This window comes from Lepus europaeus, chromosome 16 (genome assembly GCF_033115175.1).
Source record: "Lepus europaeus isolate LE1 chromosome 16, mLepTim1.pri, whole genome shotgun sequence".
NCBI lineage: Eukaryota > Metazoa > Chordata > Mammalia > Lagomorpha > Leporidae > Lepus > Lepus europaeus.
In genome coordinates, this window is record NC_084842.1 from 50,132,146 (window position 1) to 50,253,052 (window position 120,907).

The following is a 120,907-nucleotide window of genomic DNA, read 5'->3' on the forward strand; positions in this document are numbered from 1 at the left end:
AATGGTGAAGGGCTCGCCGCGGCTGATGAGTCGGTCAGAATCACACATGCATTGTTCCTCTAACGATTAGACTTACTCTGTAAACATGTCTTCTCTACTGTATCCCAAGGAGTTCAGGCTGCTTAATTTTTCTAAGTAGTCCAATTCATTAATCGGTCAAGTACCTATTTTTAAGGATCAAAATGTTAAGGGCCAGCGCCACGGCTCACTAGGCTAATCCTCCACCTGCAGCGCCGGCACCCTGGGTTCTAGTCCCTGTCGGAGCACCGGATTCTGTCCCGGTTGCTCCTCTTCCAGGCCAGCTCTCTGCTGTGGCCCGGGAAGGCAGTGGAGGATGGCCCAAGTGCTTGGGCCCTGCACCCGCATGGGAGACCAGGAGGAAGCACATGGCTCCTGGCCGTTTAGGGGGTGAACCAACGGAAGGAAGACCTTTCTCTCTCTCTCTCTCTCTCACTGTCTAACTCTGCCTGTTAAAAAAAAAAAAAAAAAAAAGATCAAAATGTTAAGACTTTTTTATGGTTTTATCTTTTTTCATTTTTAAAAATTTTATTTATTTATTTTGAAAGAGTTACAGGGAGACAAGTAAAGAGAGAGAGAGAGAGAGAGAGAGAGAGAGAGAGAAAATGAATCATCCATTTGCTGGTTCACTCCCCAGATGGCTGCAACAGCTAACACTGGGCCAGGCCAAAGCCAGGAGCCAGGAGCTTCATCCAGGTCTCCTACATGGGTGCAGGGGGACCAAGCATTGCTGCTTTACCAGGCACATCAACAGGGAGCTGGATCGGAAATGGAGCATCCAGGACAGGAACTGGAGTCCCAGGTGGTGGTGTTATCCCACTGTACCACAATGACAGCCCCTGTTGTTTTATCTTTAATAGGAAAACTTTCTTATATTATCCCACGTTTTTTATCAAAAATTAATGAAAAATAATTTGGAGGAATGCTTTTATTAAACAACATATTTTATAAATTGATAGACTTTCCCACAACATAGATACCATGCTTTTTGAAAATTGAGGTTCTTTGTGTATATTGTCCAATTTTCATTAAACTATTCTTCCATATTTTTCTCTTAGATTTGCCAGCCAAAAACTTCTGGTTTTAAATAGTTCATAAAAAGTATTTGGGAGTATTCATATGAAAATGATGATTGTTTTCATAGTTGTGTCCTTCTTTGTAGGATCCAAATCTAAAAAAAAAAAAAAAAGTAACTGACATGTAAAAAAACTCAGAAGGGTATGTTCTTATGAAAATCCCAACATCATTTATTATGGCTTGTTTACTTATAATAAAACCAAGATTGATGTGACCAATTTATAAAACAGCTAATTAAGGAATAAAGGAAGATATATAATATGTATAGAATTATATGTGTAATATATATAGAATATATTAGAATTTAAACCTCCAAAGCCCTCATTCCAAAAGTACAATTGTTCAAGAACTCATGGCTGATAACACTGCTAAAAAGAAAGTCTGGATTTTCTCTCTAGTGTTGAGTTTGAATAATATCCAATTCCTAGCAGAGGGGCCATGAAAGCTGATGTTGTTACTCGTGGTATATTTGTGTATATAAAACAAGCATGCAGGGCCGGCACTGTGGTCCAGCAGGTTAAAGCCCCAGCCTGTAGTGTTGGCATCCCATATGGGCAACGGTTCAAGTCCCAGCTGCTCCTCTTCCAATCCAGCTCTCTGCTATGGCCTGGGAAAGCAGTGGAAGGTGGCCCAACTCCTTGGGCCCCTGCACCTGCGTGGGAGACCTGGATGAGGCTCCTGGCTTCTGGCTTTGGATCAGCTCAGTTCTGGCCACTGTGGTCATTTGGGGAGTGAACCAACAGAATGGAAGCGCTCGCTCGCTCTCTCTCTCTCTCTCTCTCTCTCTGCCTCTCCTCTCTCTGTGTAACTCTGACTTTCAAATAAATAAAATAATTCTTAAAAAAAAAAAAAAAGCAGGCACAACTTCCAAATCTTCTACAAGTGTTCATGGGCTGCAGATTAACTCTTACTTTGTTGATGAATAATTAATTATATAGCTGCAGTTGGTATGCTACAAACAAAAAACACCAGAAAGGAAGCAAAGGCCTTCTTTGCTTTTCTTTTCTTTATCAGCAACCGTAATACCCAATTAATTCATCTACTGTAGGAGATGGGAGATCTGCTTACTTTGTCACCTCAAAACAGTAAATTGATCTTCTGTATATAAATATAATTGAAAATTAATCTTGATGTGAATGGAATGAGAGAGGGAGTGGGAGTTGGGAGGGTTGCGGGTGGGAGGGAAGTTATTGGGGGGGGGGGGAAGCCATTGTAATCCATAAGCTGTACTTTGGAAATTTATATTTACTAAATAAAAGTTTTTTTAAAAATGGCCGGCACTGTGCTCAATAGGCTAATCTTCTGCCTGTGGCGCCGGCACACCAGGTTCTAGTCCCGGTCGGGGCACCAGATTCTGTCCCGGTTGCCCCTCTTCCAGGCCAGCACTCTGCTGTGGCCAGGGAGTGCAGTGGAGGATGGCCCAAGTGCTTGGGCCCTGCACCCCATGGGAGACCAGGAGAAGCACCTGGCTCCTGCCATCGGATCAGCGCAGTGTGCCAGCTGCAGTGCACTGGCCACGGTGGCCATTGGTGGGTGAACCAACGGCAAAGGAAGACCTTTCTCTCTGTCTCTCTCTCTCTCTCACTGTCCACTCTGCCTGTCAAAATAAATAAATAAATTCAAGAAAACTGAAATCATATCAAGTATCTTTCCCAACCACATTAATATGAAACTAGAAATCAGTTACAGAAAAAGAACTGGGAAGTTCACAGTTATGTGGAAATTAAACCCTGTACTCATGAAAAACCAATAGGTCAAAGAAGAAATCAATAAGGAAAATCAAAAAGCTTCTTGATACAAATGAAAATTGAAACAAAATATAGCAAAACATATGGCATGCAGCAAAAGCAGTTCTATAAGGAAAATTTATGGCAATCACTATCTGAGGTAAGAAAAAAAAAGATCTCAAACAATCTAACTTTACATCTCAAGGACTTAGAAAAATAAGAACAAACTAAGCCCACAGTCAAAATAAGGAAAGAAAAAATAAAGAACAGAGCAAAAATAATAGAAGATAGAAAAACAATAGAAAAAATTCAATAAAATTAACAGATGGTTGTGTTACAAAGATAAAACTGACAAACCTTTAGCTAGACTAAGAAAAAGAGGAGTGTCAAATAAATCAAATTATGAATGATGGGGGAGACATTACAATTGGTACTCTAGAAACACAAAGGATCATGAGATAACTATAAACAACTATACATGAATAAGAAACATATTAATTCATAGAAAAATAAGTCTACCAAGACCCAACATGAAGAAATACAAGGTCTGAACAGTCCAGTAATGATTAAGATTAAATTAGTAAGTAAAAACCTCCCAAGAAAGACCAGGATCTGATGGTTTCACTGGTGAAGTCTATATAACATTGAAAGAAAGATTAACATCAGACCTTCTCAGACTTTTTTCTTTAAAAAAAAAAAAAAGATCAAAGAGGAGGAAACACTTGCAAACTCATTTTATAAAACCAGAATTACCCTAATACTAATAAATCCTGACAAGGACACTACAAAAAAAAGAAAATAAGAGGCCACTATTCCTTATGAATATACACACAAAAAAATCTTCAAAAAATACTAGAAAACCAATTTTAACAGCACATTGAAAAGATTATACACCAGGATCAACTGGGATTTATCCCTGGAATGTAAAGATGGTTCAACATCCTTGCATCAATAAATCAGTAATTGTGATATACCATATTAACAGAATGAAGGACAAAAATCACATGATTATCTCAATAGATAAATAAAAAGCATTGAGCAAAATTCAACATCCTTTCACAATAATAATTATCAAAAAATTAGCCATAGAAGGCATTGTACCTCAACACAAAAAAGGCTACAGCTAATATCATGCTGAATATGACAAGCCCACAGCTAACATCATACTAAATGGGGAAAAATTGAAAGTTTTTTTTTTAAGATCAGGAACAAGAGAGAATGCCCATTTGTGCCATAGTAGTAAAAGTCTTAGCAGAACAAATAATAAAGAAAAAAAAAAATAAAAGACATCCAAATTGGAAATGAAGAAGTTAAATTGTCCCTGTTAGCAAATGACATGATCAAATACATATAAAAAATCCTAAGAACTCCACCAAAAATCTGTTAGGACTAATTTAATAAACTTAGTAAAAGTTTCAGGATACCAAATCAACATATAAAAATCAGTAGATTTCTGTACACTAACAACGAACAATCTGAAAAAGAAATCAAGAAGATAATCCAATTTACAATAGCATCCCACAAAAATAAATTTAAGCAAGGTGAAAGACTTCTAAACTGAAAACTAGGCAATATTGTTGAAAGAAATTGAAAGAGACACAAATGAAAAGATATCCCATGTCCGTGGGTTGGAGGAATTAATATTGTTAAAATATCCATATTACTGAAGATATCCTATCAAAACTCTAATGATATATTTCACAAGAATCGGAAAAACAATGCTAAAATTTATATGGAACCATAATAATCCTCAAATAGGATAAGCAGTCATGAGCAAAGAAAAAATAACTAGAGACATAACAACACATACCTGATTTCAAAATATCCTAAAAACATGGGACTGGCATAAAGCAGACACACAGACCAATAGAACAGAGTAGGGAGCTCAGAAATAAATCCATGTATTCATCAATTCATTGTCAAAAAAGGTGCCAAGGACATATGATGAAGGTAGGACAGTTCTTCAATAGATGGTATGGGGAAAAGTGGGCATCCACGTGCACATGATTAAATTCTTATCTCACATCATATACAAAAATAAACTCAAGGGGCCAGCACTGTGGCGCAGGAGGCTAAAGCCCTGGCCTGCAGTACTAGCATCCCATATGGGCACTGGGAGTCCCAACTACTCCACTTCCAATCCAGCTCTCCGCTAATGCAGCTGGGAAAGCAGCTCTACTCAGGCCGTTGCAGTCATTTGGGGAGTGAACCAGCAGATGGAAGACCCCTCTCTATATAACTCTCTTTCAAATAAATGAAATAAATCTTTAAAAAAGAAAGAAAAAGAAACTCAAAATGGATTATATATATATGGTAGTTTTATAATTTCAGACCTCATGTTTTGATGTGTGCCAGGCAATAATTTTCTGAATATGTTTCCCAAAGCACAGGCAACAATAGCAAAAATAACTAAATGATACTGCATTAAACTAAAAGGTTTTGCATACAAATGAAACAATCTAGAAAGTGAGGAGAAAGCCCATGAAATGGGAGAAAATATCTATACACTGTATATCTGATAAGGGCTTAATATCCAAAATATATAAGGAACTAAAACAACTTAGCAAGAAAACAGATGAACTGCTTTAAAAATGGGCAAGGGACCTGAATAGACGTTCTCAGAAGAAGCTATCCAAATGGCCAACAGGCGTATGGAAAAAATGCTCAGTGTCACAAATTAGAGAAAATCTAGAATTAAACTCACAATGAGCTATCACCCTGCACCTGTATCTGAATGGGGCCAGAATCTGTATTGTTCTTACTGAAACACAGCATGGCATTAACATTAAACCTAAATAAAACAAACTTAAATTTAAAATGCCAAAAAAAATGGCTATTAACAAAAATACAAAATATCACATTAGCAAACATATGAAAGAAAGAAACCCTGGGGGCTGGCACTGTGGCGCAGCGGGTTAAGGTGCTGGCCTGAAGCGCCGGCATCCCATATGGGCGCCAGTTCAAGTACCGGCTGCTCCTCTTACGATCCAGCTCTCTGCTGTGGCCTGGGAAAGCAATGGAAGATGGCCCATGTGCTTGGCCCACATGGGAGACCCGGAAGAAGCTCCTGGCTCCTGGCTTTGGGTCGGTGCAGCTCCAGTTGTTGCGGCCATCTGGGGAGTGAACCAGCAGATGGAAGACCTATACCTCTCTATCTCTACCTCTCTCTGTAACTCTGTCTTTCAAATATATAAAATAAATCGTTAAAAAAAAAACCCTATACACCGCTGTGGGAATATAAATTAGTGCAACCACTGTGGAAAACAGTACTGCATGTTCTTGAAAAATGAAAAATAACTTCCATAAGATCTACCATCCTACTTCTTGGTATATGTCCAAAGGATATTAAATCAGTGTTGAAGAAATATCTCCCAATAAGAGAGGGAAGAGATGTACAGTTCGGCACTCACTCCCTTGGACTTACCCCTAAGGGTAAGCTAAAAACTTGCCATGGGACTCCAAATTCCATTAAGTTGGCAGGCACCAATGCCATCTTACTAGTTAAAGTGATCAGTTTAAGTTTATAGCTGATCATAAAGATAGGAGTAAGTGTCAAAGGGATCACATAAACAAGACTAGTGTCTGCTAATAATAACAGGTAGAATAAAAAAGGGAGAGAATGATCCAACATGGGAAGTGGGATACACAGCAGACTCATAGAAGGGCAGATGTCCTAAACAGCACTCTGGCCTCAGAATTAGCCCTTAAGGCATTTGGATCTGGCTAAAAAGCCCATGAGAGTATCTCAGACATGGAAAACCAAGACACTGTGGCAAAAAATGACCTAAATGAAAGATCTCTGTGAGTGAGATCCCGGCGGAAAGAACAGGCCATCAAAGAAGGAGGTACCTTTCTCTGAAGGGAGGAGAGAACTTTCACTTTGATTATGGCCTTGTCTAAATAAGGTCAGAGCTTGTGAACTCAAGAGGCTTCCATAGCCTTGATAGCTCATGACAAGAGCCTCGGGTGATTACTGACGTCATAAACAAGAGTGTCAATTGTTAAATCAACAACAGGAGTCATTGTGCATCTACTCCCCATGTAGGATCTCTGTCCTTAGTGTGTTGTACTATGTGAATTAACAGTAAAACTAGTATTCAAACAGTACTTTATACTTTGTGTGTCTATGTGGGTGCAAACTGTTGAAATCTTTACTTAGTATAGAGTTGATATTCTGTATATAAAGATAATTAAAAATGAATCTTAATGAAGAATGGGATGGGAGAGGGAGTAGGAGATGGGATGGTTTGCAGGTGGGAGGGTGGTTATGGGTGAAGAACCACTATAATCCAAAAATTTATAGTGATTAAATAAAAGTTTTCCATTAAAAAAAGAAATATCTCCCATATTTACTGCAATTTTATTCACAAAAACCAAAAGATGGAATCAACCTATGTGTCCATTGACAGAATTTCAAAGATGTGGCACCCACACACACAAGAGAATATGAATCCTTTACAAAGAAGGAAATTCTGTCATTTATGGAAACCATGATGAACCTGAAGAACACCGTGCCAAGTGAAATAAGCCAGGCACAGGATGATAAATACTGAAGGATTTCACTGTGGGATCTAAAGTATTGAACTCCCAGGAGCACAGAGTAGAACGGTGGTTTCCAGGGGCTGAGAAAGAGAGAGAGTAGTAGAGATTTTAGACACTGTTCTAATTAGGTTAAGTTCTGGAGCTCTATTGTACAGCTCCGTGACCACAGATGATAATAATACATATCCTTGAAAGTTGCTAAGAGAAGAGACCTTACACATTCTCACCACGATTTTTAAAATTCAAGCAGGCCTTCTACTTATGCCTTTGTTATTTTCATAATTAAACTGAGTGAGAAAGCAGATCCAGCTCCCTTAACAGTTGGTTTGGCTCAATCTGTAGTTGTGGTTAGCCAAAAATACTTTATTTGGATTTCTCTACACTCCTGGTATATGAAGAATAAGGAAACAAAAACATTATTTTCTTCCCAGATTTTTCTAGCTTTCATTTAGGAAGTCACCTCAAAAGCCAAAGGAGAGGGGCCAGTGCTGTGGCGTAGTGGATAAGGCCACAGCTGTGGTACCAGCAGCCCATGTGGATGCCAGCTCAAGTCCCGGATGCTCCACTTCCAATCCAGCTCTCTGCTATGACCTGGGAAGGCAGTGGAAGATGGCCCAAGTGCTTGGGCCCCTACACCCACATGAGAGACCTGGAGGAAGCTCCTGGCTCCTAGCTTTGGATGGGCCCAGCTCCAGCCATTGTGGTCATTTAGGGAGTAAATCAGTGGGTAGAGGATTCTCTCTCTCTCCCTTTGTCTCTCTGTAGCTCTGCCTTCCAAATAAATAAATCTTAAAAAAAAAAAAAAAGTCAGAGGAGGGAAACTTTCCATTTTACTTCTACCATTACTACCACAAATACTATGTATTGTTGTTCTCACATGATGACTGAGCAGTCATGATATGCACTATTCTAAGAACTTTATGTGTCATTCAAACCTCAAGCCACCTTAGGATACATGCACTACTATGTTTTTCCCATTTTTAGATGAGAAACTTGAGATTTGGAGAAGCAACTGCCCACAGTGGCCCAGCTGTTGCCAAGTGTGCAGATTAGAGCCAGGAGCCTGACCACGGATCCCAAGCCCTTCACAACCACATTCCACCTCTAGAATACAGATAGATACAGAAATGGAAGCAAATCAAGACTTGAGGGGTAGGCACAGCAGTTAAGACACCACTTGGGAAGTCCACAATCCACATCAGAGTGTTTAGGTTTAGGTTGTGGCTCTGCTTCTGTTTCTAGCTCTCTGCTAATCTACACCCTGGGAGGCAGCTGGTGATGATGGCTCAAGTGGTTGCTGCCACCCCTGTGGTAGACCCAGATGGAGTTCTGGGCTCCTGGCTTCCACCTGACCCACCCCTGGCTCTACGGGCATCTAGGGGAGTGAACCGGTGGATAAAAGATTTCTCTCTCATATGCACTTGCTCTGCCTTTCAAATAAATAAAAATATACAAATGTTTTTATCTAAAAATAAAGTTAGCTTTAAAATAAATAAATCCCAAAGCCTAGGCGCAACCCCAGGAAGTCCAGAATAACTGGCCTGGGATGGGGCCAAGGCGATGGTGAGGTTATAAAAGTTCTCCAAGTGACTCTCACGTGCAGCTGGAGCTGAGACCCACAGCAGCCCCATGGTGCTAACAAGCTTCCTTCCCAGCGAGCGGCAACATAACCCTGGGGAAGGTACTTCACGTTCCTCAGCCTGTGCTTCCTAAACTGGAAACCAGGGCTAACAGGAGTACCCCCCAAATGGGCTTGACTGAGAAAACACACAAACCTCCTAGAACAGGGTCTGGGACAGAGTGGTACCCGAATGGCGGCTATTGTGGTGGGGACCATGGGGATGAAGATGGTGACGGTGACGTTACCGGGACCTTTTTTGACCTGAGGACATGTTTCTCCACTCCAGAAAGCAAGTACCATAACTCCAACCCAAGCAGGGTTTTATCATCTTTATCGTGTACTCCCTTACCTGGAACAAACTTCTTGAATCCAATAAAACTTTGCAGTAATATTTAGGACCCCTAAAGGGCATGCAACAGCTCAGAACCATAGTCTACAACATAAAGGAACTTGCTCACCTTGGATTGAAACGAATTTTCTCAGGAACTTCTCTGTGGTCTATGACCATTTTCTGGTTGTCTCTATAATTAATGGGGTCATCAGGGATCCTAAATTTAGCCATCTGAATTTCAGAATCACTCAGCTCAGCATGGGAGATTCTTGCATAACCCAACCTGTAGGAAAAATAGAAATGGTTTCTAAGGATTGTATTATCATATCAAAGTCTGATGAGACCTAATAGAGAGCACCTTCATTATTAAGCCAATGTCACCTTTCTAACTCTACTCCATATATCACAAGAATTAGCTTGATTTATTACTCTAAATATTAATAGAAATAATTTTATTATATAACCAAGGAGTATGTTCACAGGTTTCTCTAAGTATACTTAGCAACCTTACTTTACTTTTTCCACTAGTGAATATTCTGTCTACATAAACTGCTTTCACATAATTATATTTGAGTTAATAACAGGGACTCTTCAGATTGGCAGGAGCATATGCCTAAATTTTTTCTTACCTTTAAAAAAAATCAAATATTACACATATATTTTCACTTCTGAGTCAAAAATCAAAGATTTTCTATGTCTGAAAAAATTCCACATCCTGTTTTTGGCTCAGAGCTTTCAGTTCTCCAGGAAATTCAATGCATTTCTATCCAAATAGTTCTGAGAAGCTCAGATGGGAAAATGCAGCAACCGTGAGAAGCAAAGAATTCATCTTATTTTTATTTTGCCTCATCCAAGAAAAAAAAAAAAAAGAATTACTACTCCATCTTAAGTCATTCATTCATCCAGTGAAGTAAATGGATATCAAGTCCCTACCACACACAGCACTGTTCTAGGTACTGGGTTAGGTCCCTCTGTTCTCGTTGAGGACCAATTAAGGAAGTGGGTTGTGTAGAATCTATCAGTTGATGATGGGCACAAGCACAGTACGGAGGACAGGGAAGCCAGGGGGGTAGAGGCTGCTGCTTTCTGGCACCTGGTCAAGGCAAACTCGCTGATGAAGTGACATTGGAGCCAAAAATTGAATGAGGTGAGGGAGCAAGGCACACAGATCCAGGAGAGTGGGGTTTTTGTTTGTTTGTTTGTTCTTTAACAAAAGCAGTGGCTTTACCCACTATGTCACAGTGCTGAGCCTAGAGAGTGTCTAAAAGAACGGGAATCACATGGAGCTGGTGCTGTGGCACAGCAGGTAAAGCCACTGCCTGCAGTGCCGGCTTCCCATATGGGCGCCACTTCGAGTCCCAGCTGCTCCACTTCTGATCCAGCTCTCTGCTATGGCCTAGGAAAGCAGTGGAAGATGGCCCAAGTCCTTGGACCCTGCACCTGCATGGGAGACCCGGAGGAGGCTCCTGGCTGCTTGCTTTGGTTGGGCCCAGCTCTGCCTGTTGCAGCCATTTAGGGAGTGAACCAGCAGATGGAAGATCTCTCTCTCTCTCTCTCTCTCTCTCTCTCTCTCTCCCTCTCTGTAACTGCCTTTAAAATAAAATAAAAAATCTTAAAACAAAAAGAGAGAGAGAACACCACAAATGCCAGGGTCCTGAGGTAGAAATGTGGCCTGATATTTGGGAACTGACTGTACCCTGAGTGGAGTAGGAGATCTGAGGGGAAACATGGGAGATTAGGGTGGGGTGGGTGTTGGCGACAGGGGAAGCAAAGCCTTCCTTGCAGGCACCTTAAGGACTTTGTTTTGTCTGACACTGAGCTAGGAATCCATTAAAGGGGTTTAGGCAGAGAGCTTCGGTAGGTCCTGTGTAGAAGACAGCCTCCAGGGAAAGGGCGGAGCAGGCAGGCTGGTTAGCAGCCCACTGCGGTGTCCTGGGAAGGAAACAGTGGGGGCTTGCGCCAGAGTGGCAAAAGGAGGAGCATTAAAACCAACCCCGTGAACCACATACAAATCAAAAGCAAACTCAGCACCAGGGCAGGCCAAGGCAGCGAGTCCACCTACCATGAAGGGGGCCTGGAGGAGTTGCAGCTGACCATCAGCCGTGGGTCTGAGCTGTCAGGGTAAGGCATTTGTCTAAGCTCAGCTTCCAAGTCCATGCAGCTCCTTGTCATTATAAGCCATGGTCTCTATTAAATCTAGGCTATTTCTCAAGTCTCTAAGATCAGAGTTCCAACCCATTCATAGCCACAGCCTTCAAGGACACTCCCAGAGTCCTTGAAGCTAGGGAACCTAACAAGCCAACCCTTCTAGCAAAGCATGGCCTCTCCTGCTCTTGTCCAGTAAGTACTTTATTAAGCACTTGCTAAGCACAGGGCATTAAATAGGTGAGTGAAATAAAGTTTATAGAATATGTTTTGTGCAAAGAAACTGAAAAACAGTGGTCCCTCACTTCATGAATTTGGGTATCCTTAAAACTCCCTTGCCACCTGTTACAGACCAGATGTTTGTGCTCCCCTCAAAATCCCTGTGTTGAAGCCGTAACCCCCCTCCCCCAGGGTGGCTGCACTTAAAGACGGGCCTCCATACAACTAATTACACTCAAATGAAGTCAGCAGGGAAGAGGGCAGATCCCACAGGACCAGAAGAGACACCAGAGAGCCCCTTCCCTCGCTTTGCAGCTACATGCCAAGGAAGGCAATGTGATCACACAGCAAGAAGGCACCGCCTTCCATCACCTTGACCTCCAGTACTAGGAGAAAATAAACTTCCATTGGATGTGGCATTTTGTTATGACAGCTGGAACTAATACACACTCATTAAGTTTTGTATATATTCACAAATGTATCAAACTATATACATAAATATAAATACCTGCATCAAGCCTGCCATCCCACTCTCCTAGGGAGAGGTAATATAGGTCTCAGGCCCACCAACTCGTGCAGGCCCTGTTCCTTGTTGACCAACAGTTTTTGCAATTTGGAATTATACTTATTTCTAGAAATTCTGATATGTCCATTAAAACAAGCCCTTTGGCAAATATTTGACCAGAAACATGTTTTCCAGCTGAGATATAAAATATTGACAAATGAACCCTTCAGCAGGCACCCTCCTACCTTAACCCTTTAAACACCAAACCAACAGGCAAGCTGCTTGTCCTATAATCATGCACACATGTTCTAGGCATGCTGGGGTTTCTGAGTTCATCTTTTATTTATTTATTTAGATAAATAGAGTTAGATAGTGAGAGAGAGAGAGAGAGAGAGAGAGAGAGAGAGAGAGAAAGGTCTTCCTTTTGCCGTTGGTTCACCCCCAAATGGCCGCTAGGGCCGGCCCGCTGTGGCCAGTCCGCTAAGCGGATCCGAAGCCAGGAGCCAGGTGCTTCCTCCTGGTCCCCCGTGTGGGTGCAGGGCCCAAGCACTTGGGCCATCCTCCACTGCCTTCCCGGGCCACAGCAGAGAGCTGGCCTGGAAGAGGGGCAACTGGGACAGAATCCGGCGCCCCGACCAGGACTAGAACCCGGGGTGCCGGCGCTGCAGGTGGAGGATTAGCCTAGTGAGCCGCGGTGCCAGCCGTGGGTTCATCTTAACCAGTGCAGGCCTAGCCTCCGAAGGGCCTCCGTGGCCCACTTCAGTAAGCATATGAACGCATGGTGTGCATTTTACTAATGCATCAAAGGTCCTTAAAAGGGGTCCACAGAACCTACAAGATCTGCTTCCTTCGCCCTTCCCACACTCTCTCCCCTCTCCTCCTTTGCCACCCCCTCCTCTGTACCCCCGAGCCCCCCAACACACACTGCAGCCCTACCAGCCTCCCTTTTCCTCAAACACATTCAGCCCTGCTGCCTTGTGGCTGTTGCACTAACGTGTCTCTCCCTGAAAGATGATTCTCTGGGACAGCCACGTGGCTCTCTCCTTCAAATCTTGGCTCAAATGTCATCTTTGTAAGACCTACCCAACCCCCTCCTCACCAGGACACCCTACCTGCACACCCTGGATGCTGCTCACCCTGTTCAGGCTTTTCCTATCACTCTGGTTGCCTTCTAAAACATGACATCATGCAGTTATGGGCAGAGAGCCGTCTCTGTTGTGCTGATTTCTATTCCTGCTGCCTGGCGTCCACTGTGCTCCATCAGTGTTTGTTGAATGACACGTGGGGTACAGAGCAGGAGAACCTAACAGTTTGCTTTCACTGGGCTGTGACTCATAAGTGAACAAGCCTTATCGCCACTGGCAGAGGAGTGATTTGAAGCATCCCTGGAAGGTAAGCATTGCTCCTCAGCAGTGCAGACCACAGTGTAGGTCATAGAAGGTAACACTGCTCGGTGGGTGACCGCTTCAACATCGTTTCTGTTTGCAGGCAGTCAAGATGGAGGTATGTGAGGGTGACGAGCCACGTGGAGGGCAGGCGGAGGCCCCGAGAGAGCCATCCAAAAGCTCAAACCAGGGTTCCCCTCACGGTCAGGGAGGGTAGTTACAGGCCGCAGGTCGAACATCCCCGAAGTTTCTGCAACAGAAGGGGCCCTGAGCGTCAGGGACGGTGCCCCACGGGGCTGCCTGACTGAAGGGGCCTGCAGGTGGTTCTCCACTTGCCTCTCGCGGGTCACCTCCCGTCTCACTGTCCTCCAGCCACACTGGCCTCCTCACTGTCCCCGAGAACGACTCAGCATGGGTCACCTCCCGTCTCACTGTCCTCCAGCCACACTGGCCTCCTCACTGTCCCCGAGAACGACTCAGCATGGGCCCTCAGGCTTTGCACTTTCTGTCCCCTGCCTGGCGCGCTCGTCCCAGTATCTGTGCAGGTGGACTCCCTCACTTCATCAGGCACTGCCCACCCTGCCTGCCCCGTGTAACCTCTCGTGGCCATTCCCAGAACCCCCATCCTCTTTACCTGCCACTTTTCTTTTTCTTTTTTTCTTTAATCATACTTATCTCTGTCTGCCATAGCCTATCATTTCTTACTTGGTTATCTTCTGTTTCTTCCCACTAGAGTATAAATGCTATGATGATCAAGAACTATTCCTATTCTATATTCCCTGCCTAGAACACAGCTGGTACTTAATAGATGATCAATAAATACTTACTTACCACATGAATGAATGGTCAGTCCTTCTTTTTTGCATTAAACTGCTCCCAGCTTTATTTAAATACTGCCTTCAAAGCTAATTTATGCAGTTATATACTTGAATTTTGAGATATTTCATCTATATTATTTTGGATCATATATATGTATCTATGTGTCCAATTATAGATAATCCAAATATGTGTGTGTGTTTTAATATTTTATATGGCATGGTATTTTTTAAAAATATTATTTATCAGACCTCTCACTACAGAATAATGATAGCCCCAAATTAATTCATGTAGCCAAGATTACATGATTAGAAACTGGCAAGGCTGAACTACAAACCCAGGACATTCTCATGCCACGCACCATGCTCTTTCCACCGTGTCCTGTAGTCCAAAGTGGTGCCATTCCTAGTGTGTGTTGATAGTTGTGAACTCACCCTGCCTAGTAGTTTACACAGAATCCCCATTACAAGATTAAGCTTTCTTTGCTTAGCTATTAGTTCTTTCTTAAATCATAAGGCTATGCCTCAAAAAAAAATTAACTAGGGTAACTAGCCAAAATAATGTTTATTAAAAATCACAAAAATGAATTGCCTCCATGAAGTTTCTCCTTCTGGGATAGACCCAGAAGATCACAGTAATAACAGATAAAAGCCAACCACCTGTGCTCACCTGATCAGCCCTCGATACATGATGTACTCACACCATCTGTCACGGTCTGTGCTGTCAATGTCCTGGAAGGCAGAGAGGAGAAGGTTCCGAGGTAAGAAGCAATGTTCTACTCTCAATTTCCAAAAGCACATGAGCTGCAGAGACCAAAAAATGCCTTTCTGCACGCCACTGTCTCTTCCTGGCTCCTCCGGATCCTTTCAGGTCCAAAGACTTGTTCATTCTACAAATATTTCTTGATCACCTACTATGCACCCATCTAGCTCCTATACTAAATGCTAGCAATACAAAGATGAGGGCCGACGAGAGAGGGAATCAGACAGGTGAGTCGGTAACCTCTATACCGTCCCAGGCTTCCTGCAGCTCCCCAGGTATCCCAGCCCAAGCAGAAGTGCCTACCTCTTCCTGGTCATCCTCTGTCACAGCACCTAACACACACCAGCTACACCACGGTGCCACGGTGCCTTGTTTATGTCCCCAGCCTCCCCTCCCAGGGCAGAGGGCGGGCCTCTGAGTCACTTTCAGCTGCCTGGTGCTTAGCATGAAGCCTGGCATTCAGCAGGTGTTCAATCTGTGTTTGTTAAATTGAATCATGGAAATATACACATTTCGAGAGCAATCATGAGTCTTTTTGATGTTGAAAGCTTGAGACCGGGGTTATTTTTCATCAGGGAAGTAGAAGAGAAATATATTTTTTCTATAATGTGTTGGTAGAACTATAAATAGGGAGCTTTTATATTGAAGGACGAAATCTCCATTTTCGTCTTTTTAAACATTCTATAAAAATTAGACCTGACTTTTTACTTCTGAATTCCACTATTAAAATCTAATTAAAACATATTTTTAAGTCATAAATCCACTGTAATTTATTATCCATCTCTTAAATATTTTTCTTAAGCTTGGTGCTAGACACATGGATGCCTGTTAAATAATCTTTATTATTATTTATATTACATACATATATTTTTTCATATACATGAATAAATGTGTAATACATTTAAATTCTTAATTAAAATTTTTAATGATAAGAAAGTAAAGAAGTAAAAGAAACATTGTCCTAATTTACCCCATGGAGAGATACAGATTTAGGCATTCAGCTGTCAGATTTAGTCATTCAGCTGTATATACTGGGAATAATATAAACTATATGTCTGTTTAACTACCATTTTACTTTATTAGGCTTTAAAAAGATGCTGCCAAATTTTAAGACTTCAGAATTTAAGCACTCGTTTCTTAAAGAGAAAAATCTGTTCATCTAAGCATTTATGAGGAAACTCCTCTCCACATTAATAAACTTCCTAATAGAAAATGCAATATCAGAATCCACTGCCACTCTTAACACAGCTTTTGGCCATGATAGTAGAAACCAACAAAGGATTAAATAAAGATCAAATAAAATTCCTTTTCCCAAAAATCATGTATACCCCTTACACTCACACACAATCCAAGAACACCCTTTATCACAGAGAGGCATTTTGTCCTTAGACTTGCCAAATATCTTATTAACACTCTTTTGCCCTTTACAGACCCATGTACTTACATATTTATCATATCTGATTTTATACATACAGCCAGACACATAATACATATATGGAGGGGGGTGCTTTGTGGACATGTTCTTCTGTTTCTTCCTCGTGATAGCCCTACATAGGATAGATATTACTATAGCCACTTATAGATGAGGTAATTGAGGCCCAGAAGCGTCAAGCAACTTGCCACAAGATCACGTAGCTGGTCAACATGGCACCAGCCAGCCTGGTAAATGCTAAGCAACTATGTGGAGAGACAGGCTCAGCACCAAGGCCACAAACAAGTGACTGGCGCCATCTTGGCCCTTCCAGCCATAGCAGAGCCACCAGCTGACTGCACCAGTAAACCCAAACAAGAACAGAAAGTCACCCAGTCAACACATGCAATCATGAAAATATTAAATGAGGCTGTTTTAAGCCACTAGGTTTTGAAGTAGTTTGTTCTACCATGGTTAAAAAAAAGAAACTGATAGACTGGGGTTCATACATTTTACTTTTCCCTTTTACTCTTTTGAACTCTCTTTAAGCTCTTGCCTTAGATAATCAGTCTTCCCTTCCCTCACCCACCACACACATGATAGCCAAATTAAAGTGGCCTTTTGGGAAGTTTTCTTTAGCCTTACTTTTATACTTCTCTAACCACATAGCAATATCACCTACCTCCATTGTTTCAATGGCCATCTATATGGTTGCAACCCCTTAACCCCTATCTCTAGTCCTGATTGCCTTTCAGAATTCCAGATCCATAAATCCACCTGCATATTGGACATTCCCATTAATGTCCTACAGATGCCCCAAATTCAGACCAAAGTTGAACTCATCTTCTTTGCGAAACTTTTCTTCCTTACATACTCTCTATAATAACAGATATCACCATCATGGTCTTCCGACTGGAACCCAACCCTCCGGGTTCATTAGGACTCCTTTCTGCCTTACCCATGAATGCAGAGATTAACTCCTCTGCCCAGTATCTGCCCTGCTTCTTTCGCAATAGTACAGTGTTTTTGGCTAGGTATAAAGCCATTAAGATCAAACATTACACCTCTCACCTGTTCAAAGGTGTGGAAATATATGGCTGAATCCCAGTCAATGAACTGTAAGTACATGTGTTGAAGGTCAGTTCCCTGGAATTTGCCTTGAGAGATAACTTGCCTGTGCTCCTAGTCTTTCTTCATGCCTTCTTCTACGCAGCTAAATAGAACATGGATGCTGCCAACTTGGACCACGAGGCAAATTTAGGAATGGAGTCCTTGTCAAATGGAACCACAGAACAGCATGGACTCCAGGCACCATGCATTCACTTGCCTGGACTTCTACATAAAGAAATACACTTCTTATGTAAGCCATTGTCATTTGTGTTTCCCATCACATCCAGAAAGCCTCATCATGTCATGCTGTCCCTCACCTCTCGTTCACAGTGCTCAGTGAACAGTGTTGCACTCTAAAAAGAGTTCAAGAGTAAAATAAACATAAGATGGATACTTTTCTCTACAGACATTAATTAAGACATGAAGTCAAAATGCAAAGGAGCCTTCAAAGGGTATAACTAAATATAGCAATTATATTCTTCATTTTAAATGAATGCATTTAACATTCTAGTGTGTGTGTGCATGTGTGTGTGTATCAGTCTTCTGAGGATTTCATTTATGTGTCTGTTCCCCAGAGCATGCTTATATCTGGGGACAATGACAAATTCAAGGGTTTTAGACCTGAAAAGGTAAATACAAAGTCATTTGGTGAGGCTCCGTGTGGCTGCACAGCCATTTTCTCTGTGTGACAGTTCATTGTGTCTTTTACTCTCAACATCAAAATTAACTTACATAATGTGGCAGACTGTATTTCCCGCTTGTGGCTGCAATAGTATCTCACTTGCCATATGATATTTTGTGACTTTAATATTCCTTCTCCCAAGAGGCAGGATTGCTTCCAGGTGAATTCGATCAGACTTGTGATGATGTACAGGGTTAAGTCACAGAAGGCAATATAGGTGCTTCCTGCCTCTTTGTCAAAACACTCACTCTTGGAACCTGGCTGCCATGCAGGGCCCAAGTATCCCACAGAGAACCACATCTCAAGTCCAAAGCACCAACTTTCCATCTGTGAATCACCTACAAAAATGACCCCTCGATCAGCAGCTGAACCATCTCGCTGGTCCTGCATGAACACAAACTATCCCCACTGAGCTCTGTCCAAACTACAGATCTGTAAGCTAACATTCAATGGCTGTTGTTTCAATACAGTATGTTTTGTGACTTGTTTTCTGTGTAGCAGTAATCAGAATACATATTAAATGGCCAAGATGGTGAGGTGTTTTTTTTTTTAACATGAGAGAAAAAGAAGTATTTTACTTAACAAGTCAGAAATCCTATTAGGATCGTGTTACCTTCACATTGCCATGTTCAATGAGCTGTAGATAATCTCTGGAACCAGGTGCTGAAGTGATATAACCCAGAAATAGCACTTGATTGGAGCTGTTTTTCAGTAGTTTTGAAACAGCAATAGCCTGCAGTTTCCTGTCGAGATCATCTCTAAAAAAAAAAAAAAAAAAAAAAAAAAAAAAAAAAAAAAGGCAAAAATGCAGTTGAAAAAAAAATTTTTTTAAGTCTTAGATGCCTAACTTTTCAAACAACATCTTCAAAGAGTGCACAAATCCAGAATAACTCCTACTAGGGTAATGTCTTAATGGTACACAAATAAACAAAACATACATAGTTCCTCAACTGGGTCAGATGATGAAAGTGTGACTATGAACAATACAATCTTTCCCTGCAAATTATGTGGAGTCAAGTTGACTTATATATGCACTCTAAATACAGCATTGATTCCATTTTTCATTGGAATAAATTTTATTAGTGACATAGGCCTGATCAATGGTATTACAGCTAAAAACCAGCAGTCAAAAAGAAAAAAAAAAAATCCAGGAATACTGCTAAAGAGAATCCTAACACTCACAGAGCACACGAGGCTTTTGATACCCACCCCATTCTTTCAACTGAACAATTTCTGAAAGTGCCCTTGGCTCTTCTGCTCAAATACTAACTGATCATGGTGGGTTTTTTTTTTTTTTTTCTTTAATGCCAAACACTGTTGACATACAACTGAGATCATGAGGCAGGTTCCTCAAGCTTTTGCAGAGTTCAGAATCAGTCTATTTGGAGGAGGACCTGGAGCAACAGAAAGATATTTAACTGCTGCCAGAGACAGCAAGAAGGCAGAGAGAGTGGAAGAGAAATGCCCTGGTTCCCCAACTCCTGCCGCCTCCAATCTGACACTAGCGCCTCCCAGTGGTCAAACAACCCAGAAGCCAGAAGCAGGGGACTTTGGGTTGCCTGTGATACGTAGCCTAGAATAACAGCAGGGGATGTTTCTAAGAGCAAATAGGCAGTAGACAAACACAGGCATTTACGCAGAAAGATAGCTCATAAATGAGTACTTGGGGGAAAGTGACAAAGGAAGATGGCGGGAGATCTCCAAGTACTGAGAAGATGGAAGAAACCTTAGGGAGGGGAGATCTAAGAAGGACTAAACTGCATAAACATGAGGCAACCTCAAAAAGTTTGTGAAAAACTGGAATTAACAGTTATTTCATTACAAAAAATTTGAAATCCATGCATAGTTTTTTCATAATATGCATTTCCATGATTTTTTGAAGAACCTTCATATGTACAGGCAGCTGAGTGTTATTGAAAGAGCTCTCAAGAAACAGAGGGGTGAAAAGAATCACCATTTGTTAAACACCTTTGACACAGAATTCTCATAATCACTGCAGGCATGTGGTAGGGAGGCAGGCATTTGCAAGGGAGCTTGATGAAGCCCATAGCTTTCTCTACTCCCCTCCCTAGATCCGTCCTCTGGCCTTCTCTATGCCCTGGGAGGCTGTGCCCTGCAGGTTTGGTCTCCTGGGCTCCCTTCTGTGCTGATTTCCAGTTAGGTTTGACCAATTTGGAGGCACCAGCAGGAGACGAAAAGGACAGGGAAGAGCAAAGTTGGGGTATTTCTTCCGCAGTCCCTCTGCCAGTGACTGTAGTCTGTGGTCCAGATCTGACTGGGCTCCTAGAACATCATTCCTTCAGTCCTAAGGCTGGTGAGGACTCCCCACGGTTAGTACCATGCAAGTGCCTCTGCATCTCTTACTTGTTGCTTGGCCCCTTCCAACATTTGGTAAGTAGCCCTTTCACTTGGTCTGCAGTGATCTGTTACTTCCAATGCATGCAACTAGGATTCCAATCCAGATATAGAACATTCCAAAGCCACTGCACCATGGATAGTGCTACCATCCAAATATATTTTAGTATATCATCCTAGCCTAGAAAATAGGCTGTGAATTTGGTTTTATATTTTGTCAGGAGATAAATCTCACAAAAATAATCCAATTAAAAAGTCTGTGCATGCACAGGAGGAAGGGGGGGAGAGAGGAAGAGAATAAGAGGGAGAGAATGTACATATCTTCTCTTTTTTCTTATCTGTTAATAACTGATCATCCCAATGCCCTATAACATGAACTGGAAAAGAGAATTTTACTCTGTTTCCACAGACAGGATTGGAACTCACAAGGTTATCTGGCCAAAACTAAGCCTCAGGCCTCTTGACAACAGGTTCTGTGTTCTGTCCTCTGTACACGTGTTACATGTAATAAATTTTTTTAAATGGTGATTAGCCAATGGCTCAGTTAATGACTGAAAATAAGATCCATTTTTGTGATGGTGTTTACCTAGATGACTTCTAAGAAGTGCTGCTCATTCCTATTTACTGGTCATAAAAGAGATATTTGCATAGTCATTAATTTTAAAAGCCTTGTTGAATCAGCTAATAACATGCACAAGCATTCTGTAATTCATTCCTAATAGGATTTTCAATTTGTAGGCCATAATCATTGGGAAACAAAATCTCTAAATACTTATTCATAGTGAGAATTTCTCTAGTAGCCTAGAACACAATGGCAAACAGAAACGTGTAACGACGGCTTTACAAACGATGCAAGGGGCGAGCTTTTCTCTGTTGGCTGCCGGGAGGCTCCAGTGTTCATGAACACTAAGGAGTGACACAGGAGTGGTGGCTCCCAAGAAAGAGGGAGACTGGGTCCATCTCTGTGCTTGTGACATAACAGATGTTTGATTCACGTTTGATGATGCATTCTCTTCTCAGCTGCCCAGTATATCATATATTTAAAATTGTCTGGGGGCAGCACTGTGACGTAATAAATAAGGGTGCTACCTGCAGCACCAGCATCCCATAAGGGTGCTAGTTTGAGTCCCGGATGCTCCCTTCTGATCCAGCTCTCTGCTATGGCCTGGGAAAGCAGTAGAAGATGGCCCAAGTGCTGGGGCCGGTGCTGTGGTGCAGTGGGTTAAAGCTCTGGCCTAAAGCGCCAGCATCCCTTAAGGGAGCTGGTTCTAGTCCTGGCTGCTCCTCTTCCAATCCAGCTCTCTACTATGGCCTGAGATAGCAGTGGAGGATGGCCCAGGTCCTTGGGCCCCTGAGCCCACATGTGAGATCCAGAGGAAACTCCTGGCTCCTGGCTTCAGATCGGCACAGCTACGGCCGTTGCAGCCATCTGGGGAGTGAACCAGCAGATGGAAGACCTCTTTCTCTGTCTCTACCTCTCTCTGTAACTCTGCCTTTCAAATAGATAAAGTAAATCTTTTTTAAAAAATTAAGAAGATGGCCCAAGTGCTTGGGCCCCTGCACCCAAGTGGGAGACTCAGAAGACGCTCCTGGCTCCTAGCTTCAGATCAGCCCAGCTCTAGCCGTTGTGACCATTTGGGGAGTGAATCAGAGGATGGAAGACTTTTTTCTCACTTTCTCTGCCTCTGCCTCTCTGTAACTCTGCCTTCCAAATAAATAAATGAATCTTTTTAAAAAATTTACAGTTCCACATCAAAATATAAACAAAAGGTCTGATTTGGTTTAACAATGGCCAGTATTAACTGAACACTTCCTGTATTCTCGTACTTTCTATGAGATCATATATCTCATTTAATTCCAAAAGAACCCAATGAAATAGGTAGGATTGTTGTTCCTGATTTACAGATGAAGAAACTAAGCCTCAAAGTTAAAATAATTTGGTGAAGGACACATAACTAGTGACTGAATTAGTATTCAAACCAGATTGTCTGATTCTAGGCATTAGAATATCATGGCTTACCCAATAAACACTGCCCTCTTCCCTGGAGTCACATCTCTTCAGTAAGTGTCAGCTATCATTGCTACTGCTATTGTCTTTGCCATTATTATTCAATCAAATGAGTAGAAAACCTATTAAAGGATAAGATGGGGGGGCGCTAAGTAGGTAGTTAGTAGCCATCTTTCCCACCTCTTTTCCAAGTACATTGCTAAGGCTGCCCTGTAGTTTCTGCTTTCAAGTTTTTTTTTTTTTTCCATTTTATTCTTTTCTAAACTGTATATATTTTAAGACAGAGAGAGAGAGAGAGGCAGCCAGAAAGAGCTCCCATCCTGGGGCTGGTGTTGTGGCATAGCAGACTAAGCCTCCACCTTTGACACTAGCATCCCACTTCTGATCCCACTCCCAGGTAATGTACCTGGGAAAGCAGCGGAAGATGGTCCAAGAGCTTGGGCCCCTGCCATCCTGGGAGACCCCGGTTGGAGTCCCAGGCTCCTCGTTTCAGGCTAACCCAGCCTTGGCCATTATGGCCATCTGGGGAGTGAACCAGCAGATGGAAGATATCTGTGTATGTGTGTGTGTGTGTGTGTTCCTCTCTCTCTCTCTCTGTCACTCTGCCTTTCAAATAAATAAATCTTTAAAAAGAAAAGAACAGAACAGAACAAATTTCCTATCCTCTGGTTTACTACCCAAATGCTCGCATGTGTAGGGCCAGGCCAGGCTGAACTTCCAAGTGAGAAACTCAGTCCCTAGGGGCTAGTGCTGTGGCATAGTGGGTGAAGCCACCGCCTGCAATGCTGGCATCCCATGTGGGTATTGGTTCGAATCCCGGCAGCTCTTTGCTGTGGCCTGGAAAAGCGGTGGAGGATGGCCCAAGCCCTTGGTTTGCTGTACCTGCATGGGAAACCCAGAGGAAGTTCCTGGCTTTGGAATGGTGCAGCTCAGGCTGTTGGGGCCAATTGGGGAGTGAACCAGCAGATGGGAGACCTCTCTCTCTCTCTCTCTCTCTGCCTCTCCTTCTCTCTCTGTGTGTTAACTCTGACTTTCAAGTAAATAAATAAATCTTAAAAAAAGAAAAAAGAAAGAAACTCATTCCCCAATCTCCTACGTGGGTGGCAGGGATGCAACTACTTGAGCCATCACTTGCTTCCCCCAGGGCACACATTAGCAGGAAGCAGAACAGAGCCAGTACTCAGGCACTCCGACATGGAATAAGGACATCTCTCCAGTGGTGTCTTACCCGCTGTCTGCAGTGCTATGCCACAAGCCTGCCCCTCACATTTATTCGTGACATGTCCAGAGAGGATAGAGGATGTTAAAAGTGGCTGGGGGGGAGGGGGGATATGGGGCATAAAGGGTAAAGGGAGTGGCAGATTCAACTCTTTCCTAAGTTAAGTCCTTGCAACTGGTTTCCTAGCTATATGACCATGGCTGGACAAGCCATCTAACCTCTCTCTGCCTAGTTTTTTTTTTAATCTGTACAATGGGACTATAATAGCACCTGTACAGAATGAAGACTAAGTACAGTGATGCACGTAACACAGCACCTACACAGAGAACCACTGCACTGCTCAGTAACTGGGGGCTAACCCGGCCATCACTACACCGTCCGTGGACTGCCTGTGTCTCAGACGTTCCTATGTCTGAGTTTTCAAATCAGCAACACAAGTCAATTACTTCGGGAGATTAAAAAGAAAGTAAGAAAGGCTATGTCATAGATATCAGAGTCACGTGTTACTACTACTTCTTGACCTTTGTGTAAATTAGATAGACCAAAGACACCCACTCATGATTCCCAAAGTGGGTCACAACAAAATCCACCAGTTTGTTGGAGATGTTGACGGTCAGCGTTATGGCTGGTGCAATCTCGCCCTCTGGTGACGGAAGGAGGTGATGCTCTGATTTCACAATTGGATATCTTGACAACACCATGATCCTGCACGGGAGTGAAAAGAAACACGCATCACGCTCTGTCTCACCGCATTATGTCACTGGGATGAAGAGTTCTCATTAAAAAGAGATGTGTTCCACTACAAGTGTCCCACTGAGGGACCTTCCGAGCAGTAACACAGCAGGCTTATATGCCGGTCTGCTTGGTGGCTCAGTGCACCTCTGCCATTCAGCACTCCCTCTGTGTCACTGCACAGTGCTGTCAACTCTGTCTTAACAAGTGCTATGGTGCCATGAAAAGGGTATAGTTAGCAGCACATGGGATCCATTTCACTTTCATTGCCACTGTGACAATACATTTTCACAATTCAAATACAAATCAACACAAATAAGAGCATATACTCTTGGGGCGTGCCCTGTGGCATAGCAAGTTAAGCCTCCATCTACATCATGGGCATCCCATATGGGAGCCGGTTCGAATCTCAGCTGCTCTAGTTCTAATCCAGCTCTCTGCTAAGGCACCTGGGAAAACAGTGGAAGATGGCCCAAGTCCTTGGGCCCCTACACCCATGTGGGAGACCCAGAAGAAGCTCCTGGCTTCTGGCTTTGGACTGGCCCAGCTCCCACTATCACAACCATTTGGGGAGTGAACCAGTGGATAGAGGATCTCTGTGTGTGCGTGTATGTGTGTGTCTTTTTTTGTCTGTCTCTCTCTCTCTCTGCCTCTGTCTCTCCCTCTCTGTAACTAAGCCTTTCAAGTAAAATAAATAAATCTTAAAAAACAAAACAAGGGGCCGGCACCATGGTACAGTGGGTTAATCCTCCGCCTGCGGCACCAGTATCCCATATGGGCTCCAGTTCTAGTCTTGTCTGCTCCTCTTCCAATCCAGCTCTCTGCTGTGGCCTGGGAAAGTAGTAGAGGATGGCCCAAGTCCTTGAGCTCCTGTACCTGTGTGGGAGACCAGGAAGAAGCTCCTGTCTCCTGGTTTTGGATTGGTGCAGCTCTGTCTGTTGCAGCCATTTGGGGAGTGAACCAACGGAAGGAAGACCTTTCTCTGTCTCTCCCTCTCACTGTCTGTAACTCTACCTTTCAAATAAATAAATAAAAATCTTTTAAAAAAATGCATAGTCTTGCCAGTAAAGACATGAAGTAACAATTTACAAAGTAAAAGTTAAAGACTGTCTAATGTATGACAATGTCTTCCTTTTAAAAACTATTTGAGAAACAAGAGAGCCAGAGAGAGAGTGCTCCATCTGCTGGTTCATTTGTCTAAATGCCTGCAAGAAGTCAGGAACTCAATCCAGGTCTCCTGGCATGAATGGCAGTGACTCCACGGCTTGATCCATCACCTGCTGCTTCCCAAGTTCTGCACTAGCAGGAAGCTGGAATCAGGAGCCAGGAATCAAAACCAGGTAGTCTAAAATGGGACAGTAGTGTCCCCAGCCTGTCTGTCCTGCATGGCCTGCCAGGTTATAATCACCTGGCTCCTGGATATCACTTGACTGTCCAAGGAAATCTCCAACTTAGCACAAACCTTCCCACCACAACTCGGTAAAGTGGGACCCTCTATGGTCAGGCAGCTACCCTGGTCTTTAATCTCAGCCCTTGGTCCACTCTGCTCCAGACACAGCAAGCTCAGTCCTGCCTCCAATCTTTCCTTAGCTGTTCCCTCAGCCATTCTGGAGGCTGGTCCTTCTCATTGGAATGTCTTCAGAGAGCTCTTCCTCACTACCCTAGCTATGGGATCAGCACTGCTCATGGCCACTGCCCGTGTGTGTGTGTGTGTGTGTCTGTCTGTCTGTCTGTCTCTCTCCAGTTTGTTTCCCATGTTGCATTTATCATGATCTCAAATTATCTTATTTATGTACTTATTTCTGTTCCTTAGGAGAATATGTTCCAAGGCCCCCAGTGGATGTCTGAACAGCAGTGGGTGCCATGACAGAGGGATGATTCGTGCCCAGGGCAGGAAGGAGCAGGACGGTGGAAGATTTTTATCACACTCTTCAGAAAGTTGCATGACTTAAAATTCTTGGATTGTTTATGGCTGGAATTTCCTTTAATATGTTTGCTCCATGGCTGGCTGCAGGCAACAGAAACCATGCAGCGCACACTTGTGGGGAAGGGAGGACTGCTCTATGTGTTCATGGTCCCTCTCTTCACACTGAGAACATGAGCTCCATGGGGCAGCTCCCAGGTCGGACATGCTTGGTGCTGGAACCTCAGCTCCTATGTCAATGGTTTACAACAGCCACAAACTGGAAATACCCAGCAACAAGGAAATCACGTTCAAGTTTATAAAATCTGCACACCTTCCGCACCTTCCCATCCCACAAGAAACCTCACTGGGCAGAGTCAAGGGTGAAGACAGGAGGATCTCAACTCCCCACTTCCAGCCGACCTGCCTGGCCTGTCAGGAACATGCTCAGGATGAAATCCCCAAGTCTACTCACCCCCAGGTGTGATCCCTTGTGCTTGGACCAAAGTCTGTATAGAAGCCCAATTTCTCCCCTAGCCACATGGTCAAGTCATTGTTCCCCATGTAGGGCTTAGAGGCATCGCTCTCCAAAATCGTTATGAAATCTGCACCTGTTTACAAAAACAAAAAGCTGAGCCAACGCTGTGGCGTAGCGGGTAAAGCCACCGCCTGCAGTGCTAGCATCCCATATGGGCGCCGGTTTGAGTCCTGGCTGCTCCACTACTAATCCAGCTCTCTGCTATGGCCTAGGAAAGCAGTGGAAGATGGCCCAAGTCCTTGGGCCCCTGCACCTGTATGGGAGACCTGGTGGAAGCTCCTGGCTCCTGGCTTCAGAACCAGTGCAACTCCAACCATCTCAGTCATCTGGGGAGTAAACCAGTGGATAGAAGACCTCTCTCTCTCTCTCTAACTCTGCCTTTCAAATAAATAAATAAATCTTTAGAAACAAAAAGTACACAGAAAGCACAGCAATGCAGGACACAATGATCAAAACTTCATTCAAGGCCTTTAACCTACTTGCCTCTATTTATAAACCCCCAAACAAAGTAATTCCTCAAGAATCACTAAAGGAAAGTGGTTCAGGTCTGAGCTATAAAGCAATTTTCCCATGTGTAGTATGTAATTAAAATATAGAACACCTGGAGGAAATACTGGGCAGGATAAAAGCATAACTTTTCTAAACATTCAAATATTCTTAACATCTTTCTCCAAATTTCAAATAATCTTCATGCTTTCCTCAAATACCCAATGTATGTTCAGAAACAATAGAATGGTGCACAACATTCTATTCCAGGGCAAATAGCTCCATGGTTCTGACATAGAAGTCGTTTTACTGCCTTTCTTATTTTTAAAATTTTTTTTTAAATTTCATTTTCTTTGAAAGGCAGGCCAACAGAGAGAGACGGACAGAGGTCTTCCATCTGCTGGTTCACTCCCCAAATGACCATAACATCCAGAGCCAGATCAAGCCAAAGTCACAACCCAGAATTCAATCCAGGTCTCCTGTGTGGGTGGCAGGGACCCAAGTCCTTGAGCCGCCACCTGCTGCCTCCCAGGGTGCACAATAGCAGGAAGCTTGACAGGAAGCAGAGGAGCCAGGACTCGAACCAGGCACTCTGAGATGGGCTGCAGGCTTCCCAAGTAGCTTCTTAGCTGCTGCGTCCAACACACACCCCTCATTGACTCTTTTAGACTTAGGCCTGATGTGCCTCAGAGGACTGTAATCAGAACTGAATACAGACAAGGGACCAAACAAATTCCTTCATGGCCTTATGGTCATCCAGATACTCAGAAAGTTCTCAGGAGGCATGCTTATCATTAAGAATAACAAGAACACGAGGCTGGTGCTGTGGCATAGTGGGCTAAGCCTCCATCTGTGGCACCAGCATCCCATATGGGTGTCAGTTCTAGTCTTGGCTGCTCCACTTCCGATCCAGCTCCCTGCTAATGGCCTGGGAAACCAGTGGAAGATGGCCTAAGTGCTTGGGCCCTTGCACTCACATGGGAGACCCAGAAGAAGCTCCAGGCTCCTGGCTTCGGATCAGCCCAGCTCTGGCCATTGTGGTCATTTGGGGAGTGAACCAGTGGGTGGAAGACCTTTCTCTTTGTCTCTCCATCTCTCTATAACTCTACCTCTCAAGTAAAAATAAATTTAAAAATTTTTTTTAATTAAAAAAAAAAGAATAACAAGAATAGTTCAGCCCTTCACTGATCTTGCTTCACGTTGCTGATTCAACAATCAAATGCTCACAAAATTTAGAAGATGCTTCACATAAAGATGAGCTCCCCAGAACACAAAAAAACAAATAAAATGGATGCTCAGGCTGCAGTTTGCTTCACAAATGAGCCTCACTCGGACCCATTCTGCCTGTTAATTCAATGATTTTCTGGTCCCCAACAGTGGGTCCTTGAGTGACAGCAGCTAACAGCAGAGGCATCTCTAAAAAGAAACAGCATGACCAGAGTCCCTGCAGACAGCTGGCATGTGGTGGTGTTCAGAACCAACTGGATTAATTGCTGTCAAACAAAGATGTGAGATGGCCGCTCAGGCTCCCTGCAGTTGCCCGGCAAAGAAAGCCTTTTCAAGATGAGTCTGTGACCCAGCAAGCCCTCCTCCTATGATTTATGATCTTGCTGGAAACAGAAGCAACAGTAGTAGTTTCTCAAGCCCTGGAGCAAATTCCCATAAGACTCACCAGTGTCCCTGAGCAGCTGAGCTGACCGTTCCAGACTGGACCATCCTTCATTGTCGTACCCGAACCGGAAAGGCCAGATGGCAGCAGAGAAGTCCCTGGCTGGAGCCTGCGGGATGGTTTCCGTAGTGATTTAGGATGACTGGGAACAATGGACAGTTTTATCCACCTTTCTCTACCAAACTTCATTTTTTGGTAACAAAATTTCCTTAGACATTTGCATGCATTTAATTCATAAAAATAAGGAGATTTCTATTATATGGTATATTCATAATAAGGCTGTGAACTTTCAGGTTAAGCTTAGAAATTAGAAGGAACGGGTGTACAGCTCAGTGGTAGAACATTTGACTAAAGACATTAGAAGAGATGTTTGGAAACTACTTATACAAAGCTTTGTTTATTACAGCTAGACATTAGCGATAAGCTAGCTGTCCATCTGTAGAAAAAGAAAGGAAAGGTTACACATACATATAATATACTACAAGGTACCGAAACATGAATTAGGATGACATATTTCCGTGCAGATGAATCTCACAAAGATGATTTTTTATGTTTAAAAAGCTGAAAAATATATATGTGAGATGCTGTTACTTAAGTAAAGTTAAAAACTTGGAAAAAGCAATATTGTCTAGGGATCTATTATATGTAGTTAACAGTAAAAGGAAATGCTTGAAAATTATTTTTTAAAAAACATTCTCAGGAGAGTGGTTATCCCTGTAGCCACATGTAAAGGAGTAGAGGGGCCTTTACCGTATTTATAAAGTGGCCAGCTTATTCTCACCTAGTTATGGACAATCTTACATTCCTACTGTTCTAGGCAAGGCCAAGGCCAGGAAGCACAGCCCCCTTGAAGAGCTCCTCTTTGGGGCCCTTGAGGTAGTTAGAGAATGCCCAACTCTAACCCTTCATCCCAAACAAATACCTACTGATCTACGACAGGGCCCCTGTGAAAGAGAATAGCTGAATTTGAACCAAGTCTATGACCACATCTAAAACAGACAAACTGAACCATACAAGTTGAGGTTGGAGAGGAGAAGCGCACACACCTTTTCGTAGAAGGGCCAGTATCTGACTAACCAGGTCTGTGTGTGTCCTACCATCAGTAAGCCAGGCCACTTCATCTTTGTGAAAGTTGTAAGATGAGGATGGAACCATCAACAGAGACTTCAAGAGGCATGATTAGATCCATCCAGTTATGCTTTTTCAGACAACTATATGAGGGGCTTCAAAAAAGTTTTATGGAAATGCATATTATTATGATTTTTAAAAAGATTTTATTTATTTAAGAGGTAGTTACAGACAGTGAGAGGGAGAGACACTCCCAAAATGGCCACAAGCTCAGTCCAGAGCTGAGCCAATCAAAAGCCAGGAGCCAGGAGCCTCCTCTAGGTCTTCCACATGGGTGCACTTGGGCCATCTTCTACTGCTTTCCCAGGCCATAGCAGAGAGCTGGATTGGAAGAGGAGCAGCCGGGTCTCGAACCAATGCCCATATGGGATGTAGGCATCCCAGGCAAAAGATTAACCTACTGCGCCACAGCACCAGCCCCAAGAAATGCATATTGTGAAAAATCATGCATGCATTTCATTTTGGCACAAAAATAAAATCATCTTTTAATTCTATTTTTCCATGAATTATTTTTTAAAGAGCGTTCCCATCTGCTGGGTCACTCCCAAAATGCCCACAATGACCAAGGCCAAAGTCAAGAGCCAGGAACATAACCAAGGTCTCCCACACAGGAGGTAGAGACCCAATTACTTGAGCCATCGCTGCTGCGTTCCAGAGTCTGCATTAGCAGGAAGCTGGAGTCAGGAGCTGGATCCAGGAATCAAACCCTGGCACTTCTATGTAGGATATGGGTGTCTTAACCACCAGACTAAGCACTCACTCACTGCTCCATTAAGGTTTTGCAGTACCCTCATATGCATATCTATAAAAAAGCCTGGATTTCACCATTTCCAAACCCATTATACCTTCATGCTTCCCATCTCAGCAAAAACCATCTCTCACTATCCAGTTGTTCAAGTCAAAAACATAGACGTCACCACTGATTCCTTCCTTTTCCTCATCCAACCACATCCAACTCAGCAGCCAATCCTGTCAGTTCTACTTTCAAAATATATCCCGAGGCTATCCACCTCTCTCCAAGTCCACTGTCACACCCCCATCAAAAACACCATTATCTAAGAATTTATTCCCTTATATATACTCTTGTCCTCTATAATTCACTCCACACACAGCAGCCAAATTGACCTGTATCAATTTTTCACTCTAATGCTTGAGACATTTGGCCTCCACTCACAGCAAATCAAAACCAGGAGTGGCCACTGTGGTTGGAGAGGCCTTCCCCCTCCTCTCCAACTTCGTCTTCCGCCATCATCAGCCATGCTGGTCACCCCAATGTACCTCAAACACACCACACTCGGCCCGGATCCCAGCTCTGTGAACAGTGGGCTGCTTCTCAACTTTCAAGTCTCATTTCAAGTGGCTCCTCCTCAAAGCAGCCTTCTCTGTACACTCAGACCCAGTCTCTCTCCACTCCATAATCTTATTTCCTTCATAGCAACGTGATCTAAAATGATAGTCTTTATTTGTTCCTCTGAATACTGTCTTTTTCTACTAGACAGCAACCTCTGGAAGAGCAGGGATCTTGTTCAATTTGTTTACTTCTGTATCCTGGGCACCCGGCACATAGAGGGACTTTCAATCAACAATTGTCATATGCATGGATGAATTAGTCAATTAATAAATGAACAAAAGAATGAAATAGGTATTAAATCCAATTCATATGACTCTGCTGAAAAAGAATTCCTAACTGGTAGTAAGTGTGCTGTTCTGACACTGTAGCTATAACAGTGACTAACGATTAGACGGCACAAGAGATCGTGGGCTATTTATTAAGAAGTAGTTACTGAGTTCTGAAAATATGCCGAGCATTCTGTCAGGTACTGAGATACAAAGATAAATGAGAGAAGCATGTTCTCCATTCTCAGTATAGCTTTTAATTTAATAAGAAAAGTCTCCCAGAAATAATACTGCTAAAGTTTAAAGTTAATTCTCAAATTCTGTTAGTCAAAACTATAACTCAGACTGCATAATGAAACACATTGAAATGTTTATTAGAACAGATAGAAAGTCCAGTGCTACAATGACTTATTCTTTCTGCCTACCCTTCTAGATGAGAACAGGACATTAAAATATTTAAAATTGTAGAAAGCAAGAGGGAAAAAAGAGAGGAAATATTCTGTGACCCATCATTATACAAACTACTCATACTTTGAAAAAATCAAGAAGTTTCTGTGAGACTATTCTTAAGACAAAGAATCTCACATTGCTATCTTCAGCAATATCTACTAACAAGTATAGAGAAGCCCACTATGAAATAATTTCATAAAATAATGCCACTGTGCCATCAGCATGTGACAGAGGCCATGAAGCCATCAGATGCAGGCCTAGTATCCAGTCAAAACAGAAAGATATACAAATGTATGTATATACATGTATTATTATAAAATTTTATTACAAAATCTTTAAGTACTCACCCCTTTGCCCAATTTTCTCTCATAAGATTTTTGCCGCAAACCTAATCCCAACAGCCCCACACCAACAAGCAGCCATAAAACTAAACGGAAAGAAAAAGCAATTCTTTAAAAGAAACCAAACTTGTTTTAAAAATAATTTTTACAAAATTATTGAATGTATTCATTGAGGATTTTATGCAAAGTAAAAATGTCTATTTCCTGAATTAATTCTCATGTATGCCATGCATACATAATAATGAATATTATATATGATATATTATATTATGTATACATAATATGTAATACATAATGTATTACTTCAAATCTAGGTTTCAAAGAATCTTCCCTAAAAATGTTCCAAGGACCATTAGCATAAAGTAAAAATGAATCAGAAAATACACAAGAAAACAAATCTCCATGAGCAGGCGCCAGCAGGGGAAAAAAAACCCTGCAGCCTCAATCCCACAAAGACTTCAGATATTGGAACCTTCAGGATCAGAGCATAAAATAAGTACGCTTAAGATATTTAGAAATATAAAAGTTTTCAAAATTATGACAAAGGAACATGAGACTACAACTATCAGGAACATTTGTAAAGAAAATAAACATTCTAGAAATTTTTTTTATCATGATTTTTTTTTTGACAGGCAGAGTTAGACAGTGAGAGAGAGAGACAGAGAGAAAGGTCTTCCTTCCGTTGGTTCACCCCACGAATGGCTGCTATGGCCAGCGTGTTGCGTTGATCCGAAGCCAGGAGCCAGATGCTTCTCCTGGTCTCCCATGCGGGTGCAGGGCCCAAGCACTTGGGCCATCCTCCACTGCCCTCCTGAGCCACAACAAAGAGCTGGACTGGAAGAAGAGCAACTGGGACAGAATCCGGCGCCCCAACCGGGACTAGAACCTGGAGTACCAGCGCCGCAGGCAGAGGATTAGCCTAGTGAGCTGCAGCACCAGCCACATTCTAGAAATTTTAAAAATAGTTATAATAATTGAAATTAGACATTCAATGGACAAGACAGAGAGTACAATCTGAACAGAAAATTAATGCAAGGGGTGGCACAAAAATGCACAGATAGAGAATATCAAAGAAATTAAGAGACATGGAGGTGACAGTTTTGCTGTCAACCTGAAACTGCTTTAAAAAATAAAGTTCTTTTTTTTTAAAGATTTATTTATTTGAAAGGCAAAGTTACAGAAAAAGAGGGAGAGACAGAAAGAGAGAGATTGATCTTCCATCCACTGGTTCACTTCCCAATGGCTGCAATGGCCACGGGTAGGCGAGACCAAAGCCAGGAGCCAGGAACTTCTTCCAAGTCTCCTGCATGGGTGGCAGGGACCCAAGCACTTGAGCCACCATCTCCTGCTTTTCCCAGGTACATTAGCAGGGAGCTGGATGGCAACTGGAGCAGCCAGGACATGAACCGGCACCATATAGGATGCTGGCATTGCAGGCAGTGGCTTTACCCACTAGACCACAACACTGGCCCCTCACTTGGCCTTTCAAATAAATAAATCTTTTTTAAAAATGCTAGATCCTGGCATAAAGGTACACACCAAAACATAAGAACACACACCAAAAAACTTCATCCTAAATTTTTTTTTTTTTTTTTTTGGACAGGCAGAGTTAGACAGTGAGAGAGAGAGACAGAGAGAAAGGTCTTCCTTCCATTGGTTCACCCCCCAAATGGCTGCCATGGCTGTAGCTACACCTATCAGAAGCCAGGAGCCAGGTGCTTCCTCCTGGCCTCCCACGCAGGTGCAGGGCCCAGGCACTTGGGCCACCCTCCACTGCCTTCCTGGGCCACAGCAGAGAGCTGGACTGGAAGAGGAGCAACCAGGACAGAATCCAGCGCCCCAACCGGGACTAGAACCCGAGGTACCCATGCCACAGGCAGAGGATTAGCCTAGTGAGCCATGGCACCAGCCTACTTCATCCTAAATTTAAATAGGATATTTTCAAATCAGTATGAAACATAAATGAAAGTCTTTATATATTGGGGCTGGTGCTGTGGCACAGCAGGTTAAAGCCCTGGCCTGAAACGCCAACATCCCATATGGGCACCAGTTCGAGACCTGACTGTTCCACTTCTGATCCAGCTGTCTGCTATAGTCTGGGAAAGCAATAGAAGATGGCCCAAGTCCTTGGGCCCCTGTACCCATGTGGGAGACCCAGAAGAAGCTCCTCACTCCTGGCTTTGTATCAGTGCAGCTCCAGCCGTTGCAGCCAATTGGGGAGTGAACCAGTGGATGGAAGGCTTCTCTCTCTCTCTCTCTCTCTCTCTTTCTGCCTCTCCTCTCTCTGTGTAACTCTGACTTTCAAATAAGTAAATAAATCTTTTTAAAAAGTCTTTATATAATGGTCTTACTGTGTTGTGACATTTATTTTAGGAATACATTAAACATTTATATAGCTTCTTAATTGTTTTCTATCTCTTTACACTATAATATTTTATTTCCTTTAATAAAGTATCAGTCCTTAGGGTGGAGACCATTGTTTATATATCTTTGTCTACATAGTAAGTGCCCATTCACTACCTATACATCACATCATTCATCACATCATTTTTATTTATCATGGTCCATGTTAAAGAAATTACATATTGAATAGCAGACCAATTTCATGTTGGACTCTCTAATTCATTAACATTCCAAATGTTAGCATATTTAATCTCAAAAAAAGAAAAGAAGAAATGGAGTGAACAGCCTTAATTATTAGAACGGTGTATTGTGAGAATTCTACCTGTTAAATCATCTTACCTATGTTAGGAACAAAATAAAACTAATACAGAGACATACGTGGGACCCCCACATATCAGAGGTTCGAGACCCAGCTTTATTCTGGATTCCAGCTTGCTGCTGATGTGCAGGCTTCAGCCCGTCTCAGCCCCAGCTGTTTTGCAGGAATCTGGGGAGTGAACCAGTGGATAGGAGATCTCTCTATCTTTCTGCCTTTCAAGTAAATAAGAAAACAGATAAATAATTTTAAGTGGAGTATTTTTAAAACAACTAGTAGAGAGTACTTACGGATAAAATGATTTGCTTTAAAGAATACTCTTAAAAAAAGATTTATTTATTTCTTTGAAAGTCAGAGTTACCAAGAGGCAGAGGTAGAGAGAGAGAGAGAGGACTTCCATCCACTGGTTCACTCCCCAAATGGCCGCAATGGCCGGAGCTAGTCTGATCTGAAGCTAGGAGCCAGGAGCTTCCTCTGGGTCTCCCATGTGGGTGCAAGAGCTCAAGGACTTGAGCCATCTTCCATTGCTTTCCCAGGCCACAGCAGAGAGCTGGATCAGAAGTGGAGCAGCTGGGACTGGAACCAGCGTGCATATGGGATGCCAGCACTGCAGTTGGCAGCCTTACCTGCTACACCACAGCACCGGCCCCAAGAATAGTTACTCTTTACTTTAAAGTAGTTAACCAAAAAAGGATAGAGAAGATTGTTGTTAATAATATCAACAAAATGTTGATAATTGTATTAACTTAATGAAGGCTATGTGAGGGTTCATTATTCTCTAGGGTTGCATACTTGAAAATTTATATAATAAATGCTTTTTTAAGAAAAAAGTAGGGGCCAGCCCCTTTCAGACCAAAGGGAAAGAAAGTTTTAAAGTGAGAATATAATTTTCCTCATGGGCATTGTCTACCTTAGAAAAACTACTACAGAACATGCCTGTGACTATAGACTTGTAGTTCAGGCCACTGAAGATTAGAGATGGGACACAGGCACTCCCTTGACTTGCATCCTCTGGTCTGCTTTAACACAAACCAGGAGGAAAAGAAAGCTCGGCATCAGAAGCAATGGGTGGCAGGCCTATTAATGGCTGATCTGTACAGTGATCTGCCCTCAAGGAGACCCAACAGGCCAGTCCACTGCAGTGGCTTTCAATGTGGTAAGCCTGGGCTTCAGCAGAAGTCAGCTTGTGAAGAGCCCTGGCAGCTCTGCCAAGAGTTGGATCACTGGAAATGGACCTGCCCTGGAGTCGAAGGATGCCCAGGTCAGAGCCACAGATCTTATGGGCTCTAAGCTGAAAAGCCCTTCACTCAGCCCAACTTCCAAAGTGACCACTGCAGCTGAGGGGATGGTCAAGTAGGGTCAGCAACATTGCAGGCAGAACTGTAAATTTCTTGTTAGAGATGCCACCTGCCTTTACCTGGCCAGCTCTCCTCCCAGGCCAGCCAAGTAATGAAAGTCAACAGAGTGCCTTCCCCTAGGAGGTTCACACCTCCCTTAGGATGTACCCCATGTGAAGAGATAGATAGGTTTGGGCCTCTTAACTTACAAGGCCTAAAGCCCAGCAGATTATTATCAAGCCCCTTCTATCAGGTTCTATTTGCCTCTCAATCAGAAAACTTAATTGTAGCTTAGACAGCACCTTTCTTAGCTCCTCTAATAATGACTCTGTCCTTTGTTCTAGACCCTGTCTAGTGCAATTGGGCCTCATTCCTTTGTAATCATAACCTCTACTCTACCACCAATGGCTCTACTCCCAACCTGTGTGTACTGATGGTCCTCTTCCCCACTTAATGCTGTATAATTGTTCAGACCTGGTTAATGCCACTCTTAGGATCATTGGTTACTATCCTCACCCTGTCTTTTATGACCTTGTCTAAATATGATCAGAGTCGGCAAACTTGGAAGGCTTCCATAGCCTTGGCAACAGCCTAAGGTGGTTACTGGCGCCATAAACTAGAGTGTCAATTTGTTGGGTCAACAACAGGAGCCACTGTGCACTTGCTCCTCATGTGGGATCTCTGTCCTTAATGTGCTGTACATTTTGATTTGATGCTATAACTAGTACTCAAACAGTATGTTTCACTTTGTGTGTCTATGTGGGTGCAAACTGTTGAAACCTTTATACTAAATTGATCTTCTGTATATAAAGAGAATTGAAAATGAATCTTGATGCAAATGGAAGGGGAGAGGGAGCGGGAGAGGGGAGGGTTGCGAGTGGGAGGGAAGTTATGGGAGGGGGAAGCCACTGTAATCCATAAGCTGTACACTGGAAATTTATATTCATTAAATAAAAGTTTTTTAAAAAAAAAGAATAAAAAAAAAAAAAAAAGTAGGGGCCAGCACTGTGGCACAGTAGGCAAAGCCGCAGCCTACAGTGCTGGCATCCCATATGTGTGCTGGTTCAAGTTCCAGCTGCTCCACTTCTTATCCAGCTCTCTGCTATGGCCTGGGATAGCAGGAGAAGATGGCCTAAGTTCTTGGGCCCCTGCACTTGCGTGGGAAACCCAGAAGAAACTCCTGGCTCCTGGTTTTGGATTGGCACAACTCCATCCATTTGTGGCCGATTGGGGAGTGAACCAGCAGATGGCAGACTTTCTCTCTCTCTCTCTCTCTCTCTCTCTGCTTCTCCTCTCTGTGTGTAACTCTTTCAAACAAATAAATAAATCTTTTAAAAAAAAAAAGAAGAAGAAGAAGAAAGTAAAGCTATACTTACAAAGTTTCATGTATTTTTCACTCTTTCTAAAAAGCTCTTTAGGAGTATTTTTTGTTTGAAGAATAAAGTCAAGCTTTTTCTTAGGACCAAACAACATATTTACCCCAATAATTAGCATCATGGTACCTGTGAAAAGAGAAAGACAGATTATATTATAATGGAATTTAAAAAAAATCCTTCCAAAGGAAAATTCCAGGAGCCAAGAATCCTATTGAATAAACAAGCTGTGGAAATCCAGTTGGTGTTGAATTTTTCTCAGTACCTAAGCAATCACCGTAGCAGTGCTTCTGATAATTGGGAAACCAGGTGAGGTTCCGGGACTCAGGCTCAACATGAAGGGACCCCAGCCTCTTCCTGATGAGGGACGCCTGAATCTCCTGAGTGTGTCCAGGTCATGGGCTGCTGGGGGCCTTGGGCAGGAGACAACGGGCACATGAGAAAGGAGTCTCTGAGCTACCAGAGGGCCTCATCCTCTCCACTGAAGAGCCCGCGCAGGCCCCAAGTGGAGAAGCACAGGGCAAATGTGGGTTCTGAAAAGGGCAGTGCCCTGGGACATGGGTCCTGTGTACAGAGGGTCCTCCCAGAGGCCGCATGCAGCAAGCCACACAACCAAGAGGAGCTCAGGTCGGGTACAGCACAAAGGAGCTCATGGAGAACTGTACCAACTACTCACAAAGTACCTGCAAAGGCCACACAGTTCCCAAGAATGGAAACAGACACAAGGCACAGGATGTACATTAGGAGACACCAAGTAAACCGCAAGCTAAGGGAGAAGGCTGGCGAAAAAAAAAAAGTGAAGCCCAAGCTTCCAGGAAACAGCAGGAGAAACCCAGACAAAAATTCATAATTCATTGCTCATATAATATAGATTCTTTGCAATCCAGTTATATTAAAAGCTACTTCGGCCGGCACCGCAGCTCACTAGGCTAATCCTCCGCCTGAGGCACCGGCACCCTGGGTTGTAGTCCTGGTCAGGGCGCCGGATTCTGTCTCGGTTGCTCCTCTTCCTGTCCAGCTCTCTGCTGTGGCCCGGGAGTGCAGTGGAGGATGGCCCAAGTGCTTGGGCCCTGCACCCCATGGGAGACCAGGAGAAAGCACCTGGCTCCTGGCTTCAGATCAGCGCGGTGCACCGGCCACAGTGCACCGGCCGCTGCGGCCATTGGAGGGTGAACCAACGGCAAAAGGAAGACCTTTCTCTCTCTCTCTCTCTCTCTCTCACTGTCCACTCTGCCTGTCCAAAAAAAAAAAAAAAGCTACTTCACATATAGACAATGTTCCTTGTTTTTTGCGGTCTCATCAATATAATGCCACTCATACTTTTTAAAAGAAGAGTGCTTAGCTGTATGGAATTGTAATGACACACTGCGTCTACAAGCGCACAAGCAGTGAGAAGGAACTGGAAAGGCTCCCCGCTCATTCTGAAGAAACAAACTCATGCACAGAACGCTCTTACGTTTATTCGTTTTCTTCACACGCAGACCCCTAAGCAAGACGGAGGAAGAGAAAAGCAGGGCGTTGGACAGGAGAACAGAGCAGGACAGAGCAGGCACCTGAAAGAAACCAGAAGAAATGCAGTTTCAAAGCCAAGATTATGGCACAGAAAATGCAGCAATGTATTTGTTTAATTCAATGAGAGTTTGAGTATTTACCCACAATACCAAAGTCTCAATAGTTGTTTCTTAAATTTTTCAAGTAATTTAAAAATAGGTCTCCCAGGAACAGGCACTTGGCCAGGCAGTTAAGGCACTGCTTGGGACGTCCACGTGCCATATGAGACTGCCCTGTGTGAGTCCCAGCTCCCATCACACTCCAGCTTCCGGCTGCACACGACCTGGGAGGCAGCAGGTGATGGCTCGCGCAGGTGGGCCCCTGCCGACTACATGGGAGACCCAGATTGAGTTCTGGGTTCCTGGCTTCAGACCAGCCCAGCCCCAGTTGTTACAGGCATTTGGGGAGTGAACCAACCAATGGATAATAGATCTACAAATGGAAAAATGAAGAAAATTTGGATCCCTATCACCATGCTTTATATCTATATTTTAAAGGTTTATTTTGAAAAATTTTAGTTGTTTACTTGAAAGGTATACTGATAGAAACAGAGAGAGAGAGAGAGAGAGAGAACGAGAGAGAGAGAACACTTTCATCTGCTGGTTAATTTCTCAAATGCCTGCAACAGCTAGGGCTGGACCAGTCTGAAGCCACGAACATGGAACTAGAACCAGTTCTGCCACACAGGTGCAGGAACCAAAGTACTTGAACCATCATCTGCTGCCTCCTAAGCACATTAGCAGGAAGCTGAATCAGAAACAGAGGCAGGACTTGAATGGGATGCAGGCGCCCAAGCAACAGCTTAACCTGCTGACCACAATGCCCACCCCTCTACATTTTAAAAGACTGATTGTGGAAGTATTGGATACATTTTACTTAAATTGAAATGATACGCAGTATGCCATTTGTGCGTGCCTGGAATGCATCAGTAATTTCATTACAGCCAGAAGACAATTTTTAAAATACTAAACTGAGCTAAATTTATGAAATTTTAATTTTGTTACATGTGTTTATAGCTACTGAAGTGGAAAATGTGTGTGTTCTCTGATTTGGTAATTTTTCATTTACAGAGAGATACACATCTATTTTATTGGTAAAATAAAATACCCATGAGCCAGGAACTCCATCTGGGTCTTCCACAAGGGTGGCAGGGACCCACCTACTTGAACCTGTACCACCTCCTCCCAGCATGGGCATTCGCAGCAAGCCGAAAGCAGAAGCAGAGCCAGAACCCAAGCCCAGGAACCCTGACATGGAATGAGGGCACCCCAAGCTTAAGCACTATACCACATACTCATCTTTAGTTTTTTTTAAAAGAGACAGAGAGACAGTCTTTTATTTTACTAAGAAAGCAGAATCACCCTACTTATTTCTACACATCATAGAAGCTGCTGAACCATGGCCAGTTCTCAAGTGTATTTTTGAGCAGTTACTTTAATCCAGAACTCTTAAAGGTACTCACCCAAAAGCACATCAGACCTTTCTCTAGCATAGACACCTCCTGGGACAAACTTAAAAGCTGTGCACCAGGCACAGAAAAATATTTCTAGAAGATAAACTGTCATGGCAATGGTCATGGTTTTCCCAGGATTTGTCCCTGAGCTAACCAGGTGCCCAAGTACTGGAGGCCACATGGACGCAGTGAAGATGGCCAGCACGCAGCCGGAAACAGCAGCTGCCCACGTGGGCAGGTAAAGGAGGCCCAAGGCTGAAGCCGCTCCTGTTTGTAAGAGAAAGAGGGGAAAATACATTAGACAAGAAAACAGTAAATCTCCTAGGATGACCGATTTACAGCCTTTGCAGCCCGAGGGACCTTAGGGATATATTGGTTCAATCTCCAGACAAATGAGAAAGCCAAAGACTAGCAGAGTTATTGTGATCTGCTCAAGGTCACACAGCCAGTTCCTGGCCCAATGGAGGCAGAATGCAGGTCTACTAAATCCCAGCCCACGATTATTTCCTTCAGTTAGGATAGGGAGAGGAAAGAAAGTATTTTTAAGCAATTAGCACGAAGATCCTAACAGCCACAAGAACTGAAATTATATGTGATACCAAATTTACATTTAATCAGCTAGGTCTAGGACATTACAAAACAGGTAAAGTCACTGTGGTTTCTAAAATGTCTTTGTTAAGGGACTTTCTACAGGAACTTCCGCCTATCTGAATGCTGTCCCCTCTCCTGCTACCTGTACACACTTTCCCAACCTCATGGCCCCAAAAGCCGATGTGACTGGGATAGCAACAGCAGGCTCTCTGCTCTAGCAATCCCGCTGCAGCGAGCTGGGGTAGGCGCTGAGTGATTAAGTCACTCTGTTGAGCCTACCAGTGAGGTCACACCACCCTTCTCCCAAGTCCTGTAAAACCAGCTTTGGGGCCAGCGCCATGGCTTAACAGGCTAATCCTCCGCCTTGCGGCGCCGGCACACCGGGTTCTAGTCCCGGTTGGGGCACCGGATTCTATCCCAGTTGCCCCTCTTCCAGCCCAGCTCTCTGCTATGACCCGGGAAGGCAGTGGAGGATGGCCCAAGTCCTTGGGCCCTGCACCCACATGGGAGACCAGGAGAAGCACCTGGCTCCTGCCTTCGGATCAGTGAGATGCGCCGGCCGCAGCGGCCATTGGAGGGTGAACCAACGGCAAAAAGGAAGACCTTTCTCTCTGTCTCTCTCTCTCACTATCCACTCTGCCTGTAAAAAAACAAAACAAAACAAAACAAAAAAAAACAGCTTTGGAACAGCACCTCGGGGCCACCCTGTCTTGGAACTTCAACAGAACATCTTTTCATGGCCAACCTGCCATTCTCTAAATAATTTGACCAACATTGAGTCATCGGGACCCACCCTTCAAGGGGATCTACAGCAGAATCCTCACACCTCAGCAAGAACTCTAGAAAACTCCACTGAGAAGAGAACATGGCTCCAGTCAGCCTCTCAATGCCCCGGGGGGGCCATCAATGAGTTCCACGTGCACCACTCCCGGGGAATGTCTAGAGACTCCATTCCTCCCCACTCTCCGGATTCAAAGACTACGTCACCGAGATGAATGTGAGAACCAGACTCCAGGGTCCTCTGCAGCCCTCAGAGTTTAGATCCACGAACACTTAGAGATCCTACAGTGGTGATTTTTCATCTTGAAATAAAACAGCTGTAATGCCTATTTGCTGTAGAAAGAGTTAAAGGAGCCGGCACTGAGATGCAGTGGGTAAAGCCACCTCCTGCAGTGCTGGCATCCCATATGGGCAACAGTTTTTGTCCCACCTGCTTCTCTTCTGATCCAGCACCCTGCTAATATGCCTGAGAAAGCAGTAGAAGGTAACCCAAGTGCTTGGACCCCTGCACCCACGTGGGAGACCCTGAAGAAGCTACCAGCTCCAGGCTTCAGATCAGCCCAGCTCTGGCTGTTGCAACCATTTTGGGAGTGAACCAGTGGATGGAAGACTTCTCTCTCTCTCTCTCTCTTTCTCTCTCCCTCTCTCTCTATAACTCTGCCTTTCAAATAAATCTTTTTAAAAAAAAAAAGTTAAAATACTGAATTGCATAGAAACAGAAGGACTGCCTGAGACTGAGACGACCACAGCCAATATGACTTTCTATGTACTTCTCCTAAGTCTTTACCTTACAAGGGTAGAAATTTTCCATGACTAGAACTCTACCATACATTGAGGATTACCTGCTGCTTTTTATGTAACATTATATCAAGAACACCTTCTCATGTTATTCTTTTTTTTCTAAAACATTGTTAGGTACATATAATACTTCGTGGGGTATATACACTAAAATATAGGAGATTTCCAATGCCAAGCCTTTACAACAACAGTGATTGACATCTTTCTTTGTCACTAAATCAATTACCACATCTTCAACTATTTCCTTAAAACAGATTTCTGGTAATATAACAACTGTGTCAAGGGTTATGAGCATTGTGGAGTCATTACTCAGGGTCAATTGTTCCTAGAAGGTTATTCCAATCTTTCCTTCCTGCAGAAAACTCACCAAGAGTCTCAACACCTTTTAAATCCTGCCAAAATTCATTTTCTAAATATCTTTACCAAATTAGGGCTGGAAAATAGTATGACATGTTAAATTGCACTTATTTTATTAGTAGTACAATTGAGTTTTACAATGACTACTTTCAAAAGAGTATCCTACTTTTTCATTCAAATATAGAGAGAAGATTAGGAAGTACAGGCATTGTGGTGCAGCCGACTAAGCTGCTGTATCAGAGGGCCCAGGAGGGGTACTGGTTCCTCAGCTTCTGATCCAGCTTCCTGCCAATGCACATCCTGGAGGCACAAGATTATGGCTCACGTACTGCAGTCACTGCCATCCACACAGGAGACTGGGATGGAGTTCCAGGCTCCTGGCTTAGGCCCGGCCCAGCAGGGGCTTGTGCAGGTATTTGGGGACTAAATCAGCAGATGGAAGATCTCTCTCTCACTCTTTCTCTCCCTCTCTCTATTGGTGTGTGTGTATGTGTCTCTGTAGCTCTGCCTTTCAAATAAATACAAATGAATACACTTAAGCAAATGATTTGGCTGTTTTCATTTTATCGCAGACAATTATCAGCAGGAAAGAAAATATCTTTGAATTTTCCCTCTAACTCCTTTTATTTTTACTTTGGTTTCTATTTTTAAATAGGTCCTAATTTTTTAAAAGATTTGTTTATTTATTTGGGAGGCAGAGTCATAGACAGAGAGGGGGGAGAGAGAGAGAAAGGTCTTGCATCTGCTGGTTCACTCCCCAAATGGCCACAATGAACTGAGCTGGGCTGAGCCAAAGCTCCTGGTGCCACGGCAGCTTCTTTCCGGTCTCCCACATGGGTGCAGGGACCCAAGACTTGAGCCATCTTCCAATTCCTTCCCAGGCCATAGCAGAAAGCTGGATCAATAGAGGAGCAGCCAGGACATGAACCGGCGCCCATATGAGATGCAGATGCTGCAGGTGGAGGCTTAATCTATATATTTATATATTTTTAACCCCACTAAAATTGTATTTTTAAGTAGGCTATAAATTCAAAACCTAATAGTCAAAAAAATAAAAAAGGGACCTGCTGGGGCCGGCACGTTTATGAAATTCTTCTGTTATTGCCATAACGAATCTCATGCTGAGTCCCCAGTTTGAGATTGTCAGCCTCAGCCTGCAACGGGGAAATATGGCTCCTTTTGCTACACTCTGCTTCACCACGTGGTTTTCCGAGATGAATCGGTGAGAAGCGGGCACCATCTCCAGATAATTCAGTGGGAGCTCCAACTTATTTCAGGCGAGCAGGCCATTAGGAAGGGAGCTGCAGCTCATGAGTGATGGCCCTGCTGCACTCGACCGTGAACAGATTATCAGAAGCCTGAAATCTGCGTGCCCTGAGAGTCTTTAAGACGGCTACTTAATAGTTCAGAGACGTAGCAAAACTAGATCGGTCTGACTCAAAGATCCGACCTTATTTAGCTGGGGAAAAAGGACTGCAGTTCCCCAGCTCTTCTGTTCTTTAACCAACAGCCTATGTCTCCATGGTCCTCAGTTTTCCCACGTTTAGAAGGAAGCAGCTAATTATCTGCCCAAAAAGCACTTAGCTTACATCCTATGAAAAAAGAGTCTTCAAAAAGCCTACGCAGAGTATATGTTATGAAAAAAAACTATGCATGGACTTTAAAAAATTTTGTACCACCACAAACCTATCTGTTAATCCTATTTTCCTCACAAACGTCTCGAGGTACCCCACAAACGCGGGACAACTCTTCAGTGCATTTCCATTTCCCTGCTCCAAACTGCACACAGGTTATGCCGCTTGCAAACTCGGTGTTCACAACGGCTCTGGCTCTGTTCCTGAGGAATCCCATGAGGCAGCTCTCTGAGGAGAAGAAAGGGGACTCCCACACGCACACAAACAGCCACAGACCCCAGAACGAGTGCCTACTGGAAAACACACAAGCCAGTGAAGACAGCTCAACATGACGACAACCAATTGCTCAGGCAGCCCCAGGAGGACGAGGACCTGGGAAGAAATAGTTCAGGTAGACTCCAAAGTTCGGTAGAAGGATGGAGAGCTAAACCGTTATGTATAAAAGAGGAAGAGAAATTGAAGAATTTCTTTAAAATTTTTAAACTTATTTTCACTGTATTTCAAGGGCAGGGAGACAGAGAAAAAGGGATCTTCCATCTACTTGTTCACTCCCCAGATGGCCACAATGGCTGGAGCTGGGAAGGCCAGGAGCCAGGAGCTTCTCCCTGGTCTCCCACATGGGGTGCAGGGGCACAAGGACTTGGGCCATCCTCCGCTGCTTTCCTAGACACATTAGCAAGGAGCTGGATCGGAAGTGGAGCAGCCGGGACTCAAACTGGCGCCCATATGGGATGCCAGTTCTCCAGGCAGCAGCTCTACACACTGCGCCACAACACCACCCCTCCCCCTGCAACCACTGGCCTCTTGATCCAACTTTGCCCAGCACCAGCCCCACTGAGGAGATTCATTTTGGAATCCCAGAGGAGCACATTTGTGAAACACAGAGAAGCAAGGAATCTGGAGGGGAATATGGGGTTTAACAACCAGGAACATGAAGGTAGTACTGTGGGAGTACAATCTGGGGGAGTGGACAGACGCAGAAGGAGGAAGCTGCAGCCTGGAGCAGGTGGTCACCCCCGGCCTTGGTGACAGGGGGCTATAGCTGCTGCAGCTGGTTTAACAGCCCACCTGGCAACAGCACATTTGTGTGGTTGCACCTGCTTCCAGTCCAGTTGCACATGCTTGCAAGTAAGTTGGGTAACGAAAGTCAATGATGGCATACCTGCACATAAATTCTACCTACCTGTAGCCCACCAGATTAAACCAGCAGCATGAAACCACGGATAAGCTGAAAGCATCAATCCACTTGCAAAGCCCACCAGAACTGCCCCTCTGTGGAAAAACAACATGTTATGAGACATCTGATGTTATTAAAATTTCATTGACCCAGATATAAAACAGAAATATACCTCCTACCTCTAGGTATACCCAAGAGATAATGTAAGTGTGAAACAACCAGTGAGATAATGAGAGCCCACTGAACCAACATCGCACAGCTTCCAAACACTGAAGTCACAAAAACTCTACTTGACATAAATGATATCTGTAGTGTTTCATAGTCAATGTCAACACAGTAATTGTTCAGTAATTCTCAGTCTATTAAATTACAGTTCATATTAGCCATATGGCATTTTCAATGACTCTGCCAAAGACAAAATGAGAAAGTCATTAGGAAGAGTTCGTTTTAGTTTGTTCTTTTGTTTCTCTGCACCTCAATACTGCCCTTTTCTAATCTCTGCTTTCCTGTGTCAGCGTGATAAATAAATTGACAGCTGTGGGGCTGCCACCTCCACTTGCAACACTGGAATCCCATACAGGTGTCAGTTCATTTCCTGGATGCTCCACTTCCAATCTAGCTCTCTGCTATGGCCTGGGAAAGCAAAGACAGCCCAAGTCCTTGGGCCCCTGCACCTACGTGGGAGACTGGGAAGAAGCTCCTGGTTCCTGTTTTCATATTGGCATAGCTCTGGCCATTGTGGCCATTTGGGGAGTGAACCAGAGGATGGAAGGCCTTTCTCTCTGTCTCCCCTTATTAGCAGGAAGCTGGAATGGGAAGCAGAGCCAGGACTCAAACCCAGACACTCTGATATGGTATGCAGGCATCTCAAGCCTGTAAGGAAGACAGAGAGAAACTCTCTGGCTAGCATGGATCTAGTGTCTGTAACTCTGCCTCTCCAGTAAATAAATAGATCTCTTATTAAAAAAAAATGACAGTTGGAATTTTTTTTAAAAATCAAGCACCTCAAAATGTTTCTTTCTGCTATCGCGGCAAACTCTTTTAAGAGGAGGAAAAAAGAAATTAAAGTTTAGGCAGAAATCCAGAGGCATCTGTAACCACATTGTGACATTCAATCACTAGCTGTAACATGAAGTACACTTAAAAAATAGAGTACTTACTTCATAAAAGGCACTGGTTTAAGATTTTGATCTGTATCAGTTTTTATATTAATGTATTTTTTTCCCTTTTATTTGAAAGGCAGAGAGACAGACAGAAAGCAATTTACCACTCGGTGGTTCAGTCTTCCAATGACTGTAGCAGCTGGGGCTGGGCCAGGCTGAAGTCACGAGCCAGGAACTCAACCCACATCTCCCACAAGGGTGGCAGGGATCCAAGTACTAGAACTACCACCTGCTGCCTCTAAGGGTGAGTGAGCATTATTAGCAGGAAGCTGGAATGGGAAGCAGAGCCGGGACTCAAACCCAGACACTCTGATATGGTATGCAGGCATCCTGAGCAGCATCTTAACCACTGTCCCAAATGCCTACCCCTCCCCTGTATTATTACCCATTTAATCCTCTCAAGCCTGTAAGGAAAATGCTGCTATTATCCCCATCTTGCAGAGGAGAATACTGGGAGGCAAAGCATTTTCTTGTCAAGGCACAGTGGTCTTGTGTACCAAATGTCCATAACTGTAGCAGAGGGCCTGGAGGACATGGGCAAGCAGGCTGGACATTCCCTGCCCCCGAGAAACTTCCTTTACATGGGATTCCTCAGAGTGCCGAGGCAGGAGCTCTATTAACCTCTCCCTTAGCTGCGCACAGCCCGGATCCTCCACCATCTGCTTTCCAGCAACCCTTCAGCACAGGGGCAAGTACCCTTCTGCTCCTCGTGTCCAGAGTACACAGGACTCGCCTGTAACATCTCTGCTATCTAAGGAGAATGGAATGGGAACTCTCTGGCAAGCATGGATCTAGTGTCTGGCAAAGGATGTGTTTCTTCCTCCAACCATAACTGCCGATTTCTTGATTTCTTCCAAACCCAAACTCACCCAAATGGGTTAGGATCTGGTCCTGTATGGGGATGACCACTCACTGCCCATCTGGAAACAAGAGAGACTTCTCCAAAAATCCAGTGGGTGAGGAACAAAAGGCTACCGAAGGCAGCCCCTGCCAATGGCCAGTGAGGCCTGGAGGCCCCTCCCTTGGCTGCCTCGCTGGTCTTCCTTCCTTTGGGTTTACTGCAGTCACCATCTAGAATTTTTTTTAAAAAAAATAGACAAAGTTCAGTTGCATGGACATTTTCCCTCTGATTTTAACAGACTTCTAGGAAGGAGGAAATGGTCCCTGGCTTCAAGAAGCTGACTTTAGAAGGGGATATGAACATGGGACTACGATCCAATGCACAATGTGCTGCCAGCTGTTCAGTGGGAGAGACGACTTCAGGCAGGCTGGGTGAGGCATGGTTTAGGGAGAACAAGCAGTTTGGAATTTGACAACTGAAAATGCAGCGTTATTTGCTTCGTGTGAAGTTGATGGTATGAGCAAAAACACATCCTGAAAAACTGAGTGACACGTTCAGGGAGATGCAGTCCACCTGGAGTGGAATACTTCTTGTATACCCGGCTCCAGAGAACAAGATTCCCCAGCCTCCCGCCCTCAGTGTACCAGAGTAATAGTGGTGCCTGCCTTGGCTGAGCAGTTACTGTGCACCGAGCCCTCTTCCGAGCCCTTTGTATTTATTCATCCAATCTTCACAAATCCCATTGTGCAGATTAGAAGACAGGCCTGGGGGATCAGACAACTCATCCAAGGCCACAAAGAGACACTGGGATTGAAGCTGACCCAGGCTGGCTCCTTACCTGTAAAACATCATGGTACAGTTTGACCAGGAGGTCCCAAGTCATTGCATTCATGATCTCACACACAAACGTGTAACAACTAGAACAAATGCCAGAGGGGAATGTCCTCTGGCAGAACAGAGAGGACCTGCTGGGCAGCTGCTTGTGACACTGTGAAGTCCTCTGAGGACACAAGGAAGCCTTGGGGTCAGTCTGTGCAGCTGGAAGCTGGGAGTTCCAAGGAAGGAAAAGCTGTTCTCACAACGAGGGGACCAGAGGAAGGAGAGGCAGAGCTGAGAGCTGGGAGGATGGGGGTGGGGGAGGAGAGGGTGGTGAAGACAGAAGGGAGGCCAGGGCCTGGGGTTAGGGAGAAGACCTTCAGAAAAGAAGAATCTAACCTGACCCGCCTGAGTTAAACACAGCATAGTAGTGACTCCATTCACAGTAGGTGACTCCATCCTAGGCAGCCAACAAGTCTTCTAATAAAATCATTAAAAAAAAAAAAAAAAAAAAAGGCCATGTTTAGATACCCGGGGGTAGCCAGGGAAGTGTCAGGACTGTCAGGACTGGACATGAGTGCCCAGACAGAAGCAGAGGCATGGACTGACGGCCAGCAACCATGTCGCATAAACTTAAAACAGAGAAGAGACAAAAAGAAAATTTGATTCAAGAATTGTAAGCAATCCTGAGGCTTTGATCCTTATCAGTCTGGCTCTGAGAAACGTGCTGCCGAGTTCCCACCTCCGGGGTGATTGTTTTTAATGAAATACAAAACTTACATCAGGGCACTAGGCTGAGCTCTAGATGTTCCAACTCATTTTAAGGTCACGTGGCCAGTTTACTTGCACAGAGTCTCCCTGTTCTCATTGCCTCTGTTCCATGCCAAAATTGGGGCCAGAGCAGTATTCGACCAGCACTTTGCTCATGGTGAGCAAACACCCTCGAAACTTCCATTCATCTCTTCTGAGATTCCCCCTTGGGTTTCCAAAGGCACAGCGACCCACTGAGAGCTCCACAGAAAGCCAGGAGCGAGGCAACGAGAAGTCAGCAGCAGCTCTGTCTCCTTTTCAGAGGAGTCTCAACTGAGCCTATGGTGGAAACACCGAGCTTGGGCATGTGTCTGTCTTGGAGAACATCAGCGCACGCGAGAGTCCGGTGGTATGAATATGTGAGATGTCCCCTTTCTTTTCTTTTCTTTTTTTTTTTTTTTATTTGACAGGTAGAGTTATAGACAGTGAGAGAGAGAGAGAGAGAGAAAGAGAGAGAGAGAGGTCTTCCTTCCATTGGTTCACCCTCCAATGCCCGCCACGCTGCGGCCGGCGCGCTGTGCTGATCCGAAGGCAGGAACCAGGTGATTACCCTGGTCTCCCATGGGGTGCAGGGCCCAAACACTTGGGCCATCCTCCACTGCCCTCCCGGGCCACAGCAGAGAGCTGGACTGGAAGAGGGGCAACTGGGACTAGAACCCGGCGCCCATATGGGATGCCGGTGCTGTAGGAGGAGGATTAACCAAGTGAGCCACGGCACCGGCCCCCCCTTTCTTTTCAAGCTTCAAATCTGGAGCATCAGACTCCAGGGGGGGGGGGCATGCATGCAGTTCCCACAGCAAGAGATCAGAGTAACTTGTGGAGAGCTGGAGAGGTCCTGGGGTCAGCGGGGATTGGTCCAAGGAAGGGGAGAGCGGCACAGGAGCTGCGCGTGTGAGGCCTGCCTGATCCGAGGGTCCCACTGACACGTGACACAAGCCAGAGATGGTTCTCTCTTCACTCTGTCTCTGCTGACACACGAAGAGCGCCTCCCGCTTAGAGAACAGCGCCCTGGCTGCACCAGTTGCTATTTCAGAGAGGAGGCAAGCTGAAACGGAGATGTACACAGACCAACTCTTTCCCTAGAGTTTCTTTTCAAGACCTGCTCCTTCTGTATGGGAAAAGTCAACTCCGTGAAAGGAAATCCCTGCGTTAACTGGGCATCCTCTTACCTGCGCCGATGCGCTCAAGCGTGGCTATGGTACTTAATGTCAGAATCACTCTGTTGGATGTGTGGTAGCTCCAGACCGGGTTCAGTGAAGCGTACCATATGCGAAGCACCAGGAGAAGAATCTGTCCCAAAATGAATCCCCAGAGCCTGTGGTATCTGTAAGTGCAAACATATTTTTTTTAAAGACTTTTTCATGTGAATTCAATATACTGTGTCCATTGAGAGTTTTAAAGGTTCAGTCTGATGGTAACTGTCAATCATCTATTTGACTTAGCCTTCACCCAGCCCATCAGGCAACTCGTTGTTCTTCATTAATGCTAAAAATATTTTTGAGATTGATAGCAAGTATTCACGTATTGGTTTTATAGAAAGGAAGGAAGGGGAGTTCTACAAGGCCATCTACAGCCTGAATCTGTAGGCCCCGAGGGTCCCCTTGCTAAGGGATCACGCTTCTGTGTCTACAGGTGCATAAGGTAGGAACCGTACCTTTGCAAAGCACTCCCTGACCACCAAGTCACGGCCTGCACCACCAGCGAGGAAGACACGCCAAGCGCGAGGACCACCAGCCGAAGGTTGGCGTTTGGAGCCTGGAAGGACGCTATGCTGCCTACAAACAGATGGAGGAGAGCTGAGCATTTCTGGCAAGTACGCTCTGGGACTCGATTTACGTCTGGCAAATCTTTACACCCAAAGAGAGTTTAAAAAGCACCATCTTATTCAACTCAACCCGAGGGCTTTTAGTTTAATCATAAAAGCTACGCAACTACCACCACTCTCTTATTCCAGAGTACTTTAGTCACTCCCCAAATAAATCCCATACCTATTAATAGTCATTGCCCACTCCCTCTTCTCCCAGCTCCCAGCGTCTGCCAGTCACTAATCTACTTCATGTCCGTGTGGATTTGTCCTAATCTGGACAATTAATATAAATAGAATAATACAATGTATGGTATTTTGTGACTGCTTCTTTCCCTTAAGATGATGGATCCAAGGTTCACCCATGGTGTAGCAGGCATCAGTACTTCATTCCTTTTTGTGGCTAAATAATATTCCCCTGCATGGACAGACTGCCTTTTATTTATCCATTCATTGACTGATGCACATTCAGGTTGTTTCTCATTTTTTGGCTTTTATGAATAATGATGTTATGAACATTTGTGTACAAGTTCCTGTGTGGACCTGGGTTTTTGTTTTTTTGGAGGGGTATTTACCTAAGAGTGGATTAGTTATTTCCTATAATAACTCTGTTTAACATTCTGAGGAATTGCCAAATTATTTGCTAAAACAGCTGTATCATTTCTTATTACATTTCTTATATTTCTATCAGCAACATATATTCTATCAATACATATACATATATGTATTGATACATATACATTTATTACATTTCTTTTTTAAAAATTTATTTATTTATTTATTTGACACATAGAGTTAGACAGTGAAAGAGACAGAGAGAAAGGTCTTCCTTCCGTTGGTTCACCCCCCAAATGGCCGCTATGGCCAGAGCTATGCTGATCGAAGCCAGGAGCCAGGTGCCTCTTCCTGGTCTCCCATGCAGGTGCAGGGGCCCAAGCACTTGGGCCATCCTCCACTGCCTTCCCGTGCCACAGCAGAGAGCTGGACTGGAAGAGGAGCAACCGGGACTAGAACACATTTCTTATATTTCTATCAGCAACAGGTGAAGGTTTCAATGTCTCCACATCCTTGTTAACACTTGTTGTTGTCTGTCTTTTTGATTATAGCTACCCTAGTGACTCAAAATCTTGAAGATCAAAAATAACGTAAATTAATGGGAGTGTGAACTAGGTTCATATTAATTACATAGTAATTACCCTAACATATCTGGGGTGCCAAAGGTAAGGTAGTGCGTAACACTATCCCACCTCGTGGGTGTGTAAGAGTGCCTTAGACTCACAAAGCTGCTTCAGGCCCCTAAGGCACATTAGAAGGGAGTTTAAGGCAAACCATGGCTATGACAGCCGCTGCGCAGCATTAGCAAAGCACAATGGTTCCTTGGAAGGGTACATGGCAGCAAATGGCTTCCTGAGTCACTTTCCTTCCCTACTCTACTCCCATTCGTGGTGGGTGGGTTGCCACGGACGAGGATGGAGCAAGAGGAACAGCAGGAAACATCACAGTCAGCTACCATACCCACCCCAAACCTGTCTTACATCACAGCCCTCCCAGAAGTTACTGGGCCAGAGCTGGAGTTGAACCATGAAAATCTGCCCAGTAACTGCTCAGCTGGGGACTGGGGGCCTGCACAGATAGCACTGAGCAGACGGTGATAAGGTGCCACTGATGCGGCCACTCCTGGGGGCACGAATCTGACAAGCCCCAGGCCACGGTGATTCATCTAAGGAAATTCTAGGCAGCGACCACTGAAGTCAAAGGCTTCCTTCCAATGATCTCTTGAGCTGAAAATTTCCACGATCATTTGACACACCTTTCACCTCCACGGACGCCATCTCTGTAAAGGGCACAATTTTCAGGAGTCTTTTCCACTCTTCTTTCTAAGCCCAGGCTGCTTTGAAAACAAGAGTTTTATACCTTCATGGGGGGACTCACGGCACCAGCTGTGTTCTGCCTTCTTCTGGGACTCACAGAAAACAGCCAGAAATTTCCCAGTGATTTCCTGGCACTTCTGAAAAAGTCAAATGACCATCTCCAGACAGAAGAACTGCACAGCGTGGCTTAGGAACAAAAGCCATTGGAAAACAGGGAAACCAGCTGAATCAGAGCAGGACAAGAAGTTCCAAGTGTTCAATGACAGCTTCACCAGGCTGGGACCTGGGCTTTTTGCTTTTTAAATCTATTTTCCATAACCTCATCTTCTTCCTTTGTCACTACCAGTATTCTTCCAGGGGTTCTTAGTGTGTATTGATAATAAAAATCTCACTTATTTGTGATAGTAAGTATACCCTAAAATTTTCCTTGTTACTTTTTGCCAAAGTGATATATTCAAATTCAGAATTCCAAAGGTATAAAGGGTATCCAGTGCAAAGTTTTCCCTCAATACCTGTCTTTAGAGACTATATTCTCCATCCAAGTAGCAGCTAAAATGTAATCTGGGAGCCAGTGCTGTGGTGCGATGGGTTAAGCCACTGTCTGCAATGCCAGCATCCCGTATGAGCGCTGATTCAAGTCCCAGCTGCCCTACTTCTGCTCCAGCTCCCTGCTAAAGTGCCTGGGAATATAGTGGAAGATGGTCCCTGCCACCCATGGGGAAGACCTGGATGAAGTTCCTGGCTCCTGGCTTCCACAGTGGCTGTTGCGGCCATCTGGGGGAATTAGTGGACAGAAGATTCTCTCTCTCTCTCTCTCTCTCTCTCTCTCTCTCTCTCTGTCTCTGCCTCTCTTTCTGTAACTCTTTCAAATAAATAAATCAATTTCTTTCAAAAATGCTATTTCTTGAATCCCTTAGAGATATTTAATTCATATTTAATGAAATACTAAGTACATTTCCATTTGAACTTTTCTCAACAAATGTTAGCACCCTGCGTGCACTACTCAATAATTTATTCCTTTTTTCACTTAATATATTGAAGACCATTGCATCTTTTTTTATTTTTATTTATTTATTTTTATTTTTTTAACAGGCAGAGTTAGACAGTGAGAGAGAGAGACAGAGAGAGAGTTATAGACAGTGTGAGAGAGACAAAGAGAAAGGTCTTCCTTCCGCTGGTTCACTCCCCTAATGGCCGCTATGGCCGGCGCTGCGCCGATCCAAAGCCAGAAGCCAGGTGCTTCCTCCTGGTCTCCCATGTGGGTGCAGGGCCCAAGCACTTGGGCCATCCTCCACTGCCCTCCTGGGCCACAGCACAGAGCTGGACTGGAAGAGGAGCAACCAGGACTAGTACCCAGTGCCCCAACCGGGACTAGAACCCGGTGTCCCAGTGCCACAGGCAGAGGATTAGCCATGTGAGCCACGGCACCAGCCCAACCATTGCATCTTATTATATAAATAATATTCTCCTTCTTTGTTACAAGCTGCATAGTATTCTATAGTACTCTGCTTCACTGCCATATTGTATTTAACCTATCCCTGAAAGACGACACTTGGGTTACTATAATGATTAAATAATCTTGGATGTTTAGTATTTTCCACATGTGTATCTATATGACTAGAAATGGAAATGTGAAGTTTAAGGTTGCGTACATTTTTGTAACTTTCATGAAGACTGGAAAATTACCCTCTACACAGCTTGTGCCAATTCACAATCCTGCCAGCAACATGTGAGTACCTGTTCTCCCACACTGAACACACTGAAGTCAGACTTTGTTCTTCACAGGCTGTCTGTGAAACTGCACCTGTGTGTGTAAGTTACATTGCATACATTTTATACACTACTAAGAACCAGTTACATTGTCTTTCCAATGAACTAGTCGTATCTTTTGCCTTTTCCATGGAGTTGTTGGTCTTCTTCTGTAACTGGTTTGTAGACAAGCTTTAACTCAAAGAACTGTACATATTTGTCTTGGCTTGTTTGCTCATTGTGGTAACTGACATGCATAACTTTTATGTTCCTGCAGTGTTATGTAACGAATTTGGGAAGAACACAATATATCCAAGAGCTGGGGGGGGTGGGGGGGGGTGGCTGTGGCACAGTGGGTTAAGCCACTGCTTGGGAAGCCTGCATTCCATACTGGAGTACCTGAGCTTCTGATCCTGATTCCTGCTAATGCATCCTGGAAGGAAGTAGTTGATGGCCCTAATACTTGGGTTCCTGCCACTCACATGGCAGACCTGGATGGTGTTCCATGCTCCTGGTTTTGGTCTGGCCCAGCCCCAGAGATTGCAGGCATCCTGGGAGTGAACCAGCAGTTGGAAGCTCACTCACTTGTGCGATTGCTCCCTCTCTTTCTTCCCTCTCCCTCTATGTCACTCTACCTTTTAAATAAATAAATCTTTAAAAGGGCAGAAGGGATGGCATTGTGGCATAGCAGGTAAGGCCACCTCCTGCAACACTGGCATCCCATTTGGGAGCTGGCTCATGTCTGGCTGCACCACTTCTGATCCAGCTCCTGGCTGATGGCCTGGGAAAAGCAGCACAGGATGAATCAAATGCTTGGACCCCTGCCACCCACATGGGGAAACCCAGAAGAAGCCCCTGGCTTCAGTCTGGCCCAGTGCTAACCACTGGGGCCATCTTGGGAGTATATCAGCAGATGGAAAATCAATCTCAATCTATCTCTCTCTCTCTCTCTCTCTCCTCTCTCTCCCTCCCTCCCCTTCACCCCATAACTCTTTCAAACAAACAAAAGAATTAACTGTTTTCCAAGGTATCTTTCCTTTCTCATTTCAGTGATTTTTTAGGCAGAAACTGTAGAATGCAGAATATACTGATTCAACCTAGCTTTCTACTTTTATGAAAATTTTGCTAAGGTAGTCCAGGAAAATGAAATCTTTCCGTTTTGATTCAGTCATTTAGCATTTCAAGGGACAATCTGCACCATTTTACTTGATTTTTAACTTTAAAAAAAATGTAAAGGAAACATTTTTGAAACCTTACCCACAGTGATTATCCGCAGCAGAGTTAGCATCCACTTCTTGTTAACCAATTTCCAGAAAGGAGCAATTGTCAGGAATATTGGAGAAAGAGCAGCTATACTGAAACCTTCCAGCCCAGTGAGCTCTAGTGTTTGCAGGGGAAAGTAATAGATCATCGGTCCCAAGTCATGGTAGAGAGACCAAGAAACATAGCCTATTAAAAATATAATAAAAGAGAAAGGATGTTCCTTTGGTTGTTTCTGACAATAACCCTGCTGCCTCCCCTGGGTTCCAGGAGCAGAATTCCTCCCCTACCCCACAGACTGAGCTTGGCAATGGCCTCCACCTGTTCCTTTAATCAAATCCCTCAGTAAGGCCTTTTTCCATTGGACCACATGAGCCATATTTGGCTTCCTGTTGGGACCCTATAAGGAAATAGTCCCTTAACTCAGTTGAGCCATTTATAATGAAAAATATGACAGTTCCCAGCAGCAGGGCTGCCTCCTCCCACCCTGGGCGGCATCCTAAAGCACTTGACTTGGGCAGCCATCAGTTAGTTTCCCCTGATGTAGACCAATTTAAACCCAACCCTTGGGAGGCAGAGCCAGATCTGAAGTCAGCTACACCTCCACCAACGACTAGACTGGGCAGTCTTGTGCAATCAAAATCATCCCAGACGGGCACTGCCCAGGTGCGGGGCTCACCTCTCTCAGGCCTCACACAACCCCATGGCCTATGAAGTGGACACTGTTTCTACCCCTCTCTTACAAATAAACAACCAAACAAGCTAAGCCAGAACAAAAAGCAACCAGCCTTGAGAGACACAGAAAGTTAAGTCATTAGATCACACATGTAGCAAATGGTAGGGGACTGAACTTAAACCCAAGTCATTTGGCTACGAACGGGGAGCCCTCTAACCACCTGCCTGGTAACTTTCCCCCAAGTTACTTTTCAACATCCTTTCTTAATCAACAAACCAGGACTTGTGACTGCCTCACAGAGCTGGTAGACAGATTGAGATCAAGTACACAGAGTGTCTAGCACCCGAGAAGCTTATTGAGAGCTGATGGTTTACATCTCCCAACTGGTAGTAAGATTCAGGTTGAGCCAGAAAAATGCCATCGGAGGCCCCCTGAGAACTACCAGCTCCCAGAATCTCATGGTCTAGAAAAATGGCTCAGACGCCACGTTTCGGGTCCAGCTCAAAAATGGGCCATAGGATTCTGGCAATTCTGGTTTTAATCATAGCAGCTCCGAAAGAATCGCCCCCAGGAACTACCCCGGGTACTGCAAAACTGGTGACCACACGAGGCTTCACACTGCGATTCGGGACAAATGCCCAAGTGTGCAGCTGCCACCCAGACCACTTGAGCCTGGGGAAAATGAGTGCCCGTTCAGGCCGAACCGCTCTGAGTTAAACTTCAAGTTCATGGGTGGGGTTTTCGGGGCCGGTACCAGCCGCGTGGACAGGCGAGGATCTCGCCATCCCGGGGCGACGCCTTCTGCAGGTGCCGCGCACGCAGCGCTCGGCTTCGGAAACCTCCATTGCGATCTTCTCTTGGATGCCCTTCGGTAGCTAAAGTTCCCGGGGACGATAAGCATCTCCAATCTGGGCCCGGACGCTCTCTTCTTCCCCCCCGGAGCTCAGCCAACCGGGCCGAGCGCCGCGGCTCCGCACCGGGCTAGGGGAGCCGGAGCCCTGGAGCGCACCGCGCGGGGCGGCTTCCGCTTACCCAGGAGGGTCTCCAGGACGATTTCCTTCCACAGCGAGGGCATCTTCGCGGCGTAGAGCGGCGCTTTCTAGGAAAGCCGCGCCGGCCGGACTCCGCCGCAGAGTTCCCCGGGACCAGCGTCGGCGCCCCACGACCCCGCGCCGAGCCGCCGTCCGCCCTCCGGCACTCCCGCACTCCCGCACTCCGGCCCACGTGTGGAGCCCAGGCGGAGTGGGGCGGCTCCTGCGCTGCTCTTCCCACCACGCCCAGCCCAGCGCCACCTGTGTGCGCTGCGCCGCCGCGGGCGCTCCTCGTCCCCGCGCTGCCTGGGCGCCGCTGCTTCTGCCAGGGCCCTGGGCGCTCGCGGGCGTCCGCCGCCCCTGCCGAGGGACTGCGCGCTGCTGGGGACGCGCGTCCCGGCGCCGGCCATCCGCCCAGCGTGGAGCGCAGCCGGCGCGGGGGACGAGGGGACAGAGGCAGCCCCGGGTGGAGGATGCCCAGGTTGACACGAGGCGCGCAGCGTGCTTCGCGGGAAGACAGGAGGCGCGGGCTCAGACTCGGGGAGAGGACTGCGGGACCGCCTCCGGCGCTCTGGGGGCCTCGCCGGGCGCGCCCGAGGCCTGCGGGCTCCAGCGAGGGCCACCGGGGCCCGCGCTACTCCTTCTCAGCTTCAGGTGGCCAAACATCTTAGAGATCGCAGGCTTTTCTGTGACTTTTAGGAAAGTAGCAATGTTTGCTCGAGGTGGGACGGAGCGGGGGTGGTGGGGTGGTGGAGAGGAACGCGAGTGCCCTGGGCTGAACGCCGGATGCCGTCTAATTTATGCAACGACTGAACTAGGCTGGTTCTCGCTCCTACGCTAGCACACGCCAGGGTGTCGAACTTTTTTAGAACTTCCACAAAGCGATTTATTTAATTCACTCTCACGTTTTCAGATGAGCTGATCACTGATGGAGAGTTTGCTCTGAAATCGAACAATGACAGAGAATCACTAGAAAGCAACTGTTGCCGTAAGTATAGCAGTTTGGAGCAAAAAGTTCCTAATCACTTCCTTGGTAGTACTCTCAGTCACAGAGAGGCAAAGAACAGGGCAACAGCGTGAGAGTTCAGAAATAAACCCTTCCATCCAGGGTCAAAGGATTTCCACAAGTTTTCCAAGACAATTAAATGGCAAAAAGAATAGTCTTTTCAAAAAATGATTCCAGGGTAACAAATTATCCACATGCAAAAGAATGATCTTGGAGTGAGAAAGAAAACAAAAAGAGAGGACCTGGTGTTATCTTTTCCCACCCTCCTAGCTCTGACTTTTTAGCATCCTACAAACATTTGAGAGTCTCTTAGAAAACATTCTAGGGGCAGGTGCTGTGGCAGCAGGATAAGCTCCGCCCCCCCACCCCTCCGAAATGCCGGTATCTCATATGGACACCAGTTCAAGATCCGGCTGCTCCACTTCTGATCCAACTCCTGGCTAATGCACCTGGGGAAGCAGCAAAGAATGGCCCAAGTGCATGGACTCCTGCATCCACTTGGGAGACCGTGACGTGGCTCCTGGCTTCAGCCTGGTTCAGTCTTGACAGCCATGTGGGAAGTGAACCAGCAGATGGAAGACTTCTCTCTCTCTCTCCTTTTCAAATAAATAAAAATAAACCTTAAAAAAGAAAACATTCTCGCTATTAGGTACCATTTTTCCTCAAGAGTGAAATTCTACCTGTCAAGCATCTTGGATCACACTGGGCAGCGGCCACACTGCTTCTCTATTAAGATGGGAAATGTGTGGCAGGCTGAAACCAGCGCCCTCTCCCTAGGACCCAGGCAGACATCATGCCACAGCTCTCTTCCCTACTGCTGCCAGAGTTGGCCCCAAAATCTGCTCAGAGCTAATAACTAAACAAAATGCACATCCACACAATGGTCTGTTATTCAGCCATTAACAGGAATGGAGGACTGGCACCTGCTACCATATGGATGAATCTGGAAAACATTACATCCTGGCCAGGTATCTGCCCTAGCAGATAGGTCACTGGGTGGGACACCCACATCCTACATAAGAATGCTGAGTGTGTGTCGAGGCTCCACTCTCAACTCCAGTTTCCTATTAATGTAGACTCTGGAAGGCAGTGGTGATGGCTGGCTCCCAGCCACCCTTGTGAGATACCTGGAATGAATTTGTGGTTCTTTGCAGGCAACTGGAGAGTGACCCAATGGGTTGGGCTCTCTCTCTCTCTCTGCCCCTTCTTTCTCTGTCTCTCAAATTTCAAATTAATTAATTAAAAAGAAAGAAAACATTATTCTCAATGAAAGAAGCCAAGCACAAAAGGCCAAAGGGCCATGTCTTGGATGGTCCCATCTATGTGAAATGTCTGGAATAGGAAAACCCCTAGTGCCAGAGAGAACAGTGGTGGTTGCCAGGCCTGGCGGGGGAGCAGAGATAGAGTCACTGCTTAGAGGAAGGGGATCCTTTTTTGGATGATGAAATCTTAAAACTAGATTGTGCTGATAGATCCCCAACTCTGTGAATATACTAAAGCCATTCAGATATGCACTTTAAAAAAAGATTTTATTTATTTATTTGAGAGACAGAGTAACAGACAGTAAGCGGGAGAGACAGAGAGAAAGGTCTTTCATCTGCTGTTTCACTCCCCAAATGGCCACAATGGCTGGAGCTGAGCTGACCTGAAGCCAGGAGCCAGGAACTTCTTCCGGGTCTCCTATGTGGGCACAGGGGCCCAAGGACTTGGGCCATCTTCTACTGCTTTCCCAGGCCATATAGAGAGCTGGATCAGAAGAGGAGCGGCCAATACTTGAACCAGTGTCCATATGGGATTCCGGTGCTGCAGGTAGAGGATTAACCTACTGTGCCACAGTGCCAGCCCCTACATATAGACTTTAAAAGAGGGAATTTCATGGTGTGTGAATTATAACTCAATTTTACAAAGAAGAAAACATGTATCTGATAAGGGATTGGAATCCAGAATATATAAAAATCTATTACAACTCAACACAGAAAGACCCATTTTAAAGATGGACAAAGGATTTGAAAGACTATTCTCCAAAGATGATATACACATAGCCATTAAGTGGAGGAAAGGACATTCAAAGTAATTTCATCAAGGAAATGCAAATCAAAACCACAGTAAGATACCACTTTACACTACAGTGGCTGTAATAGAAAACTAAGATAATGGCAAGTGTTTGCAAGAATGGAGAGACATTAGAGCCCTCATATACTGCTGGTGGGAATATAAAGCCACACAGCCACTTTGGAAATCAGTCTGGCAGTTCCTCATGTAATGAAACCTACAGTTGCCATATGACTCAACAGTTCCACTCCTGGGTATATAGCCAAGAGAAATACTGAATGTGTGCACAAATGTTCATAGTAGCATTCTTCATAGTAGCCAAAAAGTAGAAATAAATGCACAACAAATGAATACAGATAAGCAAATTGTGATGCAGCCACACAATAGACTATCACTCAGCAATAGGAAGGGCCGAGGTACTGATATACTCAGTGACAAGTCTGGATCTCGAAAACCTATTGCCAACTGAAAGAAGCCAGTCACAACACCACATATGATTCCATTTATTTGAAATGTTCAAAATAGGCACAGTGATAGTGACTCAGAGAACATTAATGATTTCATAGGGTTGTGGGGACAGCTGGAAAGAGAATGAGGCTGCTGGGGCTGTGGTGTAGTGGGTAAAGCCACCACCTGCAGTGTCAGCATCCCAAATAGGCACCGGTTTGAGTCACAGCTGCTCCACTTCCAATCTAGCTCTCTGCTATGGCCTGGGAAAGCAGTAGAAGATGGCCCAAGTCCTTGGGCTCTGCTCCCACATGGGAAACCCAGAAGAAGCTCCAGGCTCCTGATCGGCTCAGCTCCAGCCATTGTGGCCATTTGGGATGTGAACCAGTGGATGGAAGACTTCTCTCTCTCTCTTTCTCTCTCTCTCTCTTTCTCTCTCCCTCTCTCTCTCTCTCTGCCTCTCCTCTCTCTGTGTAACTCTTGACTTTCAAATAAATAAATAAATCTTAAAAAAAAAAAAAGAAAGAGAATGAGGACTAATGAGTGCAGAGCCCCTCTTAGAGGAAAATGAAACGTCCTAAAATTGTAAGAAGACATGCATTGCACAACTCTCAATATACTAAAATCATTGCTGTATGTGTATTAAACAGGTGAACTACATGGTGTGTGAATGACATCTCAACAAGACTTTTAGAACTACGTTTCTTTCTAGCTATATGTTTTTAAAATGTTCCAGTTCGAGTTACAGGCATTTAGGACCAGCCATCCTTCAACACGTAAAACTTCACTAAAAACTAAAAACTTCAACACTAAAAACTTCAGATACTGCTTTTTCCTTCTTTCTTGCCCACCATAGTTTCATTAGAATACACTCATAAAAAGCATCTGATTCAGTGCTGTGTGCCCAGCAGGTGCTTGTACAATTTGTTCCCTTTCAAAGCTAAGTGCTAGGGAAGATCTGACTTCTACTGAGGATGCAGTATCTTTTCTCCTCTACTCAGAGCTCAGTTCTGGGTTTTAGCATCTTTTCTCTTGAACAGTTTGATCACAGCTTACTGCAAGAGAGTCTGGAAAATGCAGTCTAGCTGTGAGCCTAGAAAGAGAAAGCAGCCAAGTTTTGATAAGCAGCTCTCAGGATCTGCTACAGAAAACTACCAGGGTTGTTCAGGGGAGTTCCACAGCTGAAGGACTGAGGCATTCAACATAGCACCTATGGTATGCACAGTGCTCAGGAAATGGTGACTTGTGTTATCATCTGTATACCTCCTGCCCCTAATAGATGGCCTTGTGCTAAGCATATAGTGGCTCTTCAGAATATGGTTGGCAATTCTACCAGTGACATCCCCATCCTGTGATCATTCTCACTGCCTTCTGCAGTCTTTCTATAACTCCTGGCTTTTTTCCCCAACTACAGAGCCAAGAATATCACTCAGTGTGCAGGGGGTGGATTTTCATCAAAGACCCTCCTCCACTTCTACAATGGGGTATTAGCATTTCCACTGTGTTGACCCTCATTTTTCTGACTTGCTAGTTTGTTACCCCATGATACATTGTGAGAAAATTTGTTACGATTCTTGGTACTTTTCTATATAGCTTGTAAGAATAGTTTAAACTGGCCGGTGCCGTGGCTCACTAGGCTAATCCTCCGCCTGCAGCATCGGCACCCCAGGTTCTAGTCCTGGTTGGGGCGCTGGATTCTGTCCCAGTTGCTCCTCTTCCAGTCCAGCTCTCTGCTGTGGCCCAGGAGGGCAGTGGAGGATGGCCCAAGTCCTTGGGCCCTGCACCCCATGGGAGACCAGGAGAAGCACCTGGCTCCTGCCATCGGATCAGCGCGGTGCGCCGGCCGCAGCACACCGGCCGCGGCAGCCATTGGAGGGTGAACCAAAGCAAAAGGAAGACCTTTCTCTCTGTCTCTCTCTCTCACTGTCCACTCTGCTTGTCAAAAAAAAAAAAAAGATATTTAAAAAAATTAATAAAAAAAATAGTTTAACTATTGTTCCTATAGGAGGTTAATTCTGAAGTTGCCTTGGATTTTATTCACAAGTATCTTACCAGATGAATGCCCATATGAACTTTTAGTTACCTTGCTCTTCATTCCTATTTAATTATAGATATTATATAATATTTCCTCACAACATATAGGATATGAGTTATTATATAACTGATTATACAACGGCTCATTCAGTTTGACTTGCCTGTGAATGCACTCATTGTACGTAAAAGTTTACTGCTGCTACTTCGATTTTCAAGTTTACAATCTGCTGGTTTTAATTCAATCTAAAAGACCACAGACTTCCATTTTTGCTGGAATCTCTTCTTTGACCCCAAGTTGCCATTTGCATTCTTATTTTACATAGAAATGAATGAAGTCCTTTAAGGCAATGCCCAGTGCCTCTTTCTTTCTCCCTTATTTCTTGGAGCATGAACACAACAAGTTCAGCTGGAACATATTGGACAATTTTTTTTTTTATCAGGAGACAAAATCTCTTCTAGGAGACAACTCATTCTGGAATAATAAAGACATTCTGGTCCCCTAGCGAAAACTAAAAATGCATTTTTAAAGAGGTGAAGTCAAGAGAAATACTACTTCAGGCTCCCAATTACACTCATTAATTCTTTTTTAAAAGCATCTGTGCCACTTTAGGAAAAAGTGAAGTTCTTACTTTACCATGGCAAGGCTGGTATCATATGTCCATTGTGGGCCAGCCATAGCCTCACTCCATCATCGTGACTCTAGGAACCGGGCTGCGGGAACAGCTTCCTCCCGTGGAGTTCCTGCCAGGATCACATCATTCGCACCCACACTCGGCAAGCACAGGGGCCAAGCTGACCTCAGTGGGGCGGTGACCATACGAAAGAGGCAGCAGGTATTTTGAACAATACAGTCTATTACAGCCTTCTTTTATAAGAATGGATAGTCATTTCTGTTGTTTTAATTTTTGCTTATAATTGATTAATATTTAATTATTATCTTTGAATATTTGGGGTTTTCCCCTTAGAATGAGGATTCTTCAAATAATTCATGGAGGATGCATATTATGAAAAAATTATGCATATATTTCAAAACTTTTCCCCCAAAATAAATTTATTGGTTAGTTAAATTTTCCATGATTCTTCTGAAGTCCCTTTTTACACTGAGAATATTTTCTCATGCCAGTAAGTGATCTTTTGCAATGTGAATTTTAATGACTATAATATTATTCTGTAGCATGGCTACATATAATTTACTTAACCATTCTCTTTTGAAGCCTATTTAGGCTGTTTTGCTTATAAGAATAATCAAATACATATAAGTAATATTTAGAAAGCATGAAGACTTTTTGTTTCTTCCCTTTTTTTTTTGACATATGGTTCATTCAAGAAAGAGCTTCCATGTCTCCAAGAAAACGAAAGCAGCAGTGAACGTCTCTAGGGAGCTGAAGGACCTTGGCTCTGTTCAGCCAAAGTCACCATGACATGGGTTCTTCTTGATCAGCGGAGTTTAACCAGTGACTGTGAAGCAATGGAGGTGCTCTTGGTGTGCCCTCCTCCACTGCGGACAGGGAGGCTTCTGTGGAAGTCAACTACCTACCAAATACCGTGCTTACCTTCCACTGTCCATCAAGGAGAGCTGTTTCTGGAAAGGCACTGCCGGCTCAGGGCCGCGTTCCTCAGCTCCCCTGGCATCTCCATGGCATCCTGTGTGCCTGGAAAATGACCAACGGAATGTGACCATAGTGATATGGGCGTGTGTCCCTTCCAGGAAAGGAGTGCTTTTCTCCCCCACCCCCACACCTCCCAATTCCCTCTTCTGTTCTAATAAGAAGGCCCTAGGGAAAGGCTGAGCACCAAGAGAAAGGGAGCACCAGTCCTTGAACCACAGCCAGCAGGAGAGCAAGCCCATAGCCTGAGAACTGACCTTGGACTATCATGTGTGACTGTGGAGCCACTGAAATGATGAGATCCATTCATTACAAATTAGCATGGCCTCCCCAAAACACCCAGCTTTCCCCCAGAGGTTAGGAGAGAACAAATTTTTTTTTTTTTTTTTTGACAGGCAGAGTGGATAGTGAGAGAGAGACAGAGAGAAAGGTCTTCCTTTGCCGTTGGTTCACCCTCCAATGGCCGCCACGGCCGGCGCACCGCGCTGATCCGAAGCCAGGAGCCAGGTGCTTATCCTGGTCTCCCATGGGGTGCAGGGCCCAAGGACTTGGGCCATCCTCCACTGCACTCCCGGGCCATAGCAGAGAGCTGGCCTGGAAGAGGGGCAACCGGGACAGAATCCAGCACCCCAACCGGGACTAGAACCCGGTGTGCCGGCGCCGCAAGGTGGAGGATTAGCCTATTGAGCCACGGCGCCGGCCAGGAGAGAACAAAAATCAAAGGGAATGCCACTGAGCAGTCATCCTATCCTCCTTGAGACACAGAAAGGGAGAACGAGAAATACCCACATTGAAAAATATGAGTTTGGAGTTTGAACTAATTCCTCTAGGAGTTGGAAGCTGCCCCAGATGGGTTTTTCTCCAGTGAACACTGTCCTGAGAAATTGTAGGTGGGGATCCAGTCTCCCTAATGCCCAGGGGCCTCTGGTGTAACTGAGATTACATGTGAAATCACTATGCTGTTTTGAACTGGAAAAATTGGAAAAATGTTGCAACTATTAAAGAGCTGAGGCTTGGAGGAGGGAGCAAGGGGCCTAGCAGTTAAGACACTGGTTACAGTGTCCATATCCCAAGTGGGATGCCTGGGTTTGATACCTGCACTGGCTCCTGACTCCAGCTTCCTGCTAGGTGCAGCAATGATGGCTCGAGTAGTTGGGACCCTGCCACCCACATGGGAGACGTGGATTGAGTTTCCAGCTCCTGGCTCCAGCCCAACCCAGCCCCAGATATTGCGAGCATTTGGGGAGCAAACCAAAGGGTGGGATGTCTCTCTCTCTCTCCCTTTCTCTCACTCTCCCTGCTCCTCACAAATAAATAATAATAATAAACATATCCTGGGTGTTTAAAAAAATAGAGTAGTTCCTTGGAGAAAAGCAATCCATGTTTGAATCCTAGCTTGATTACGGACTAGGTCAGAACTCATATTCCAGGAATAGTAGCCAAAAACTATGCTGTGAAGTGCTACCCTGCACTGCGCTCTGGCTGCCATGTTGCTCCTGCTATGCCTGCCAGGAACTCAACTATCCTGAAACCTCTGTGACCAGCACCAGAGCCAGCATTGCCTCCGGGGCTGGACTTTCCAGCTGCCATTGCTGCCGCCACCATTTGGGTTCCCGGGAAGCAGACCCTAGGAATTAGAAGTGGGTGAGATTTAGGAGCAAAATGTCATGGAAGACAATAGGGCAGAGAACAGGAAGAGTCATGGAAAGCCCTCGGCCTTGACACTGATCAGCAAGGCAGGGAAGGAGGGTGGAGTGGGCAGGAAGAGCTTCAGCCCACAGTGACCTACCTGCCCAAGTCCCGACCGGGCAGGATAGAAGCCTAGGAAAGTGTGTTGTGCTGCAGGGGACTTGCCCAGCTCTCTTACCCCGCTCTGTGCCTATTCATTGGACGGGGCCCTCTGGATAGAGCAGAGACATGGAATGAGTGCTGCACAGATGCCAAGGCTGTCAGTTACACTCCTCACGGCAGGTTCTCCCGGAGGCGTTTCTCAGTGGCACAGCTCCAAGCTGCCAAAAGAACGCTGCCATCCTTTCCCTTGGCTTCACCAGCTCCTGAACCAAAGCCTGACTGATGGAGATTAGACTGCGTGCGCTGGCTGCAAGGTGGCCTAGGGAAGAAAGTGATTGACAACTGCAGCACCAAACCAAGAAACAGTCTTCTCAGATGAAGGTCAAAACAAATGAGTGTCCACTCTCGCGAGCAAAGCCCTGAGCCCGGAGCCTGGCACCTAACAGGCACCACCCAAATGGAAGCTGCTGTCCTCACTCACCTCACTCACCATGGCAGTGAGGGCGCCAGAAGGAGAACCGGCTGTTGGCTCCATCTCCTCTGGGTTCCCATCTTGACGCAAGCCTTGTGGTGAAGCACCTTGAAGCCTCAAGTGCCCATCTGCAAAGACTTCTTGGAAGAATTGTGACCTGAGGGCCTGCCTATAAAATGGCCAACCCAGAGCGTGCTCTCAGAAAAATCACAATGCCATAGCTGCTGTGTGGTGAGCAGAGTGGAGGACCAGGGTTAGAGTGAACTTGCATTGTGGTAGGCACTCGGCAGTGTTCATCTTTGTAGCCCTAGTATTCAGTGTGGAGGTGGCATAGACCAGGTACTCAATAGACATTGTTGATTAAGAATGAATTGATGAACACACTTCTGCTATTACTAAAAAAGACAACTATGATAAATCATTTTAGATTAAGAATTTCATTATGCACACTGGTGATTCCTACCAGTGTCCTCTCCTCCCTTTATTTTTTTTTCAATAAGTCTTCATTTTAGTTCATTGAATTGATTTTTATCTTTAGCAAAGTATATAAGGCATAATTTTAAGAATCATAAGAACACAGTGTCTTTCCTGTTGCCTACCCTACCTCATCCTGATTCCCATTCTTTAGATGCAACCAGCAACTCAGCCATTTCTTCCATGTGCTTCCGTGTTGCTTGTTCTTGATATTTTGAATTGACATCATTGATTTCTTTAGTTGCAGAAGGTGGGAGTTTAAATCTCTTACACTGCTCCCCCAAGTCACACACATACCTCCTCCTCCCATCTAATACAGTTATTACAGTTATTTCAATAATATTTATGAAATCTATAACATGTTTATTGCATTAAGATTATGTCACAGAGGAGCCATGCAGAACGCTGTCACTGTGTTTTATTTCTTTTATAGTTTTTGTGTTATCTTTTGGTTACCATGGATTTATTTTTTCATTTACTTGCCTCTGGTCATTGTAAATTCATTCTCAAATTATCCCCATGAGCTGTAAAACCCCTAGCAGTCAAACCCGCTAGGTCTTCCATCAGTTTTCTTTTTCCCCTGGAGTCACTGCTGCCGGAACCCTTTATCCTTGTGCTCCAGTTTGAGATGGGTTGCTGTCCTGCAGCTTCCCTTCACCCCTCTCCTGTGTGAGACTCCTCCCCACTTATGAGATCCAGGTCTTCCTGGTGGCTGGCTTCCCCCAGTCCCAGCTTCTTCAGAAAGAGTACATAGGAAGTGAAGTTTTGTTTGTTGTTTGTTTTGGTGCTTTGCATGTCTGTAAATGTCATTACCCTACCCCATGTGTGTGATAGTGCAGTCCAGTAAGGTAGAGAAATTGAATAGGAATCACATTATTGCAACCATTCATCCCAAGGTTTGGGCAAATATGACATAATTTACAAAATATCAGTAGCTTGAACAAGATGATGGTTTTCTTTCTCACATAACTGTTGATTTAAGTAATCTGGGGCTGGTGTGCTGGTTCCACAGCCATCAGGAACCCAGGCTCTTTCTGTCTTGTTGCTCACCATCCTCAACAGGCAGATCCCACTTCGTGGGTCAAGATAACTACTTCACCTCCAGACTTCACAGCCTCATTCAAAACAAGAATGAGAAAAGAGAAGGAGAAAGATAAGATACTACCCTTTGAGGACATTCTCTAGTATGATTATATTAATATTTTATTCTTGTTTTTAACCTTGTTTTCATGATACTGTCCACAAATTTTATTGTACTTACATATTGCATCATCAGTATTATTAGATTTTAAATACATAGTATGAAATAAGCATGTCATTTAATTGGTATTACTTTCACATCTCTAGTAATAAAGATGTTGGGTGCCATTAACTACTACTTCTGTTTTGTGGGTTATACTAGTCAGGGTCCTTGAGAAAACAGGGTATTGAGGGTGGAAGGAGATTGTAAGGAATGGACTCACATAATTATGGAAGCTGAGACGTACCAAGAGCTGCAGTTGGCAAGCTGGTGACCCAGGAGAGCCAAGGGTATGGTTCTAGAAGAACAGGCAGGCTCAAGATCGGAGAAGAGCTGATGTTTCCATTCAAGCCTGAAGGGAGGAAAAGAAGGAGTGCCAGCTCAGAACCGTCAGGCAGGCGGAGTTCCATTTCATTCAGGGGAGGGTGATCTGGCAGCCATGTTAGGGAGAGCTGTCTGTTTTACTTCACCCACTGATTCAGGTATTCACCTCATGCAGAAACACCTGCACAGACACAGCCAGGGTGATGCTTGGCCAAAGCTCAGGGCACCTCATGGTCCGGTCAGTTAACCCTCAAAATTAACAGTTTTAACAACCTTCCTTTTGTCTGAGCCATTTCACCTTGGATTTCTGTCCTGATTCATCTACAAACAAAGTAGCTGCTTGTATCTGCAGCCCAGCATGTTCGTTGTGCACCTGACTAGTTCAGGGCGGAGCGGGAAGGGTGGAGGGCAGGTTGGGAAACAACAGCCAAATGGTATGGGGTGTCTTTCTAGGCTGATAAAAAGGTTCCAGAACTGATAGTGGTAGTGACTGCACAACTGAATTTACTAGAAGCCATTTTACTGTGTACTTTAAATAGGTGAATTTTATGATATGTGAATCATATTATAGAAGTTTTTAAAACTGCGGTAAGGTATAGATTTGCTATCTGTACCTCTAAAATGGTACAGGTGACCCTGGTTCTATCTACCTGGAGCAGGTGTAAACTTATTCTAAGCACAGCAGTCAAGACACAGCCAGCTGTGTGCCTGCAACTGCAGAAGAGGAGGTGCCCTCAAAACCATTCCTGTGCCACCAGATGAGGGTTTCTCCACCAGATGAAAGGGGATCAATCATCTTGGCTCCCCAAAGTGAAGAAAATCACCTTACAAGAGCTTTTGCAAAATTATAAAAACAGAATAAGGGTTTGAGAAACATGGACTTCACATCCTAATACAAGCACTGTGTTTTATTTCATTTAGAGTTGTAACCAGGAGCACAAGCCAAGCATGGATTTTTAGAAAAAAAAAGACTTCCTCCCAAGTCAAGCCTAGAAAATATAAAAATTAAATTTAAAAAAGTACCCATCATTCAGTAGTTTCTTGGATACATAATTGTTCCTCACTTGTGTGAGGGATTGGTTTGCGAATCTCTACAAATACCAAAACCCCACGGGTGCTCAAGACCCATTTATAAGACGGCTTGGGGCCGGCATCGTGTCATAGCGGGTAAAGCTGCCATCTGCAGTACTGGCATCTCATATGGGCTTGGGTTTGAGTCCCAGCTGCTCCACTTCTGGTACAGCTCTCTGCTAAAGCCCTGGGGAAGCAGCAGAAGATGGCCCAGGTGTTTGGGCCCCTGTCACTCAAATGAGAGACCCAGAAGCAGCTCCTGGCTTTGGTCTGGCCCAGCTCCAGCCATTGCAGCCATTTGGAGAGTGAACCAGCAGATGGAAGACCTCTCACTCTCCTCTAACTCTTCCTTTCAAATAGATAAATAAATCTTTAAAAAATAAAATCAGATGGCCTAGTATTTGGTTATAACATATGCATATCCTCCTGTGAACCTTAAAACATCTCGAGGAGCAGGCGCTATGGCGCAGCGGGTTAATTCCCTGGCCTGAAGCGCCAGCATCTCATATGGATACCGGTTGGATAACCAGCTGTTCCACTTCCAATCTAGCTCTCTGCCATGGCTTGGGAAAGCAGTAGAAGATAGCCCAAGTTCTTGGGCCCCTGCACCCGTGTGGGAGACCTGGAAGAGGCTCCTGGCTCCCGGCTTCAGATCAGCACAGCTCCGGCTGTTGCAGCCAACTGGGGAGTGAATCATCGGATAGAAGACCAGTCTCTCTCTCTCTTTTCTGTGTAATTCTTTTGAATAAATAAATCAATCTTTTTAAAAAAATCTTGAGATTACTTACAAAATCTTGTACAGTGAAAATTCTATTTACACAGTTGTGATACTATATTGTTTTGGGAATAACAACAAGGAAAAAATCTGCACATGCTCAGGAGAGATGCAGCATTTTCCCTGAACGCTGGACCAGCCGTGGAGTGTGGAGTGCTCAGGTGATCACAACCCAGCAGGTGTTCTGCCAGGGGTTGTGAGCTGGGAGCTCTGTGGGCGGAAAGGGAACCTGCCTGGGGCCCCCCAGAGCCAAGCTTGTGACAGCCTGTTGATTGGTGGTGGGTTGCAGTACTCCGCACCTTCCTAAGTCTCCATCATCTTAATTATAGAATGAAAGCAATGATGCCATCAGCGCCCTGACTGGTCCGGTTAGAAAGAAAACCTGATTGAGTGTGACTCACATCTTGCTGTGAGTTAGCTCCCCTGGAAGACTGACCCAACACATACATTTCTGGAAGAGTTACCTAAATACAAGAACCCCACTAGTGTTCTCAGACGTTTCATTCATTTGTTCATTCAACAAATACTTAGTGATTATCAATTACTCACGCTTCTCAAAGGGGCACACACTACGGGGTGGGCAGAAGTATACAAGAGGTGCATAGACTCAGCATTGCATGCCTCCCCACAGCATTAAGCTTACTCAGTATAAGCAATTTATAACATATTTATGTTAAAACAAATAGGGGTATAATACAGAGAAAAATGCAAAGTGCCTACAAAGTTTTAGGATAAAAAATTGAGGATAAGGCTTTAGTAAAAATTTTTATACTAAAACTCTGTGATTAAGTTTTAGGATATAGCAAAGTATACTTCTTTGATATATGTTTTCCAGAATTGGGGAGGGGGGGAACTTGTTCATATTCTTTTGCCATTAACTGAACATCAATTGCTAAATAAGTATCTTCAAAGATGCAACTGTACATCCTTCTTAGGGAACATGATAGGAGCTGGAACAAGGAGCAGAGGTCCACACCTGTGCCTTCTGAGACGTGTCAGTTGGCTCTTGTGTCTGTGAAGCAGTTTTATAGGAAATGCTGGCCAGAGCCATGCAAAGCCAATTCAGGGGGCTCAACAGAAGGCATCTGGAGAAGAAGGAAAATGCAGCAGAAAGCTCCTTAAGGAAACAGAGTCAAAAGCAGCAAAGGAAGAGTCCTTTCTGCAAAGCAAAAACTCCCTTCCGCTCAGGTGACCGAGGCAGAGGAAGGAGATTACAAAGGGCAGGGGTCACGGGAAAGCCTTTCCAGATGGACAGAGTGAACACCTAGGAGAGAAACAAAGTTAGGAAAAGGGAAGTTGTATGGGGGTTCAGGGATCAATCAGGGGGTCTAAAGAGGACATTTCACCAAGCGTGCCAACGCAGCCTCACGAAGCGACCTTGAAAATCCGGACAACGCATGTGAAATGTACCTGCTCCCTAGCACATGCTCAAGTGGAGTCTGCTGAAGTACGTGAGCTGCAGATGTACGTCGGATGTACCCCGCAGCTCCCGGCAAGTTCGGACGAGTCTTCTGTGACGCATTCACAGCTGGCCTGGGCCTCCCTTCCCCTCCACTCCCTGTCCCATCCTTCCCATTCCAACACACACGAGAGATTTTGCAATACCACCTACAGCATCAGCATCATTACCCGTTGTTAAGTCCATGACTAGTCCCGTGTGATGACTCAGCCGGAGGGTGGAGTAACTGGTGCTGGATGAATAGAATTGTGTGCCCAGTTTTTAGCCTGGTGGAGTCCTTGCAAGTTTGTAAGTTTTACGTCTTCCTAGTTGCCAGTGTGACCATGCCCCTTGGGGAGGAACTGTGTTATCTTGATTTAACTTAGCTCCTGTGTCTGGCATATAGAAGGCATGGTATCCTCTTTCCCCACCCAATCTCTAAACCAACTGGATACAAAGGAATCAAGCAGATGGAAACCAAAACTCTAGCAGCTTCACTACTGGTCAAAGTGGAGCCTGTGGCTTAGATATGCAGCAACAATGTTACCCTAATTACTGAACACAAGATTTAGGCAGATCCACCCACACAGCCATCAGCAGCCCTGGAAAACTGCAGGTCTCATCCTGGGTGCAGAGCCTGGGGGTGTGGCCAATTGCAGACCAGAGCAGGAGCTCCAAGCAGGTGAATGAAGCAAGCCAGGGACTCCTTCCCAAACCATCAGTCCCTCCTGGGAGACTCTGGAGCACCCCAGCCACGTACCCTTTGCAGTGGCTGTGTGGTGGGGAGCTGACTATGGCCAGCTGTAAACAGGAAGCCCATGGACAGAGGGGACTCAGTTACCCCAGCTGACCCCGTCTGGGGTGGAAGCTGTGGCATGTCCCCTTCTCCTGGGAAGTCATCCGCTCAGCCCCTCTCAGCTACAGTGTATTGTCCCGGAGGCCTTGAAGGAAACCACAGGATGTGTCAGAAGGAATCCTGGCCCTGCTCCTCCAAGATCTCTGGAATGTGAAGCAGGTCACTGGGAAGGCATGAAATGAATTTGCATAAAGATCCCAGGGCCTTCTGGGAGAAAATGATCTGGGCCCCCACACCTGTTCCCAGAGATCTGAAGACTTACAGGGACTGATGGCAACAGAGCAGTGCCAAGAATGCCAGCCTCTTCTAAGCCACAGTAAAACCTGAGAACACAAAGCAGATTATAGCAAAAAGGCTTTATCTTTAAACTAACTTCCAACAATAAACAAGAAAGTCTAATGACACAGCGAAGCTTTTGAGTAGTAATATATTTGTATGCATACAGTATTTTAAATTCTTTCATTTTTATTTATTCTGAAAGGCAGTGGCAGAAAAAGAAACAGATAGACAAGGAGAGATTTCCCATCTGTTAGTCAACTCCTCAAAGCTGGACTGGGCCAAAACCAGGATTTCCCACATGGATGGTAGCACCGAGTCCTTGAGCCATCACCTGCTGCCTCCCAGGGTGTGCATTAGCAGAAAGCTGGAATCAGAAGCAGAGCCAGGACTTGAACCCAGGCACTGCGGTATGGGGTGCAAGAGTCTCAAATGGTGTCTTAACTGTGCAAACTTCCACCTGTCTCAATATTAAATCAAGGCAACCACCGTGGAGCAGGACTATAAGGACATTGAAGCTGTAAGAGAAGAGTGGGAGAAGTAGGCCAATGAATAATATCATAGCTGCACCTAAAGCAAATATTTAATCCAATTTCTTTACTTTAAAAAGATTTATTTATTTATTTTTGAAAGGCAGAGTTACAGAGGCAGAGGCAGAGAGGAGAGAGAGAGGTCTTCATCTGCTGGTTCACTCCCCAGATGACCACAATGGCTGGAGTTGGGCCAATCCAAAGCCAGGAGCCAGGAGCTCTTCTTGGTCTCCAACGTGGGCACAGGGGCCCAAGGACTTGGGTCACCCTCCACTGCCTTCCCAAGCCATAGCAGAGAGCCAGATTGGAAGTGGAATAGCCGGGACTGGAACCGGCACCCATATGGGATGCTGGCACCACAGGCGGAGGATCAACCCACTACGCCACAGCACCAACCCCTAGTCCAATTTCTAACAGCAAAATTTCTAGCCTAGCAGCATACATTTAAAGAGGATTACACTAATTCCAAATAAATATTTCAAGTTCACTTTTTTTTAAAGTCTGGTGCCCTTTCTTCTTGGAAGCAGCCTTGTGTGTGTTTCACCTGTACATCAATTTCATAGACTTTTAGAGTAAAAACAGACCTTAGAAATTATCTGTTTAGTTCAGCAGCTACCCCCGTCCTCTTATTTTATAGATGAGTGACTTACCAAAGGTCAAGTTAATGCAGAGACAAAACTCTTGTTTCCTAGTTTATTCCCTAAAATATATATTTAATTTTTCCCCCTAATTTTCTCTATTTCAGAGGGGCTTCCAGCCACCTGATATAAATTAAAGCAGTGTCTCGCACAGCCAGGAACAGTAGGAATGCCAAGTTATCCCCAGACCCTGCACCTTCTGGGGAACCGAGGAATTGCAACGAGATGCGATGCGGTCCCTGCACTGCCCCTCATAAGCAGGAAGCAGTGACAGAAGAGATGATTCGACGTCCATCTACTCCCCTTAGGATTAAGGGATGGAGTCTCTGAGGGGGGGATGAAGTAGGCAGGCATACAGGTTAAAATCGATTAGGTTTGTGAGCTGGAAGACCATGCCTTTGCGACGGTGGGTCATCGCAGCTGGTCAGCTTCCCTTGGAGCAAACGACATTGAAAGCCCCCAGCAATATACTCAGGAGGTTCTGCATTTACATAAAGCTTTCAAAAGTGAGGCACTTTAACTCAATTAGTTCGGACAACTGTCTCCTCCCACCTCAGCTTCCTGTCTTTCACATTTCTGGTCAAAGCCGTGGGAGTGGCTTCAGGTGTTTTGGGAGCTCTGGGAAGGGGAAATTGAGGAATGTGCCATTTTAGCTGCAATTTGGAAAGTTTTGATAAACCAAGCAGGTAAAGCAGTAGACATGATTTGACTTCTTATAATTTACTTACTAGAGAACTGAAAGAAAATTTGGATTAAAAAAATGGAACGTGGAACAAAAATAGTTACAGCAAGAAACAAAATAGAGAAATGAGTCCCATGTTGAGAAGCAAACAGTAGCCAAAAATGATCCTACTGAAGGTAGTAATTCATCAGGAGGAGGAGATATATTTTAGTTGGTTTAGTAATACTGTGAATGAAGAAGAGTAAGTAATGTGAACCCACATGGAAAATATTTGAACATCATACCAGCTTGACGTGAAATACTGCCATCTAAAAAGGCAACACAAAATTATAGTACAGCACCACAAGGAGAACACAGACACACACTGGCTAATAATTACTGCCACTTCAATCTGTATTCAAGAGTAGATACCTTGGGACAAAACAAGAAAACGTCCTGAAATCTTACAGCTCAGGACTAAAAGAGATTTTCCCCAAATTCCACCATAAACCTTAAAATAGATCTGTTACCAATAAATTGTGAAACTGAAGGAAATTCTTTTTAACTATCACCATAAACAAATTTTTCATGAACCATGACAGAGGGAAATCCAAATTATCTTTCTATTGATTGTCACTACAGAAAATATCACAGGATCACTTTTCTATGAATAGACAATCAATTTTTAAATATGAGGAAAACAGTGTTAGTTCTAAGACACTTGATTTATTTAAAATATTTTATTTTTCTGTATTTGTGGGATTTTTTGCTAAGTTGTCAGTTTTTTGAAATTTGTAATTGGTTACCATTTCTTTCTCATTCTACAATAAATATTCTTTCATATCTGATCTTTTATTCTTTCATCTTAAAGAGGGTCTTTAAAACTGAATAAGCTACAGGTTCCACAGAACCTTGTCCTGCCCTTAGTGTTAGTTAAAAGGCAACTCACGGGGCTGGTGCTGTGATGTAGCAAGTAAAGTCGCCACCTGAGGTGCCGGCATCTCATATGGGCAATGGTTCAAGTCCTGGCCACTCCACTTCCGATCCAGCTCTCTGCTATGGCCTGGGAAAGCAGTGGAAGATGGTCCGAATCCTTGGGCCCCTGTACCTGTGTGGGGAACTTGGAGGAGCCTCCAGGCTCCTGGCTTCAGATCAGCCCAGCTCTGGTTGTTGCAGCCATGTGGGGGAGTGAACCAGTGGGTGGAAGACCTCCCTGTCTCTTTCTTTCTCTCTGCCTCTCTGTAACTTTGCCTTTCAAATAAATAAATAAAAATAAAAATCTTGGGGGAAAAAAAGGCACACATTTTCCTAACAGGAGGAAATTGTGGCCTGTTTTTGGAGCCTCTGGAAGTCTCACTAGGGTTAGGGTAACCAGAATGTGGGTTGTGCTGTGCCTTGACCAGCAGGTGGCAGTGAGGTAGAGCAATTCCACATAACAATCTACTTTGCAGTTAAAAATAGCAACTAGGGGCAGGTGGTTGGTACACAGGACACCAGAGTACAACATCAAAGTGCCTGGGCTCATCTCCCAGATCCAGCTTACTGCTAGTGCAGACTCTAGGAGGTGGCGGTGACAGCTCATGTAATTGGGTTCCTGCCACTCTCCCTGGGAGACCTGGATTGAGTTTCTAGCTCCCAGCTTCAGCACCCCCTCTCTCCAGCTCCAGCTGTCACAGTCATTTGGGGAGTGAACCAGCAGATGTGATAGAGCTCTCTTCTATCTTTGTCTCGATTTCTCTTGTTCTATCTTGCAAATGAATAATTTTTTCAAATAGCAATATAAAAGGTAATCTTTTACACTATCAGATAAGAAATGTTTCACTTCTGTGTGTTGGGAGTATTTTAGAGGAATAATGCTTTAAGAATGGTGTAGGGGCCAGCGCCATGGCTCACTTGGTTAATCCTCTGCCTGTGGCACCAGCATCCCATATGGGTGCCAGGTTCTAGTTCTGGTTGCTCCTCTCCCAGTCCAGCTCTCTGCTGTGGCCTGGGAGGGCAGTAGAGGATGGCCCAAGTGCTTGGGCCCCTGTGCCCACATGGGAGACCAGGAGGAGGCACCTGGCTCCTGGCTTCGGATCGGTGCAGCGCTGGCCATGGTGGCCATTTGGGGAGTGAACCAATGGAGGGAACACCTTTCTCTCTGTCTCTTTCTCACTGTCTATAACTCTACCTGTCAAAAAAAAAATGGTGTAAATAAATACAGCTTCCTCTAAAGTTAAAATGTTATATAAATAATAGCATGCAGAGACTTCCCCCATATTATAATTATATGAACACTGTGTCTCGGAATTTTACTACAACAGTTTCTCATCAAGGGTGGTTACTTTCTTATTACCCTGCAGGAGAGACCACTTAAAAAAAAAAAAGATTTACTTGTTTGAAAGGCAATTAGGAGAGAGAGAGAGAGAGAGAGAGAATATCTTCCACCTGCTGATTCACTCCCCAAATGGCCTCAACAGTCGGGGCTGGGCCAGGCCAAAGCCGGGAGCCAGGAGCTTCATCCAGGTCTCCCACATGGGTGCAGAGGCCCAAACATTTGGGCCATCTTCTGCTGCTTTCCCAGGAGCATTAGCAGAGAGCTGGATGGGAAGTAGAACAGCCAGGATATGAACCGGTGCACACACGGGACACCGGCACTGCAGGTAGCAGTTTAATCAACTATGCAACAGTGCTGACCCCAAAGCCATTGTTTTTCCACCAATTCTTCTAATTTGGAAAAGCAAATATTAATTTGCAGGGTCTATTACATGCAAAACTAAAATAATTCCATGTTGCTGTTGAAGAGCCCAAGCAATCGAAACCATCGCATGACCTGGCAGCAGGTGGAACAATGGTGGTCAGCTAAGCCCCAGGCTCATTCCCAAGGCTGACAGCCAAGATCTTTGGAAAAAGGAGCCATAAAAAGAGCTAATATGTCCACTGGGCCGTCCCTGTGCCAGGCAGGGTTCTCAAGTTCTTCACGTTATTTTACTAACTTGAATGATGCTCACCAACAATCTCATGAGTTGGGACTATAATTATCCTTGTTTCCAGGTGAGGAAATTGGGCCACAGAGATTAAATAACTTCTCCAAGGTCACACAGTACGTTATCTATGGTCACAGAGCTGAGCTTTGAATCTGGGCAGCTGGGCTCAAGAATTGGGACGCGTAGCCACCACGCACGGCTGCCTCTTGCTAAAAGCAGCCTATTTTTCTCCCTTCCCAAGAGCACATCATTATAAAATGCCCAGCAGGAGCCACCCTAAGAACAGCAACATTGTCATGTTCCAGTCTGTCCACGTGAAGGAAGGACGAGACTGCCCAAGAGAGGAGGGGCGAGACGTGCACTTCAGGCGCCTTCCTCCGGGCATGGCCAAGCACGAGGCCACAGCAATGGAACTTCACGGGGTCTCGCCGAGACTGTGTGCTCCACACTCCCCCAAGTCACCCAGAGCCGCTGTGAAGGCCTTTCAAAGGGTGGGCGGCACCCACCTTCCCTGCCACCTCACCATCCACTCACTCTGTCTCAGTCCTTGCCGTGGCTTCTCATCTTCCTGCTCCAGGAGGCCACCAGGAACCTTCTTCAGGCAGCCAAGCCCCCTCCCTGGCCTCTTCCCTACTCCCCCCGCGCTCCCCACCCCTTGCCCTTTCTTCTTGAATCTCCTTTACCCGGCTGCCACCTCTGCCCTTCCCTTCTCTCCTCTTCTCCTCTCTCACTCTACACAGTCCCTCTTTCTGGCTCAGCTGTTCCTTAGGGAATGACTGGTTTCCAGCACTTTCCTGTTCTAGTTGTTCTTCACTCTCATCTCATATTCCCTGCTCTCTGCTACATTTTTCTCTTCGGATGTTGCCACTCAACGTCTAACATATGACTGCCCACTCACTGTGGTCCTTTTCTTGTATCACCTGTGTTGGCCACAGGTGTGGTCATCCACCAGACCTCTGTGGTACACCAGTTCCTTCTTGAGCCCACATCATCGCCCCCACGCCCACCTTCACCCTGACCCCAATTTCCACCCTCCCACACATCCTCCTAAAATGTAGGCTGATGACATCACGCCCCAACTTTGAGATCTTTGGTGGCTTCCCACTAAGAATAACATATGTTCCAAATGTCATTTAAGGACTTCGGCAGTCCAGTCCCAACTTGTATTTCTTTCTTCCTTTCTTTCTTTCTTTCTTTCTTTCTTTCTTTCTTTCTTTCTTTCTTTCTTTCTTTTTTTCTTTCTTTCTTTCTCTCTCCCTCTGTCTGTCTGTCTGTCTCTCTCTCTCTCTTTCTTTCTTTTTTAAGATTTATTTATTTTACTTGAAAGGCAGAGTTACAGAGAGGGAGAGGGAGAGGCAAAGACAGATGGACAGAGAGATCTTCCATCCACTGGTTCACTCCCCAAATGGCCCAGATGGCTGGAGCTGGGCCAATCCAAAGCCAGTAGCCAGGAGCTTCTTCCAGGTCTCCCATATGGGTACAGGGGCCTGAGGACTTGGGCCACCTTCCACCACTTTCCCAGGCACATTAGCAGGGAGCTGGATCGGAAGAGGAGCAACCAGGACTCGAACTGGCACCTATATGGGATGCTGGTGCTGCAGGTGGTGGCTTAATCCGCTACACCACCGTATTGGCCCCCCAACTTGTATTTCTAATTTCCCTCTGGTCTTTTTTTTTTTTTTTTTTTTTTTTTGACAGGCAGAGTGGACAGTGAGAGAGAGAGACATAGAGAAAGGTCTTCCTTTTGCCATTGGTTCACCCTCCAATGGCCGCTGCGGCCGGTGTTTCATGCTGATCTGAAGCCAGGAGCCAGGTGCTTCTCCTGGTCTCCCGTGTGGGTGCAGGGCCCAAGGACTTGGGCCATCCTCCTCTGCACTCCCGGAGAGCTGGACAGGAAGAGGAGCAACCAGGACAGAATCCGGCGCCCCAACCAGGACTAGAACCCGGTGTGCCAGCACCTCAGGCAGAGGATTAGCCTAGTGAGTCACGGCGCCGGCCCCCTCTGGTCTTAACACCCACTCTACTCCCTCACTCAGGCACTCATTCTTTAGCCACATGTGGGCCAAACATAGGAAAGAACCTAAGTGCATTAGGCAACCTGAGGGTCATTATCTAACTCCACCACTTCTTGCCACGTAATTTTAAAACAATTGTTTAATCTCTCCATGCCTTGTCAGTTCCTTCATTCTCTGAATAAACATGGAATGTCTACTGTGTGCCAAAAGTGTGCTTAGAATGCAGTAAACACTAGTTCCTTTCCCCCCACACCTCTGATAATACAATTCTAAAAAACAACTCCAAAAACCTCAGGCCCAAGTTCAAAATTTGTGGCATTAGTGAAGACTTCTCCCAGCTCTCAAGACAAGGCCCAGCGCTCCCCCTCAGCACTTGGAACCAGAATCATGCTGTGTATTTTGTTATCTTCCTAATGTATCTGTCTCCTCTAGTCTGGAACACTTTGACAGCATCTTGGAATAGTGTTTTATGTATCTTTGCATCTTTGTCTTCTAAATATGCACATGAATACACTCAGGAGGAGAAGAAATGGCCGTGTTATCTATTGTTACCAAGACAGAGTCTTACCAGAATTCTCTGGAAATTAATTATAAATACCTTTGTGTTGAGGTGTCCCAGATATTTTCAAATTACCATTCATAATGTGCTGAATAACTTCCTGCCTTGATGCTATAAAATCTTGTTAATTTGACTTCTCTTCGAGCAAAGATAAGTTTTGCATGCACCATGTTTGGATTTTCTAATACTTACGCTAGAAACAGTTGGTGAACTAGTTAGCTGGAAAACACTGTTTATGTTTGCATGTTATTTGAATAGTAGCTTAATGATGTGTAACTACATTTGTTTCTGCTGATAGTATACACATTTCTAGTTCTGTTTTTCTGTCTCCCCTCACAAGAACCTCAACGTTCAAAAGGGCAGGAATCTTGCCTACCTTATTCCTGCTCTGTCCCTAAAGTCTAAATCAGGGTCTATGAGACTTGTGGATGAGATGCTGAACAAATGAATGTGCTATGTTTTCATTTTTAATAGAATATAAATGATGAAAGCAAAATGAGTGCTACTACATTTAAGAAACTTGTGGAATTAAACAGGAGCCCATATTTGTGGATGTCTCCATGTGTATGACCCACTGATATCTCACGCACCCATGTCTCAGTGGCCTGTGAGTTTCTTGCCCATACCCTTCAGCCAAGCCTTCTCCAGGTTTCTTTGGACCCAAACCCCAGCCGCACTCTTTGAAGGCAACTCTGCTTCTTTCCTTCCTTAGGGGAGGTGGCTGGGGCCGGGGCAGCCCTCTGCAATGTGCCTCTTTCCTATCTCAGAGTTAACTCTTCACGTCTGTGCATTTTCTCTTTTCCTTGAATTCTCGTTACAGCTCCACTGCCTGAATCCCACCCCTCCTTCACGACGCAGCCCAGACGTCTCGGGGACACCTCCTTGCATCTCTGCAGCCACCCTCAGCTGCCCTTCATCGGCACTGGATGGAAACCACTGGGACAGGAATGAGGCTGGCTCCCTGCCCGGCCTGTGGGCACTGGGGAGGGTCACAGAGCACGGCCGGGCCCTCTACAAGGACTATGGGCCAGTAAACAACTGTGAAGAAGTACCGTACCAGAACAGTTTAGATCCCTTCTTACCACGTAAGCTCCTAAAGCAGCTCTTGGGCGTGCTCGTCTTCCTAAGCCCACAGCCCGCGGTCCAGGTCCACGACTGCGCACATGCACATTTCAAGGTTACTTAAGAGAAGCCTGGCTTTCTGCAGGAAAGGGCTTACCTGCCCTTCAGGTGACATTGTAAGGGGAGGAAGCCCTGCACCAGCGCCCCCAGAACAAGGTGCGTTTCCCTGTGGTGAGTCAGCAGATAGAGATGAGAAAGCTCTGTGCTAAAAACAGAGATTGTTCCTTCTTATTTGTTAAAATTAGCCTGGGAGAAATGGGTCCTGAAGCAGAAAAGGGGAACAAGGGGGGAGGACAAGACAGTGACTCCCTGCTGAGCCCTGAAGAATGCTGAGCAGGCCCAGGGTGATTTTCCATGAGAAAGAAAGGAGAGAGAGGGAGGAAAGAGAGGAAGGGAGGGACACTGGGAGAGGGGCACAGGGGACAAGTGCACCCACTAAACCACCTTTCTGGTTGTTGTGTTTTTTTTTCTTTTTTTTTCAAATAAGATAATTTTTTACAGAAAATGTTTTCCTAATATATTCTACAGTATGGGGGCCAGCACTGTGGCACAGAAGGTTAAGTTACCGCCTGGACCACTGGCATCCTGTATGAGCACTGGTTCAAGCCCCAGGTGCTCCACTTCAGATCCAGCTCCCTGTAATGTGCCTGGGAAAAGCAGAAGATGGCCCAAGCTCTTGGGACCCTGAACCCGCTATGGCCTTGGCCATTGTGGCCAACCAGAGTGAACCAACAGATGGAAGATCTCTGTTTTCTGCTCTCTCTCTCTCTCCCTCCCTTTCTGTTACTCTGCCTTTGAAAGAAATAAATTGATTAATCTTTTTTTAAAAAGTACAAATGGGAATAGGATGACAAATTTCTCTTTCCCATGACAATTCCTTACGTCTAGATATCCCTGCCCCAGAGGCAACATAGCTGTGGGCTTCTTTGTGTGTGTTGCGGAGAGGAAGCGGGGCGGGGACAGTTTCCATGTGTATAGGTGGGGATGACCCCCAGTCACTGCCGGCCTAAGACAGCTTCCAGGGAGAGCAGTGACCCTGGACAGAAGGGACAAACGACAGCTCCTTCCAGCTACCTCCTCTCCCTACCAGTTCACTCTGAAGGTCACCGCATTTGCCTTCCCATAACACAAAGGCAACCCTGGTACTTTGACGCTGGTCCTACCGGTTTTCTTCTCTTTACTCCCTAATGCCTAAAATCCCTTTAACAGAAACAGAGCTTCTCACGCACCAGTGAAGATCAAAGGCTGGAAAGACCGATGCTGGGTGAGCCAAATACTGCAGAGCTGTGGTCCTACAGGACAAGACTGGTCATGACGCAGCTGATTGCACAGAGGTGGGTTCAGCGACTGTTAGCCACCCAGCAGCCAATTGGCTCTCTCTAATCTCATGACCCTCTGGTCTAGTGTGGCTTTAAATCAACTTCTTTTATCTTCTTAAATAGATGCATTTTAAAGGAAAATTTTTTATATTTTACAATAGCTTTAAAATTCACATTTCGGGGCTGGCTCTGGCGCAGTAGGTTAAAGCCAGGTCCTGCAGAGCCAGCATATGGGTGCAGGTTCAAGTCTCAGTTGCTCCACTTACAATCCAACTCCCTGCTAATGCACCTAAAAAATCAGTGGAGGATAGTCCAATCCTTGGGCCCCTGCACCCATGTGGGAGACCCAGAAGAAGCTCCTGGTTCCTGGCTTCAGAATGGCTCAACTCCAGCCATTGTAGCCAGTTGGGGAGTGAACAAGTGGACAAAAGACCTCTCTCTCTCTCTCTCCTTCTCTTTCTCTCTCTAGCTCTCTCTGTAACTCTTTCAAATAAATAAAATAGGGGCCAGTTCTGTGGCATAGTACGTTAATCCTCCGCCTGTGGTGCTGGCATCCTATATGGGCACTGATTCTAGTCCCGGTTGCTCCTCTTCCAATCCAGCTCTCTGCTATGGCCTGGGAAAGCAGTAGAAGATGGCCCAAGTCCTTGGGCCTCTGCACCCTCGTGGGAGACCAGGAAGAAGCTCCTGGATCCTGGATCCTGGATCCTGGCTTCAAATCAGCCCAGCTCTGGCCGTTGAGCCCATTTGGGGAGTGAACCAGCAAATGGAAGACCTTTCTGTTTCTCCCTCTCACTGTCTGTAACTCTACCTCTTAAATAAATAATAAATAAAATCTTTTTAAAAAACTATCATAAACAAGAAAAGAATTCTATCAAAAAAGGAAATATTTCAAAAAATGTCTTTTTTTTTTTTTTTTTTTTTGGACAGGCAGAGTTAGACAGTGAGAGAGAGAGAGACAGAGAGAAAGGTCTTCCTTCCATTGGTTCACTCCCCAAATGGCCACTACGGCCAGCGCGCTGTGCTGATCCAAAGCTAGGAGCCAGGTGCTTCCTCCTGGTCTCCCATGGGGTATAGGGCCCAAGCATCTGGGCCATCCTCCACTACCCTCCCAGGCCACAGCAGAGAGCTAGACTGGAAGAGGAGCAACTAGGACAGAATCCAGCTCCCCAACTAGGACTAGAACCCGGGGTGCCAGTGCCGCAGGCAGAGGATTAGCCTAGTGAGCCGTGGCGCTGGCCAAAAAATAAATCTTTTGTAAAAATTAAATTTGAATATAATTATAATATTTTATTTAAAGATTTATTTACTTAGTTATTTGAAAGGTAGAGTAACAGACAAGGAGTGACAGAGAGACAGAAATATTCCATTTGCTGGCTAACCCCCAATTACTGCAATAGCCAGGATTGGGCCAGGCTGAAGCCAAGAACCCAGAACTCAATTTTAAGTCTCCCATATGGATGGCAGGGACCCAACTTCTTGGAAGATTACTCACTGCCTTCCAAACCCATTAGCAAGCAAGAAGCTGAATCAGAAATGGAGTAGCTGGGACTCGAACTGGCACTTCAATATGGGATGCAAGCATCCCAAGCAGCAGCTTAACCTCTCGTACCTAACTACAACTTTTTTTTTTTTTTTTTTTTTGGACAGGCAGAGTGGATAGTGAGAGAGAGAGACAGAGAGAAAGGTCTTCCTTTTTGCCGTTGGTTCACCCTCCAATGGCCGCTGCGGCCGGCGCATCTCGCTGATCCGAAGCCAGGAGCCAGGTGCTTCTCCTGGTCTCCCATGCGGGTGCAGGGCCCAAGGACTTGGGCCATTCTCCACTGCCTTCCCGAGCCATAGCAGAGAGCTGGCCTGGAAGAGGGGCAACTGGGATAGAATCCAGCACCCCAACCGGGACTAGAACCCGGTGTGCCGGTGCTGCAAGGCGGAGGATTAACCTGTTAAGCCACGGCGCCGGCCCTAACTACAACATTTTAAATGTGTTCATGTAGCCATGGTTACATAAGAGCTTTAACCAGCCAGCATGGCAGGAATGCTGTGCGCAAGCAGTAGGGCTGTGTTGGTTCTCCCCTCCTCCTAACTGGCCATGCCCTGCCCATTCAAAATCACCCTGGGTCTCACCTGTGGTGTACTTCTATACTTTGGAAATTCTGCTAGTACAAGATATGTTCTTTTGCTAAATTAACCTCCATAAAATACAAATTTGATGTTACTTTCCAGATCAAAAATCTTCAGTGGCTGGCACTGTGGCGTAGTAGGTTAAGCCTCTGCCTGTGGTGCCAGTAGCCCATATGGATACCAGTTTGAGTCCTAGCTGCTCCACTTTCAATCCAGCTCCTTGCTGGTAGCCTGGGAAGGCAGTGGAAGATGTTCCAAGTGCTAGGGCCCCTGCATCCACGTGGGAGACCTGAATGAAGCTCCTAGCTTCGGAATGGCCCAGTTCCAACAGTTGTAGCCACTTAGGGAGTGAACCAGTGGATGGAAGGCTCTCTCTCTGTCTCACCCTCTCTGTCTGTAACTCTGCCTTTCAAATAAGTAAATAAAAATTTTAAAAAATATATCATAGCTCACTGCCCCATGTTGCTTACAGCAGGAAGTCCTAACATCTTAACTTGGCATTCAAAGCTTCTGCAATAAGACAGCAGCCTACTTTTCACTTATGCCTTTAACAATATTTACTGTTATTCCTTGGTAACCATGGGGCTTGGGTCCAGCCCCACCCTCACCTTGCAAATTCCTGAATCTGCAGATGTCCAAGTCTCATATATAAAATAGTATAATACTTGCATATAACGTATACACATCCTATAACATACTTTAAGTCATCTCTAGATTACTCATAATACTTATTTTACAATGTAAATGTTGTATAAATAGTTGTTACAGAGTAATGACAATAAATAAGTCTGTACATGTTTAGTACAGATGGAATTTTTTCTCAAATATTTCTAATCCACACTTGGTTGTGTGGAACCGAAGGATACAGGGGCTGACGGTATTCACTGACCATCTCTCCTGTCTTTCCAGCTTTATCTTCCACTACTGCCATGAATGCATCTTAAACTCCACGTTTTTAAATCCCAGAACTTCTCCTATTCCTTCCCATTTCAGTTTCTTCCACTTCCAGCCATCACCACCTATCAAAATTCTACATGTGCTATAGGACTCAGCTCAAAAGCCGTCTCCTCCATGAAGCCATCCTACGTCCTCTTGGATCAGAAATAGCCTTTCCTGTGGCCAGCGCCATGGCTCAGTTGGCTAATCTTCCACCTGTGGTGCCGGCACCCCAGGTTCTAGTCCCGGTTGCTCCTCTTCCAGTCTAGCTCTCTGCTGTGACCCGGGAAGGCAGTGGAGGATGGCCCAAGTGCTTGGGCCCTGCACCTGCATGGGAGACCAAGAGGAAGCACCTGGCTCCTGGCTTCAGAGTGGTGCAGTACACCGGCAGTGGTGGCCATTTTGGGGGTGAACCAACGGAAAAAGGAAGACCTTTCTCTCTGTCTCTCTCTCTCACTCTGCCTGTCAAAAAAAGAAGGAAGGAAGGAAGGGAGGAAGGAAGGAAGGAAGGAAGGAAGGAAGGAAGGAAGGAAGGAAGGAAGGAAGGAAAGGAAGGAAGGAAGGAAGGAAGGAAGGAAGAAAAAGAAGTAGCCTTTCCCATTTATGTCCTTCCATTGCCCTAAGCCCTCTTCAGAAGTGTATCATGGTTACAATCAAGCCTGACTTCACTCCCTTTACAAATGCTGTTTACCAAAGTGATCTTGCCTGGCCAATCTCCCCTCCCCTACCCAGTAACTAGCCCAATCCTTTGCATCATTTAATAATGTTTCTTGGACTCAGTATGCAAACTGTCTCCTAGCAACAGCCCTACCTACTTTGCAATAGCTCATCTTTCAGAAATGCAAATTAGGTGTAGGAAAATACATTTATTAAGCTGTCACTTGTCTACAGATACCTGTGTTTGGGAAGTTTTCCAAAACTTTGCACCTGCCTTGCTGGCCACCTTGCTGTGTTGTTCCTTTGGGTCACATTTCAGAGCATGGCTGGGTTGTTCCAAAAGATAGGAAAAGGAAAGTGTGGGGAATTGAAAGATACATAAATCTTATCTGTGCCAACAAGTTGCAACCAGCCCTCCACGTAAAAGATGCCAAGAGGAACAGCGTACTGTGAGTCAACCATGGTGCCCAGGAAAACAAGGAGAAAACAGTTCCAGATGCCTGACCATGTGGAAACCACACCATCACTCTCTCTGTTTCTGAGATAGTTGGAAAGGCTGTAAAGCACTTTGCATATTTATTTCTTGGCCATTCAGCCATGTTACCCTTTGTGTCTTCCTTCCCAGTTTAAAACAATAAAACCCAGCTCCAATTAGGCCTCCATAAAGTAGTATGATGCTTATTCAGATTTTATAAGATATACACCTGCCTAATAGAGGAAAAAAATCCAGAAACTCATGAGAAGAGCAACACAAACCAAATCACCATTCTTTTTTTTTTTTTTTAAGATTTTATCTATTTATTTGAAGAGGGGGAGGTATCTTCCATCTGCTAGTTCACTCCCCAAATGGCCACAATGAACAGAGCTGGTCCAATCCAAAGCCAGGAGCCAGGAGCTTCTTCTGGATCTCCCACATGGGTGCAAGGGCTGAAGCACTTGGGCCACTTTCCAAGGCCATTAGCAGGGAACAGGATCAGAAGTGGAGCAACCAGAATACCAAGTGGTGCCCATATGGGATGCTGGCATGCCAGGTGGTAGCTTTAGCCATTACACCATAGTGCTGTCCCCCATCAACCCTCCTCAAAGTGTCAAAATCTTTCAAGACAACTCCAGGTGGGAAATTACTGAGTTTCATTTCCTTAAGGGATTCTTTCACCTACCACCATCACCAATCCCAGTAGCTTTGCAGTTTGCTCATTCCTCTGTTAAAAGCCTAGTTTATACATTCCCAGGAAACATTTTCTTACCCCTTAGCATAGCTGGCACAGACCTGAGTCTTCAAAATGGCTTTACAAAATGCTAAAGGGCACACACAGGAAGTAAATACAGAAGACACAGAAACAGTTTAGTTCAGCTCTCCCCAGTCCTGGCTCCCCCTGGGGAGCATTCAGCAATGCCTGAAGACAGCTTTGATTGTCACAACTGGGGAGGTGCTCTGTGATTAGAGTATTCCATTCCTCCCTGATGCAGCACCCACAGGTGCTGCCAACCCTCCCATAATGCCCACGACGGCCCCCTAGAACAAAGAATTATCTGTTCCAAATGTCAACAGTGATAAAGGTGACAGTAAGAATCCCTCATCAGCCTATACCATTTCTTTCTATTTCTTAAAAATTTATTTTTTGGGGCTGGCACTGTGGTGTAGCCAGTAAAAGCCACCACCTGCAGTGCTGGCAACCCATATGGGCACAGGTTCAAGCCCTGGCTGCTCTTCTCCTCTTCTGATCCAGCTCTCTGCTAATGGCCTGGGAAAGCAGTTGAGGATGGATTAAGTGTGTGGACCCCTGCAACTGCATAGCAGACCTGGAGAAAGCTCCTGGCTCCTGGCTTTGGATTGGCTCAGCTCTGGCTGTTGCAGCCATTTGGGGAGTGAACCAGCAGATGGAAGATCTCTCTCTGCCTCTGCCTTTCTGTAACTCTTTCAAATAAATAAATAAATCTTTAAAAAAAATTTTTCATTTCATTTGAAAGTCAGAGAGAAAAACAAACAGAAAAAGATCTTCCATACACTGGTTCATTCCCCAAATGCCCACAATATCCAGGAGGCTGGAGTTCAATCTGGGTTCCCCATGTAGGTGGCAGGAACCCGGGTACTCAAGCCATCATCAACTGCCTCCCAGTGTATTTATTACCAGGAAGCTGCACTGGAAGCAGAGGGGCCAGGACTACTACCCAGAACTCTGATGCAGTACACAGGCATCCCACACGGTGACTCCACTGGTGCTCCCAGTGCCCACCTCCACTGCCTATGCAATTCCTAACTCCAGGTGGCCAGTGTCGTATCCTAGTTGCCATCTCTGAGATAGCTACACTTTGGCTCCAAAGAGCTAGGACCTCTTCTTCCTTGGCTGCTGACCTGTGCCCACATGGAAGCGTCATGTAAAGACTTTCCTACAATCTCCCTCTAATCATTGTCATGTCTCTGTGATCCAGTCCAAGAGAAAAGAAGTTCCCTAATACAAACCTACGGTTCTCCTACCAATTCTGAAATAGTGACCCTTGCCTGGTTGATGACACAGTGAATTATCTCACCTCCAAGTGCCACCTCCTAAAACACATAACCGTGGCTTGACTACTTCTCCAACAGCATAAACATACATCAGGCAAAATCATCATGGTATCTGTAACACAGACAGCTCAATACACAGCTCCAAGCAAGTCCTTCAGGAACAAATAGCATTGGCAATTCTAGCAGCTAAGGAACAATGGCGCAAATACAGTCATGCATAGGAAGACTCAGTCACTCACCAAAACTTCATGTTGAGCCCTGCATTTGGTACCCAGAGCAGGATCAATATGGACTCTACCCAGGGCAAGGACATATAAACTGACAATGGCCTCAAACTGTGTCCCAGGCACAAGGCTATCTGCACTGTACATGAGTACATAATCTCTAATGATCACCAGTATCTGATGACTTGGGTACATTAAAGTTGAGAAAATAGGATTAGTAAGGTTAGCTAACTTTCCCATCCTCATGGTTTTCTTATGTTGCAGATGGAAATACAAATCTGTTTTCCCCCTCGTGGAATATGTCCAGAGGAGTTTTTAGAGTTTATGCCCCATATTTTCTTCTGCCCCCATCTAGTTAGCACAAGCCTTCAGGGGCAGAGACAGGAAAGAAAGTGAGAGTGAGAGAGATGCTGACTCCTGCTTCTCCTATGCAATGGTTCATTTGCATTGAGGAAGAACTGATTTGTGTATTGAGAGGGAGGAGTCGGAGGTCTTCTCCAGCATGGACGTACCCCGCTGTTCTCCTACTAGCATGAATATTATGCTCTGCTGGAAGGACAGAAACTAAGAAGTTAAAATTAAAATTATGACCAGATAGAGAAGACAAGACACTAAAATGCCACACAAGAGGAGAAAATGGAAGAAGATAGAATTCAATCCACTAGCAAAAAATTTGCCAAATGTAACCTAAGAGGGAGATGCAAAAGTGCATCTCCAAGAGTGTTATAATGCAGTCCACAGGGAGCCAGCGCTGTGATGTAGTGGGTAGAGATGCTGCCTGCAGCACCAGTATCCCATATGGGCGCCAGTTCAAGACCCAGCTGCTCTACTTCCGATCCAGATCTCTGCTAGACCTGGGAAAGCAGTAGAGGATGGTCCAAGTGCTTGGGCCCCTGCACCCACTTGGGTGACCTGGAAGAAGCTCCTGGCTCCCAGCTTTGGATTGGCCCAGCTCCAGCCATTGTGGCTATTTGGGAGTAGACCAACGATAGAAGATCTCTCTCTCTCTCTCTCGCTCTGCCTCTGCCTCTCTGTAGCTCTCCCTTTCAAATAAATAAATAAATCTTAAAAAAAAAAATAACAACAACAACAACAAAAAAACAGTTCACGGGCTGGCATTATGGTAGAGCAGGTAAAGCTGCCACCTGCAGCACCGGCATCCCCTGTGGGCACCAATTCAAGTCCTAGCTGCTCCACTTCTGATCCAGCTCCCTGCTAATGAGCCTGGGAAAGCAGCAGATGATGGCCCTAGGGCTTGGTCCCCCGCACCCACGTGGGAGACTGCGAAAAAGCTCCTGGCTCCTAGCTTTGGCCTGGCCCAACCCCAGCTGTTGCAGCCATTTGGAGAGTGAACCAGCGGATGGAAGATCAAACTCTATCTCTTTCTACACCTCCATTTCTCTCTGGAATTGTGCCTTTCAAATAAACAAAACTTAAAAATAATAAATAGAAAATAAAAATAAAATAGTCCAACATGATCATTAAACCCACAGGACTGGGCTCTGCTCTATGTCAAAGATGTCACAGTCATGAACACTCACCTCTGTACTCCCAACCTGCCTCAAATTGTACAAATGCTCCCTGGTTTGGGTAAATGCCTTTTCAACACAGGAAAAGATTAGAATTGAGGGGTCGGTGCTGTGGCATAGCAGGTAAAGCTGCCATCTACAGTGCTGGAATCCTATATGGGTGCCAGTTTGCAGCCCAGCTGCTCCACTTCTGATCCAGCTCTCTGCTATGGCCTAGGAAAGCAGAGAAAGATGGTCCAAGTCCTTGGGCCCCTGCACCCATGTGGGAGACCTGGAGGAAGCTCCTGGCTCCTGGCTTTGGATCAGCTCAGCTCTGGCCATTGTGGCCATTTGGGGAGTGAACCAGTGGATGGAAGACCTCTCTCTGTCTCTCTGCCTCTGCTTCACCGTGGCTCTGCCTTTCAAATGAATAAATAAATCTTTTTTTAAAAAAATTAGAATTGAATAGAGACAAACAACCAAATTAAAGCTGAAGAACTAATAGTTTTATGTTTACTTTAGTAATTAGTTTTGTAGTCATAACTGTAGGTTTTTGCTTATTATTTGTTTATTCAAAAGACAGAGAGAGACAATCTTCTATCTACTGATTCACTCTCCAAATGTCCCCAACAGCCAGAGCTGGGCCAGGCTGAAGCCAGGAGCCCAGAATTCAATCTAGGTCTCCCATGTGGGTGTGGCAGGGGCCCAAGCACTTGAATCATCATCTGATGCCCTCCAAAGTGCACATCAGCAGGAAGCTGAAACTGGAATTGGAGTCAGGACTCAACCCAAGCACTGAAATACAGAATGTCAGAGTCTCAGGCAACATCTTCACTGCTGCACCAAACTGCTGCCCCAACAGTCCACAGATTTAAAGGTTAGAGAATATGGCAGATCGGAAAATTTGATGGATTAGACTTACAGTTTGAAAGGTGTCATTGGGTTTGACTTCTAATTTTGGGATAAAAAGCATTAGGAAGCTCAAACAAATGTTTAACCAATGTTGAGATGTTTAAGAGGACAACAGGGTGACTATAATTCATTGACTGTACAAGAGTTATCCAAGTACTTGGAAAGGTTTTGCTTGTTTGGTCACAGATTTGCCTTGTCAGGGATTTGAAGCACTTAGGAAAATTAAATGCATTATATGTATAAATGTAGTTTGAAATTTAATGAAGTTTGTAAGTGGGACCAATGTTTACAGCACTCTAATCTGTTCAAATTGAATTACTCTAACATTAATCTGAGGACAATGAAAGGTGATTGTCCTTGTTTTGTTAGCTTTATAAGAATCCTAACAATGGGCTGGTGTTGTGGCACTGGCTCAATCCCCAGCTGGTCTGCTTCTGATCCAGCTCCCTGCTAATGCACCTGGGAAGCATCAGAAGATGGCCCGTGTACTTGGGCCCCTGCTGAAAGGAGTCAGAGGGTGAATGGCAGGAAGCAGTAGCCCCTCCAGTCATGTGGGAAATTTTCTTAGCCTGGCTGGGAAACCAGCCTGAGACAGGAAACAAGCTTCATAATGAAAGAGACATAAAGAACTTCACTATTCAGTCGAGAGAAATGCAGGCTCTGGATGAAGGCCAGGTGGCTGGAGTTGTCTGTGAGCCGTCTCAGGAGTATGGGGAAGAGAAACAGTTCCCCCAGCAGACCCCAAGACGGAGTTTTCTCTGTGTTCCATGGCAAAATGCTGGATGTTTTACATATATAAACCCCTAGCATGAGAAAGTAGTAGGACTCCGGATACATTCGTGGGAGTTTCTTACCTTTCCTTTCCAATAAACTTTGCTAAAATTGCCTTCTGGTGTGTTCACCTGACTCATCCATACAGCAAGTTGCTGGGGTTCACCTCACCTGTGACCCTGCCACCATGTGGGAGACCATGATGGAGTTCCCACTCCTGGTTTTGGCCTGGCCCAGACTGGGGTGTTGAGACCACTTGGGTAGTGAGCCAGCAGATGGAAGACCTGTCTGTCTCTTCTTCTCTTCCTGTCACTCTGCCTTTCAAATAAGCAAATCTTTTTAAAATTTTCAGGTGACAGGTCATGTGATTAGGAGCACTTCCCAAACTTGTTCAAGGTGTCGGGAAGGACAGGTTGTAGATGAAGGGACCTGCTACAAACAAACATTGGCTTTTACATCCGGTCTGCCATCTTTAAAAGTAAATCTTGGCCGGCGCTGTGGCTCAATAGGCTAATCCTCTGCCTGCAGCGCTGGCACACTGGGTTCTAGTCCCGGTCGGGGCGCCGGATTCTATCCCGGTTGTTCCTCTTCCAGGCCAGCTCTCTGCTGTGGCCCGGGAGTGCAGAGGAGGATGTCCCAAGTTCTTAGGCCCTGCACCCACGTGGGAAACCTGGAAGAAGCTCCTGGCTCCTGGCTTTGGATCAGCACGGTGCACCGGCCGCAGCGCGCTGGCCGCAGCAGCCATTGGAGGGTGAACCAACAGCAAAGGAAGACCTTTCTCTCTGTCTCTCTCTCTCACTGTCCACTCTGCCTGTAAAAAAAAAAAAAAAAAAAAAGTAAATCTTGCAGGGCAAGATTTGGCACAGCAGGTAAGATGCCTTTGAGGATGCCCTTATCCCATATCTGAGTGCCTGGGCTGGAGCCCTAGCTCTGCTTTCAAGTCTGACTTCCTGCTGATACACACCCTGAGAGGCAGCCCTAATGGCTCAAGTACTTGGGTCCCTGCTACCCATGGAGGAGACCCAGATTGAATCCGAGGCTGCTAGCTTCAGCCTGGCCCAGGCTCTGCCATGTGAGTATTTGGAGAGTAAACCAGCAGATGGAAGATCTCTCTCTCTCTCTGCTTCTCTTCTTCTCAAAAATACAAGCAATTTAAAATGCATTTTTTAAAAAAAAAAATACAATTTTAAAGTAAATCTTGAACCCCATTTCATAATACATCTTTTGAACCTGGACATACCTTCCCTAAAAACCTCCCGAGAACATTGACAGTCCAAGAAGTCACCCTGTCTATCCTGTAGTGTCACACACTTGTTGACATTCTTCAGTGCATGCATTCCCTTTCTGGAGGATCGAGGAGTTGATAATAACCTGCCCCCCTCCCCCATACACACTGCTCCCTCCAGCCCCAGCCACGGCCTTAGAGTCCTCCAAATGACCTTGGGCTTGCCCGGTCTGGATGGGAGCCACCTGTTCTGATTATTAAAGTGTTGTTTCTCAGCTCCAAACCCAGCCTTTCATAAATCACTTTGTGTGCTGTAGCTGGATTCTGTGAATACAATTTTCATTTTGCCTGCTCACTTCCCTATTGAGTTCTGCCAGTAGAGGGCACTAGAGAGACCACAAGCCTAGCTGAATTGTTCCAGACTCCAGCTTTTACCCACATGCTCAGAATCAGCCTCATTTTACCCTTTGGTGGTGCCAGCACCACCAGATACAGCCGTCTCTGAGATTTGCATTCCAGCCACAGAAGGCCTGGAATTTCTGGACCCTGGCAATCCCAGTGTGTTACTTTGGCTCCCACAGCACTAGGGGGCAGCTGCCACTTCCTGTAGTAATTATCTCTGGTTACATAAATGTTCCTTCTCTTTATTTCCTTGGCCCTCGAACACCGACTCCCTACATTGCTGTTCTAACAAATGGTGGTTTCTGTTTTCCCAGCCAGATTTTGACCAGTACAATAGGCTCCACCTGCTGCTGCCCACTCCCCTGACCCCAGTGGCAGGGTCTTGCTATAACTCTACAAGGTAGAAGGAAGAGGGCAAATGCGGTGGTTAAGCTCAGGTGTCAGGGCCGGTGCTGTGGCACAGCAGGTTAACGCCCTGGCCTGAAGCACTAGCATCCCATATGGATGCCGGTTAGAGACCTGGCTGCTCCTCTTCCAATCCAGCTCTCTGCTATGGTCTGGGAAAGCAGTAGAGGATGACCCAAGTCCTTGGGCCCCTGTACCCACATGGGAGACCCAGAGGAAGCTCCTGGCTTCTGGCTCCAGATCAGTGCAGCTCCGGCCAGTGGGGCCAATTGGGGAGTGAACCATCGGATGGAAGACCTCTCTCTCTCTCTCTCTCTCTCTCTCTCTCTCTCTCTCTCTCTCCCTCTCCCTCTCCCTCTCTCTACCTCTCCTCTCTCTGTGTACAACTCTGACTTTCAAATAAATAAATAAATCTTTTAAAAAAAAAGGTCAGGTGCCAGGCTGACTGGCTTAAAAGTTACACAGAGGAGTGGTAAAGCATATTTCTGGGTGTGTCTGAAAGGCTGTCTACATTGAGATGAGCATTTGAATCAGTGAAATCTGTCCTTACCCAAAATGGTAAGCACCATCCAACCAGTGGAGGCCTCGTATTCAATGTGGCTTCTCTTTCCACCTCCTTCCCATAACTGGCCATCATTTGTGGTGACTTGAGTAGAATAAGAAGTTCTCAAATTTCAGAGCCTACCAAAATCACTTGGGAACTTGTGAAATATTCCATGACCTGGGGTCCATTGAAGAAGTACAGATTCAGAATCACCAGGACCACAAGCTCTGATGGATATCAAGGACCAGGACCCCGCCCATTCTCAAGTATTGAATAAGACATACGTCAGTCAGGGAAAAAACAACTTAGGAGCCAGCACTGTGGCTCAGTGGGTTAAGCTGCACACACAAATGTGGGTTCAACTCCTGACTGCTCCACTTCCAATCCCCTGCTTATGTGCCTGGGAAAGCAGCATAAGATGCCCAAGTACTTGGAACCCTGTGCCATCCATGTGGGAGACCCAGATGGAGTTCCAGGCTCCTGGCTTTGGCTTGGCTCAACCTTGGCCATTGTGGCCATTTGGAGAATGAACCAGCAGACAGAAGATCTCTGTCTCTCCCCTCTCTCTGTAACTCTGCCTTTCAAATAAATACAATCATTCTTTTTCTTCTTCTTCTTCTTGTTTTTTTTTTTTAAATGAGAGAAAAATTTAGAGCTAGAAAGGAATTTGGAGAGTATTTATTCCAACTTCATCTTTTGCAGTTGACAAAACTGAATTCTGGGGAAGCCAAATGACTCCCTGGAGATCACCCAACCAGCTGCTGTGCATAGTGCATCCCTAAACCCTGCCCACACCAAGGCTGGATTTAGCCAATAAGTCCTCCTTGGCCTTGTGCACTAGAAATATCTACTTTGAGACTGTATTTATCTACCCTTGCTGCTTATCCACAGATGGCTCCACCTTGAATGGAGATTGTACTTTGCACAAAAGGAGCCTCCCAATTCTTATGGCTAACGATTACCTGGTGTAACTACCTCTCACTCGCTTCTCTGTGTGATTATGTGATTCGTGACTCATCAACAGCTCACCCGAGTACACTCTGAGAGATACAGCTAAAGGTCATTGAGCAAATACCGTACAATCTCACTTGATTGGTTTTGTGTCTGAGTAACATAAGACATTTAGGTATGTACCTTTAGAAAGGATTATTTACTTTGTATAGCTTCAAATAAAGTTGGCTTTCAGAAATATAAAGTTGTCCCATTTTGCAAACACAGAGACAAAATTTTTATTTTACTTTTAAAAAGATTTACTTATTTTCATTTACTTGGAAGACAGACAAACAGAGCTCTCCCAACTTCTGGTTCTCTCCTCAAATGCCCACAACAGCCAAGGCTGGGCCAGGATGAAGCTAGGAGCCCAGAACCCAACCCAAGTCTCCCCTGAGGGTGACAAGGACCCAGGTACTTGAGTCATCCCTTGCTGTCTCTCAGGGTGCCCCCTCCAAAAGCTAGAATCAGAAGTAGAGCTGAGACTCAAACCCAGGCACTGTGATATGTGATGTTGGCATTACAAGCAGCAACTTAACCACTGCACCAAGCACTTGCCCCCCAGATTCAGAATTTTAAGTGCCCATTCACACTTATTTTAGACTTATACTACGTGAGCCTTGGATGAAAGATGGCCATATGTGATTTCTGATAATTTTTTCTGAAGTTGAATTCCTAAAATCAAGTCAGTGTCTCAAGCTTAGATGCAACTAACATGTCTTTTTCAGTGATCTGATATTATTGATGTGTCCCACCTGCTATTGTATGGATTTGGTTTGTCCTCCAAGGGCTCATCTGTTGAAAGCTTGGTCCTTAGGATAGCATTGTCAAGGTGGTGGAAACTTGAAGAGAGTGGGAAGAGTTTAGGTCATTTAGGTCATCACCCTTGGCAGAGATTAAGGTTGTTCCTGTGGGACCCTGTTATTTCCTGCGAGAGTGGGGGTTATAAAGCAGTGAGCTGACCCCTCCCTTCTCTCTCTGATTTCCTGTCTTGATATGTGACCCATCTTGGATGTGCCCTTGCCATGATGCCATCCACTATGAGGCCATCACCAGAGGCTGCACAGATGGAATTAATTGTCTAACTTGGACTTTCAGCCACCAAAACTGTTTGCTAAATAAGTTTCTTTTTTTACACATTATCCAGCCTCTGGTAATTTGTTAGAGCAACAGGAAACTGATGAATACATTATCCCAGACCTAGGGAGAAAATGCAGTTTCTTCTGCAGTCTGTCTTTGGCCTATTTGCCTTAGAAAATTAATCTCTTGCTTGAACAACTGAAAGCTGGAAATGTTCTTCCTCCACAGAGAAACCTAAACAGGAAATGGCTGGCCTCAGGGTCACAATGAGAAATAATGGTTTGGTGTTAGTACATTTCCCAAAGGCTGGGTTACTCAACCTCAAAAAAAAAAAAAAAAAAAAGTAGGAAATATCACTTGTCCAGGCTGAGTTGGTCTAATCTTAATCCAGGTGGCCCCATCTCTTTTCATCAAGTGTCTGTAAATGGAAAGGGGGCTCTAGTCTTTCTTGAAGCCACTTCGTTGCACAGAGAAACATTCTTCAGTGTGATACTTTTTTGACTATGCATGTAAAAGTTCGCAGGGCAGATGTTGTGGCACAGTGGTTAGGCTGCCTCTTGGGACTCCCACACCCCATATCACAGTGCTCTTGATTCCAGCTCCCTCCTACTGCACACCCAGGGAAGCTCAAGTACTTGGGTCTCTGCCACCACATGGGAGAATAGATGGAGTCCCTGGTTCCTGGCCTTGACCTGGCTCAGATTGGGCTGTTGTGGGCATTTGGGCAGTGAACCAGTGGCCTTTCAAATAAATAAATGGGCCGGCGCCGTGGATCACTTGGCTAATCCTCTGCCTGTGGCACCAGCACCCCGGGTTCTAGTCCCAGTTGGGGCGCCGGATTCTGTCCCGGTTGCTCCTCTTCCAGTCCAGCTCTCTGCTGTGGCCTGGGAAGGCAGTGGAGGATGGCCCAAGTGCTTGGGCCCTGCACCTTCATGGGAGACCAGGAGGAGGCACCTGGCTCCTAGCTTCGGATTGGCACAGCACCGGCCGTAGTGGCCATTTGGGGAGTGAACCAATGGAAGGAAGACCTTTCTCTCTGTCTCTCTGTCTCTGACTGTCTAACTCTGCCTGTCAAAAAAAAAAAAAAAAACATAGCTTGGGCCAGTGCTGTGGTGTAGCAGGTAAAGCTACCGCCTGCTGTGCTGGCATCCCATATGGGTGCCAGTTTGAGTCCTGGCTGTTCCACTTCCAATCCAGCTCTCTGCTATGGCCTGGGAAAGCAGTAGAAGTGGCCCAAGTCCTTGGGTCGCTGCACCCACATGGGAGACCTAGAAGAAGCTTCTGGCTTCTGCCTTGGGATCGGCAGAGTTCTAGTCGTTGTGACCATCTGTGGAGTGAACCAATGGATGGAAGACTTTCTCTCTCTCTCTCTCTGTAACTCTGCTTTTTAAATAAATAAATCTTTAAAGAAAATCTTGATTTGTGTGATGTATTTTTCATCTAGATGATACTGTTGGGGGAGGGAAGTTTAGGTTTCGTCTATTTATTTAAATCAAAGAGCAATATGGACAGACAGACTGACAGAGCTCCATTTACTGATCCACTCCCCAGATGCTCATAACAGCTGAGGCTGGGGCCAAAGCTGGGTGGCTGGAATTCAATCTAGATCTCTGACATGAGTGACAGGGACCCAATTACCTTAGCCGTGTTGGCAGGAAGCTGGAGTCAGAAGCCACAGCCCAGAATCAAACCCAGGTATTCTGATGTGGGGTGTGGGCATCCTAACCAGCATCTTAATCACTCAAATACCTGCTCCAATGTTATATTTTCTATTTCCTACTTTTTGCTTTTTTTCTTCAATTTAAAATCATGTGAGTTTTTTTTTAAGATTTATTTTATTTATTTTAAAGACAGTCACAGAGAAGGTAGAGATAGAGAGAATGAAAGAGGTCTTCCATCCTCTGGTTCAACCCCCAAATGGCCACAATGGCTGGAGCTGAGCCAATCCAAAGCCAGGAGTGAGGAGCTTCCTCTGGGTCTCCCACGTGAGCTCAGGGGCCCAAGGACTCAGGCCAAACTTTGCTCTTTCCCAGGCACACCAGCAGGGAGCTGGATGGGAGGTGGAGCAGCCGGAACTGAACCGGTGCCCATATGGGATGGCGGTGCTGCAGGCTGGGCCTCAAACATTATGTTTTAAAATCCATTTATGAGGGTGGCGCTGTGACGTAGCAGGTAAAGCCGCTGCCTGCAGTGGCAGCATTCCATATGGGTATACAGTTCGGGTCCCAGCTGCTCCACTTCCAATTCAGTTCTCTGCTACAGCCTAGGAAAGCAGTGGAAGATGGCCCGAGTCCTTAGGCCCCTGCAACCATATGGGAGACTCGGAAGAAACTCCTGGCTCCTGGCTTCAGATCAACGCAGCTCCGGACATTACAACCATCTGGGGAGTGATCCATTGGATGGAAGACCTCTCTCTCTACCTCTGCCTCTCTGTAACTCTGCCTTTCAAATAAATAAACAAATCTTTTTAAAAAAAATTTCCTATATGCTGCTGGAAGTTATGTCCAATTCCTTGCTTCCTACTACAAAGTCCTCTGTGTTTTTCCTGCACCACACGACACATTCACTGTCCCCGTGATGCCTGGGTGACCAGGGCTCCAGCTCCCTGTCACACAGGCTGCCGTGACCATTGTGGACACTTCCCTCACGGCCTGTCCTGGAAAGTCCCCAGGATATGTGCTCAGCAGTGGAATTTCTGAGTCAGAGGGCACCTGCATGCTTAAGCAATACCTTACTATCTCTAGAGGAAATGCTGTTTTTATAGTTTTCTTTTTTGTGTTACTCATGTAAAAGTTGGCCATCAGTGGGGCTAGCTTCATGAAATAAATTGGATAGTTTGCTTTTTAGAGATATTCTGGAACAATATATATTGTACTGGAATGAATTGTGAGACTGTGGGTAGCTCAACTGATTGGAGCCAAAGCCCATTTATATAGGCAATTCTCTGAAAATATTTTCAATTTCTTCCTTGACAATAAATTTAATGGCTCTCAATCTGATGTTGGCACATCAGCAGGGAGAATGAGGTCCAGAGACATAACGATGTGTATTTTGGAAGCTTGTTGCATTGTGACTTCTGTGATACCTAAGGAGGAGTCTTTCTATACATGGAAGCTCAGGAATACTATCGCTGGACAGGAAGTTATCAGCCTGCAAACGCATACGGTAGGAGCTCGTCCTTTATATATCAGATTAGTCTGCCCTGGTCAAAGAGAAGGTCTTTTTAATGAGCGCAAATTTTTGCTTTTAAATTGAAATGATGTCATGCACTCATTGGTACACATGGGAGAAATATGTATGTGTGTATATATATATATATATTTTTTTCAAGTATTTCTCTTCCCCCAGGAAGCCAAGGCTGGCAAATTACTACTTATAAATCATGTGATGCTCTCGAAGTCTGAATCATCCTGACTACCCAGAGAACATTTTTTTTCCCTCAATAATAGCCATTCCAAAATTGCACTGTATCACAAAGCCGCCCTTTGCTGAGCTGCAGGAGGAATGACTCGCTCGGGGAGTGCGTACCACGTTCCTCACCAATCACCGCAGCCAAGGTACTTGTTTCTAAAAAGGAAACTATCAGTAAAAATGACGTCAGAGTACATAAATAGCCTGCACTTAAAATAAACCCACCAAGCCTTCATTGAAACTTAGAGTTATGCAGAAGGTGACTCATATGTCTACTTAAAAGTTCCCAATTAGATTTATCAAGAAATTATTCTCCTTCCCAACCAGGAAATGCACCAATAATTTCGTCAATCACTGGGAGAATAAAGTTTCATTTTTTAAAAAAAACATTTATTTATTTATTTGAAAGGCAGAGTTACAGAGAGGCAGAGGCAGAGAGAGGCCTTCAATCTGTTGGTTCACTCCCCAGATGGCCACAACGGCCAGAGCGTGGCCCATCCAAAGCCAGGAGCCAGAAGCCTCTTCCGAGTCTCCCACATGGACGGAGGGGCCCTAAGACTTGGACCATCTTCTCTTGATGTCCCAGGCCATAGCAGAGAGCTGGATCAGAAGTGAAGCAGCCAGGACTCAAACCGGCACCCTATGGGGTGCTGGCACTGCAGGCGGTGGCTTTACCCGCTATGCCACAGTGCCAGCCCCAAGTTTCCTCTTTAGATATTAATGTTATATCTCATACAGCTGGAATTCAACTGTTACATAAAATAAAAGATATGACTGTTCTGTATTAGGCTCTAAAAGGACCCAAAGACCAAAAATATCTTTCTGTGGTATTTACTGAGACTAATCTCAAATCCTGGATGTTGAGGAAACATTCAGAAGAAAATCTTGATATGAAAGCAACTTTATGAAATTCATATTCCTGATTTTTTGTGGAAAAGCACAAGGTCCATTTTCCAATTAAAAAATATTTTATTTATTTGGAAGAGAAAGGACGCTTTCACCTACCAGTTACCCCCTGGGGCGGGGGGCAGAAGCCAGGGACTCAGTCTAGGTGGCCCTCAATTGTGCAGGCAGCAGGGACCCAACTGCTTGAGCTGTCACTGCTGCCTCCCAGGGTCACACTGGTAGGAAGCTGGAATCAGGAGCCAGAGCCAGCAACAGGCCTAAGCACTCTGAAATGGGACAAGGACATCTTAGACACTAGGCCAAACATCCACCCCGATCCAATTTTAGTTTGGTTGTGTCTGTCTTCTTGTGGCCGTGGGTGTTTGGTGCTTTCATCTATTCCTTTATTCAACAAGCATCTGTGTTTACTCTGCTGCAGATACAGCGGTGACCAATCACAACCGGAGAACACAACCCCTCGCTCTTCCAGCTCTGCCTCGTGGAGGAAGTGGACAGCACAGGGGCGGTCAGCGCTCCTGCAGCTGCTGCACAGATGCTGGGGATCGGGGTGGGAGGGAAGTCATAGCAGTGACAGCATTTAGGAGGCTCCTGCGGGGGACCAAGACAGAGAAATGGTGGCTTGGATGAGGCAGCAGTGGAGATGGAAAGCAGCAAACAGGTTTGGGATATAACGCGAGAGGGAGTCACCAAGCTAGATCGCAAACACATTGTGTGTGCATCTTAGGTAAGAGTCTCTGAAACAGGCTCTGAGACGACCTGGGCAGAGATGCTTCCGAAGGGGACCTTGCAGGGAGACCTGTGTGGGAGGGAGAGGAGCAGGGTGGGGTGGACAGAGAAGCCGAACTGCACTTAGGATGGGCTGCACGGGCCTCAGAGGGTGACGGGCTGCACCGGCCCTGCAGGTATGCCTCTGCCTGAAGCAAGAAGAGGCAGGTCTCCGCATCTGCTCACGGACAAGTCCGTGGGAATGGGCTGCTCCTAGTGAAAGGACACGACCTCGGACAAGGCAGTTCCTTTCCCAGGAGGGCAATTCCTGCAGGGGGACTGAGCTGCAGAGGCTGGGGCCACCAGTGCACAGGCCTCCCTGGGGGCATGTGGGCTGCACACCCTACCACGTGGTCAGGAGGCTGTGCTCCAACCCAGGCTGATGAAACACCAATCTCCAATTCTAGCTTTTCAAATTCCAGGGAGGATCACAACCATCTGCGAAGTTTGTATAAAGTACAGATTCCCAGGCCCAGTGCTCCCAGAAATTGACTCCAAGGTCTGGGGTGCGACTAAAGAATCCTCACTCTCCGTGAGGTGTCAGCTTGTTCTCACACAACAGTCTGCAAACACCACTGTGAGAAGAGGCAGACACCGGCAACCTGCAGAGTTCTAAGAAACCACCAAGACCCCCACCCTTCCCATGCATCATATCCTGTGATGATAGGATGTCCTATGGCACAGCTGGTCTTAAAGTCGGGAGACTATCCAGATGGGCCTGACCCAATCACCCAGGCTCTTGAAGAGAGGAGAGCTTCCTCTGTCTGACAGCACAAGAGGAAGAGGGCAGTGGACAGAAGCACAGGAAAGGGGACATCTGCCCGTGATGCCTGCATCCTTTATGAGTGCCGGTTCGAGTCCCGGTTACTCCACTTCTGATCCAGCTCCCCGCTAATGGCCTGGGAAAGCAGCAGAGGGACGGCCCAAGTGTTTGGGCCCTTCCACCCAGGTGGGAGACCTGAAGAAGCTCCTGGATCCAGGCTCCTGAATTCGGCCTGGCCCAGCCCTGGCTGCTGCAGCCATTTGGGGAGTGAACCAGCGGATGAAAGACCTCTCTCTCTGTCTCTCTTTCTCTGTAACTCTGCATTTCAAATAAATAAATCTTTAAGAAAAAAAAAAAGTGGGGGAGGGAGAGGAAGCAACAGCAGCAGCAGCAGTAGCACAGGAAAGTTCCCATGGATTGAAGATAAAAGGATGGCGAAGAACACACAGTCACAAGCAACTAAGAGTGGCTCCTGGCTGACAGCAATGACATGAGGACTACAGGCCTGCAACTTCGAGGAACTACATTCTACAAAGGCACCGTCACTGTCCTCCCAGCTGATACCTTGATTCACCCCTGTGACACCCAGAGTGGACACCCCAGCCATGCCATGCTAGACATCTGACCTACAGAACTGGGAGCTAACAAACCAGTGTTGTCTTAAGTTACTGAGTGTATAGTATTTGTTACACAGCAATATAAATTTAAAATAAAAACCATTGCAGTGGCAGGTGTTGGGAACAGTGGTTAAGATTCCACTTGAGATGCCCACATCCCAGACCAGGGTGCCTGCTTCAGGTCCCTGCTAATGTACACCCTGGGAGGCAGCAGATGGCAGCTCATATATGTGGGTCCCTGCCACCCACAAGGGAGACCTGATTTGAGTTTCTGGTTCCTGGCTTCATCCTGGTCTGGCCTGATCCTAGATACAGTAGGCAATTGAAGAGTGAACTGGTTGGGCATGGAAGATCTCGTTCTGGGCTTCTGCCAGTCAAATAAAATGAAAATAAATAATTTAAAAATCTTAAATAAAAAAAAAACAGAAAAAGAAAATATTGCATTAAGCATATTCTGTGAGGCAGAAGAGAGAAGAAATAAGCAGAGTTGGCTGTGCCACGCGTTGGCCCAGGTAAGCGTAGGTGGGACAGGGAGTCTCCTCTCCTAGGTGAAGGGAAGTGATGTGTCCACCCAGGCTCTCTCACAGGGTTACAGGGGAATTCAAATGAATCATTATTGAAATGAATCCCAAGACTTTTATATAAATTATTCTTCTCCCTGTTTAGTGTTTTCTTTTCAAATTTTATTTATGGTTGACACATATATGGTTATAGATATCTTTCATAAAGCCTTCATAGGGATTCTTCTAAACAGAATACAGAAGTTTTCAAACCCCAAACATATATGGAAAATATTTCTCCTGACCCTGAAACAAATAATGGAACATCAAGATACCCACCAGGACTTGCTTTCTATGTTAAGAAATATACACCCCTTTCTCTCTGTCTCTCTCTCTCTCTCTCTGTCTATAACTCTACTTGTCAAATTAAAAAAAGAGATATACATCAATAAGAGATGATAGGTGATAGATGATAGATAGATAGGTAGATAAGAGGGGATGTATTAGGGTGATTGACTTATGTGATTATGGCAGCAGAGAAGTCTCACAACAGGATGTGTGCAAACTGGGGACCCTGGGATGCCAGCACTGTGACTTGGACTAAGTTGAAGGTTTCCCAACTGCTGGTACAAGTCCTGGAGTCCAAAGGCCAGGGAGTTAAAAGTTCTAAAGTCCCAGGGCAGGAGAAGAAAGGTGTCTCAGCTTCAAAAAAGAAAGGGACTTTGCCTTTTCCTCTGCCTATTTGTTCTATGTGAGCCTTCCGTGGATTGAAACAAGAAACATTAAACCTTCTGTGGGTAAATCAAACTTGTCAAGCTCTATTGTACATTTCATTTCATGTGTGCCAACCAGCGCTCCAAAGATTTAACTCAGCTGCAACAGAAAATTAAGAACTGTCATGCCTCACACTTCACACGTAGACTCTATTAAATGGGATCTGTGCTTTTTCCTTTAGATAGGCCAAATTCAGGCCAAGACTAGTAAACAGCTTAAAATTTCAGGTTGCGCCGGCGCCATGGCTTAACAGGCTAATCCTCTGCCTTGCGGCGCCAGCACACCGGGTTCTAGTCCCTCTTCCAGGCCAGCTCTCTGCTATGGCCCAGGAAGGCAGTGGAGGATGGCCCAAGTCCTTGGGCCCTGCACCCGCATGGGAGACCAGGAGAAACACCTGGCTCCTGGCTTCGGATCAGCGAGATGCGCCGGCCGCAGCAGCTATTGGAGGATGAACCAGCGGCAAAAAGGAAGACCTTTCTCTCTGTCTCTCTCTCTCTCTCACTATCCACTCTGCCTGTCAAAAAAAAAAAAAAAATTTTTTTTTTCAGGTTGCGAAGACTTCTCCATTGACTCTGAGGTATAAATCTCCACTCTTGCTTGTGCTGGGAGCAATGATCGTGACTAGGCAATGGTCAGTTCTCCAGGTGCTTTCCCCACAGTATTTATTCAAATAGCACTGCTCTGGTGAGGTTTCAGGCTCCTCATCCTCAGCAACTTGGAACAGTGCACTGTCAGGAAGGCCGACAAGTTAGCATTTACAAGCTACCAATAGTGCAGCCACCAAAAAAGGAAATATTATACCCATTTCAAGACTTCGGTGTGAAAAGAGCATTTGACTTCTTGAAGGGGGGGCAAAGTCAGTGAAAGTCTATTTAATATATTCAATATTTATTGTTAGTGTCCTTTCAGATCTAAAGTTATTTTGTTGGGCAACATAAAAATTGAATCATGATTAGCTTAGTTTACTAACCAAATTATTATGTGTCATGTCTCATATTTTAAAGTTATGTTTTCTTAAATATTTACATCTATATCAGCTGAGTGTTCTTTTCAATGTGCAAAAATGTTCCTACAAGTGGAGTTATATATTGCTGAACTTTAAAGTAATCCAGCATCTTTACATTTCTCTGAAAAGCAGGCAAAAAATCTACAAGGAGGAGAGAGGGAAGAAGGTGAAGCATCCACTGTATGCAGACACCATACACAGATTGTCTCATTTAATACTCTGACAAGCCCTGAGGTGGGATTATTGGTCCACTCCCCAGATGAGGAAGGTGGGGTTTAGTGAGGTCCAGTGGATCCAAGCCAGGAATGGTAGACTTGGGGCAGAATTCAGTCTATGGGATTCCAGAGCTCATGCTGCTCCTCTCACAGGACTCCAATGATTATGGGAGGCCACCAGCCTAAGGGGGCCTGCAGAGAGGGTATTGTGCACTACCTACATGTATCAGTACTGAGAAGACATTGATCAACCAACATATAGCAGTGACTTCCTACCGGGTGATTCTATTTCCATGATTCTCTGATAGGAAAGGCTCCAGGAGCACAGGATAATTTCCCCACTTGAAAAGGTTTGGGTCCTTAGCCAAACAGTCTCCAAGTTGGCCTGCAACACCAGGGATAAAAATTCTCCCAAGTCTAGCTCCTTCCAGCAGTCAAGTGCCAACTGCAACATTCAAGAAATGTCAGTACTAGAGCCCCAGTAATGTGGTCCCAGAAAAAGCATTCTTCCTTCCACATCTACTGTTTGCATTACTTCATTCCTGATGACAAGGGGAGGCCTGGGACACAGGCTGTCCAGTCAGAGCGCCCTTGTCCCCAGACCCAGTGCATGGTCCAGGAGTAAACAGAGACTTTTCCTGAGTCTGACATATGCATAATGGAAAAGCCAAGTTCTATGTTGAGAGGATGTGACATTTAGGCTGCCACCTGGTATCTTCCCCATGACCATGTAGAGAAAGCTGTTCTGCAAAGCGAAGCCAGAAATGAGAAATGGATGGAGAGAGTGAGCAAGTCCAGGAGGCAGCTCTGTTACATTGCTCCTCCTCTAGGACCATGAGCTACCCCAAGAACAACCCAGTTGTTTTTCTGTCCTCTGGAATTGACAGAGCTTTGACAAATACACTTGGTTGCCACTGCCAAGAACTGAGAATTCCCTTGGTTTTCATCCATGTCTCTAATAGCTCCTTGGCCTGGTTTAGCTTACAGCTTCCCAAAATGAACTCCTTGAACTTGAACCACATTGCCACCCATATATCCACCTCTTGATTTATGCTGAAATGAATCACACTGAAGGAACAATGGTTTGGCTAAAACATATAGGAATACTGATTAAATACGCACCATGCTATGGCGTACATGTAGTGCATCCCCCAGAGGCTCATGTTCTGGAAGCTCGGTCCACAGGGTGATGATGTGACAGGTGGTGGAATCTTTTTTAAAATATTTTATATATGTACTTATTTCAAAGGCATAGTGATGCGGAGGGCGGGATTCCATCTGCTGATTTACTCTTTAAATAGCTGCAACAACCAGAGCTGGGTCAGGCAAAAGCCAGGAGCCAGGAGTTTCATCCGGGTCTCCAAAGCACCCAGGCCATCATCTGCTGCCTCCTAAGAACATTAGCAGTAAGCTGGATTAGAAGTGGAAAAATTGGGTGGCAAGCCAGTATTCTGATATGATGTTGTGATGGCTTAACCTGCTGCATGGTAGGATCTGTAAGAGGTGAGGTATAGGGATCAGTGTTATGGCATAGTGGTTAAGCCACCACCTGCAATGCCAGCATCCCACATGGGCACCATTAGAGTCCTGGCTGCTAATCCAGCTCCCTGATAATGTGCCTGGGAAAGCAGTGAAAGATGGTCCAAGTGATTGGGCCCATGCACCCACATGGGAGACCTGGATGAGGCTCCTGGCTCTGGGCTTTAGCCTGGCCTGGCCCCAGCCATTGCAGCCATTTAGGGAGGGAACCAGCAGATGGAAGATCTCTCTATCTTTCCCCCTCTCTCTGTAACTCTGCCTTTCAAATTAATGAAATAAATGGATTAAGGTAGTTTCTCTACGACCTGGTTAGCTCTCCTGAAATTTGAATGTTATAAAGCACTTGGCCCCTTCTGCACGTGGCTGGTCCCTTTCGATTTCTCCACCGTATTGTGATGCAGCCAAGGGAACACTTCCCAGAGGCCAAACAGATGCAGCTGCCAGATCTTGCACTTTGAGCTTCAAAAACTGTGAGCTAAATAAACCTCTTGTACGTATAAACTGTTCAGCCTCAGGTATTCTGTTATAGCAACACCAAATACACTAATACACACAGGGATAGCAACGCCATGCGTACCCCACACAGTGAGGACTGTTATCTGCATAGGTAGCTAAGTCCCAGAAAGAGGATGAGAAACGTGGGGCCAATTGCTTCCATTTCAGTTTGGAATCTGTCCTCCTGGGACTTCTGCCCTATTATCTGGTTTCACTCCCAGGGGGACACATTCTGTACCGGCTCCTCAGGACGTGTGCCAACTGCTGGCTTTCCAGATGCATTTACAGCAGGGTTTCTCAACAGTGGCACTAATGATCTTTTGCACTAAATAATTCATTCTTTTGAGGAATGGCTTGTACCTTGCCGAATGTTCAGCTGGCCTCCACCCAGTTGATGTCAACCGCACCTTCCACCACTCATGATAGTCAAAAACATCTCTAAGTAGTGCCAAATAGTCCCTGGGGACACAAGTGCCTCCAGTTGAGAACCACTGATTGAGACAGATCACCAAGTTTGGATATTTGGTCTGTTTTTTTTTTTTTAAAGAGATTTATTTAATTCATTTGAAAGGCAGAATAACAGAGAGAGAGAGAGAGAGAGAGAGGGAGAAAGAAAGAGATAGAGACCATCCATTAGTTCACTCCCCAAATGGCAACAACTGTGTGGGTTTGGCCAGGTCAAAGCCAGGAGCCTGGAATTTCATGCAGGTCTCCCACGTGAATGGCAGGGTCCCAAGGACTTGAGCCACCACCTGCTGCCTCCTGGACACATTAGCAGGAAGCTGGATTAGAAGCAGAGCAGCTGGGATTCCAACTGGCACTACATTATGGGATGTCGGCATCCCAGGCAGCTGCACCACAATCCCAGTGCCAGACATTTGATCTTTGGAGGATATTTTTCTCTCACTACTGTGCTCAAGAAACAGGTAGTAGTTCACCATTGCTAGGCTCCCAAATAGTTGAGAATACTTCTCTAGCATTTGCCATTATTTCAGGTAATTTCTATAACTCATCTTTTTTTTTTTTTTTTTGACAGGCAGAGTTAGTGAGAGAGAGAGACAGAGAGAAAGGTCTTCCTTCCATTGGTTCACTCCCCAAATGGCCGCTTCGGCCAGTGCTGCTCTGATCCGAAGCCAGGAGCCAGGTGCTTCCTCCTGGTCCCCCATGTGGGTGCAGGGCCCAAGCACTTGGGCCATCCTCCACTGCCTTCCCGGGCCACAGCAGAGAGCTGGACTGGAAGAGGAGCAACCGGGACAGAATCTGGTGCCCCAACTGGGACCAGAACCCGGGGTGCCAGCGCTGGAGGCGGAGGATTAGCCAAGTGAGCTGTGGCGCCAGCCAATAACTCATCTTTATGTGTGTGCATATGCACACACACATACAAACAAACTCACACACAGGCATTTTTCTTTTTTTTTTTTTTTAAGATTTATTTTATTTATTTGAAAGACAGAGTTACAGAGAAGGGTAGAGAGAGAGAGAGGTCTTCCATCCAATGGTTCACTCTCCAAATGGCCGCCAGAGCTGTGCTAATGCAAAGCCAGGAGCCAGGAGCTTCTTCCAGGTCTCCCACGTGGGTGCAGGGGCCCAAGGACTTGGGCCATCTTCTACTGCTTTCCCAGGCCATAGCAGAGAGCTGCGTCAGAAGCGGAGCAGCCAAGAATCGATTCAGGGCCCATATGGGATGCCGGCGCTTCAGGCCAGAGCTTTAACCTGCTGTGCCACAGTGCTGGCCCCACACAGGCATTTTTCTGAGCCTTCACTCCCATAATTTCTCTGATTGAACTAATACATGTTTCTAACTGCCTCAGTTAGTTAATAACTGTAGCCTATAATACAGATATCAATCAAGATCTGATTCCAGTGCCTAATTTTTCCCCAAACCATCCCTGCCTACTTGTATATTTATTCCTGCACAGTCCAGCATGAAACACAGCTTTCAACATGAGCTCATTCTCTAGGAAGGCCGCCAGATTTATTAAATAAAGATGCAGGACACCCAGTTAAACTTGAGTTTCAGATAAACAATGAGTAATCTTTAAATATGTCCCAAATATTGCCAAACATCCTACAATGCACAAGACAGCTCTGACGACAAAGAATTATTATCCAGTCCATATTATTGCATGAGGCAGCCCTGCACTGCGCCTGGCAAACCTGGATCTCTATCCACTCTGCCCTGGTCCTGTTGCTGTGTGCAGCTTTCACAAGTCTTCCCACCTACTGCTTAAAACCACAAGAACATTCCCTCGTCCAGAGCTGGCCCTTGTGAGCCACACTGGTCAGATTCTGGGTTACTCAGTGCTTCAGCAGGAGTCCAGCCAGGAATCCCAACACAGGAAACTGGTTTCACAGATGAGCAACTCACAGATTAGCAGAACGGCCAATTACTCCCACCTCTCACTGGAGGGATGAAAGAAGAGGGGGAGTTCCTGGGGCTCAGGGTCGTCTGGCAGACAAGAGCAGATGCAGTCCCTGTCCCTGTCCCTGCCCCAGGAGAAGAGCAGGAGAAACAGCCTGGCTCCTCCTACCACCAATTTCCTATCAAGGGCCAAAGGCAGCCAGAAGCCACCTCACCAGGGAGCCTGGGAATGGCAGTGAGTCCCTGGCCCTGCTCCTCAGCCTCCCTTCTCGTGTCAGGACTAAACTGTCTCTCTTTGCTCCATGGGGCCCTGGGGCGGGGGGGTGGAATCTTCCTGTCTTTGGGATTCTGCACATGAGCCACTGCCGCATTCACCAATGTCTACCCCAAATTCACTCGGGAAATTGTTGAACCGTACTTTTTTTCAGTCCTAATTGTGCGCCCTCAGTCACCTATTGAGTTTCCACCAGTGAGTCATACCTTTGCTGTCCTAAGTCATACCCTTTAACGTTCTGCTCTTGCTACGTTAGCCCCTAGCCACTCACCAAGACCCCACCCCTCAGTTCCCTCCAGGTCAGTGGTTGCAATGCACTCCCCACCTCTTCTGAAGTCAGGGTGACCATGTGACTTGCTCTAGCCAACAAATATAAGCACAGACTGCATGCGTGATTTCTAGTTGAAGCTTGAAGAACAAATGCGGCCAGCACCGCGGCTCAATAGGCTAATCCTCTGCCTGAGGCGCCGGCACTCCGGGTTCCAGTCCCGGTTGTGGCGCCGGATTCTGTCCCGGTTGCTCCTCTTCCAGTCCAGCTCTCTGCTGTGGCCGGGGAAGGCAGTGGAGGATGGCCCAAGTGCTTGGGCCCTGCACCCGCATGGGGGACCAGAAGGAAACACCTGGCTCCTGGCTTCGGATCAGCGCAGCGCACCAGCCGTGGTGACCATTTGGGGGGTGAACCAACGGAAAAGGAAGGCCTTTCTCTCTGTCTCTCTCTCTCAGTCTAACTCTGCCTGTCAAAATAAATAAATAAATAAAATTTTTTTTAAAATTTTAAAAAATGCATACTTCACCACTTTCCCACTTTCTGCCTTAGCAGTCACAAAAGCATTTGTCAAGATGGGACTCAGGTCTCTGAGTTGCCTATTGGTGCCATAACAAATGATGACAAACTTTGTGGCTTAAAACAACACACATCTCTCATCTGAAAGTTTTGGAAGTCAAAGGCCAAAAGCAGACTCACTAGGCTACAGTCAAGGTGTCAACAGGGCTAGTTCCCTCTGGAGGCTTCAGGGAAGAATCCATTCCCTTGCTTCTGCAGCTTCTGGAGGCACTGCTTAGCTCAGGGCCCCTTCCTCATGTCCATCCAACCTCTCACTTCTGTGGTCACATCTCCTACTACCACTGTCTTTGACTTTCTTGCCTTCCTCTTGTATAGTCTCATGTGATTACATTGGACCTGCCAGGATAATCCAAGATAATCTCCCCATTTCAAGATCTCCTACTTAATCACATCAGCAAAGAGCCAGTTACCAGGCAAGGGAGCCTATTCACAGGTTCAAAGGTCCTCACACAGTCCCCGAGAGATCTCAGTGAGCAGAGCTCTACCCGACAAGCCACATTAGACATGCACTGTGGATTTTAAAGAAAGCTTTTGTAGCATCAACTCGCTGAGATTTAGGGGATTATCTGTACTGTAGCACAGTTTAGTCCACAGTTACACCCTGTTTCCTTTTCTGTTTCCTGTCTGGATTTTTGTAAAGTTTTAAAATAACTTAGAGCACTAAATATGACTATTTTCTGCATAAAATACACCTTTAAAATTTTATGCTATGAACCATCGATCTATGACAGCCCAAGGGATGCTTCTGTTCCTGAACAAAAGAAAACTTTAGCTCTGTGAAGCACACTCAAAAATACACATAGAGTTCAATACTCTAACAAAATTCTCTCTTGATTTCCAAAACATCAACAGGTTAACAATACTGAGTTGCTCAGATGCTCAATCAGGTAAAAGCAAAAGTCTTAGATTTAGTCCTGTTTTTCCTAGAAGCTGGGGTTGGAGTGGATTTTTCCTAACAGTTGAAATGAAAATACTTATTTGAACTTGTCAAAGGCAATCCTTTCTTTAATGGTGTCCCACATCGTAAAAAGTAGAGCCATCGGTGTTTTTGCAGTCTCTAACTGCAGAGTCCAAGCTGTGCCACACACACTCTGCTTCCTCCTAAGCTGGTGGGTATCGGACATGTCAGTCTTAGCCCCCAGCAGTGCTCACCAGTGTTTTAACCACACTCTGCTACTCAGCAAAAAAAAAATGTTCAACCCATGCTTCTGATAGGTATACTTATCAATATGCCCTGAACAGTATCATACACGCACAAAACAGACTCTAAAATGATCATAAAAAATGAGATAAACAACATCTGTAAATGCCTTGCTAATCACAAGGACATCATACCACACCAGTTTCAGAACAAAATACTCCCTAAGGTAAGGTTCATCCTTATTGATAAAATCTGCTCATTTTTTATGTTTTTTCAGACTTTGTCAGTTCTCACTTAATCCTTATTCTTTTCACCTTTTACTGTGGATAGCAAAGTTTGTTCCGGGAGTCTGAATGTCTGCTCTGGGGGCAGGCATTTGACACAGCAGTTTAAGACGTTACTTGGGCTACATGCATCTTACATCAGGGCGCCTGGTTTGAGTACTTCCCAAAGCCTGCAATGGTGAGGGCTGGGCCAGGCCAAAGCCAGGAGCCACGCTGGGGTCTGGAGTCAAAATTGTAGAAGGCTGTGTGCTCCTCACAGCTGCCCCTCTGGGAGCTCACAGCACAGCATGGTGTGGTGGGCTTGGATCACGGCTGTGAGTACAACACAGCAGTGGACAGAAGAGCTGGATGTTGAAAGGAATCCAGAAGAAAAAAATGAGAGCAAAGTGGAATCCACTGGCACTGCTAACTGCCTCTGCCATCCACGGCCTTCAAAGTGCCCTGGCTGCTGCACCCCTGCCTCTCAAATATCACACTGCTTTCTCCAACAGCAACCATAACCGTGAACCCTGCTGGGCATGGTCCTCTTGTGTATCTATGAAATGGGGTTCCAATTTAGCTAAGCTGCCATTGCACAAATTCCTTCCAGTTCCTCAGAGACAAATACAGGGTGGCATAAAGGAAGACTCTGACCAGCTGCATGGGGTAGAGTATAAGACCCCCAAGGCTCTAGCTCCTGGTACCAGTGATTGCTATGTTGCCTTCCCCAGTGTTGGGGTTGTCTGCCTGCCAGGCGTCTGCTTTGCTGATGGGACAGGCAAGTTTGGAGCCAGACCTGCATGGCTGGAGACCATAGAGGAGAGACAGCCAGGTATCCCTAGCCACTCTTCATTGACTTTGCCGCCAACAGGACCCTGGAAATAAACCTAGAACCATCTGCAGAACACAAGTTTGGAGAGAAATCTGCAATAGCTGTTAAAAAATAAATGTACCTCTCTTTTGGGCCAATAATCTCAGGATTATGGCCTTACCATGTACCAACTGTGTGAAGTTGCACCCATCTACAAAATCATATGCGTATAAATTTATTTGTTGGTATAAGCAGAAAGTGGAGACCATCTTTATATCCATCTATGGGGGCCTTGTTAAGTACTATGTGGTATGTACACAATGTGGAATTCTATGAAGTTAAAAGAAAGAGTAATCAAGTTCTCTACATAATGATATAGAAGATTACTGGGAGCTGGCACTGCAGCGCAGCACCAGCATCCTATGAGTGCCGGTTCTAGTCCCAGCAGCTCCTCTTCCAATCCGGCTCTCTGCTATGGCCTGGGAAAGCGGTAGAAGATAGCCCAAGTCCTTGGGCCCTTGCACCCATGTGGGTGACCCAGAGGAAGCTCCTGGCTCCTGACTTAGGATCGGCTCAGCTCCAGCCATTGCGGCCATCTGGGGAGTGAAGACCTCTCTCTCTCTGTCTCTACCCCTCTCTGTAACTCTGTCTTTCAAATAAACAAAATAAGTCTTTAAAAAAAAAAAAAAGAAAAAAGAAAGATTCCTGGATTCGAAAGAAAAGAGACTTGGTAGTAGGTGCAGGTGACAGAACGAAAGAACACAATGATGTTTACAGGTTGCTTAACCTCTATATGAGATAAGGAGAAAAATAATTATGCCTACTTGGATTTGCTCAAATGTCAACGTGTGGCTGCTTAGTACAGTGGCTAAGACTCCACCTGGGATGCCCTCATCCACGTCAGAGTGGCTGGTTCCAGCCCTCGCTCCATGTCCAACTGCAGCTCCCTGCTAATGGACATCCTGGCAGGCAGCCAGTGATGGCTCAGGCAGCTGGGTCCCCGCCATCCATGCAGGAGATGTGGAGAGAGTTCCAGGCTCCTGTTTGGATGAAGAATTAACCATTGATTCTAAATTTCAATCATGCCTTGAGCACAGCTGTTGATGTAATCTTGGCCAGGCATCCAACTTGTCCATGTTTCAGTGCCCTGCTAGGGAAAGACAGGTACAGGCAGATCCGTGAGTGACTGCGAGAAGGAAATATGATATCCCACATAAAACAGTTTAGCACAGTACTTGGAATTTATTGTCAGGCTTTAAAAAATCACTTAGGGGGCTGGTACTGTGGCATAGCAGGTTAGGCCAGCACCAGTCGTGACGGCTTTACATGTGGGCGCCAGTTCAAGACCCAGCTGCTCCACTTCCAATTGAGTTCTCTGCTATGGCCTGGGAAAGCAGCAGAAGATGGCCCAAGTCCTTGGTACCCTGCATACGCGTGGGAGACCTAGAGGAAGCTCCTGGCTCCTGGCTTTGGATCGGCATAGCTCCGGCCATTGCAGCTAGTTGGGGAGTGAACCAGCAGATGGTGGACCTCTCTCTCTCTCTCTCTCTTTCTCTCTCTCTCTCTCTGTCTCTCCTCTCTCTGTATAACTCTGACTTTCAAATAAATAAATAAATCTTTTTTTTTTTTAATTTTTGTTTTTGACAGGCAGAGTGGACGGTGAGAGAGAGAGACAGAGAGAAAGGTCTTCCTTTTGCCGTTGGTTCACCCTCCAATGGCCGCCACGGCCGGCGCGCTGCGGGCGGCGCACTGCGCTGATCTGAAACCAGGAGCCAGGTGCTTCTCCTGGTCTCCCATGCGGGTGCAGGGCCCAAGGACTTGGGCCATCCTCCACTGCCTTCCCGGGCCATAGCAGAGAGCTGGCCTAGAAGAGGGGCAACCAGGACAGAATCCGGCGCCCCAACCGGGACTAGAACCCGGTGTGCCGGTGCCACAGGCGGAGGATTAGCCTATTGAGCTGCGGCGCTGGCCAAATAAATAAATCTTTAAAAAAAATTACTTAGGGGCCAGTGTTGTGGCACAGCGGGTTATGCTGCCACCTGTGACACTGGCATCCGGTATGAGTGACAGTTTGAGCCCTGGCTGCTCCACTTCCCATCCAGCTCCCTGCTAATGTACCTGGGAAGGCAGTAGAAGGTGGCAAAAGTTCTTGGTCCCCCGCCACCCACATGGAAGACTCAGATAAAGTTCCAGGTTCCTGGACTCGGCCTGGCCCAATCCAGTCTACTGTGGCCACTGGGGGAGTGAATCAGCAGACAGATCTCTCTCTCTCTCTCAATCTCTCCCTGCCTCTCTGTCACTCTGCCTTTCAAATAAATAAATCTTCTTTAAAAATAAAAATAAACATCATTTCTACATATATTTTAAATGTTTTACCTTTATGAATCATGACATGGCAGCATCAAAATAACATTTTAATATCTAAAGTTGCTTGGGTACTGCTGACCTTACAAGAGGAATGATTTTCAGAATTATTCACAATGGTACAAACCTAATTATATTCTTCTCTGATATACATCTATTTAGTCCTGAAGATTTCTGTTTACCCTAGAATCAATCTGCAATAAAATGGGCTGTTGTAATGGGTGAGCAAGTCCTTACAGCTTCCAAACACCCAGTGTTCCCAGTGTTTGAGAGAAGACAGGAACAGAAAAAAAATATTATTAATTGCTACTAAGGATTCAAAATAAAAAATAATATAGAACAATATAAAATAAAGCCATTTGTAATATTAACTGAAGTAAAATATTTTTCCAACTGAAAATCTGATGCAGACTTATAAAATCCTGTTTACTAGAAAGTATGTTAGTGACAAAGTTAAGTAGCGGTCCTTAATCGTTGCTCGAAGAGACATATTTACACAGGCATCTTCTGTTGTGTTTGTTATTTGAAAAACATTTTCTAGCCCAGTATTCCCAATTTAAAAAGTTAAAATCTTCCTGCCAGAAGATTCTAGGCTTAGGAGTAGCTTCAATCACCTGTTACTTAACTTCACTTAAAACTTTGGATTTTTAATGGGAGATGAACCCAAAAGCCCCATTACAAGCAGTAACGGCAAATGTTTCTGGGCCTTAGCCCTCATCATCAGCCCTTAAAATAGGGGCTGGGACAGTTCCCAATGTAGAGGAAAGAACTAAAAAATGGCTTCCAAGGAACATGCAGCTCTTGTGGCTACTAGCTACACACTAGAAAACCCGAGAAGGGCACGATTCTATCTGTTCATGCCAACCCAACAGCTGTAGGAACATGCACTTCAACAACGAAAACAGCTACAGCAACAGCTGACACTGCGTCATTGCCATGTGCCAGGACCTCTTTTAACGCTCTTATGTGTAAGAGCTCATTCGTCCTCACAGCTATCCTGTGTGGTGGGTTTACTAATATCCCTACCTCACAGCTGAGGAAGCTGATCCACAGGTAGGCAAAGGACCTGGGCCAAGATCATACAGTTCAGAAACTCTCTATCGCTCTCTCTCAAAATTTATTTATCTGTTTGAAGGGCAGAATGACAGAGAGAGAGAGATCTTCCACAGATTGGTTCACTCCCCAGTTGGCTGCAATGGCTGGGCCTGGGCCAGGATCTCCATCCAGGTTTCTGACGAGGGTGGAAGAGGCCCAAGTACTACAGCTTTCTTCCACTGTTTTCCCAGGTGCATTCAAAGGGAGCTGGATCAAAAGCAAAGAAGCCAGGACTTGAACTGGTGCTCCAATATGGGATGCCGATGCTGGCCCAAGACCTGTCTCTTTACCCATGGACTACAGTAGAGCTATCTTTTGGGTTGGAAAAACCAACAAAGATCTAATGGGTTGGGCATCACTTCTTTGGGTTGGGCATATGGTGTAGCAGTTGAGATGCCACTTGGGAAGCCTACTTCCCATCTGGAAGTGCCTGGGTTCAAGTCCTGGATCTGCTCCAGCTTCCTGCCAATGCACACCCTGGGAGGCAGCAGGTGATGGCTCACTCAGACCCCTGCCACCCACATAGGACTTCCAAACTGAGTTCCCAGCCCTTGGCTTTAGCCTGGCCCACCCTGGCTGTTGCAAGTATTTCAGAAGTGAACCAGAAGATGGAGGATATTCTCTCTCTCTCTCAACTTCTCACCCTCTATCATCTCTCTTTCAAATAAATAAATAATTTTGTTCTTCCAGATTTTATTCTCTTGCATTCACTTTATTTTTATAGTAAAGTATTTAAATGTACATTGCATGCATGATGGTCTATCTCTAAATACTTTAGCATGCAACTAAAAAAATAAATCAGGACAGTCTCCATAAGGAAAATTAGTCCAGTCATGCCTAATAAACCATAATAACAGTCTTCATGAGTGTTACTATCACTTATGATCCAATCCCATAGTCCAATTTCCATAATTCTGCCCCAAATGGTTTTTGCAGCTATTAAAACCCATACCGGGGCTGGCATTGTGGTGTAGCAGGTAAAGCTAGTTTAAGACTCAGCTGCTCCTCTTCCAATCCAGCTCTCTGCTATGGCCTGGGAAAGCAGTAGAAGATGGCCCAAGTGCTTGGGCCTCTGCATCCACATGGGAGACCTGGAAGAAGCTCCTAGCTACTGGCTTCGGATTGGCCCAGCTCCAGCTGTTGTAGCCATTTGGGGAGTGAACCAGAGAATGGAAAACACCTCTCTCTCTCTCTCTCTCTCTCTCTCTCTCTCTCTGCCTCTGCCTTTCAAATTAATAAAAAATAAACATTAAAAAAAAAACATGCAAACTAGTATTAAGGACCACATGTTGCATTGGTGGTTGGTCACTTAAAGCAGTCGGCTAACTTCTTCCCCTCCCATTCGGGGCTTTTGGTCTACAACACTCTGCACCAGCAATGGTATTCCACATGTCTTCTTCATGCTTTATTGCTTGTATTCTCTGGTTACCCTGACAGTCACTTAAAAGCCTTTTGCTCTGTAACAGATACTGCTTTCACAATGCTGGCTTGCTGAGAGTATAGGCCAGTTGTCCAGTGGAACGTCCGCTTTTAAGAATGTGCCTGAACACTTTGTCACAATGTAGCTTCTTTCCATTTTCTCCATTTATTACCTACCCATTTATTGCCCATACTGTGGCAAAGCAGGTTAAGTCACCACTTGGGATGCCACCATCGCATACTGGAGCACTAGTTTGAGTCCTGGCTACTTTGCTTCTGATCCAGCTTCTATGGAATGTGATTGGGAAGTAGCAGATGACAGCCAAGTACTTGAGTTCCTGCTGCCTGTGCAAGACCTGGATGGGGTTCCCGATGCTGGGCTTCAGCCTGGTCCAGGCCTGGCTGTTGCAGCCATTTGAGTAGTTAACCGGCAGATGGAAGATATCTCTCTCTGCCTCTGTCTCTCTCTCTCTCTCTCTCTATCCCCTCCATTCTTTCATATAAATAAATCAATAAATCTTTACAGAAGAGGAAGAAGAAGAAGAAGAAGAAGAAGAAGAAGAAGAAGAAGAAGAAGAAGAAGAAAGAGACCAACACACACCATAAAAAGGACCAAAATCCAGAACACTGACAACACCAAATTTTGCCAAGGATTTGGAGCAATGGGAAATTTCATTCATCACTGATGGGAATACCACGTGGTACAGACACTTTTATTGCAAAACTAAATATACTCTTATCATACCAGCAATCCTGCTCCCTGGTATTAACCCAGAGGTGCTGAAAACTTAGACCATA

At 45.4% G+C, this 120,907-nt stretch overlaps 1 protein-coding gene and 1 long non-coding RNA gene across 2 annotated transcripts; both read right to left on the minus strand.

The window, feature by feature from the left end:
• Nucleotides 1-992: 992 nt before the first annotated feature.
• Nucleotides 993-58,640, minus strand: CWH43 (cell wall biogenesis 43 C-terminal homolog). Its single transcript, XM_062213087.1, has 16 exons — nt 58,590-58,640; nt 56,879-57,070; nt 51,852-51,972; nt 51,367-51,521; nt 48,600-48,801; nt 46,574-46,662; nt 41,240-41,497; nt 38,230-38,355; nt 32,804-32,883; nt 29,265-29,370; nt 27,044-27,179; nt 24,489-24,638; nt 18,965-19,109; nt 15,056-15,117; nt 9,444-9,599; nt 993-1,189 (listed from the first exon to the last, which is right to left on the minus strand). The coding sequence occupies exons 1-16, from the start codon at nt 58,630-58,632 to the stop codon at nt 1,111-1,113; spliced, it is 2,100 nt and encodes a 699-aa protein (XP_062069071.1). The 5' UTR covers nt 58,633-58,640; the 3' UTR covers nt 993-1,110.
• Nucleotides 58,641-65,689: 7,049 nt separating this feature from the next.
• Nucleotides 65,690-70,056, minus strand: LOC133774802 (uncharacterized). Its single transcript, XR_009868167.1, has 3 exons — nt 69,959-70,056; nt 67,602-67,844; nt 65,690-65,779 (listed from the first exon to the last, which is right to left on the minus strand). It is a non-coding gene; the product is annotated as an uncharacterized LOC133774802 (long non-coding RNA).
• Nucleotides 70,057-120,907: the final 50,851 nt, after the last annotated feature.

Excerpts from the sequence above, each read along its gene's own strand:
- CWH43 (XM_062213087.1), bottom strand. The coding sequence starts at position 58,632 with ATGCCCTCGCTGTGGAAGGAAATCGTCCTGGAGACCCTCCTGG. Across the intron at positions 27,180-29,264 it reads TCAGCTGCTCAGGGACACTG|GTGCAGATTTCATAACGATT; the intron begins GTGAGTCTTATG and ends TTTTGTAAACAG. Across the intron at positions 1,190-9,443 it reads AAAATTCGTTTCAATCCAAG|ATTTGGATCCTACAAAGAAG; the intron begins GTGAGCAAGTTC and ends TTTTTTTTTTAG.